Genomic DNA, 144,179 nt, shown 5'->3' with positions numbered 1-144,179 from the left:
ACTGCCTAATAAGTGCATGCTGAATTTCATAAGAAACTGCGCAGCCATTTTTCAGAGTGACTGCCCCATTTTTCACTCATACCAGCCACCGGTGGGTGATGTAGTTTATCCACGTCTGGGCCAGGATTGATATTGTTGGTATTTTTTATCTTAGCCATCCTGACAGGTGTGCGGTGATATCTCATCATGGTTTTAGTTCTCATGCCCCAGTGGCTGATCCGTTGAGCATCTTCTCATGTACTTCCTGGTCGTCTGGTTCTCCTATTGGTGGAGTGTCTCCTCATGTCTGCTGCTCATTTTCTAATTGGATTATTATTATTTTTTCACTGTTGAGTTTTGAGAATTCTTTATATATTCCGAATGCTAGTCTTTTGCCAGATACGTGGTTTGCAAATATTTTCTTCCCGTTTTTTAAAAATAAAGACTTCATTTGGTGTGGGGGGGGCAGTTTTAGGTTCCCGTCAAAAGTGTGCAGAAGGCACAGGAGAGCTCCCATATGCCCCCTGCCCCCATAGGTGCACAGGCTCCCTGCCATCAACATCCCCCGTAGATGCTACATTTGTTACAGCTGATGAACTTACGCCGACGTATCATTATAACTCAAAGACTCCAGTTTTCATCAGTGTTCATTCTTGGTGCTGTACCTCCTATGAATTTGGAAAAATGTATAAAGACGTGTATCCATTATTATAATATCATACATGCCCTAAAAACCCTCTGTGTTCTGCCTATTCATCCCTCCCTCTTCCCCTTTAACTCTTTGCAACCACTAATCTTTTTTTTTTTACTGTCTCTATAGTTTTGCTTTTTTCCAGAATGTCACCTAGGTTTTCTCCTATGTTATCGTCTAAGAGTTTTATAACTTTGTATTTTGCACTTAGGTCTGTGATCCATTTTGAGTTAATTTTTGTGAAGAGTCTAAGGTTTGTGTCTAGATTCATTTTTTTGGCATGTGGATGTCCAGTTGTTCCAGTACCAGCTGTTCAATAAAGCTTGTTTTTCATCCTCTTAACAGCATCTTTTGCAGCGGAAAAGATTTAATTTTAATAAAGTCTAATTTCACTGGCTTTTTTCTCTTGTGGATTGTAATTTTGGTGTCATGTCTAAGAACTCTTTGCCTTAACTTTAAGTCCCAAAGCTTTTCTGTCATGTTTTCTTCTAAAAGTTTTACAGTTTTACATCTTACATTTAAATATGCAATCCATTTTTCAGTTACTTTTTGTATAAAGTATGAGGTTTAGCATAGATTTTGCTTTTTTCTTTTTCTTTTTTTTTGCCTGAGACATCCAATTGCTCCAACATCATTTGTTGGAAAGATTATCCTTCCTCCATTAAATTGCTTTTGCGCCTTTGTCAACATCCGTCAAGCATATATGTGTGGCTCTGTTTCTGGTTCTTTATTCAGTTTTATTGATCTATGTGTTTATCTCCATCAGTACCACACTCTCTTGACAACTGTAGCTATCGAGTAAGTCTTAAAATTAGATAATGTGATTCCTCCAAATATATTCTTCTTTTTCAAATCGTTTTAGCTCTTCTAGTTTGTTGGGATTTCCATATAAGTCTTAGAATAAAATTATTATTTTATTTAAATTGGCTATTAAAATGTATTTAAAAGGGATACACATGATTTGGATCTGTTGGATAGAGCTGTACTAAGTTGCATTTAAATAAAAATATAACTACTACAATTACAAAAAATCATCTGTAGACCGTGTGAAATGATCTCATGAACCATCAGATTGGCCTGGACACTTATCTCCTGGCACCTGTGTATTGGGAAAGGGGCTCTCCCTGGAAAGCTGGCAGTGCTCCTTGGGGAAACACACATGACCTTGCTTCCTCGTCCGGGGCTGGCTCCGTGGTGGCCTGACTTCACAGTAGTCATCATGGGATGGCTCGAAGCTTACAAATTGGCCCAGAGGGCAAGCTCTGCCCGACTGCAAGGCCCTATATGGACCAAGTGAACCAATTAGATCCTTGCTTGGCACATCTGAGCGTCAGATGAAGAGTCAGGGGTTGGCACTGGGAAGGGGGTGGAGCCGACACGGGAGGGAGCAAAGCACTCAGGGCAGCCACTCACCTGAAGAGTAGCTGATTCCCTGAGGCGGGACACACCTGAGCGGGGAGCCCTGAACCTCCTCTGGCCTGGCCTCGCCAGGAAGGTAGGGGAGCGAGACCACCAGGCACGCGAGCGTTGTCCTAGGTTCTGAACAGCGTCTTCCCTCCGAGAGACCTCAAGATCGTGCTGGGACGGTTGGGGTCCCCTTCACATTTGAGGCAGTGCTTCCAAAGTTTGGGGTTCACAGCAATTGTGGGGTCAGGTGGCACAGAACCTGGTGTTGAATAATGATGCATCGAGGAAGGGAAATCTGCTCCCTTTCCAACCATCTCAGCCTGGATAAGTAGGTCCCTAACACTGGTCCCTCCAGCCCCTTTTAACAAAGAGAGCTGGCCTGGGCTTTAGAGCTTTTGCAGAGCCATACTCTCCAGCCAGAGTTTCATAACATTGTTCTGTTTTCACTGTGGGTTTTTTTTTTTAATTTAAGTATAGTTGATTTACAATGTTGAGTTAATTACTGCTGTACAACAAAGTGATTCAGCTATACGTGTGTGTGTGTGTGTGTATATATATATATATATATATATATATATATATATATTCTTTTAAAATATATATTCTTTTCCATTATGGTTTATCATAGGATAGTGAATATAGTTCTCTGTGCTATACAGTAGGACCTTGTTGTTTATCCTTCTTTGTGGTTTTTGATAGTTATTTGCTCACATTTTTTCCCTCTCTTCCAATAGTGCCTAGAATAAGTAGAGGTTCAAATTCTCATCAAATGAATGATTGAATGAAATGGATTTTTTCATGATTCTTTGATGTTTTTTGGTCTTTTTGACCTCAACTGACTATGCACCCCATGAAAGCAGAGACTATGCTTCTTGATTTTCCTTCACCGTTTGGCTCCTAGGGCCAAACAAAGTGCTGGCATAGGGAATTTCTCAGATACGTGGCTGTTGCCTGTCCTGGTTAGTGAACGGGTATGTGGATGGGGAAGGCACAGGGGCGTCCAGACTCTCGGGCTGGCCTTACTCTGTCTTGGCCCCTGGAGGAAGCTGATGTAATTGGCGAGTGTGGGTCCTGTGCGGTGTCCATATCAGAAACTTGGCTGGTTGTTTTTTCTCTGAAAGCCTCTTTGCGAGGGTGCTGGTCTCGACCCAGACTCCGCCCCCTCCCACCTCCTCCGCCCCCCATCCTCCCTTCCTTCTCTCTTGGGCCTGGCCTGACCCTCACTCCATCCACGGCAGGCCTGGCCCTACCTGCCTCTCCCAGGCTCCCACCTACCTGTACTTCTCCATCATCCAGGAGAATCTGTTTCCAGGACCCAGACTCTGAGTCCTGTCCCGGGAGTCCTACTGGAATTGGGGTGCAGAGTGAGACACGGCCAGCTTTTCTTCCTCGGGGCTGGTCAGTCAGCTGGAACATGCATCAGAACTTGAATTTCACTTTCCCTTTTTGTTGGCCCCCAATAATTTGCTGTGTGCTGGGGATCGAATTGCAAGCCTGGCCCAAGATTTCTTTAAAAAAAAACAAAAAACCGCAGCCAGGCCAGATGCATTACTGTTGTCAGCACGACCATTACCTTCCTTCAGGGAAAGGTCAACAAATAATTTCAGCTATGTTTAAAGCCTCTTTAATGGATTCTGTAAAATGCTCTAATTACCAAAGATTATCCGTCGAAGTGCTTGCAAGCATTTTAAAGCTTTTCTACGCCCATTTCACTTTGTTCACACAGAGTTCAAGTTCTCTGATATACTTAAGTAAGAGGAGGCATTTCTTTTCTTCCCCTTTCTTATTTATTTCTTTTTCAAATCATGTAATTTGGAGTGTTTATAAGGCAGGCGGGCTTTCTCTCTTCTTGGTCTGAAACAGAGAGCTCTTACACTACTTTCCATCTGTTTCCATCTTACCAACCAAAGAAATGCCATCTAAATGATAAGGAAGTCTCTTTCTTACCAAATATAACACAACTACCTTCTGGTTTATTCAGAATCCTCACGTGTACTGTCTCATTTGAGCCCCATTCAGGGGGCTGCAGGACTCGCCCAGACTGGGTCCTCCACTTCTGCTGGGCTGTTGATATTTGGGCTGGATCATTCCCTGTCCATCATTGTAGGCTGTTTAACAGCATCGCTGGACTCTACCCACTGGATGCCAGTAGTACCGTCTCTAGTTGTGACAACCAAAAATGTCCCCAGATATTCCCAAATGTCCCTGGGGGGCAAGATCACCCTTGGTCAAGAACAGCTTTCAGATGAGGAGGCCAAGGCTTGCCCAAGGTCCCCATTGAGCGTGAGCCGTAGAGCTGGAGCCTGTTGGCACAGATGAGCCACCGCACCCCCAATCCAGCAGAGCGCAACATATTCTCCTCCCCTACCCCCTGTTCAATTCCCCTGCCTGTCCTCCCGCCATAGTCCTTTTCGACATGAATGTCTCTATTCACAAATTTCTCTCCTGGAGTTTATGTGCCCCACGCTTCTACTCTTCTGCCTCCTAAGTCTCATGCCCTCCAGGATGAGACATGTCATCTGATCTTTACAGTGTCCAGCAGAGATCTGTGCGCAGGGCACCAGAAAACTCCTCCAGACTCTGCCCCCGTGGGGATCCAGCCGCAGGCTGCCCCTCCTCCCTGGGCTGCAGAAGTGAGGAGGGGACCCACTGGGATGGGAGAGGAGATGCACTGACAGCCCCTCACAGCCCTGAAAAGTTGTCTGCTCCCCTCACGTTCCTTGTCCAGCCAGAACGACAGTCTCTAGGTCATTGGTAACCATCCAGGGCACCCATGTTAATAACAAACAGAGTAGCCTGAGATGGTGACCTCTGACCTGCCTGATTCCCAGGCTCTCTCTTTGCCTGCCCTCTCTTGCTCTCTGGCTGAAAGAGTTGATTTGGGTCAGGCCACCACTGGGGGTGGGGGGCAGAGGGAGGCGGATATGAGTGTGTGTATGTGTGTGTATGTGTGTGTGTGTGTGTGTGTGTGTATGTGTGTGTGTGTGTGTATGTGTGTGTGTTGTCACCAGTGGTGGTGGTGTTTGGGGAGAGGGGATTCGTCTAAGGTTTACACATTTTGGAAATGTTGGATTAAACAAAGGCAAATAGGATCCTTTATTGCAGGACTTCTCAGAGCCTTTACCTTCAAACATGCTCCGTGACTATCTCAGAGCAACAGGATGCAACAGTTCTCAAAGTAATTTGGCCACAGGACAATTTTTTTTTCCTTTTCATGGAGTATCTCATGCCACCATTCACAGAGTATTCCCTGGGAAAAGTTTCACCAGATATGAAAGTGCACCTCATTCCCCTTTGTCGGCCCGTTCTAAGGTAGCTTTGAAACTAGGAGGGCTAAGGGTGGCCAGATAAGGACACCCAAATCCTCCTTGGGTGTGATGGGTCTCAGTGGCTGAATCTGGGCAAGACCCCGGAGAAGAGAAAAACCTTCTCAAATGTCTGGGCATGCCCAGCACCCTGGGGGTTGGTCTCGATGACCTGATGTACCTGTCCCTGCCGGCGGCCCTAGGGGTGGGCGGTGAGCCGGGAAGAGATGGGGCCGGGAGGGTCTGCAGAGAGAGACGCCCACCCTCGCCCACCTCCTCCGAAACCCGAGAAGGGAGGTGCAAGGGAGAGAGCGCAGAAAGAGAAAGGAAAGCAGAAGTTTCCATTCGTACCGGATGGTTTTGTTTTTTTATCTGTTTGCAAATGTTCAGTGTGATGGTTTGAAACCCAGCCGTGTAGCTGCCGTCGCCCACACACAGAGCTGCAGTGGCGCTGAGCACCGGCTGGCAAGCCGCATCCCCAGCATCGGCCATTAAACCCGAGCCCACACCAGGGCAGGCTGCAGCCCCCCCCCCGGGCCCTCTGCCACCCCCATCGCCCCGGCACCCCGACACGCAGCACCCTCCACACACACAATTAACAAAAACTTCCAGCATTCGGTTTCCTCTAGAGAAGGCATAAAGAGAAGCAAAGGCAGAGATGGGACGAACAGGGAGAACACTCCTGCCTCATCGGAGCCACCGGCTTTCGGGAGAGCGCGGCGGCCTCCATCTGCCTGTGGACTGACCACTTCAAGGTGAGAGAGGTCTTTGTGATTTCTTTATGCACCTGGAGGTCTGGGAGGCAAGGCCAGATGAAGGGATCTTAATCATTGAGCCTTGTCTGTTGCCTCCTGAGTGATTCTCTCAGGCAAGCATGATGGACGCTTCCTTCCAAACACACGCAGTTTTCTCTGACACAAGCCCCCACTCAGGTCCCCGTGAGACCTTTGGAACGAGGGGGCTTCTCAGGGCCCCCCTTCACCTCTCAGCACAGCCTCCTGAGCCTGAGATGTGGACTAAGGTCTGACCCTGCCTTTGGCTTGACCTGTTGATTTCCAACTGAGGCTACTGACCTTCTTCCCTCGAGTGAGCACTGACCCCAAAGTGGGTCCTCTGGGACCCTATGGAATGGTTCTCCATCCAAGGGGCTTTGGGAAACCTGTTTCCCCAGTGGCCCCGAGCCCGGTAATCAGAAGCAATCAGACCCAGCTGTCCAGCTAATCTGTATGAAATAGGCTTCCTTCCCAGTAGAAATCAACAAAGTTTAAAATAGAACGGACTGTAATCGGAAACGAAGCTATAGAGTTCTGTGTGTGAGGCAACAGGCAGAAACATCCGCATGGAAAATATTAAGGACAAATTACATAGCTCACCACCATGTGGGCCAGGAAAAGAAATGATTTCCTTGCTTATTATGCGTGTTTGTGGGTCGGAGGGGAGCCGAGCGGGGACATCTCCTCTGGAAGCTTTAAGCCTCTCTCGACCAGAAGGAGAGAAATTGAAGAAGAACGACAAAGATGGAGGGAAAGGAAAAAGGCCATAATGTACCGTACTTGGAGAAGAGAAGCAGATAAAAAAGCTCCGAATTCTGTGCAGTCAGGGGATGAATCAGTTGGCATAGGTCTATTTTTAGTCTCCAAGATCTGCTGTTACATTTTGCCTGGCATTAATTAATGTCATAGGCGTGTTTCATCCTCAGGTTCCGAAGGTCCTCAGTATGTCATTCAAACCGGGAGGTGTCGATCCTCATGTATGGGTGCTCTCGGGCCTCGGGGTCTGGTCTCCAACACAAACATGTGTCCAGAATGTTCCGGTCTCTGACCTTGCCCTCTCCGGGTGTATCCGTTAATCTCCTGGCTCCAGCCCTTGGATGTCTGGCCACTGGCCAAGGGAGAATTGCAATTGTTAGGCTTTGTTTTTCAAAAAGGAAAGGCTGTATGAAGCTGAAATTGGGAAAAAAAAGATGTTGGATCATGGCTTGGAATAAAATAAATGGCTTTGGGGGCAACTCTACCACCACAAAGAAGAAGGACGGGGCTCCCTTATCTCCAAACTGGGCTGATGTTGACAAAGTGTATTTCATAAACAGGGAATATCTCCCAAAGTAGTTAAGACGAAGTGTAATATTTTAGTAGGAGCTCATTATGGAGCTGGGGTTGATCAGATGTTGGCTGAAACTGTGTGTGAGGCTAATTACCCTGAAAACGCCTGTTCATATTTCAGAGCACAGGCTGTAAATCGGAAGAGCAGTTTAAATGCAGGAGTGGTCATGAGCAGGGCGTCTCACTCTCCGAGGTGATAACAGGATAACAGCGGCTTGAGCAAGAGGCAAGAATGAGAAACAGAGGGCCGAGCGGTAGTCGAACTGTTGAGACAACTGTCTTTGTACATTTGCAACAATTATTAGGTCAATAAGAAAGTGAGAATACATCCCGGCCCCTAATTAGAGGAGACATCCCTTATGCTCTCTTAAGTTATTTACAATATCCCCTCATGGTCCTACCGTCAGACTCAGTTGTTGACAACTAGGTGCTCAGAGCCGTGTGTTGAGGCCTATGTATGGTCCTCATTTAGTTCATGGCTTGGTCATGGTTGGTCCATCCAAGACAGGGACATGGACAACCCATTGAGGGGGCAGGGAGAGTCCCCAGGGCATGTGGCTGGCCTCTCTGTTGAGTGGAGAAATACAAAGTGTGTAGATGATCTCCGATGGCCATTGGGAAAGTCCATTTTCAGGTCGGCAAGAAGGATTACCATCACCGAATTTGGGAAGTTCTTAAGAAGGAAGGTCAGGACCACCGAGAGGGTGTGAGCAAGCAGGACACTGACCTTGGGTGTTTTGTCCAGAGATTGGGTTCTCTCTTTCTATCCAGGCAGACGACTCAGGGATCCTGAACCCACCCATCTGAGCTGAGTGTGTCTGGGTGAGCACACCAAGCTCCCTGAACACGGGCCCATCACATCCTCTACCGGGACCTCTTCAGCATCCACAGTGGGATTTTTCTGGGCTGGGAACACCTGTATTCAGCTGGCAGGGGCCGTTGGGTGGGGAGCCAGTGGCCGGGTAATGGGAATTCCATTGGTAATGGGAATCTCTGGGATCTTCCGGGTCAGCCATGTCTGTGGCCACAAGGGTACAAGATGGGTGCCCATCTGGGTGCGTTAGACAAGGCAGGTGACCTTCAGGCTCTTGCCGTCTGTTTGAGACCTGATCAGATGATGTCATTAGAAAATCAGGTGAAAGCTTCCCCCGGTGCTGAAAGCCTGGAGTCCTTTGGCTGCTTTGTAACTTCTTTATACACAGGGAGGTCTGATATATGAGACCAGCTGAAGAGATCTCAATCCCATAATTATGATCAGAGAAGGTCTGACTATTTCTGCCCAGTGCTGTGCTCGGGAGGGAGGGCTTTGCCTGCATCTCTTTATCGAACCCTTGTAACGCCCAGGGAGGCTGCCGCTGTCCCTATCACCTCCTGATGGAGGAGGACCCGGAGTCCTACATATGTTATGTTTTGCATTTATTTTCAAAACACAAACATTTGGCATTGCCCTCCATAGCAGATCCATTGATCTTACTATAAAATAACCCTTCCCCCTAAAAGAACTCTTTTTTTAAAAAATTAATTAATTAATTAATTAATTTTTGGCTGTGTTGGGTCTTCGTTTCTGTGCGAGGGCTTTCTCTAGTTGCGGCGAGCGGGGGCCACTCTTCATCGCGGTGCGCGGGCCTCTCACTGTCGCGGCCTCTCTTGTTGCGGGGCACAGGCTCCAGACGCGCAGGCTCAGTAGTTGTGGCTCACGGGCCTAGTTGCTCCGCGGCATGTGGTATCTTCCCAGACCAGGGCTTGAACCCGTGTTCCCTGCATTGGCAGGCAGATTCTCAACCACTGCGCCACCAGGGAAGCCCCTAAAAGAACTCTTGAAGGAGAATTCTATGCTCACCCCCTCCTGGGTGAGGCATGTGTTTACTTGTAGTGTCTACAGGAGTGGTCCCTGACCTGTTCCGGAAGTACAGGGACCCCAGTGGAAGAGCCCGAGCTCAGCCCATTGCAGGGATGGACTGCAGGGTCCTGAGCAGACAGCCTCCCTGCTGGTTTCGTGCCCATTTGCCGGTGACTCTGAGTGAAAAGTAGAGGCCCCTGAGCTCCGTTCCTTCCCTCCGGACCCCACAGCGAAGGTCAGCAATTAGGCAAGTGATCACCTCTGGTTCTGGGACGGGCCCGGTTGTCTACAGTGCAATGGGGAAGCCGGACAAAAGTCCGGGGCAGAGGCGCTTATCCCACATGGGGTGAGGGCTCTCCAGGGCCCCTCGCTCCCAAGCAGCCCTGCCCACAGGGCCTCCCTGCCGACCCTCTTCCTCTGTGACCGCCGAGGGCCTCACATCCTGGGGACATTCCTAGAAACGGGGTCTGTTGATGCAAACACACATGTCCCTAGCCACAGGAAATGTGGCCTCACATCCACAGTGACAACCGCCGAGGTCCTCGCAGGAACCAACGAGGAACAGGTTTTCGACGTTTAACTAAATTAGGAAACACGTGTTCTCCCTCCCCTTGTCTCTCCCCTTGGCAATTCTCAGTTTACCTCACGTGGAACCTCGGCCCTCCTTCCTATCCTACATGGGGAAGCTGGACATTTAGGAAATAAAGCCTGGGCTTAGCTAAAAGCTGGGAGAAAACAGGATATTAGTGATAATAGACGCCAGTGGGCCTGGGGTCCCAGGTGGGGCTGTCAGATAAAATACAGGACACCCAGCTGAATCTGGATTTCAGGGACAGTATGGATACTTATAGTATAAGGATTGCACAGGACATACTTTTACTAGCGTATTATTCATTGTTTCTTCGAGACTCAAATTTAACTAGGCATCCTGCCTTTTTTTTGAAGTATAGTTCAAAAAATTGAAAAATTTTCAATTGAAGTATAGTTGATTTACAATATCATGTTGGTTTCAGGTGTACAGCACAGTTATGCAGATATATATATATATATATATTCTTTATCAAGGCATCCTGCATTTTTATATATTTTCTATAAATATAGTATCCGTAACACAGGGGACCCCCTCGTGACACTCAGAAACTTGATCTGGGAAGAGTTTGGGTGAGCTCTCCATCAGACTTTCTTCCCGGGCTCTGATGAGGATAAAGCAGCCTGGGTACCCTCAGTGGGTACCCAGCTCCAGGCACGTACGAACATCTCACGTGCGGGAAAGTCTCCTTGGTTCTGCCCAGGGGGAGGTGTGATGAAATTCGTTGTCCCAGGGGAGAAGCCGAGGCCCAGGGATGCTGGTGTGACTTGCCAGGCGCTCAGACTCAGCTCCCGGCCTGTCTCACTGCCTAGTACTTTCTGGCAGTGGGTGGGTAAGCAGCATGAATGCCGAGGAAAACCAGGCTTCAGAGGAGCAGTAATAACAGGTTAGCGTGGAAGCGCTCTGTGCAGAGATGGGAACGGCGGTGTCAACACAGGCAGATTATATGCAAATACACTGGGCCCGCCTGGCAGTGTGTACCTGGGTGGGAGGCCACGAGCACAGCCCCCCGCCGTCCTGGGTTTCTGGTTGGGGCAGGCGTACCGGGCTGAGTGCTGCTGGGACCCCGTGAGGTCTTCGTTCACGGGGCACACGTGGCCTGGGGCAGGAGGCATGCATGTGCGTGAACAAATGCGCACACGCACTCTCTGGCCTGGCGGAGGATGTGAGGGGGCACACTGATGTGTGTGTGACTTGCCACCTTGATCTGTGCACGTCCAGCGAGACACACGGCTCCTGTCTCCCGGGATACCCTTTCCCGGGGCTCCTCCAGGTTCCCTCTGGAAAGGAAGAGGCAGCCTCTCTTTCTGGGGTCCTCCCACCAAGATGCCCGGGACTGGACACTGCTGATGAGAGAGTAATCACAGCAGTAACGCTACCGTTAACACTGACTGGGGTTGGAGGTCCGGCCCCCTGTGGGGAGCACCTTGGACTTAATTTTCCCAAGTGCCTGGTGTTATTATTGTCCCTGCCGGTCAGAGGAACACACAGAGGCTTTGAAAGGTAAAGTAACTTGCCCACAACTAGTGAGAACGGAGCCCGGGTACAACCCCAGGTGCCCTTACAGCCCTCACTCTGAGATTTGGCTGGGAGGATCCCTGCCAGGGGAGGATTAAAGGAGAGGATTGAAACCTGAATCCCGGGCACGGACTTTTTGGAGAGGGTGCATGCTTTTCGAAAGGTCTTTATGGAGATTTGCAACAGTTTTAACTGAGACGCTTTGGGATGTGTGCTTCTAGGGTTAACAGGGTTGACCTCAAATGTTGGTGCCAACCGGACCCCATGTGTTGGGAGATGCTCCCCAAGAGAGGAGCTTAGCCCAGGGAGCGATGACGGGGAGGGGCTGCCCCAGCGCCTCTCTCTTGCCTGCTGAAGAGAGGAGCTCGGGTTAACGGCTAAGCATGGTGGCGTGGGCATCCGCTCAGGCTTCCTGGAGGACTTGAGAGCTGAGTTTGCTGCAAGGCCATGAGGTGCAGAGGAAAGGAAGGAACACCTCAGGCCTGGGTGTAGCTCCTGTGGGGCCCCTACAGGGCAGGAGTGTTGGAGCTGAGAAGCCAGGGCGGGCTGGGCTGCAAAACAAGAAGAAGTGGGGTTTGGGAAGGGGCCACAGGGTGGGACAGAGGCCAGTGCCCTCCGGACCACGCAGGCAGCGGAGGTCACTTCATGGCGTTGAAGCCAGAGTGGGCGTGCGTGGATGGAATTCTGTGTTTGAAAACCAGCCCTCCGGTCCCGGAGAGGAGCGTGGGGTTTGCGAGGGGCCTGGGGGTGAAGGTAGGGCACTGGACTTGAGCCGTTGGTGGGCGGACAGTTCTATCCAGATCCCGCTCGGCTGTCACCACCATCCCCAGCCCAGCAAGCTGAGCGGCTCCTGCGGACCCTGTTCCTGAGCTTGTCCCTGCTTGGCTCCCTGCCCCATGCCCCTCCTCCAGGGAACACGTGCGCTGGCTCCAAGCCCACACTGTCCGAGTGCTTCCCTTCGGGGCCAAACAGTGCACAACTGGACCCCACGAGAACAGGAAGGGGTCAACACGACATTAGGCATGCCTGAGACTCACCGCCTGACTTTTGAGAAGGTCAGGGCCTGATTTCTGTTTGGGTCCCCTCCCTGGGCCGGGTGCATCTTCACTGCTGGGCTTCCCACGGAGCAGGAGTCTTGAACGCATGGCTTCACCAAGAGATCTCGCTCCGAGGCCCACTAGGTGAAGTGCTTAATTGTGCGGGACGCTGCCTGGGGAAGCCTGGGGCTCCCGGCTGCCGAGACCTGACTGGGAGGCTGGACAAACACGTTTGACCGTCCTAAGAACCACCCGCACCCGGCGCACCGGAGGAAGGGCAAGTCAGAGGTCGGGCATCCCTGCCATGCTAAGCTCTGGAGAGACAAGGCGCGGTAGGAAGTCACTTTGGCCAGCCCAGCCTCGGAGAGGGAATTATTGCCGTGCTGCTTCGTGCTGGAGGGAAGGAACCCTTTCAACCTTGCGTTCCCAACACAGCTGAGAAGATTTGTCTCACGGTTGCTTGCCAAGTACCTACCTGGAGCTGGGCTAAGAAAGTTAAAATTTGTCTACATCTTCAAGGAGTGAATCGAGTGACAGAATCTGATGGGTAAACTAATCATTACAATACACTGTCCGAAGTGCACGAGGACGAATGTGCAAACTGCTGTGGGACCCTGAGAGTGGAGAAGTCCCCCCAGATGCCGGGACAAGTTGGGTCACGCCTCACAGAGGATGCAATACTTAGAGACGTTGGATCATTTTTTCCCGCTTCAGGGATTGGAAACATGCACCCACCCACACACATGGGTCAATCCCGCAGAACAAATATATAACTCTTTTGGAACAGGGACCCATGTGGCCCAGTCTCAGAGCGGCTTTATGAGCACCAGATTCAGTGCAGTAAACAGCGAGTGATTTATTTGATAAGCAAACAGCAAGGTTCTTTGCTTGGATTTGGGGAGAGGATTCATGATTCACAGCAAAACGTATAACATTTCTTCTTTCTTTTTCCATCCACATTCCCCTGTCCAATGTCCCTCTTCTCCAAACTCTGTGAAAAGTCCCTTCCTCTGTCCTGACCCTATTTCTCTCAATTGCTTTCCCGATCTATCTCTGCGCCATGTCTTAGGCTGCTTAGAATAAAGTTTCTCCTGTGGCCTCAAAAGCTCTACATCACTTGTTCTCTGCATGAACTCTGGCCTCATCTCCTAGCAGTTTGCTATTGTTCTCTTTGCTGTTGTTCTGCACACCCATTAGCCTTCCGATGCTTTTAACTTGCCAAGTGAGTACTCACCCCTGGGCCTTTTCACGTCACTCTCCCTCTGTCTGGAACGGCTTGTTCTCAGATTTCCCCATGGCTGAATCTTCCTTATATTTCAAGTCTCCTCATCACGGGTAATACCACTCCATTTTTCTTTCTTCATCACACTTATCTCTATCTGAAACGACCTCACTCATTTATGTGCATTCTTACTCATGATTGTCTCTCGCTCCAAAATGTCAGCCCCATGAGGGCAAGGACCTCATCTGTCTTATTCTCTCCCGATCCTTTGACCTAGAACAGAATTTGGAACCTGATTGGTATTCAAGAAATATTTGGTGAACGTGTGGGTAACTGTTGAATGCGATTTCCCTGACACCTAGGAGGGGGTCTGTTTTCTTCTTCATTGCTTTTTTGATTGGTATCTGCCTGTTTGGTTTTGGTCCTTATTTTCTCCTCAATCATCTTGATCAGGTATCACAGAAAAGATGAAGAGCAGTCTAGAGGAGACAGAACGTTCTCAGGCAGTGAGAAGTGAAGGGACAGACTGGACAAAGCACAGCTTCTCATGGATAGGAAAACAGGCCAGGCTGGACGCATGCAGACATCAAGGTTTTTGTCTGCACGCACCTGCACAGATGCCCACATTTGCATGTATGTGCATTTAACACCGTGACAAACACAGTGGCAGCCAGATTTCGCTGTTGTGGGTAATGGCATGGGCTCTGGTGAGAGGTGGGCTCTGGTCCCACCTCTATGATCTTTAAAACGAGGGGGTTGGGCTTCCCTGGTGGCGCAGTGGTTGAGAATCTGCCTGCCAATGCAGGGGACACGGGTTCGAGCCCTGGTCTGGGAAGATCCCACATGCCGCGGAGCAACTAGGCCCGTGAGCCACAATTACTGAGCCTGCGCGTCTGGAGCTTGTGCTCCGCAACAAGAGAGGCCGCAATAGTGAGAGGCCCGCGCACCGCGATGAAGAGTGGCCCCCACTTGCTGCAATTAGAGAAAGCCCTCGCACAGAAACGAAGACCCAACACAGCCATAAATAAATAAATAAAACTAAATTAAAACGAGGGGGTTTTAAGGTCAGGGGCTGAATGGCTCTAGGTCAGGGGCTGAATCTCACTGGGAATGATTTCTTGGAGGTCCAGGTGAAGAGGCATCTGCTGCCCAGCTCTGGGGTGAAGAGTGCTGTGACAAAGCAGCCATGGGTGTCAGAAGGGGAGAGGACAGGTGCCTCTGAACTTGACATTCCTGGGCTAGATGATCCCTGATGGACCTTTAGCTCTAAATCCCAGGAGCTCTAAATCCCATCTCATCCCTTTGGGAATGGGAAGAGATGGGTTGGGGGCCTTAATTAAAGGGGTAAATTTTCCTACACTAGGAAACTTCATCTTTAGCATCTGCCTTCAAGAGATGTGCTGGAAAACCTCTCTGGGAGGGTATGAAGCGATGGTGACCCTAGAGAATGTATGGATGAAGTGTCTGTTTCCCTGGTGCTCCGCCAATGACCCTGAAGCCCCTAGCACTAAAAATAAGTCCTGCAGGGAGCTGGGGATGGTGGTCCCTGTGCTGCAGGGAGAGACGTATTGAGGTCAGTCTAGCTCTTCCCTCCGGGCGCTGGTGGGATTCTGAACTCTGGCTTTGGAGGGAAACCATTTGAGCTCTGCTTCCTTCCAAAAAGGATTTGGGGGAACTTACACTTACACAAGGAAGCACCCAGAGGATGGGACAGGGGGAAAGAAAGCTAGAACCTGAGATCAGAGGCCACCAAGAAGAAGAGAGAACCAAATCTCTGGGGTCTCTCAGGTCAGAACTTGGATTCGAGGAGCAGTCATCATTTGGTTTCACGAGGACAAAAGGATTCTTGGCTTGGAGAAGCAGCTGGCAGAGGCTAATATACAAATCTGTGTTTTAATCTGTTTATTGAAATGTTTAAACATATTGTTTTTGTAAATACATCCAAGAGACCCTGATTGACCAGTCTCCCAAGGGGTGGGGTGGAGTGGGGTCTCAGCCCCGCCATTTCGTTCCTCATCTGGACCAGTGAACCCTTCCCCTTAAAAAAAAACAAGAAAACAAACTCCTTACATAAGAAACTTTTGAGAGTGGGTGGAAGGAGGAACCAGTTTTTCTTGCTATAGCTGAAACGTAAGGCTTTTTCTTTCTAGTCTAAAAAAATTAATCTACAGAAACAGTGGGTGATGCCAACAAAAATTACTTCAGGTGCTGAAATGATTTCATTTTTACACTCGATGATTCAAATCTGATAGGCCAAGTGCTCAAGAGCCACAGCACGTCTTCCTAAAAGGGGTACAACTTGTAGGGAAACAAAAGGGCCCACCTTCCCCTGGCTTTTTGTCTGTCACTCAGTCACTTTCATTCTCCGTGGCTCTGCGAGAGCACAGTCAGGGCAATGGTCTGGGGAAATGAACTGTGCGGCAATTACGGCGGGAGAACATCAGGAACATCGCGTGTAATGGGCCCTGGGAGGCTTTGAACCTTTCCCCGGATGCAGCACAATCACAGCCCGGTGCAAGCCCGGAGCCAGCTTCATGAAGCCATCTCCATCAGCGAGATGGGAGCTGTTCCGGAAAGGGTGGGGGGTGGCATTTATCCCAATAGCCTTCGCTGCCCAGGGAGAGGGGGTGAGGACAGTTTTGGGGAAACTGTCTTGAGAGTCAGAAGGACATCATCTTGGCAAACTTCTGCTTCCTGCCCACTGAGCCACAGGTCATGGCAAGGGACATCTTTGTGCTTCCTCACTCAGCCCTCCCCAGAGAGGGTTTGGACCCGAGACACCAACCCAAACCCAGCCCATCCCTTTTGTCAGAAGAGTCTGTAGGGCTGGCACACAGTCTCACCTGACACTTCCCAAGATTGGTATGCAGACCCTGGGGGTACTGCTTTTTAAAAAAAATTTTTTTAACTTCTGTAACTTTAGGTGGGACCATTAAAAATTTTTTAAATAAACTTTTAATCTTGGTATCATTTTCGGTTTACAGGAAAGTTGCAAAATTAGCACAGGGAGTTCTCATGTCCCTTTGCCCCCATTGTGAGTATCTTACATACAACACGGGGCTTGTGTCATGATGGAGAAGGTGGAGGTGGAGGCGTGACTGTAACTGAATTCCAGACGTTATTTGGATTTCCAGTCTTTCCCCGAATGCTGGGTTTCTCTTCTAGGAGCCAAGTGAGGGTCAAGGGGTATCTTCTGATATATCTTTTAAAAAAGTGACGACCCAGGTAGTTATTTTAACGGATATTACAAAAGTATATCATGACCACATCAACTCTGATTACAGCTTGCAACCAATTAAATGAGGAAAAGCAGGTCGATTTGAAGAAATATAAATATAAATGAAGATGATGTGCAGCTTGGGGATGTGGCTTCAGGCACGGGGTGGTCCAGCTCCTTCTCTTCACCGCCCCGCTGAAAGGGGGGGCATTGTGCCAGGTACCCCAGAAAGCCGGTGGCAGAGTTCCGGCAGGAGGTCTGGCCCAGCGGGAGACTCCCATCCCGGCACCCCTTCCACAATCCAACGGCGTCTCCCTCCTCAACTGGAGGAAGGCAGGAGGTGTAGGTGGAGGTGAGGGAGACTCTCGGTGGGAATAGAGTTTCCATTTCAATTATTCAGCTGAACCTTGACCCCCCATTATCATGGATAATCAAAATCCGGCTGGATGCATCACGTTTGAAATAAAAACACGGTTGAAGTGGCCCTGAGGATGTGCAGGCAGATAATTGCATGGGCTACTCGTGCGATTACACTTGGGGGTGGGGGGCACTTTTCTATCTGCACAGAAACGAGAACAACAGCTGTAGGGATATTGTCACACGCCCATGGAGTGCTCCTTTCTACAGGGACTCTACAGGTCAACCTCATTTCTCATTACACGCGGATTGTGATTACAAACCTCTTTTGACAGTGAGGACGTTAAGGGGAACTGAATCCAAAGAGGGAAGGGGCTTAAATGAAAATCCGAGTGTGCGTTCCCAAGAGCAGGCCGAGTCCCACTGCCTCCCCCCCCCCCCCCCCCCGTGAAGCCCACCGTGACACACTTCGCATTTGATGAGCTTGGAGCCTTTGCGGTTTTCCAAATTGGGCAGGTCCCACCTGCCTGGTAGGTCTCTAAGTCCCCCAGTGCAAGATCTGAGTTTGGCTCAAGGCCAGAGAAATTTGATCGGGCTTGTCACTCAGCAGGTATTGACCTTGGGCTGACATTGTGCAGGGTGGCAGAGGACACAGAGGAACGCCCAAACAATCACTTAAGACCCATGGGACAGGTCACCCGAGAAGGACAAGAGAGGTGCTGTGAGGGTCCGTCCCGAGAGAGCCCAGAGGAGAAGGGTGATTGTCTGTTCTGATTGGTCTTTCGTGCTCTCCATTCTTCACAAATTGTCCCACTGGATGTACAAGAGTTGAAACAAACAAACAAACAACAAACAAACAAACATCTGTTCATTTCCATTCATTTAACACAGCTTTGGGGATCCTGATGCTGTTCTAGGCCCAGTTCAAGGCTTTGCAGAGGCCCCTGGAGGTCAGGGAGAGAAGGGCAGGCAGCAGGATGTGGGGCGAGAGCCCGCGCCTGGGGACCAGCCCGGAGAGACTAGCCTTGTAGGAACTTCTGATCTGACTCACCCGAGGCCCCGAGAAGCACTTCTTAGTGCCCTGCTTGCTGGCGAGGCTGAGCCGGGTCGCCGGGCCCCAGATTTCCTGCACAGATTCATCCTTGTGCCGAGTCCTGGGTGAGCCAGGTAGATGCTCTCAGAGTTACAAGAAGGGGGCCAGGGGCAGCCGCCCCACCCCCGTGGCCTTCTGCCATGTGACTGCATATTTGGGGACTGGGGAAGGTTCTGGGGGCTGAACCCCAAAGGCAGGGGGTCATTCTGCTCCCCCGGCCCTGGCTTCTGGACAGGAATGTGTGTCGAGGGGTGCAAGGGCCATGCAGCATCGCCCCTTGTGTGCATTATTCTTCCCACCTGGTCTCCCTCAGACCCTCAGGGAGGGTCCGTCCTCCCTGTCCTGGGTTTGCTGCCTTTTCTTTTAGCTGCACCTAAGGGCCTTGCTTTAAAGAACAGTCATTACAGACTGCAATTTTGCCAAATGAGCCTTGCCCTTAACAAGAGAGTGAAATACCTTTTTTGTTTGTTTCCTTGGGGGGGGTGAAAAATGGCCCAAGAAGGCAAGTTCACAATCATTTGGAAATGACTTTTTTCTGTCTTTGTTGACTCTTGTCACATGCTTAGTGGGTTGGTTATCTGCTGCCCACTCCGGAGACTTGATTTATATGACAGTGCTTAGAAAAATTGGAAGGGGAGTGATTATTTATTATCTTGAGATATAATTCACATACCATGAAGTTTTCCTTCTAAAGTCTATGAGTTAGTGATTTTTAGTGTATTCACAAAGTTATGCACTCATCACTATGATCAAATTCCAGAACATTCCACCACCCTCCAAATAACCTCTGCACCCATTAGCAGTCACTCCCCTCCCTACCCCCAGCCCTAGAGAACTACAAATCTACCATCTGTCTCTACAGATTTGCCTGTTCTGGACATTTTATATACATGGAATCAGACAATATGTGGTGTTTGGTGTCTGGCTTCTGTCACTCAGCATAGCAGTTCTGGGGTCCATCCACATCTTAGCAGGTGTCAGAACTTCATTCTCTTTTTATTGCCTGATGATATCCATGGCATAGATATGTCACATTTTGTTATATAATCATCCATTGATATATTTATTTTCAATTAACTCCAAAGGATTTATTTATTTATTTTGGCTGCATTGGGTCTTCATTGCTGCGCGTGGGCTTTCTCTAGTTGTGGTGAGTGGGGGCTATTCTTCGTTGCAGTGAGCGGGCTTCTTGTTGCGGTGGCTTCTCTTGTTGTGGAGCACAGGCTCTAGGTGCACGGGCTTCAGTAGTTGTGGCACCTGGGCTCCGTAGTTGTGGCTCACGGGCTCTAGAGCGCAGGCTCAGTAGTTGTGGTGCACGGGCTTAGTTGCTCCGTGGCATGTGGAATCTTCCCGGACCAGGGCTCGAACTCGTGTGCCCTGCATTGGCAGGTGGATTCTTAACCAATGAGCCACCAGGGAAGCACTTTTTTTTTTTTTTTTAAAGTAGCTTTTGTACAGGAAAACTTTCTCATTAATTTATCTTAATGAAGTGCGTTCACACTGTAATTTGGGAGCAAAAAAGGCAAATCAAAGTCCTTTTCAGATATAGAGACAGATTCATTCCTGAGGGCTTCCTTGGTTAAGCCTGGGGAAACGTCTGTCCCAGGTCCCGGAGAGAGGTGGCCGGCCCCGCTCAGCCCTTTCTGCATTCCTTTCCATAGCTCTCTGCTCCTGGGAGTTTTACCCCACTCCAGGGGAAGGCCCAGCTCTTCAGCATGAGAGTTTGGCCTTTAGTTGGTGCCAGTTCCTATTTCCGGTCTCCTCCTCTCCATCCCCTGGTCCATGGCCGCCCTGTGGCCCTCTCTCTCCCTTTCAGGGACAGCGGAGCACTCACACGCCTTTGACCTTGGTGCATTTTCAAGCCTCCCCAGCTTGCCTCTTGCTGGGGCTTCTGCCCAGCAAATTCTTATGCATCCTGCAACAGCCAGCCCACCTATTACCTCCAGGAAGTCTCCCCAGACCCTCTTCCCCCAGACTCCCATGATGCTTTGTTTATATGTTATGACCGGGTGTGGTTCTATGATAGTTAGCAATGGGAGAGGTGTAGGTAAATAAATTGGAGCGGATGCTGGTGTCAGTGCTGGGTTCTGGGGGGTGTCGGAGGGTCCCTGGGGAGGGGAAGGGACATGGGAGGTGTGGTCATGCGACCCTGTTGAGGCGTTAGCCCCTGGCTCTGTGTCTGTCTCTTTCCCATTCTTACCTGCACGCGATCTGTGACCTCTTGCACGCCTGGTGGCTCAGACAGCCAGGGAGGTGCCTGAGCATTGATGCGGGGTGTATGGGGGGTGGAAGCCATGTGGATCCGCATGATTTGGTTCTTCCAAAGACCAGCTCGCTCAGCCAGATAAAATTCCTCCCCACACCCAATCTAGCTCAACAGGAGGCTTAGATACATGACCAGCTGGATGTTATTGATGGCAAAGTGGGGTAAGGAAGCATTCCTCTCCCCAGTGAAAAAAAATGGCATATTTTAAAGCAACAGGAAACTGGCCTAAACAAATTAATGCACCACCAGTCTACATGGCCAGTTTTGCATCTGGTCTGCCCTGCGTCACCTCCAAACATATTTCTTTTCATTCTCTCATATTCTGGCTTAGAGATTCCTTTTTTTTTTTTTTGACAATACCAATAGCTGCCATATTTTATTTTATTTTATTTATTTATTTTTAAGAGCTCAGATTATCTTTTTTATTGAGATGTAATTCACATATAACATTATATTAGTTTTATAAAGATTCAATATTTGTATACATTGCCACATGTATAATGATCACCACAATAAGTAGCTGCAGTATTTTAAAATTGAAGTATAGTTGATTTACAATGTTGCATTAGTTTCAGGTATACAGCTAAGTGATTCAGTTTTTTATATTTATGTTTGTATATATGTATTCTTTTTCAAATTCTTTTCCATTATAGGTTATTACAAGATATTGAATATAGTTCCCTGTGCTATACAGTAGGTCCTTGTCATTTGTTTTATATAGAGTGGTATATATCTGTTAATCCCAAACTCCTAGTTTATCCCTCCCCACCCTTTCCCCTTTGGTAACCATAAGTTTGTTTTCTATGTGGCTTAGAGATTCAGTTTGCCTCTCAACCTCCACCATTGAGAATAATTATTTTTATTTATGTATTGAATTCTGATATATTGTATTTTTACACGTTTATGGATTGTACTTATTGTACTTTTTCACGTTCCATCACTCCTGTGTTTGCTCCTTCCAAAGTCAGAGAGAGCAGGGCAGGAACTAGGGTGGGGAGACAGAGGACTTACCATGGATGCAGAATTTAGGGGCGCCCCAAACTGAGTCATCAAGACAATATTTTCGTGCAATATCTTGAAAATAAGAATTAATGCAAACAATTCCATATTGAACAAAATATTGACATTTTAAATAAAGGTGGCATCACAGAGATCCTTGTGAGGCTTCTCACCGTCATCACCTGCAGTGGAAATGCTCGATCTGGGCCCTCGGGAACCTCCAGCCTTAATACGTGGAGAGGCTCTGCTGACGCTCCTTCCAGCCGCATCTCCAGGAAAATGACCAAACTGGCTCTAATTCTTACCAGCCTCCACAGAACAACCGTATCTCTGATGCACTGGGTGCCACACCTTCATCTCCCAGCAGCACTCTCGGTGGACGGGTTGCTAGATCAATAGTCACAATTACTAAAGGCCTCAGCTGAGGCTCTATTTTCTTCCCCCTCTCTGCGTCTCTCTCTTCCTGTTTTCGAAGCGTTGCTACTGTGATATTAAGTGATGTATAGAAAAGAATTGACTTCCTATTTCTGAGCCAGCCCCAGTTTCGTCTCTGCTTGCATCTCCTCCAGGTGGTTCAAAAGGGTGCTTTTCTCAGTTAAACCCGGCGTTGACTCAAAGGCCAAGCCATGGGAGGCCATCCTCTTTTATTTTATTTTCTAAGATGCAGGAAAGATGCCTCTGTCCTCTGAGATGCTGCCTGCAGAGTAGGGACCGGAGAGGATGCCTGAGACGGCCGTCTCAGCAAAGAGAGTGGGAGGAGGGCTGGGCCAGCGCCTCTCTGCTCTGGGGCGCCTGCCCGCTTGTCTTTTCTGGGGCCATGGATGTCTCCCCAGTTTCAGGCCAGGTCACTCGTGTTTGAATCGGAGCACGACTGGCTGCAAGTACATCTCTCTTCATCAAGGTATGTAACGTATTCTACAAGTCTATAGAATATCCTAGTTAAAAAAAACCCACTCTTTTTTACGTTGTGCTCTTAATGATATATTTATCTTCAAGCACGCAGTTAAAAAGAAAATGCTACGGAAAACTGGGCCTGACCCAGTTCAGTAATTGTCTTGTGTGCCTATCACCACTGTTATTTTTGTCAGAATATTTACTGCAAATCATAATGGCTGTCAGAAACTGAGTCCACAATCCGTGTTCTACTGAACACAGAACAACCTATAAGGAAATTCGTTGCTTTATAAGCAGTTCTTTTTTTTTTTTCAATGATGGACCTAATTAAACTGAAGGTGTGAATTGGTTAGAAACATCAGTTCTATTAGCTCAAGGGTTAGAAAAATAAAACATACAGTATAATCTAAATATCATGGTATTTGATAGCGACACTATTTTTAGCAGTTCTACTGATCAACCACCCAAGGGTAGCATTTTTCAACGAGATTTACAAGGGACCCTGGACCCTGGACCACGTATTTATACATATATTTGGCTTCCCTTCATCCAAAATAGCTAAGAGCTGGAGGGTCTGTCAGATAAGCCCTGGAGCCCATATTCTGAGAGGTGGCTTTCTCCTCTGTTCCCGTAGCAAATCTTTCTGTGAGAATGAAAGCAGAGATGTTATCTGCCAGAATGCAAGGGGAGACAGGATGCAACTTAGAAAAACGATAACATCAGCTGACTGGGAAAAGCAGAATAAACGTCAGGGCCGGTTTAAAATAATGTGCTTGTTAACTACCCTAATTCTATTGCCCCAGCTAAGGGCAAGCTTTTAGGATCACAAGACTGATACTCATCAGAGCAAGTGTTTAGCTTCTGCAGAAGGCTTGGGGGCTGTGGGAAGGTTTTGAGAAGCCAAGAGATGAAGGGTTGCTTCCTCAGTTTTACTTTGACCAGGAAGTCGGGGGAGGGGAACCTCCCAAAACCTAAATAATCACTGCCTAGTTGCCGAGAGGAAATGAGGCCACCAGGAGGGGCAAACGGGTATCAACCAGAGGCCTTTCTCGTGGTAGAAACCACAAGCATGTACGCAGAGAACCAAGACAGTGGAAGGAGGTGGGGAGGTCTGTGTGTGATTAAGGGGGAAAAACCCAACGTGGGATGCCTGCCACCCATACATTCACTGGTTGTCTAGTCCTTTGAACAAGTGGACATGAGCCCCACCCAGAGATATGGGAACATATGTAGATGTATAACTGATTCACTTTGTTATAAAGCGGAAACTAACACGCCATTGTAAAGCAATTATACTCCAATAAAGATGTTTAAAAAAATTTTTTTTAAATAAATAAATAAAGAAGGAAAACACGGCTTGGAGAGTCAAGGTGACTTATTCAAAGTCATAGAGTTTGGGAATTCCCTGGCGCACCAGTGGTTAGGACTCGGGGCTTTCACTGCTGTGGGCTGGGGTTCAATCCCTGTTTGGGGAACCAAGATCCTGCAAGCCACGCAGCTTGGCCAAAAAAAAAAAAAATGATGTTTTACATTGCTTTAAAGAATAATTTACAAAGTCATAGAGTTTCAAAGGAGCAGAGCACAGGTTCAAAGACAGGTCTCGTCTCCGAGGTCTGGGTATTACATCCTTCTGGGTGTGGCTCGGCAGGGATGGTTGAATGGTAGATGACGTGAATGGTTGCGTTCAGGAATCTCTGCAGGGTCCGTTGGGGGCATCCGTAGGCAGCCTTTTCCCTGCTTTGACTTGCAACCAAGTGAGAGGTCTTTGAGGGTCTTCATCGCTATTGCTGTATTTTCATTATGATTATCTGCACTCATACAATGGCGGAGCCTCTGCACATATGGCGGTGATGTAAAATGTCCTCTGATATAAGGGTACCTGAGGACAAGTGAGTGGACCCAAAGAAAACAAAGTCAAGGAAAATGATGTGTGTTGAGTCAGCGTTTCTCCAAGGGCAGCCCAGGCCTAGGGACGTGGTTTTAGGTCAACTCTAGATGCTGCAGTAAATAACATGGGCTCACACACTGTGAAGGTTGTTTCCTGTTTCAGTGCTCTCTCTTTTTATTTATTTATTTACTATTTATTAGGCTTTTTTGTTTTGAGATAATTGTAGATTCACATGCAGTTGTAAGAAATAATCCAGAGAGAGCCCATGTACCTTTTACCCATTCCCCCCCATGGTAACATCTTGCAAATCACAACCTGCATGTTGATACAGTCGAGATACAGACCATTTCCATCACCACAGGGATCTCTCATGGCCACACCCACTTCCCTCCTGCTCTCTTCCTCTCAACCCCTGGTAACCTTTCATCTGTTCTCCAGTTCCATAATTTGCCATTTCAAGAATGTTATATAAATGAAAAAATAGAACTACCATATGACCCAGCCATTCTACCCCTGGGTATATATTTGAAAGAAACAAAAACACTAATTCTAAAAGATCCACACACCCCAATGTTCATAACAGCGTTATTTACAATTGCCAAGACATGGAAGCAACCTGAATGTCCATCAATGGACATTGGATGAATGGATAAAGAAGATGTGGTACATATATATACAATGGAATATTACTCAGCCATAAAAATAATGAAATTTTGCCATTTGCAGCAACATGGATGGGCTTGGAGGGCATTATGCTGAGTGAAATGTCAGACAGAGAAAGACAAATAGTGTATGCTATCATGTATATGTGGAATCTAAAAAATACAACAAACTAGTGAATAAAACAAAAAAGAAGCAGACTCACAGATACAGAGAACAAACTAGTGGTTACCAGTGGGGAGAGGGAAGGGGGAGGGGCAATATAGGGGTAGGGGATTAAGAGGTACAAACTATTAGGTATAAAATAAGCTACAAGGATATATTGTACAACACGGGGAATATAGCCAATATTTTATAATAACTAAATGAAGTATAACCTTTAAAAATTGTGAATCACTGTATTGTACACCTGTAATTTATATATAAGATTATACATCAACTACATGTCAATAAAAAAATGGAAAAAATAAAATAAAATATAGAAAAAAAGAAGAATGTTATATCAATGAAATGACAGTGTGTGGCCTTTGGGACTGGATTTTTTCATGCAGCATAATTCTCTGGAGATTCATCAAAATTGTTCCATGTAATTGTTCACTCCTTTGGATTGCTGAGTATATTCTATGATATAGATGTTCCACAGCTGGATTAACTATTTATCTGTTGAAGGACATCAGGACTGATTCCAATTTTCAGCTATTACACATAAAGCTACCGTGAACATTTGTGTACAGGCTCCTGTGTGAACCTAAGTTTTCATTTCTCTGGAATAAAAGGCCAGGAGTGTAATTCCTGGGTTGAATTGTAGTGGCATGTTTAACTATTATTTTTTTAAAAGAAACTGCCTAACTCTTCTCCAGAATGGCCTTTCCACTTCATATCCACACCAGCTATTCATCTCGTGTTTCCACATCCTCGCCTGCTTGTGATGTTGTCACTATTTTTCATTTCCGCCATTCTGATGGGTGTGCAGTGACAGCTTGCTGTGGTTTTCATTTGCATTTCTCTGATGGCTAATGGTGCTGAACGTCTTTTCATGTGCTTGTTTCCATCTGCATATCTTTGGCGATGTGTCTCTTCATGTTTTTGCTCATTTTCTGATTGGATTGTTGTTGAATTTTTTAAATTTAATTTTTATTTTATATTGGAGTACAGTTTGAATTTTTTTTAATGTTAAGTTTTCATACTCTAGATCCGAGTCCCTGGTCAGATATATGGTTTACGAATATTTTCTCCTGGTCTAGCTGGTGTTTTCATCCTCTTCAAAGCAGGGGCTCTTGTAGAGCAAATATTTTAAATTTTGATGGGGTCCAATTTATAAATTTTTCCTCCTATGGCTCATGCTTTTGGCATCAAGTCTGAGAACTCTCTCCTGTGCCCTGGATTTTTGAAGATTTTCTCCTATTTTTTTTTCTAGAGCTTTATAGTTTTACAGTTTCCATTTAAGCTTGTTTCACATTTAGAGTTAATGTTTGTATAAGTAAGGTGTGAGGTTTAGTTGAGGTTATTCTTTCTGTCTATGTATGTCAATTACTCCAGCACCATTTGTTGAAAAGGTTACCCTCCCTCCACCAAATTGCTTTTGAACCTTTGTTAAAAATCTGTTGGGCCTATTTGTGTGAGTCTTTTTCTGTTTTTTAAAACAGTTCTGTTCAATTGATCTATGTGTCTGTTCCTCTGCTGATATGACACTGTCTTCATTACTGTAGCTCTGTAATAAGTTTTCAAATTTATTGAAAATTTAGACTGATGCCTCCCATTTTATTATGCTTTTTCAAAACTGATTTATTCTAGTTCCTTTTCCTTTATAAATTTTCGAATAATCTTGTCTATGCCCACCAAAAAAATCTTACTGGGATTTTGATAAGAACTGAGTTAAACCTGTAGATCAATTTGGGGAGAATTGACATCTTTACTGTGTTCAGTCTTCCAATCCATGAACACAATCTATCTCTTATTTATTTAGATTTTCTTTGAGTTTTTCATCAGTGTTTTGTAAATAGGTCCTGGGTATGTTTTGTTAGTTTTACACTTAAGTATTTCAATTTCTTGAGTGATTACAAATGGTATTGCATTTAAAATTTGGGTTTCCAACTGTTCATTGCTAGTATATATAAGTAGGATTGATTTTTATATCTCATGACTTTGCTGAACTTGCTTATTAGTTCCAGAAAAAAAATTTTTTTCCTTGGGATTTTCTACATAGACAATCATGTCATCTGCAATTAGGGAGAGTTTTATTTCCTCCTCTCTTGTCTGTATGTCCTTTATTGCCTTTCTTGCTTTGTCGCACTGGCTGGAATTTGCATATCTATGTTACATGAAAGGGCTGGGTTGCACCTCTGTCTCATTCCTGATCTTTGGGAGGAAGTATTCAGTTTTCTGCCGTTAACGGTAACGTTTTTAGATACACTTCATCAAGTCAAGAAGCTTTCCCTCTATTTCTATTTTCTTTTCTTTTTTTTAAAAAATTAATTAATTAATTATTTATTTATTTAATTTATTTATTTTGGCTGTGTTGGGTCTTAGTTGTGGCATGCGGGATCTTTCGTTGTGGCGCATGGGCTTCTCTCTAGTTGTGGCATGTGGGTTTTCTCTCTCTAGTTGTGGCACACGGGCTCCAGAGCGCATGGGCTCTGTAGTTTGCGGCATGTGGGCTCTCTAGTTGAGGCGCATGAGCTCAGTAGTTGTGACGTGGGTTTAGTTTCCCCGCGGCATGTGGGATCTTACTTCCCTGACCAGGGATTGAACCCGTGTCCCCTACATTGTAAGGCAGATTCTTTACCACTGGACCACCAGGCAAGTCCCTACTTCTATTTACTGAGAGATTTTATCATGAATGGGTGTTGACTTTTATCAAGAGCTTTTTCTCCAGCAATTGATATAATCATGAGATTTTTTTTTCTTTGCTCTGTAAATATTGTGGATTACACTGTTGCGGCCCTGGGGCCCTGGGTCATGATGTGTAATTCTTTCTATATTGCAGAATCTATTTGCTGATATTTTGTGAAGGATTTTGCATCTATATTCATGAAGAGATAGTGCTCTGTAGTTTTGTTTGTTTGTTTGTTTGTTTTTTTGGACTGTCTTTGTCTGGTTTTGGTGTTATGGTAATACCTAGTTTCATGAAATTAATGGGGAAATGCTCCCTCCTCTTCTGTTTCCTGGAAGAAGTTTTGTAGAACCAGTGTTAATTTTTCTTTAAACTCTAGGCAGAATTCTTCAGGTACATTAGGACCTGAAGACTGCTTTTTGGGGCGTTTTAAAATTACAAATTTTGTCTGCTTAATAGTTACATTGCTATTTAAATGATCTGCTTCGTATCTGGTGAATTTCGCTAATTTGTGCTTTTTGAGAAGTTGGTCCATTTTATTTAAGTTATTGAATGTATATGGATAGAGTTATTCATGGTATCCCTATGCTGTCCTTTTGATACTTACAGGGTCGGTCATGATATTCTGTTTCATTCCTGATGTTGGTAATTTGTGTCCTCTCTCCTTTTTCCTTTCTAAATCTTTGTAGAGATTCTAAAGATCAGTTTTATTTATTTATTTTAAAAATTTATTTTATTGAAGTATACTTGATTTACAATGTTTTGTTAATTTCTGCTGTACAGCAGTGATTCAGTTATACATATATATATATATATTCTTTTTCATATTATTTTCCATTATGGTTTATTATAGGATATTGCATATAGTTCCCTGTGCTATACCGTAGGACCTTGTTTATCCATTCTCTATATAATAGGTTGCATAAAGATCAATTTTATTGGTATTATTAAAGAACACTCTTTTTTTCTTTCACTGACTTTATTATTTTTCTGTTCCAATTAAATTGATTTCTTTCCTTTTCTTAATTATTTCCTTCCTTCTGCTTACTTTGGGTTTACTATGCTTTTCTTTTACTAGGTTATGGAGGTAGAAGCTTGGATTATTGATTTGAGACTGTCTTTTCTAGAACAAGCATTTAATGCTATAAATTCCCTCTCAGCAGAGCCTTAGCTGTGTCCCACAAATTCTGAGATGTTCCATTATCATTTTCATTCATTCTCTGTAGTTTTGGGCTCCTTGACACTTCCTCTTTGACCTGTGGGTTATTTAGTAGTTTGCTCTTTAGTTTCCAAGTGTTTGAAGATTTTTCTGTTATTTTTCTTTTATTGATTTCCAGTTTGATTCTATTATGGTCAGAGAACGCTCTCTGTATGACTTCAATTCTTTAAATTTGCTGAGGTTTGTTTTATGAGATATGAGCTATGTTGGTGTAGCGATCTGGGTCCAATCAGGAATCAGAAGCTATGTAGTAGGTTCAACAAGAGAAATTTAAAATAAAAATTATTAACTCTAAAGAGTGACTGTAGGACATAAGAGAACTCTCCATGGTATTCTAGGATTAAGAGGAAGGGCAGACTTGGAAGACAATCAGACCTGATTTGAGAAGCTGTGATTTGGCCACCAGATAGCAGAAGAGTTGGCTGGTTTGGCCAGACTGGAGGTTGTCTGGAATTTTGGGGCAAACAACAGGGAATGTTCTGGAGTGCCTGGAGGTCAGGAGGCATGTCATTGACCACAGGAGATGTGTGTGCATTGGGACTCTGGACAGAAGTGGGGACAAAGGCCTTTGGAATGCACGGGCTGCATGGGTGGGTTGTGGAGTGGTTCTCTGTGGACACCTGGCCACTGGTGGGCTGTGTGCAGGCTGCACGGGGTTGCAGAAGGAGCTTCACAGCCGTGTGGACCCTCTGGGCCACAGGCAGGCTCCGTGAAGTCTAGGTAAGACCTTTGGTTTCTGTGTGTGAGGGGGCGGCAGACAGGGCAGCGCCAGGCTGAGGCCGCCACGTTGCACAGGGAGTATGTTGGGGCCATTGGTAGGGGTAGGACCGGAGTATACATCCTCACACCTATCCCACTGACCGTCTCCCTGGCTTCTGCTGGAAACTGCAGGAAGCCTCTCCCTCCCAAAGTGTCCTTCCCACATCCTCTACTGGGAAAACTGAGCACTGTGCCCACTCTGAAGGTGAAAAGCTTAACTGAATTGCATTGTTTATCATACAGCGTATGTTGAAGGGTGCATTTGGAGCTGAGAGGCAATAAATTAATAACTGACACAGTCTATCCCTTTGGCTGCTCAGCTTCTGCATGTAGCCTTTTATACACATTGGAACTTCCTTAAAACAACGAAACAACTGTGTGTTTCCACCCAGCCAGATACATCTCTCCTTACAAATGAAGACGTTCTCACTCTTCTTCACAATGAGAAGCCCCAGTCATTGTATCCACCACGGGCTCTATTAATGGTCCCTCAAATCTAGTCCTTGACTCACTGACTATTCTGTTCTCTCAAGACTAAGTTGTAAAATTAACCCCCAATAACTCATGTAGAAGTTTAAACATACGAAGAAGGAGAGGGAAATCGAGAATGACTGGTACGTGTCAATAACTCATTCCTGGAACGTGCATAGCATCGCACACAAAGCCCTCCCAGTCCTTGCCTCTGGAAGTGGACACAGGTTCTAGTTCATATCTATGACTTTCTCCTTCCCTTGCCCTTAGGGCAGAACCTCAGCTGCTCTGGGTTCTTTACCTCTTGGAGTATCTAGTAATCCCTGGAAGGTTTGAGTATTTACTTTTTTTCCCAAATCACAGTCACATAGGTCCCTTTGGGGAAGGCTGTAGGAAGATTGACAGTGTCTTTGTGGCAATAGTACAGGGACCTTTATCAAGGGGATCTGGGCTTCTCTTCAGTCAGAGGCCTCTGGGTCTGTGAACTGATTTAGGTCTGAAAACTGGATGAAGGACTGTGATTTTTTTTTGGTGACTCAAGTTGGGTTACTAGTGGCCACGTAGAGTTTCTTGTTATGTAGAGCAAGCCATATCCTAGTGGGGTGACCTCTTATTTTACCCCTAGGGACACCATGGTCAATTAGCTACTGCTAAAGATCTCTGCGACCCAAAGAATTCTGACTCCTGGCACCTTCCTATTGCCCTGTGCTCGATGTGTCCACTTTCCCTTTGACAATTAAGTGTTGCCTCTTGGCCTCTGCTCTCCCAGGATTCCCACAGAAATCAGGGAGCCCATCTCAAGGCTGGCATCCCTTAGTCATACTTGGCCTGAAAAAAGAGCAACCACAGAGGTCTTCAGGGATGCGAGTATCCCTCACTAAAGTATTTCTCAATGCCCTAGGGAGGAGAGGGCCTTCTGGGTCTTCTTGCGAATTGTAGTTGAGGAGTTGGTGGGTGGGTGGGTCTGAATGTTGCACGTGGTACATCTAGGCCAGCCTTCCTAGTTATCTGAGCCTTTGAATTCTCACCTCCACATCACGCCAGAGAAGCGCTGGCATGTTAACCTCATTAAATCTAGGTCACTATTGGGTCCAGGTTTCAGTTAACCAACCAAGTAAGCTGTGAAAACCACATCCCATCGCTCAACTAATACATTGAACTGAGACTGTCTAATAAGCACCCCTATCGATAAATGTGGCCCGATTGCTGGTGTTCTATTCTGCCCTTTCTGGTATAACGCCCTTAGAAGCCATTCCCGCACATGCATCCCCTGGTGATATATCTTATTGAGGACCTACAGCTCTTTTGGTGTATAAGCTATTCGCTCTTGAGTCATAGCCTGTACCTGTCCCCTGAGTCAGGCTGACACTTGGCTCTAGTTACGGGTCTAATGGCAAAAGTGGGGGGCTTGTGGTGGGTTCTGAGAAGAGGGAGTATCCCCTTTCAAAGCATCTACCCCGAGTGAGGGTATCACGGGGTTTCTGAGCTGAGGAAGACTGGTCTCCCTGGACCCTGGAGGAACAGCCACTGCTGAGCCACTGCTGGTCAGAGAAGCTCAGAATGACTTGGAGGTCAATGCTGTCAGTTTCTCCAGGTCCGATCAGATGTCCTTATTCCAAGTTTCAGGATCTCATTCTTACACGATTAATGCCCTCATTTTCACCTGAGAAACTTGGTGAGACCATGAATTCAACTGCCATTTAAATGCAGCAACTTGCACCATTAAATTTTGTGTTTGATTTTCAGCCGTGTCGGCCCTGTGGCTACAAGAAATAAGAAATTCTTTCAGGGCTGTCCTGGAAGCTGTCTGATTCTCAGATCATGACTTGAGGTGGGAGTTAATGGACCTGGGTTTGTCATTTTCTCTCTAAGTGCTCAAGGGCCCTCAAAAAAAAAAAAAATTCTTCTCACACCACATCCCTGATTGTCATCATTACTGCCATGCAGCTTGTGTTCCCAAGGCACGTGCTCCCATCGGCACTTTGTCACAATAAACCACGGGCGATGGCTTGATTAATTGCAATGCCACTGCACGTCATGCGTGGCCAGCATCCTATTTCTCATTGGCAAGGATCTCAGCATCACACTCAAATCCGAGGGGATGGCTGAATCAATCCCCAGATCCCACATTCACCGATCTATCTCTTGGGACCCCTCCCATTACTTATTCTGTAGTATTTGTATCTAATCAGGAGATAGAAATCACATAGTCAGTTACACTGGGGAAGTTTAGGTTAAGACTGATTAACTGTGATAAAAGAGGAACTATAAGACATAAGAACATTCTGTATGGTCCCTAGGATTGAGAGAGACTGCCCAAGAAAGGGCAAACTCAGAAGGGGTTCAGACTTCATTGGAGAAGCGGTGGTTTAGTCACCGAATAGCAGAGAGGGTGGCTGGGTTAGCCAGACTGGAGCTGGTCTGGAATCGCTGGGCACACAATGGGCAACCCTCTGGAGTGGGGGTAGGAAGCAGGCAATGGACAGCAGGGGACGTGGATGCATTGGGAGTCCGGATGCCAGTGGGGACGGAAGCCTTCCAAGCTCATGGGCTGCGTGGAGGGAAGTTGGGCTTGCAGAGGGAGCGACCGGTCCATGTGGGCCCCCAGCCACAGACGGGATGTGCCTTGGCTGCACAGGGCCCTAGTTTCACTGTCAAGAAAGCTGCAGCCATGTCCTCTCCAACCTGAGGCTCTATGGCTGCAGAGAGATCACATCTGCGGCCTGTGGCTGGGCAGGCTCTGTAGGATATCCTCGTATTAATTATGTGGTTGTTTTATGTATTACATTATAGATTCATAACTCATCCTAGTCTATTGGCGTCACTGCTTTACCACCAGCTGAAGTGAAATGTAAAAACTACCTCTCTTACCTTCTCCCACTTATAATTGTCTTAAATATTTCTCTAAATACATTAGACAGTGTTTTTGTTTTAACCATCAAACATCATTTAGAAAATTCAAAAGGAAATATTGTATTTACCTACATTTTTACTCTTTCCATCATTCTTTTTCCTTCTTGAGGTTCCAAGTGTCCTTCTGTTATTATTATTATTATTTACAACAATGGATTACACCATTAATTTGTGATGACTTCTTATTTTATTTTTTATTTTAAAAAATTTTTTGGTTGCGCCTCGCGGCTTGTGGGATCTTAGTTCCCCGACCAGGGATTGAACCTGTGTCCTCGGCAGTGAAAGTGTAGAGTCCTAACCACTGGACCGCCAGGGAATTTCCCCCTTCCTTTATTATTTCCTTTCTATGTAGAGAACTTCCTTTAGCCATTCCTGCTGGTGACAAATTTTCTCTGTTTTTTTTTTTTTTTTTAAATTTGAGAATGCCTTGATTTTCCCTTCATTCAAGAAGAATCTTTTTGCTGGATATAGAATTTGCAGTTGCCAGGCCTTGACTTTAAGCCCTTGAAAAATGTTGTGCTACTTCTTTCTGGTCCCAAGTTTTGGATGGGAAACCTGCTGGCATTAGGATTTGTTTTTCCTATAGGAAGGGTGTCTTTTCTCTTTCACTGCTTTGAAGAATTTTTTCTTTGTCTTAAGAGTTCAGAAGTTTGACTATGATGTGTTTTGATGAGGATTTCTTTGGGTTTATCCTGTTTGGGGTTCACTAGCATACTGATTCCATGGGTTTATGTCTTTTGCCAAATTTAAGTTCTCAGCCATATTTTGTTGAGTATTGTTTTATCCCAGTCCTTTTTCTCCTCTCCTTCCAGGACCCAGATGATGTGAATGCTGTACCTTTTGTTAATCTCACAGGTCCCTGAGGCTCTGCTCATTTTTTTTCAGCCTATTTTCTCTCTGTTGTTCAGACTGGGAAATTTCTATTGTTCTATTTTCAAGTTCACGGGTTCTTTTTCCTGTCCCTTTCATTCTGCTGTTGAGTGCATCCACTGAGTTTTTAAATTTTTGGTTATAGTACTTTTCATTTCTAAAATTTCCATTTGGTTGTTATTTTACTTTTGATTTCTTGGCTGAGACTATTTTTATTTGTTTCAAGCATATTTGTAAGTATTCATGGAGACATTTTTATGACGGCTGCTCTAAAATCTTGGTCAGATAATCCCAACATCTCTTGCATCTGAGTGTTGGTATCTATGAATTATCTTTTTTCATTCAGTTTGACATCTTCCTGGTATGAGAAGTGAATTGTTTTTCTTTGTTTGTTTGTTTGTTTTTTGGCCATGCTGCAAGATCTTAGTTCCCCGACCAGGGATTAAACCCCTGCAGTGGAAGCTCGGAGTCGTAACCACTGGACCGCCAGGGAAGTCCCAAGTGAGTTTTGATTGAAACTTGAGCACTTTGGGTACTATGTTATGAGAGTCTGGATGGATGAAACCTTCTGCTTTCGTTGGCTTCCTTTGGTGCTGCTCAGCAGGGGAAGAGGGTGGATGGAAGTCCAGGTTGCCCACTCGGTCTCTGCCGACCCCAAGGGGGAGCTCCTCATTACTGCTTCATGGGGTGGTGGTTCTGGTCCCCACTCGGCCATCACTGGTGTCTCCGGGGGAAATAGGATGCCTGGTTGTTGCCCCCCACGTGGCTTCCACTGACCCACGGACGAGAGTGGCCTCATTGCTGTTGAGTGGTGGTGAACATGCTGGTGTTCCAGGTGGCCTCATCAGACACCGCCCAGCACGGAGGGAAGTGAATGAACAAACTGCGGCACGCACACACACATACAAACACACACACACACACACACACACACACACACTCGGGAATACTACTCAGCAACAAAACGAATGAACTACTGAAGCATGCAACAAATTGATCACCCCCTCCCCACCCCCATGTCTTCAAGATGGCATCTGGCGGTCCACTTGGTCCTCTCGGGGGCTCTCGTTACAGAGCTGTTCCTCCTTCTAGGTGTCCCTTCCCAGCACTCTGCGAGCTCCAAGCCAGACCCCATCAGGTCACAGGAGGACCTGTCGGGGCTCAGGACAGCTCAGCCCGAGGGGGGGTCTCTCTGTGCAGGACCTGGCCTTGCTCCGGCCATCTCCTTACAGTCCTTCAAGGTGGATTTGGGGGACAGCCCTAGTGTTGCCCTGACTTACACCTTCTCCTTTCTTGGTTGAAACCTGACCTTCCTGTTTGCCTTCCTCCTCTGGCAGGTCCCCTCCTCATCATCTCTCAAGACTATGAAAATAGCAGCATTTTCTTTCATTTCCTCTATTAGTGTCGTGTGGCTGCTGTAACAAAGTCCCACATACTGGGAGGCTAAAACAGCAGAAATGGACTCTCTCACAATTTTGGAGGCTCTAAGTCCAAAATCACAGTGTAGGCAGAGCTATGCTCCCTCTGAAGGCTCAAGGGAAGCACCCTTCCTGCATTTTCCAGCTTCTGGTGGCTCCAGGCGTTCCTTGGCTTGTGGCTGCATCTCTCCAATCTCCGCCTCCGTGGTCACATGGGTCTTTTCATGGCCATCTCTCTTGTACGTCCGTGTCCTCTCTCTTCTTATAAGGACACTGGTCGTTGGATTTAAAACCCACCCTAAATCTGGTATGATCTCTTCTTGAGATTCTTAATTTAATGACCTCTGCAAAGACCTAACTGCAAATGAGGTCACATTCACAGGGAGTAGGGATTAGCAGATAGACCTATGCTTTTGGGGGACACGATTCGACCCACTACACTTCCCTTACATCACAGCCTCCTTCCACCTCTAATCAGCTACTCCTGTAGCTCTGCTGTGGCCCTGTTACGAGGGGGCATCTACTCTGTTCTGCAGGAGAAGTCCCGACACACGTCTTGCCTTGGAGCCTGAAGCATTAAGCAAAGAGAGAAGGTGATTTTGAGAAACCTTTCACTCTCAACAATAATATCTGCTCTCAAGATTCCGGTCTGCCCAGAAGTCCTACTTTGCGTGCTGGCAGCTGAATCTTCCCTTGTTCTTTGTGTCTCTCTTCCTTCTTTAGGAAGGGATATACCTCCCCGAGCACTTGACCCTGAGCATATCTCTCCGGCTCTCAGCGTCTGCTTCCCCTCGCTGGAACAGTAAGAGCGCCTATGTGATGGGGTCGCCGTGTGGGTTAGATGACTTGTGTACGTCGAGCCTTCGGCACAGTGACACATGGCACGTGGTAGGCACTATGTGAGGCTCAGCTACGTCTGCTCTGAACCTGTAAAAATTCTCGGTTTCTTTTTGGGTAGATAATTGCCTTGGGCTGACCAAGGTGAAACTGATTAACTTAGGAAAGGAAATAAGAGAAGCCTATGAATACTTTTCAGCCGACTACCCCCATTTTGCTCCGATGCTGTGACAAGTGCTTGTAGATGGTGTCCATTTAATCCTCCTTGATCCCACCCCTCACCCCCATTTTTCAAGTGAGAATCTGAAGTTAAAAGAACTTGCAGAAGCCACACGGGGGTAAGCGGTCAAACTGGAAGATGAACCTGGAGGGCGTTTCCTTCTTCAACCGAGGCGTCCCCAGCCCCAGGGACAGCGGCCCAGAGGCAGAGTCCCCCCTGCCTCCCATTTGCCAAATCCGCCCTGACATCAGGCTCTTCCCTCCAAACATCTGAAACCTATCGACCATCTACAGGGAAATCACGTAATTTGTGTATGAAAATTAGGCCATCGCCCGGGATGCTCTTCTGCATCCACTCGCACAAGCCTTCTGCACGGCATGTTTTTGTTTGTAAACTCTGGCCCGTTCCCTTATCTCACTTTGTTCAAGCAAATCAAGCGAAATGAATTTGGGTGAAGTAGTGGTGAGGACCAACGTGTGTTTGGGCCTGTCAGGTCCTGGAGCTGCTTTCAGGGAGGTGATGCCCTGAACTAGGTAGTCCCCCATCTCAGGGACCCTTCCAGACCCTTGAGAATCCGACAGAATTCAGAGATGCTCTCGCTTTCCGGGAAAATTCACCCATGCATGTAATTTAAGTTGTAATTTCATTTTGCAGCCTGGCAGGCCTGATGCACATTTGAGTTGGATGCACAAGTGGGACGAGTTTAATGGGGGGGGGGGGCGGCGGTGTTACCCCAGGGACCGGGGACGGTGGGAACCATAACTGGGACCGGGGGATGTCGCCTGGCAGAAATGTGGCCTTGAGTAGAGGGACAGAGCAGCCTTGGAACCAGCCCTGGCCTGACTCTCTTCCCTCCTCACTCTGACCTGCGGGTGTAGACACCACAGGACAGGAGACTACACCCTGGGGACACAGGGCGGAGGGAGGAAGATGGGATCTGTCTGGAGGGTCTAGCCTGAAGGTATCTCAGGTCAAGATCTTAAATTAGAGGCGTGTTTCCCCAAAGTACGGGACCACACTGCTCAGCTGTGCTAGATCGTATGACAGATATACAGCTTAAAAGGTTAATCATTATACATTTATTTTCATCATTCTTAGAAAAAATAGGAATCTTCTTTTTTTTGGTAATGACATAGCCCTCCTCCCTTTTCCTCTCCAGTTATTACAAGTATTTATTTGTTGGGGTTTTTTTGTTTTTGTTTTTGTTTTTAACTCTGATAGGCAAAACATGGCATTTGGTATATACTTTGCACTTCCTGGCCAGTGAGAATAAATGTCTTTTTTTTTTTTAATTGTTTTGATTTTTTTTAATTTTAAAGATTAATAGACAATTTTTAGAGTGGTTTAGGTTTATAGAAAACTGAGGGCAAAGTATAGAGAGTTCCCATATGCCACTTACTTACACCCCTCATACAGTCTCCTGTGTTATTAATATCTTACATTTAGTGTGGTACTTTTTTTAAAATTGAAGTATAATTGTTTTACAATATTGTGTTAGTTTTAGGTGCACAGCAAAGTGATTCATAGATATATACATATATTATTTTCCATTATAGGTTATTACAAGATATTGAATACATTTCCCTGTGCTCTACAGTAGGTCCTTGTTGATTATCTATTTTGTATATAGTACTTTGTGTCTGTTAATCCCAAACTCCTAATTTATCCCTCCCCCACCTCCTTTCCCCTTTGGTAACCATAAGTTTGTTTTCTGTGTCTGTGAGTCTGTTTTGTGTATAGATTCATTTGTATTCTTTTTTAGATTCCACATATAAGTGATATCATATGGTATTTGTCTCTCTCTTTCTGACTTACTTCACTTAATATGATAATCTCTAGGTCCATCCATGTTGCTGCAAATGGCATTATTTCATTCCTTTTTTATGGCAGAGTAATATTCCATTGTATATATGTGCCACATCTTCCTTACCCATTCATCTGTTGGTGGACATTTAGGTTGCTTCCATGTCTTGGCTATTGTAAATAATGCTGCTATGAACATTGGGGTGTGTGTATCTTTTCGAATTAGAGCTTTTGTCTTTCCTGGATATATGCCCAGGAGTGGGATTGCTGGATCACATGGTAACTGTATTTTTAGTTTTTTAAGGAAACTCCACACTGTTTTCCATAGTGGTTGCACCAATTTACATTCCCACCAACAGTGTAGGAGGGTTCCCTTTTCTTAGTGTGGTACTTTTGTTAATAATTGATGAGCCCTGGAAACCACTGATCTTACTGTTTCCATAGTTTTGTCTTTTCCAGAATGTTATATAGCTGGAATCATACAGTATGCAGCCTTTTCAGATTGGCTTCTTTCACTTAATAATATGCATTTAAGTGTCTTCCATGTTTTTTCATGACTTGATAGCCCAAGTCTTTTAAGTCATTAAAATTAAATTTGAATTAAAGTCATTTCTTTTTAATGCTGAATAGTATTCCACTGTCTGGATGCACCATGGTTCTTTTTTAAAATTTTTTATAAATTTATTTATTCATTTATTTATTTTTGGCTGCTTTGGGTCTTTGTTGCTGAGCACAGGCTTTCTCTAGTTGCGGCGAGCAGGGGCTACTCTTCGTTATGGTGCTCAGGCTCAGTAGTTGTGGCGCACGGGCTCAGTAGTTGTGGCACACGGGCCTAGAGCGCAGGCTCAGTAGTTGTGGCACATAGGCTTAGTTGCTCCGCGGCACGTGGGATCTTCCCAGACCAGGTCTTGAACCCGTGTCCCCTGCACTGGCAGGTGGATTCCCAACCACTGCACCACCAGGGATGTTCACCATGGTTTATTTATTCACCCACCTACTGAAGGACATCTTGGTTGCTTCTAAGTTTTAACAATGATGAATAAAGCTGATATAAACAGGTTTGCAGGCTTTTGTATGAAAATAAGTTTTTGGATAATTGGGTAATGATATAGCCCCCTTTTTTTTTAATTTTTAAAAGTTGTAAAATATGCATAACATAAAATTGATCATTTCAACCGTTTTTAAGTGCAGTTCTGTGGCGCTAAGTACATTCACATTCTTATGCACATAGTTCCCTTTTAATGTAATGCTAATCCAGGTACCCAGGGGTGGGGAGGAAGCAAGTGGTCCCACACACGGCACGGCGGTTGACAGGCATGCAGGACAGACTGAAGTTTGGGAAATTTGCAACTAGAACAGCAGTCTCAGCACCCACGTTCTTTCTGGAAAGTTCCATCTGCTGAATACGTTTAATCCATTCTCCATAGTCTTCTCTCTCAGGGCCCAAAACATGAGTTTTTTGGGGTTTTTTATGTTTTTTAAAAAAATTTATTTATTTATTTTTGGCTGCATTGGGTCCTCATTGCTGCGCGCGGGCTTTCTCTAGCTGCGGTGCGCGGGCTTCTCATCGCGGTGGCCTCTCTCGTTGCAGAGCATGCGCTCCAGGCGCGCGGGCCTCAGTAGCTGTGGCTCGCGGGCCCTAGAACACAGGCTCAGCAGCTGTGGCGCACGGGCTTAGTCGCTCCGCGGCATGTGGGATCCTCCCGGACCAGGGCTCGAACCCGTGTCCCCTGCACTGGCAGGTGGATTCTCAAAAAACATGAGTTTTTAAAAGCTATTTGTGGCATTCCCACGTTCTCTTTTTGCCCAGGCCCCCTTGTGGCTTGCTTTGAAGAAAGGGGGCTTTGGAAATAGTCACTTTCCCTCCCCATGGGGTGGCACACTCAGAAGAACATAGATTTGGGGGGCTGTTGGGGAGTGGGGAACCCACGCATGGCAGAGGGAGGAAGCGAGGGGTCCGACGAGCTGTCTGCAGGGTGGACCCTCGGGATGGCGACGGGGCGCGGGGACAGCGCTTGGCAGTGTGTCTCGCTGAGCAGGTGGTCCTCCCAGAGGCTTCCCTGGTGCCCCTGCCCTCACTTTCCCCCCTGGCCGATGGGGACGGGACGACTTGCCACCTCCCTGGCTCCGAGTGACAATCATCAGTGGCAGCCCTTTGAGGCTTTCCCAGGAAAAGTGCCACATCCCCCAGGAAGGTGCTGGTGGGCTTGCTGCCTCCCAGTCAGCGATCAGCTGCTACTAAAAGGCATCGATTTCGCTGTGATCACAGAACAGGCTGCAGAGAGAGCAAAATAATCATCGTGGCAGGTGTGTCAGAAATGTAACGCTCTTTTTCTGGAATTTCTATTTTGAAGCCCCTGCTCCTCCCACCCCGAGGCAGTCAGTTCTGGGCTTCTTTCCTCTCTCCCCTGAGGATGGGCTTATTTCGGGGGACAGGTGGTGCTCAGCCCCCAGTTCCCCAAGCTCCACGCTGAGTCACCCCTCCTGCAGCATTGCCCTTGGTCTGACCCATTTTCTCCGTCACTCTCAGCCCCCTCTTGGGTGCTCTGGGATTCATCCTGAGCTGCACCGGCTCTGGGCACAGAACCCTGAGGGCTTCCTCCCTCCCTCCCGCCTGGACACGGGCTTCGGGCTATTGCTATTCTGTCCCGGGGTGGGGGGGTGCCTCTCCCGAGTGCCCCGAGGAAGGGGGTCCCAGGTCTTCTCTCCACCCAAGTCCCCTCTGAAGCCAAAGCTGGAGGGTCTCGTCGCCTCCCTCCGACTTTCTTCCCTCCCACCTCCTCCCAACCCGAGGATGGGGAAAACTGGCTGGTCTTCGTCAGATTCCCCTTAGGGTTTAGGCTTTGGAATTCACAAGTCTTTACTCTGTTTCTGCCACAGCAAGTTCAGTGGAAGCCCTGCCCATCAATCCCCCTCTGCATTTTACCGTTTTGGAACAAGCTGCAGGCAGCATTGCTGGGCATGAGACTTTCTGGGGCCACAGAGCCCGCCGGGTGTGTCCCCTTGGCCAGCTGGACATGCCAGCACACCATTGCTCCCTCAGTCCCCTGTGGGGTAACGCGTTCTATGTGATCTCTTGGTCCCCAGCCGAGTTTAGTAAGCTCCAGCTGCCCTCAGTGGGGACTGGCTTGATGACACACTCTTTAAAGCGTCCTTCACCCCAGCTTTCCCACTGCCCTGCTAGCATTGCCTGAAATCACCTCCCAAATAGAATCCTTATAATGACCTTCTTTCTTGGGAATTGCACCTGAGAATGGCATCCCTTCCCGGAGGCACTGAAGGAAGCCAGCTGCATTGACTGATGGGGAAGAGACAAGGGGTAGGAGGGAAGGTGGGGTGGGGAGGATTCGCTAGTTAATAGTTCAAAATATTATGGCGTATCACTGGAAACTCAACTGAGCCAAGCACTTCCTCCGTGCCTGACGCCACCCTCGGTGTTTTCTCACACGTTTTTTCATCTGATCCTTCCAGGAGCTGTGCCCAAGTGACCTGGGAGCTGGGTCTCAGGGGTGTCCACCAGCAAGCCTGGTGAGCAGGGACAGGAAGGCGGGTCTGATGGTTCCCCTGGGAAGCATCTCGACCTTTCTCAGCTTGAGGGAAGCCTTGTCTTCCATTCACATCAGTGCTTAGGAATTCTAATAGCTCCTACCCATCTCCAGGGATTTCTGTCTTTAAATCTTTCCTTAAAAAATTATAAGGTCTCAAATCTGTGAGATCTCTAATGTAGACAGGTTTATGAGGAACAGAGAATGGGAATGATGGTCTTGGGATAAAAAAGAAACAAAGGACTGACTGTAGCATTTGCCAATTTCTGTACTGTAAATACTCCCACCACGGCCAATCGCAAGCTATGAACGTGACGTTACTGAACCTAAAATTGGCAAGAGGTGGAGATGTGGGGTGCCACCCCGTTACGTAGTATTTCCACCATCCCGACGCAATCCACGTGAGTAACCTCCAGAGCATTGATCATGCTAAGATGTAATAAAATAATTAGTAAGTGATGAGCTTGGTGTATTTAGTTCCTTTTCTACTACTGAGATAAAATTCACATAAAATGAAAGTCACCATTTTAGCTATTTTAAAGTGTACAGTTCTGTGGCATTTAGTACATTATAATGTTGTGCAACTACTGACTGCATGTGGTTCCAGAACATTTTCATCACTTCCTTTCATAAAGGAAGCTTGGTACCCAGTTAGGCATTCACGCCTCACTCTCCCTCTCCGCCCCTGGCAACCACTATCATCTGTTTTCTGTGTGTATGAATTTTCCTCTTCTGGGTTTTTCATGTAAAAGGAATCATACAGTGTGGCCTTTTGAGACTGGCTTCTTTCACTTAGCATCATGTTTCCAAGGCTCGTCCATGATGTAGCCTGTATAAATACATCATTCCTTTTTATGGCTAAATAACATCTCATTGTACAGATAGACTGCAATTTGTTAATCCATTCATCAGTTGATGGACATCTGTGTCGTTTCCACCTTTTGGCTCTTTTGTATTGTGCAGTTATCAACATTTACGTACACATTTTTATTTGAATACCTATTTTCAGTTCTTTTGGGTATATACATAGTTGTGGAATTTCTGGGTCATGTGGTAGTTCCGTGTTTAACTTTTTCAGGAACAGCCAAACTGTTTTCCACAGTGGCTGCATCATTTTACATTCTCACTAGCAGTGTTTAAGTGTTCAAATTTCTCTGTATCCTTACCAACATTGGTTATTTTCAGTTTATTATTATTATTAATATGCTAGTTGATATGAAGTCATACTGTGGTTTTGATTTACATTTTCTAATGACTAATAATACTGAACATCTTTACAATGTGTTTTTAGCCTTTGTATATCTGCCTTGGAGAAATGTCTATTCAAGTCCTTTGCTCATTTTTTAATTGAGTTGTTTGTCTTTTTGTTATTGAGTTAGAAGTGTTCTTTATACATTCTGGATTTATCATGTATACAATTTGCAAATATTTTCTCCCATTTTGTGAGTTGTCTTTTCACTTTCTTGATGGTGTCCTTTGATGCATGAAAGTTTTTTTTTATTTTGAAGAAGTCCAATTTATCTTTTTCTTTTAATTGCTTTTGCTTTTGGTGTCATATCTAAGAACCCAATATCAAATCCAAGGCCATGAAGATTTACTCCGATGTTTTCTTCTAAGAGTTTTGTAGTTTTAGCTCTTACATTTAGGTTTTTGATCAATCTTGAGTCAATTTTTGTATGTGGTGTGAGGTAGGGATTCAACTTCATTCTTTTGCATGTGAATATCCAGTTGTAGTAACATTGTTTTTAATATAATTTATTGAATTGTAAGTCTATACAATTTAACTTTTAATTATGGCCACATTTAACAACTAGCTTGCAAAATTTCTGAAAAGTTAACAGTCAGCTCTTGTGAGCCAGTGTGAGCTGGTATGAGCTGCCATGATTTCTACCTTTCCCTGCTTGAACGGTCTTGCTGCTAAGGCTGGAATTTGGATTTGTTTTTCTTGAGGAGCTAAGCTGGGGATTGGCTGAAGTGGAGCTCAACCAATGGAGCTCCTGGGGGATGGGCACCTGAGGGTGAAGGGTCTGGAGGCCCCCAATTCTGTAGCCATGGGCCTGTTTACATTTTCTCATTGCATCTGGCTTTCCCTCCCACAGTTGGAAGAGCATGGCTGGGTCTCTCTTGCTCCCTTTCCTAGCATTTGCCCAGCTGTTCCCCCTGGCTGAGAGGGAACCAACTGTGTCTCTGTCAGGTTTGAAGGGGCTTTGGAAGCCCCACCTTTGAGCAGAGACCCAAGGCTGATCTTGAGGCTAAAGAAGTGCTTTTTTCCTGCTGGGGTGGCCAGATAAAATACAGGATGCTCAGTTACATTTTTTAAAAATTAATTAATTAATTTATTTTTGGCTGCATTGGGTCTTCGTTGCTGCACGTGGGCTTTCTCTAGTTGCAGCGACTAGGGGGCTACTCTTCATTGCTTTGCGTGGGTTTCTTATTATGGTGGTTTCCTTTCTTGCAGAGCACAGGCTCTAGGTGCGTGGGCCTCAGTAGTTGTGGCATGTGGGCTCAGTAGTTATGGCTTGTGGGCTCTAGAGCACGGGCTCAGTAGTTGTGGCGCATGGGCTTAGTTGCTCTGTGCATGTGGGATCTTCCCGGACCAGGGATTGAACCTGTGTCCCCTGCATTGGCAGGTGGATTCTTAACCACTGTGCCACTAGGGAAGTCCCCTCAGTTATATTTTGATTCCAGGTAAATCATGCATAATTTTCTAGTGTAAGCAAGACCCATGTAAGAATTGGGACATACATATACTAAAGAAGTATGCATTGTTTATCTGAAATTCAAGTTTAGCTAGGAATCTTGTATTTTCATTTGCTCCATCTAGTAAGTGTCCCCTCAGGTCAGTTTTCTTCCTTATTGTCCTCATCCAATAGCGGAGACTCTGAACTCCAGAGTGGGAAGGGCCCTAGGGAGGTGCCCATTTTACAGACCTGGAAACTGAGTCCCATCTGAGGAAAGGGACTTGTCCCAGCCCATGGAATCACTGTGGACTTTGAGGACCTTGCTGAGCTACACGACTTTTCTTTTTCATGAAGTCAGCACATTTTCTGAGTGTCTCCTCTGCACAGGGCACTGCACTGGGTGTCGGGGGATGACGGTGACAAGCCTGCCATGTACCTGTGTGCAGGGGAAGAATCAAGAATTCCCTTTGAGAAGCAGCCGCATAGCACAGGGAGATCAGCTCGGGGCTTTGTGACCACCTAGAGGGGTGGGATAGAGAGGGTGGGAGGGAGGGAGACGCAAGAGGGAAGAGATATGGGGACATATGTATAACTGATTCACTTTGTTATAAAGCAGAAATTAGCACACCATTGTAAAGCAATTATACTCCAATAAAGATGTTTAAAAAACAAAAGATAACCCCCCCCCAAAAAGAATTCCCTTTGAAATATTACTCAGCCATAAAAAGGAATGAAGCTGAGTTATTTGTAGTGAGGTGGATGGACCTAGAGTCTGTCATACAGAGTGAAGTAAGTCAGAAAGAAAAACAAATACCTTATGATAACACATATATATGGAATCTAAAAAAAATGGTACTGATGAACCTAGTGGCAGGGCAGGAATAAAGATGCAGATGTAGAGAACGGACTTGAGGACACGGTGCGGGGGGGGGGGGGGAAGGGGGAGCTGGGAAGAAGTGAGAGAGTGGCATTGACATATATACACTACCAAATGTAAAATAGGTAGCTAGTGGGGAGCTGCTGCATAACACAGGGAGATCAGCTCGATGCTTTGTGACGACCTAGAGAGGTGGGATAGGGAGGGTGGGAGGGAGGCTCAAGAGGGAGGGGATATGATGATATATGTAAACATAGAGCTGATTCACTTTGTTGTACAGCAGAAACTAACACAACATTGTAAAGCAATTATACTCCCATAAAGATGCAAAAAAAAAAAAAAAAAGAGAATTCCCTTTGGGTGTATTAAATGAGTTAGGATTGAGACAGACCTGGGTCTGAACCTTGCTTTGCCACATATCAGCTGCATGACAAGTCACTTCCACTCTCTGAGCCTCAGTTTCCCCTTTCCTTACATGGGGATAAGGGTATTTTTCTTGGCGGATTGTTGTGGCTTCGGTGGAGGTGACGAAATGCCTGATGGGGGGTTGGGAAGGGTTTACTGTATGATGAGAGCAGAGAGTTACCCATAGTAAAGTTTGGTTGTTGCTCACAGGTTGCCCGGCATCCTGGGCCACCCAGACGATGTGGGATGGAGGTGCCAGAAGTCACCTGCCCTGCCTTGCCTGCCAGGGACCAGCCAGCTCCTGCTTCTGGCCCCCCAGGGGCCCCAGGTGGGCAGGCCTCGCCTCACCTGACCCTGGGCCCCATCATCCTGCCCCCAGAGCAGGGCCTGGCCCCCACCCTGTTCCTGAAGGCCCTGCCCATCCCACTGTACCACACGGTGCCTCCGGGGGGCCTCCAGCCGCGTGCCCCCCTCGTGTCAGGCAGCGTGGACGGGGGCAGCGTGCCCTTCATTCTCAGCCCCCTGCTGCAGCCTGAAGGGCCCGGTTCCACCCAGGTGGGGAAGCCAGCGGCCCCAGCGCTCACCGTGAACTTCGTGGGTGCTCTGCCCATCCTGTCACCGGGCCTGGGGCCCGTGCTGGGCAGCCCCGGCAAGGTGCGCAACGCCGGCAAGTACCTGTGCCCGCACTGTGGCCGGGACTGCCTGAAGCCCAGCGTTTTGGAGAAGCACATCCGGTCCCACACGGGGGAGAGGCCCTTCCCGTGCGCCACCTGCGGCATCGCCTTTAAGACCCAGAGCAACTTGTACAAGCACAGACGGACCCAGACACACCTCAACAACTCCAGGCTGTCCTCGGAGTCGGACGGCGGGGGAAGCAGCCTCCCGGAAGAGGGGGACAAGGCCGGAGTGCCTTCCGGGGCCCACGGGGCACGATCAGAGAGACCCCTTTCTCCGGGCGCCCAGGCCGCTGGGCACTGCCTGCTGCCTACGGCGCATCTGTCCCCGGTTGCCAAGAACCTGGACCTGAAGTTGGACGCTGTTGCCTGTCTAGGGTCCACGTCCGATGTCAGGGAGGCCCCTGTAGACTCTGCCCCCGGGCTCCCGCTGGCCAGCTCGCAGCCGAGGCGGAAGCTGCCGGAGCAGCGGTCCCCGACGGCCAGCAGGCCGGGCTCCGCGCTGCAGCCGCAGCAGGTGGAGAAGCCCGGGGATGCCAAGCCCTCGGAGGGTCGGCTGCGGAAGTGCGAGAGCACCGACTCGGGCTACCTGTCCCGCTCGGACAGCGCGGAGCAGCCGCCGGCCGCCGGCAGCCCCCTGCACAGCCTGTCCGAGCACAGCGCCGAGTCCGAGGGCGAGGGAGGCCCGGGGCCCGGGCGCGCGGAGCGGGCGGCCGGCCTGGAGCTGGAGAAGAGGCGGCTGGAGGAGCGCATCGCCAGGCTCATCTCTCACAACCAGGCCGTGGTGGACGACCCCCAGCTGGCCCACGTGCGGCCCCGCAAGACGGTCCTGTCCAAGCAGGGCAGCATCGACCTGCCCATGCCCTACACCTACAAGGACTCCTTCCACTTCGACCTGCGGCCGCCGGAACCCAGGAGGCTGCCTGCGGCCCTGCGCGCCGCGCGCTCCACCTGCGCGGCCCCGGACAGGGCGCGGCCCCTCTTCTTCCACTCGGTCCCCACGCAGCTCTCCACCGGCACCGAATGTGTGCCTGTCACCAGGAGCAACTCGCTGCCCTTCGTCGAGGGCACGGGGACGTGGCCGGAGCCGCCGGACCCCCGGGACGCCTGGTCCCGGAGGCAGAAGCCTCTGAGCCCCAGGCCTGCCCCCGCCCGACTGGCCGATGTCCCTGGCGGTCACCCCCGGGCCCTGGTCAGACAGGCTGCGGTGGAGGACCTGCCGTGTCCGCCGACGGGAGACGCCTCGGCCCCGGCGGAGGACCCGGAGGGAAAGAGACCGGCTGCGGGGGAGGGCCAGGCCGGCCAGGGCCAGGCGGCTGGTAAGCAACGCGGCCAGAGGAGGCTGAAGAGGTTCACCCAGGAGAAGTGGCAGGTGTACGGGAAGGACACGTTCAAGAGCATCTACCAGAAAACGAAAGCCGGCCACCGCGGAGGCAAGAAGCCTAGGGAAGCCACAGCGGGCAGTGGGGTCGAGCTGGACCGTCCTCTCCAGCAAGACGCAGGGGGTGGCGGGCATGCAGCCCCCTCCCAGGACGGGAGGAGGCCCCTGGGCCCCGAGGACACTGCCATGGGGGCCAGGCCAGCGCCTTGTGCAAGCCCACCGGCCCGGGAGGGCCTCTTGGTGACTGAGCCCCCCAGGCAGAGGGAGACAGTGGCCAGAGCCGGAGGCAGGGACCAGCCCCGTGTGAACAGGGCTGCCTCACGCCCCGCCCTCAGCTGCAGAGGACCCCTCTGCCTGGGCAGCAAGAGCCCTCTGCTTCCTCCAAACGGGAAGCTGGAGCTGGGGTGTCAGCTGCTCCCAGCACCCAGTCCCCCCAAAGGAGGTGACCTAGAGGCTCCCAGGCGGGGTCTGCCGGACCCCAAGCTGGAAGGCGGCACCCGGGGTGGCGGAGGGGACGCCAAGGAGACCTGTCAACAGGACCACATGGTCCCGAGCCAGCCGGGCGGGAGCTCTGGGGAGCCCCAGCCCACAGAGGACAAGCTCCCCTCGGAGAGGAAGAAGCTGAAGGTGGAGGCGTTAAGCTGCCAGGAGCCCCCGGGAGCAGAAAGAGAGACCCCGGGGGGCCCCATGCAGGCTGCCTCCCCGCCCCCTCAAAACCAGGACAGTGACCCGGGGGAAAAGCCAGGTGGGCTGCCTGGAGGCGGCGACTGCACAGCGAGGGGCAGGGCTGGGGCCCTGAGGCGGGCAGGGCCTCGGGACACGGAGCCTCGGCCGCGTGCTACAGCTGCAGCCCCCGGGTGTCCCTCCCAGCTGGCCTCGCAGCCTCGGGCCCCCCGTGTCCTCGCTGGCCCAGTGGACGTGGCCTTTCCCCCACAGTACCTCCTCAGGTTACCCCAGGGAGAGACCCGTCACCCGCCGCCCGTCCCCCAGAAGCCGGGCCAAGGCCGGGGCCTTCTCTGCAGGAGAGGGGGACCTGAGGAACGGGCATCCTCTATGGAGTCGGGGCTGGAGGCCCCCCTGCTTCCCAGCCCAACCTCAGGCCAGGCCCCTGGTGGAGCAGACAGCTTCGGGGAGGACCCCAGCTGGTCCAGGCCGTGCGACAGGAGAGAGGGGGTGCAGGGAGAGGAGAAAGGAGGCTTGGACACTGGCACCCCAGCAGCTGGGGTCCCCAGGGGGGCAGCCTCCTTCCCGCCCACGCCAACGTGTGACTCTTGGAGGAGTGGGACCCATGACACCCAACAAGTCTGCAGCAGCAGCACTCGGGCGCGGGCCAGGCCTTCTGGGGGCGTCCTCCATCCCTGGGAATCCACTGGGGAGCTGGGGGGGCCTCCCGAGGGTGCCCCGCGGGGCCCTCCTTCAGGGCCGCTAGCGGGGCTCAGTGCCGGCTGCTCCCGCCAGCCCGGCTCCGTCCTCTCGGCCGTCCCGCCCCCGGGCTGGCCTGAGCTGGCCTTGTGTGCGCCCGCAGAGCCCCCCGGGAGCTGCAGGGCCCAGGGGCCTTTCCCCTCGCTGAGGGCTGAGCCCCGGCTCACGTGGTGCTGCCTGAGCCTCAGCCTCCCTCTGCCGATGGAGCAGAAAGAGAAGAACGCTTCCGTGCACCTGGCGCCGCATTTCCCTGGCGGCAGCCTCCGGGGTGAGGGTCCTGGCGCCCAGCCGGTGAGCAAAGCGGTGTCTGGAGGACGGACCAGGATAAGCCCTGGAGAAGGAGGGCAGACGCAGACATTGAAGGTAACACCCAGCTTTGTCCCAGGGCCCTGGGGGCTGAGGGAGGACGCTTGGCAGGCAGGACTTGTCGCGATGGAGAGAAAGTATGAAGCCATCCTGTGTGGCACCTGCTGTCCGTTATACCATCTCAGCCTGCTCCCAAGGGAGAGAAAAAAGGCTCAACATGTAAAATAAAACCAAAGAAAATCATGAGAAAAGAAGTTTCAAAGGACAGAATGACTGTACCCAAGACTCCGGGTGAGATTTTTCATAACTAGACATAAACTTTAACACTGAGCTTCCTGGTAGCAGAGGCAAACAGTAAAAATGAAACGCTGGTCAGGGGAGCTTATAAATCAGAAACCCTTTTTGAGAGATAGACTCCAGACAAAAACTCTTAAAAGGAGATAGTTATCATACCAGGGACTCCAGAGAAAATAGTTGCTATGGTCAGATTCAGCTTATCCATGAGTTTCCTGGGAGCAGTGGCAAATCGGGAAAGGAGCCGGGTGCTCTAGAGAGTTCTCACTGGTGACTAAATAAATTTATAGTCCCATCTTTTTTTGGGCGGGGGAGGGCCGTGCCTCGTGGCATGTGGGATCCTATTTCCCGATCAGGGATCAAACCTGCACCCCCTGCATTGGAAGCGCAGAGTCTTAACCCGCTGGACCGCCAGGGAAGTCCCTGTAGTCCCATCTGGAGAGCGACTCCGTGCATCTGGATCGTATAATTGAGGGTGTTGTCCTGCTCTGGGATGTCCTGGGCCAGGGTGACTGAAGAGGATCCTGCAGCCTCAGTTGTAACTTAATCGTGTGGAACAACAGGGCCTGTGTCCCAGAGCTTGAAGGCTGTGCTCATGGTAACACTGCCTTCATCCCGAGAGTGGGGGGTTAAGAAAGAATGTGCTGGGCCTGAGAGAGGGCAAATCCGAGGCCCAGCTTAGCCTCCTTCCTCCACAAGGCCATCAGGTATTGGGCGTGGGCGTTCCTGGAGGAGGGAAAGGAGCCGGCCACGGTGTTCCCTAGACCTCCCGTTATCACCAAAGGTCTGGGCTTTTTCTTCTGTGGATCCAGCCCAGGCAGGATTCCAGAAGGTTCCGCCCAGCAATGCGCAGACCATTTGGCAATGCAGCATTTCGATGCCCGATTTCCCCAGACAGGCATCCTGTCTGCAGAGAGAGAACCCTTCTGTGTTGTTCCCACCATGAGGGCTGTGAGCAATATGACGCCAGCGTGCCTGGTATTTTCAGCTCTCCGACCCAACAGCCCCAGGGATGCCATCCCAGGACTGGATGTCTGAGCCAGAACGGAAGAGAGGATGGCCTCGTAGGAGGGCAAAGATGCCTCGTGGGAGCAGCAAGCAGAAACAACTGAGCGTCCGCTCCAAAAGGTAGGGTGTGTGGCCACCTCTGTCATTTCCCCGTGTGCCCACAGTGTCAGGAACTGCAGACTGTGATTTCAATAAATTCCCAAGGAAAACTTCACAAGGGATTCAAAAGGCATCTCTGTGTTCCCGGGAGAGAGAGAGACAGAGTCCTGTTTAGGAACGGGGGTCTAGGGTTTCATGGTTAAAGGACTCAGTGTGTTTCTCCATCAGTCTACCGGCTGTGTGTTTTTCAGTGGTGCCTCTTTTAAGGCCAGGCATCCAGCAAATATTCAAAATAACTGAGCTGAAAACACATGCATCCAGTTTCAGTCCTGAAGAGAGAGCATGTTAATTATTTACAGCTTTTATTGCTTTTTTAATTATGCAAGTGATACATGTCCTTTGCAGAAAAATTAGAAAATACAGATGAGCGAGGAGAAGACAATGAAACATCCTAGTGACCTCACCGCTCGGAGACAATCATGTTTAGGTTTATGCCCTTCTAGACTTTTCTCCGTGATCTGTGCACATACATAATCTCCTGACTGCAAATTGGGGGGGGGCAGATGGATTTTAAAACCCCTCTTTCATCACATCGTTCTGATTGTCTCGCTCCTTTGCTCAAAACCCTTCAGGTTGCCCACTGCGGACCCTCCTCCCTCCAACACCCCGCCCCCCTGCCCCGCAAAGCTTTTCGGTCCCATTTTCCCATGGTCGCCCCCCTCCCTCTCAGTATGATGTCATATGGTCCCAGCCCTCGCCTATTCTCTATTTGACACTCTGAACCCAGATCCCCAAGGCTCTCCTGCACCCGCAATCTCCCCTTCCTAGAATGCCTGGCCTTCTCCTACTGTCAGTGTCTGATCCAGACATAGGTATTTGTCGAGAGGCCACACAAATTCCTAATGCTTGCCTACGGCTGCTCAGACTCTCAGTGGCCAGAGATGACATACTCTCTTCTGAGGCCCCTCCACCCCCTTTCACTTGTCTGCCAGGACCACGTTTCCAGAGCTGGCATCGCTGAGGGCTTGCTGTGTGCCAGGCACAGCACGATGACTCCCCATTTTTCTCTCGAGGAAACTGAGACACACAGAGAAGTCGGGCAACTTCCCCAAGGACTCGGATCTGAACCAGCGAGCCTTACTCCAGAGCCCATGTGCCAAACAGCAGCTTGCCCCGGGGCTCCCAGCCCGTAATGGACATGAGAGTCACCTAGGCTTTTCTGGAGGTTTCTTGTGATGCTGGGTCAAATTCAGTGGGTCTGGGATGGGGCCTGAGATTCTGCATCTCTAACATGCTCCCCGGTGGTGCTGAGGCTGCTGGTCCAGTGAGCTAGCTTGGAGAGCAACGCTTTACATCACCCAAGCCACATCCCGGGAGCGCAGGGATACTGGCACGTGGCTTTGCTCCCACAAAGCAGTACACTACATCTGAGCGACAGCTGGCAAGCCTGAAGTCTCCAGGCCTCAGGCAGAGTCCCGGGAGATGTGGGGAGGGGGACAAAGGTGGGGTGCCTCATTTACAGTTCCCTCCTTCCCAACACTGGGACTTGACCGTTTCAACAGACATTCATTGTGCACCTGCTAGGTGCCAGGTGTCCACACGTGGAGGCCATTGGGGAAACATTCCCAAATAAGGCTGATGGTCCCAGGCTGGTCCTCCGAGAGGCCTGGGGACGTCTCTCCAGGATGCCTTGCAAACCCATCAGCAGCCCAGGGGCCAAACACAGCCCATGTAAGAATCTTATTTGGCCTGCAACATTGTTGAAAGTTTTGACGCTTAGTATCCAAATAATAAATATCAGGAGATTTCACATATAAACCTGGATTTCAGCCTTTCTTAAAATATCTGAAGCTCTGAAGATATTGGGCCCGTCTTCTTGCAGGGCGGCAGCTGGCTGGGGCTGAGCCGCAGCTACGCCTGTGGGCAGTGCCTGTGCTCTGCAACCTGCCTCAGTCCCCACTTCTCCCTAGTGTCTTTTATTCCCATTTTTTTTTTTTTAGTTTTTTTAAAAAAATTGAAGTATAGTTGATTAACAATATTGTGTTAGTTTCAGGTGTACAGCACAGAGATTCATTATACACACACACATTCTTTTTCAGATTCTTTTCCCTTATAGGTTACTACAAAATATTGAGTATTGTTCCCTGTGCTCTACAGTAGGTCCTTGTTGTTTATCTATTTTATATATGGTAGTTTGTATCTACTAATCCCAAACTCCTAATTTATCCATCCCCCCACCACCCCCCTTTCCCCTTTGGTAACCATACGTTTGTTTTCTATGTGTGTGAGTCTGTTTCTGAGATAAGTTCATTTGTGTCATATTTTAGTTTCCCCCTATAAGTGGTATCATATGGTATTTGTCTTTCTCTGTCTGACTTACTTCACTTAGCATGATCATCTCTAGGTCCATCCATGTTGCTGCAAATGGCATTACTTCATTCTTTTTTATGGCTGAGTAGTATTCCGTTGTATTTATGTACCACAACTTCATCCATTCATCTGTTGATGGACGCTTAGGTTGTTTCCATGTTTTGGCTATTGTGAATAGTGCTGCTGTGAACAAAGGGGTGCATGTATCTTTTCGAATTACGGTTTTGTCTGGATATATGCCCAGGAGTGGGATTGCTGGATCATATGGCAACTCTATTTTTATTGTTTTGGGAAAACTCCATACTGTTTTCCATAGTGGCTACACCATGTATATTCCCATCAACAGTGTAGGAGGGTTCCCTTTTCTCCACACCCTCTCCAGCATTTATTATGTGTAGATTTTTTTTTTTTTTTTTTTTTTTTTTTTTTTTTAAATTAATTTATTTATTTTTGGCTGTGTTGGGTCTTCGTTTCTGTGCGAGGGCTTTCTCTAGTTGTGGCAAGCGGGGGCCACTCTTCATCGCGATGCGCGGGCCTCTCACTATCGTGGCCTCTCTTGTTGCGGAGCACAGGCTCCAGACGCGCAGGCTCAGTAGTTGTGGCTCACGGGCCTAGTTGCTCCGCGGCATGTGGGATCCTCCCAGACCAGGGCTCGAACCCGTGTCCCCTGCATTGGCAGGCAGATTCTCAACCACTGCGCCACCAGGGAAGCCCAGATTTTTTTTTTTTGATGATGGCTATTCTGACCGGTGTGAGGTGATACCTCACTGCAGCTTTGATTTGCATTTCTCTAATAATTAGCAATGTTGAGCATCGTTTCATGTGCCTTTTGGCCACCTGTATGTCTTCTTTGGAGAAGTGTCCATTTAGATCTTCTGCCCATTTTTTTGATTGGGTTGTTTGTTTTTTTGGTATTGAGCTGTATGAGCCGTTTGTATATTTTGGAGATTAATCTCTTGTTGGTTGCATCATTTGCAAATATTTTCTCGCAGTCTGTAGGTTGTTCCCTAGTGTCTTACGTTGAGTCATGTAGTCTGCCTGGCCCTCATAGACATGCGTGTTTGCAAATCTTCATCTTTACATCCGGTTTTGTGGGAGCCAAAACTCTGCCTCCCAGTCAGTGAGCTTCTCAGCAAGAGGCTGCAGGTGAAAAAGTGAGGGGGCAGAGGGACCCCAGCGTGCAAACAGGAGAGGTCAGAACCCAGGCTCGACAGCTCTGTCCTGGAGCCTCCAGCCGGGTGCACTGAGGATGATGCTGTTGAAGTCTTTACATCCACCAAACTTTGACTGGTCGACCATGATTCATTCATCATCCGTGCCTTTATTGGCTCATGATCGTCCTTTGAGTCATTCCAACCTCAGGGCCTTTGCACATGCTGATCTGTTTACCTCTACCTGCACACACCACCTCTGGCTCCTCATGGGGCTGGCTCCCCCTCATCTCAGCAAAGATGTCGGCATTGTGGTGGAGACTCACCTGACCCCTGTACCTCAGTGGTTCCCCCCTTTTTTTCTCCATCCCATTGTCTTGTTTTATTCCCTTCATAGGTTGTTGGTAGAATTCATTTTCTTGAGGCATGGAATTGATGGCAGCTTGCTTCTTAAAAGCCAGCAGTGGAGAGGGAATGTGTCTGTGCTGTCTCAAGTCTCTGACCTCTAGATCTTCTTCTACAGGCCCCTCCTGATTAGGTCAGGCCCACCCAGGATCATTTACCTGTCGATTAGGAGCTTTCATTGCATCAGCAAAATACCTTTACCTTTGCCATATTTTATTGGTTAGAAGCAAATTATAGGTTCCATCCACACTCAAGGGGAAGGGATTCCACAAAGGTTTGACTCATAGGGTCACCCTAGGGTGTGTCTGCCCAAAATGGCTTCCCCAAGTTCACCCAGTTAGTGGAATTAGGATGAGAATCTGAGTTTTCTGACCCCGTGTCTTCCATCATCCCACTCATTGTACGTGGCTGCTAAGACTTGTCCTTTTAATGAGGGGGACACATCTTTGGACAGGTGTCCATAAGGGAACGTGATGCTGGGTTTATAAGGAAAGGGTTCCCTTTACAGGCAAATTTCTTCTTAGACCACTGGTTCTATAGCATTGGCCTGCAAAGATTTGATAAAGGAGACTGCCAGTTTGACCCACATGAAGTCTCAAATTTAATTACTTTCCTGCCAGTGGAGTGGCATGAGATGATAGAGCTTCTCAGAGAAACATCCTCTCCATTTCTCTTTCATATTTGGTCCATCTTCAGAAACATGGAGTCAGTGTTCAATTCTGAGCACCCATGCTTGGAAAATGATGAGAGGAGATGTCTAAAAGTGCTTCAAAAAAAGGACGCAAGAGGGAGGAGATATGGGGATATATGTATATGTATAGCTGATTCACTTTGTTATACAGCAGAAACTAACACACCATTGTAAAGCAATTATACTCCAATAAAGATGTTAAAAAAAAAAAAGGTGCTTCAAATTCACTGCTCAGGAGGCCATACATAGAGCTTATTTTTTCCCTTCAAAAGTTTTCAACTGTGGATTTCAAAATCCATCCATTTTTCACATAGTAACTTATGACCAGTTTATAACAGAAGTCAATAGTAACATAGGATTTGTTTCAGATATGTTTACTTAGCAGGCAATCAAACAGAAAAACTTCTGTTTGATGAAGTAAGGGATCTATCATCTATCCATCATCTATTATGTATCTGTGTGTCTATCTATCTATATTAGTTTTGTATTGCTGCTATAACAGATTACAACTTAGTATGTTGTTTTAAACAAGACACGCTTACTGTTTTATAGTTCTGTAGGTCAGAAATCCAATATGGGTCTTTCTGGGCTACAATCAAGGTGTCCCAGGCAACACTTCTTTCTGGAGGCTCCAGGCTCCGTTTCCTGTTCCTTTGGGTTGTTGGCAGACTTCCATTCCTTGGCTCACGGCCCCCCTCCTCCACATTCCAAACCAGCAAGGAGGGGTTGGGTCCTTTTCCCACTTTTCCTTCTTATTCAGTCTCCTCTCTCTGACCAATCTTCTGCCTCTTCTTTCATTTTTAAGGACGCAGGTGGTTAGCTTGGGCTCACCTGGGTAATCAGGATACTGTCTTCATTTGAGAGGCCTCTCCCCTTGCTCACATCGGCAGAGTCTCTCTAGCCATGGAAGGTAACATATTTACAGGTTCTGGGGATTAGCATGTGGACATCTCCGTGGACAGTGGGGGTAGTGGTGGGTATAATCTGCCTACCACACTCTCTATCCATCCATCCATCCACCCAAGGGTGTATGACTGCCTGTATGATGTGTGTATCCATTTATATATCCATCTACCCACTCACATATGTATGTATGCATGCATATCCCTATCTATCTATCTATCTATCTATCTATCTATCTATCTATCTATCTATCTATCTATCTATCTATTTATCCATCCGTCCGTCTACCTATCTACCTTATCTATCTATCATCTATCTACCTATCTATCAACTATCAACACGTGCGTTCTCTCCTTAAGAAAGAAGCCCGTTTTTAAATTCATGTCCCCATTTTCACTTCAGTTGTCTTTACATTCTACAGAAAATGAAATACTGTATCAGAGATGACCCTATGGGCCTCAGCTCACAGAGAGTGGTAAAATTCATATATCGTAGTATCCATTCTCTTTTCTCTCTCTCTCTCTTTTTTTTTTCTGTGCTGCGCAGCTTGTGGGATCTTAGCTCCCTGACCAGGGATTGAACCTGGGCCCTCGGCAGTGAGAGCATGGAGTCCTAACCACTGGACCACCAGGGAATTCCCATCTTTTTCTCTTTTATTGAAAAAGAAAATAAAAAGTACAGAAAAGTTTAGAAAATCTATAACAGATTCAAGGGTGATGATCCAGAATGAACAGATGTTAACATTTTATCATATTTGCTTCTGAGCCTTAAAAAAATAAAGCAAATAAAATATTACTTTTATTTTTTATATATATTATGTAAAATAAAAGAAATAAAACAAAAATATAATTATGTAGTTTTATGGGTTTGGTACTGTTTCCATCCATGGGTTCATACCTTACAAATCAATGTATCCACTAATATATAATATTGTTTGGTGTCTTTAAAAAAATATATATATATATATTACACTGTTAAGAAAAAAAAAAAAAAAATATATATATATATATATATCACACTGAATTTATCCTTCAGTTTGATTTTTAAACTCCATATTGTGTTTTTGAAGATCTAGCCATGTTGGTACATACAGATAAAATTCATTCATCTTAATTGCTGTAGAGTATTCTATCCCATGGAAATAACACACTGTATTTTCCATTCCCCCATTTATGGACATTTAAATCATTTCCAGTTTTTTTTGTGTGTGTGCTAACTTTGCAATGAACATGCTTATACGTGCCTCCTTAGACACAATGTGAGAAGTTTTCTAAGAAATATACCTAAAATGGAATTACTGGGTTATAAGATAATCACATTTTCAACTTTACAAGTTATTACCAAATCACTCTCCGGAGTGCTTGTGTCACTGTAGGTTTCCTCCAGCTAACAGTGAGAGTTTGCCCTGCTCCCATATTCTTACTGTTTGTTAGGAGCAGATTTTTCATGTTTTGCCCACCCAGAATTTGTAAGATTGTGTATATATCCTAGATTTGCATATATTCTTTGCCTGTTATATATACTGCAGTTATTTTTCCAGGTCTATTATCTGACTTTTTAAGCCCGTTCATTTATATTTACCCACATAATTGCAAATATCTTGCCTCTTCATTCCTTTTGGCATGTCAGATCTTCCTTCTGGGATTGTTTTCTTCTGTCTGAAGTATATTCTTTGGAATTTCCTTTAGAGAAGAAAAATCTCAGTTTTTATTAGCCTGAAAGTGCATTTATTTCATCCTTGTTGTTGGAAAATATTTTTTCTGGGTATACAGTCTTAGGTTGACAGTTATTTCCTCTCATCCATCAAAGCTGTTATTGCATCATCACTTGGCTTCTATTTTGTGGTGAGAAGTCAGCTATAAGTCTACTCATCTGTCTTTTGAAGGTCTCTTATCTCTGGCTACTTTCAAGATCTTCTTCTTTGGTGTTCCATACTTTTACTTTGATGTATCCAGGTACACGTCACTTTAATTTATTCCATTAGGAATCCATTGGGCTTCTATAATTTCTGGATTGACGTCTACCTGGAAAATTCTCAGCCATCTTTCTTCAGATGTTGCCTCCATCCCAGTCTCCCTCCTCTTTGGAACATCAAAATAATGCATCTTAGATCTTTCATGTCTCTTAACCTCTATTTTCAACAACTTTGTCTGTCCCTGCTATAATCTAGATACTTTGTTCAGATGTATCTTTAAAACGTTACTAATTTTCTTAATCCACTGAGTGTTTTTTTCAAAGCTCTATTGACGTATATTGAATTTTAATAGTATGCATATTTAAAGTGTGCAATTTAATAAGTTTTGACATGTTCACACCAGTGAAACCAACAACACCATCAAGGTAGCAAATGTATCCACAATCCCCAAAGTTTCCATGTATCTCCTTGTAATTCTTTCTTCCTGCCCACCCTGCCACCCTCCCACCCCCAGGTAACCACTGATGTGCTTTCTGTCACTATAGAGTATTTCACTTTTTCTAGAATTTTATAAAAATGGAAGCAGACAATATATAGCTTCCCTCCCCCCCCCCCCTTTTTTTTTGGCTGGGCTTTTTTTTCACTCCATGTGATTATTTTGAGGCTCATCCATGTTGTGTGTATCAGTAATTTGTTCCTTTTCATTCCTAAGTAGTAAGCCATTGTGTGGATATGGCACAATTTGTTTATACAACCACTTGTTGGTAGACATTTGGCTTGTTTCAGTCTTGAGCTGTTATAAATAAAAATTACTATAAATATTCATATACAAGTCTTTGTACAGGTATAAGCTTTAAATTCTCTTGAGTAAATACCTAAGAGTAGAATGTCTGGATCATATATGGTAGAAGCATAATTAATTTTTTAAGACGCTGCCAAGCTGTTTTCCAAAGTGGTTGTATCATTTTACATTTCCACGAGCAGTGTGTGACAGCTTCCGCTTCTCCACCTCCTTGCCAACACTTAGTATGGCCATTCTTTTACATTTTTGTCATTCTAATAGATGTCTAATGGTACAGTATTAGTTTGAATTTACATTTCCCTAATAAATGATGATATTGACTATCTTTTCATGTGCTTATTTGTCATTTATGTATCTTTTTTGGTGAAATATCTGTTTGCATCTTTTGCCCACTAAAAATGGGTTGTTTGTTTTCTTCTTATTGAATTTTGAGAGTTATTTATATATTCTGGCTATAAGTCCTTTTTCCGATATGCAAGTGGTAAATATTTCCTTCCAGTCTGTGCCTTGTTCTTTGTTGTTTTTTGTTTTTAATTCTCTTAGCAGTGTCTTTTAAAGGGCAGACAGTTTAAATTTTGATGAATTCCAATTATCATTCTTTCTTTGGATTGTGCTTTTGATGTCATAACTAAAAAATCTTAGCCTAAGTCATAGCCACAAAGATTTTTCTCTTAAGTTTTCTTCTGTAGCTTTATTATTTTAGGTTTAATATTCAGACCTAGGATCAAATTTTTGTATATGGTGTGATGTAGAAATCAAAGTTCTTAGTTTTGCAGGTGGATACCTAATTGTTCCAGCATGATTTGTTCATCTATTTGTCTATTTTGATGCATATGCCACGCTGTCTTGATGACACTGCCTGACTTGAAGGGTAACTCTAAAACTTAAATATTCAAGGCAGTGTGGTATTCACATCAAAATCGACAAATAGATCAATGAAACAGAATAAAGAATACAGAAATAGACCACACATACATGGTCAATTGATTTTTGACTAAGGTTCAAAGGAAATTCAATGGCAAAAGTATAGTCTTTTCAACAAATGGTGCTGGACCTGGAAAGTTTCCCCACCAGGAAGCCAAGGCAATCGTGAGGCTCACCTCATCTGTTCCTCTTCTCTCAGGGACCACTGCTTTCATTGCTTGGTGTCTAATGTCCTGAAAATCATTGTTTTAGACATTTGTCCATTTTCTTATTTGGGAGGGTACATCTAGTCACTGCTACACCATCTTGGTCAGAAGAAGTCCCTGGACTAATGCAATGGCCTCTTAATTGGTCCCCTGCTTTTACATGTCTGTCGAGTTTTAAATTTAATTCCTGACAATATTATGTTTAATTTTTTTTAAAGTTCCATTTAATTATTTTTCAAATCTGCCTAGTCATTTTTATGATGGTAAGCTGAGGTTTTGGGAACTTTGTGGTGGGTTTCTCCAGTAATGATTTGTTTTGCTTCTGCTAGGTGCCTGGGGGCACCCAATGAGCACTAATTTAAATAAGATTCTTGGTTGTAGGTTTCTCCATGTCACAGGGTAGTGTGAATTCAGATTGCAAACCCATGAGAAGACTGTCCTATTGTTATGAAATTAACAGGAGAGACTTTTGCCCCCTCCACTCAGTGATAAGATTGGAATTAAAAAATATATATATTCTCTGGGCAGGTGGTGGGGGTAGGATGTATTATCCCTAATTAACCCATATATTGAGGGTATAGCCTCTGAGGTCTCAGTTTTCTGCAGGAGTAGAGGTTGGGTCTTCCACCTGACTCACATAGGGTTGATTCTGGGTTTGAATCATGCACCCTGAACCCCACCAGACAATGGAAATGGAAGAGCAGGATCATGAAAACAAAAGGGCAAGCTCACCTGGTTTGGCAAATGCCCTCAAAATGAAATTGCTCTCACTTTTTTCCACTTGGTTTTTAACTTTTAAATATATCTTACCTTTTCATCAGAACACCAGTGCGTTTAAATATAAATTGTAAACATTTTTATATTTAATCTACATTTTTCGTTGGTTTCAGTATAAGGGTAAATATGGGGGTAGTCAATCAAAGTAACTAGTTCGCTGTACTGTTAGAAATGGACTTCTTATTTTTTAACATTGCTTATGCTTCTTTGATCATCAAGAAATTGCATATTTTGATGTAGTCAGACGGAGTTACCTTTTCCTTTATGATTATTATTTTTTGTTCTTGTCTAAGAAATTTTTCCTTATCTCAATCCCCCAATGTCACAAATACAAAAAGATAGTCTCTTATGTTCTTTCTCTCTATGTATTAATGTAAAGAAGGATGTATTTTTATTTTTGTTTATATAGAAAACAGTGGACCTTGGGTCAAGTTTGGCTCTTGGCTTGTTTCTGTATGCCCTGTGTACGTCCTGTATACCTGTATGTGAGGTAGGCATGATTTTTACATTTTAAAAAGAATGTGTATATGTATACTGGGTTGGCCAAAAACTTCGTTCAGGTTTGGCTATAAGATGGTACCAAAAACCCAAACGAACTTTTGGGCCAACCCAATACATATATATACACACATATGTATATGTATATGTATATGAAAAATGTGTGGCAGAGATTGTATGTGGCTTGTAAAGTCTAAAATATTTATTATCTGGACCTTTATATAAAAAGCTTATAGACCCCTGGCCCAACCCCCTTTTTTCACTTATTTGCTGTATTTTAACTTCCCGTTTGTACCTGAAGTTTATTTCAGGGCCCTCCATTCTGTATCATTCGACCCTTTGTTGCCAACTCCAAACACCACACTGTAATGAAAATGGGTGTTGTCATTAATGAAAGCACATGAGTTAAAGGAGAGGGATTAGAAAAGGCAGGGTCCATTTTCAGAGTGGAAATGGGAAAATGTAGAAAATTCATACTTGGACACCTAATTGCCCTGACACTAACTAGAGGCATAGAGATTCAGAGCATTCAGAAAAAATGTCTCAGCCATGCCCAGAGCAGGCACTGGGCCATGGAATTGGATTTTATTGATTAATTTGTAACTGTGTACAGTGCTGTACGAAGCATGAGACGCTCAGAGACTTGTTCTAGGGAGCTCCTGACAAATGAACAATGAATTGTGAAGCCCCAAGTGCATCGGGATGAGTGAGGAGGAGATTGGAGGTTATATGGGTGAAGGGTGCTTTGGAAACCCTAAAATGTAGATTCATCACAGAAGGGGAGAGCACAGGAGAACACACAGAGGATGGAAATCTCTTAATTGATGGTGTTTTTTTCCTTCTAAAGCAGATGTTCATATGTCTGAAGCGTGTGTCTGCTCACTTTTTACTTATTCAATGAGGTAACCCTGAAGTGAGATGGAGACGCAGACCTAGGGACGAGGTGGCTGTCGCTCCTCGTGGCTGAGACCCTCTGTGACGTGCTCCATGGCACCAGAGCTTTGACCCCGGTCCCAAGTCCGGTTTGGTGGGATGCTGAGGGTCCGCCATGCCTCCACTCCACTTCTCTTTGCTTTGTTACTCCCTGTGGGATCAAGAGAGGAAAATGAGGGGGATGATATGACAGACCACATATTCCTTCCCCAGGATGAGCATGTGTCAGGCAGGCCACGCAAACCTGCAAGTCTGCCTCCTTGGATCTACCTTCCAAGACTTGGCTGATAAAAGGGACAGTGGGCATGGGGGTCAGGGCGGGATTGGAGTAGGCAGGGCGGTCAATGGCTGTCAACCGGCATCAAGATACATGACAAACCTCACCCTGCCTCCTTTTGTGAGCTTCCCACTGGACTCCAGTCAAAGCTGGTGTCCCCTGCGCTCTTGACCTTGGTCCATCAGTCATCAGTGCCCCGGCTGGAGCTGACCTGGGGTAAGAAAGCTTTTTTCTGATCGGTCTTCCATGAGGTCTATAAACAAAGATATTGTGTTGTTCTTATGTAAGTGCTGATAATGTCGGCTCTTACAGGAAGATCTACAGAGAGAGACCAAGAGAGCAGAGGGTGTGTCAAGTATGAGTTGGATTTAAAGTCTGGCTCTTAAATAGCAGCTTATTAAAACAAAATGTAAAGCACTATGCAAGACAGCTAAAAGCAGAAAATTAGACATGAATACAAAAATCTAGACTGATCTTCAACACATAGCCTTGAGTAAAAATAAAGTAAGAATAAGAATGGCTCTGTGGTACAATGTCACGCACAAAAGCGACACTACATATTTATAAGCATACGTGCATATTTAAGGAGGTTTGGCAAACCTGCCCGAGTGCCTCTGGGGGAAATAGGCGGATGGGAGTGAGAAGAGGAGAAGCAGGGGCGACACTCTGATCTTGCATCTGAGGTTGGGCTCCCTAGAAGCAGAGCCTGAGACGGGGGTTCTTGTACAAGAGATTTACGCAGGGAGGGCTCTCAGGAGACTTGTAAGGGATGACGGAAGCACACAAGGGTGAGGGAAGAACTCAGCAAAGATGCAGGCTTGGGGGTCCAGCCGTGCCTGGTCCCACAGGGAGCTCTGGAGTGTGAAGTGTGTCCCAGAGATGGTCCTGCTCAGAGGCAAAGGGGCCGGGCTCTCACACCCTGTGACAGTCAGTCAATGGCTAAGGGCCCTTCATGGGGGCTGTGCACACTCTCCCAGGCCTTCCAGGCGAGCTGGCTCCCACTGGCCTGGGGCAGCCCTCTCGAGAAGGTGGTGAGTGTGCGTCCCAGCAGCCAGCCACAGACGAGCAGCCCGGTGAAGGCGGTGGAGACGGGCACGAATGGCATCTGCTGAACTGCGAGGGGCCTTGCAGGACGGGTGATGGCGAGCTTACAGGACCTGCCCCACCCTGGCTGTCCATTCCCAGGGTGATGCTGCTCTAGGAGGGGCTGCACACAGAATGTTCTGGAGAACACACGAGGGAAAAAAGTAGACCCTGCCCATGACTAAACAAAAATTGCTTTGAAGACAATGCCAAGATCCACTTGGGCTCCCCGCAAGGCCAAAAGGGTCCAAATTCCGCCTTAATGAGATCTGAATCCAGAGGCTGGAGCTCTCTCAGCGGTCTCCTAGTTCTTTTCATTGAGCGCAGTTCCTCGCTTTGGTCCGTTTTCCAAAAGCAAACCTCCCTGCAGTTCAAACTGTGCCATTCTTAACACCTGCCAACTTGTGGCAGTCACCCACTGACCAGGGGCAAAGGTGACCCACGGCACACAGGGGAAGAATGCTCCCACACCTCCCACCTTCCTTCCTGCCTTTGTCTCTGTACTTGGAAATCACTCTCCCCCGGCCCAGCAGGAGCCCCGACTGGTTCAGGGGGTTGTGATTAGCAAACCGGCAGCGCTGTTGCTCTCCACCTGGGCTCAGATAGCTCTTTCAGGACCCTGGGGTCTCGACAAGCAGGGATGGGCTGCTTCAAAGAGCCAGGAAGGCACCACTGGGGAGTGACAGCTCCTGCCCAAGGCCTGGGAGGCCACAGGGCCTGTAAGTGGAGCCTCTCCCAAACATGAAAAAGATGAAGAAATTGTCACTTTTTTCTTGTTGCTGCTGTGAAAATGAGCACCCAAGAGGATACGGAGTTCTGCAGATCTTACTTAAATTCTGCAGGCAGCCCTGATTATTAGGGGACTGCGGCTGGATGTTGGCGGCAGCTCAGACAAATGAGAAAGAAAAATGGCCAAGCAGGTTGCCTCACCTTCCTCCCCAGCCAGGTGGCTCTAAAGAGCCTCATCGAGGGAACAGAATTCTTGTAAACTGAGGCTGGCAAAGGGAAGGGAGTCCCTGTGGCTCAACCAGGCAGCTAGAAGCGGTGCAACGATCTTTTCAAAGAGCTGACCACCGATAATGGTCAAAATGGTTCAGGGACTCGAGTCAAGAGTTTAGGTCCCACCTGGCTACAGGACTTCGGGTCTTAGGGCATATTGCAGGTGTTCTGCCTCTCAGTTCTTTCACCTGCCAAGTGGGGGGCTAGATCAGCTTGCTGGTCTGCTTTTGGCTGCACATTCTTATTGGTAAAAAATTTTAAGCCTGCACCCTAAGAAATGCACAACTGTTCATTTACCAGTTATACATCTGTTCTACTCCCCTAATGTATTATGTACATTATAAAGGGCCTGCAACAAGAGATATAAGAAAGTCTAGATAAAAATAACTGTAGATAGAAGCTCAGTATTTTTTTAAAATTTATTTTATTGAAGTATAGTTGATTTACAGTGTTGTGTTAATTTCTGCTGTACAGCGGAGTGATTCAGTTATACATATATATATACATTCTTTTCCATTATGGTTTATCCCAGGATATTGAATAGTTCCCTGTGCTATACAGTAAAACCTTGCTATTTATCCATTCTATATATAATAGTTTGCATCTGCTAATCCCAAACGCCCAATCCATTTCTCTCTGCCCCCCCCCACCTTGGCAACCACACATCTGTTCTCTATGTATGTGAGCCCGTTTCTGTTTTGTAGATAAGTTCATTTGTGTCATATTTTAGATTCCACATGTAAGTGGTATCGTACGGTATTTGTCTTTCTCTTTCTGACTTACTTCATTTAGTATGATAATGTCTAGGTCTCATGTTGCTGCAAATGACATTATTTCATTATTTTTTATGGCTGAGTAGTATTCCGTTGTATATATATACCACATCTTCTTTATCCATTCATCTGTCAATGGACATTTAGGTTATTTCCATGTCTTAGCTATTGTGAATAGTGCTGCTATGAACATAGGGGTGCACGTATCTTTTTGCATTATAGTTTTGTCTGGATATATGCCCAGGAGTGGGATTGCTGGATCATATGATAACTCTATTCTTAGTTTTTAGAGGAACCTCCATACTGTTTTCCACAGTGACTGTACCAATATACATTTCCATCAACAGTGTAGGAGTGTTCCCATTTCTCCACGCCCTCTCCAGCATTTGTTATTTGTAGACTTTTTTTTTTAACATCTTTATTGAAGTATAATTGCTTTACAATGGTGTGTTAGTTTCTGCTTTAAAACAAAGTGAATCAGTTATACATATACATATGTTCCCATATCTCTTCTCTCTTGCATCTCCCTCCCTCCCACCCTCCCTATCTCACCCCTCTAGGTGGTCACAAAGCACCGAGCTGATCTCCCTGTGCTATGCGGCTGCTTCCCACTAGCTATCTATTTTACATTTGGTAGTGTATATATGTCCATGACACTCTCTCACCCTGTCACATCTCACCCCTCCCCCTCCCCATATCCCCAAGTCCATTCTTTAGTAGGTCTGTGTCTTTATTCCCATCTTGCCACTAGGTTCTTCAAGTCCTTTTTTTCTTTTTTTTTTCCTTAGATTCCATATATATGTGTTAGCATACTGTATTTGTTTTTCTCTTTCTGACTTACTTCACTCTGTATGACAGACTCTAACTCCATCCACCTCATTACAAATACCTCCATTTCATTTCTTTTTATGGCTGAGTAATATTCCATTGTACATATGTGCCACATCTTCTTTATCCATTCATCCGATGATGGACACTTAGGTTGCTTCCATGTCCTGGCTATTGTAAATAGAGCTGCAATGAACATTTTGGTACATGACTCTTTTTGAATTATGGTTTTCTCAGGGTATATGCCCAGTAGTGGGATTGCTGGGTCGTATGGTAGTTCTATTTTTAGTTTTTAAGGAACCTCCATACTGTTCTCCATAGTGGCTGTATCAATTTACATTCCCACCAACAGTGCAAGAGTGTTCCCTTTTCTCCACACCCTCTCCAGCATTTATTGTTTCTAGATTTTTTGATGATGGCCATTCTGACCGGTGTGAGATGATACCTCATTGTAGTTTTGATTTGCATTTCTCTAATGATTAATGATGTTGAGCATTCTTTCATGTGTCTGTTGGCCATCTGTATATCTTCTTTGGAGAAATGTCTATTTAGGTCTTCTGCCCATTTTTGGATTGGGTTGTTTGTTTTTTTGTTATTGAGCTGCATGAACTGCTTGTAAATCTTGGAGATTAATCCTTTGTCAGTTGCTTCATTTGCAAATATTTTCTCCCATTCTGATGGTTGTCTTTTGGTCTTGTTTATGGTTTCCTTTGCTGTGCAAAAGCTTTTAAGTTTCATTAGGTCCCATTTGTTTATTTGTGTTTTTATTTCCATTTCTCTAGGAGCTGGGTCAAAAAGGATCTTGCTGCGATTTATGTCATAGAGTGTTCTGCCTATGTTTTCCTCTAAGAGTTTGATAGTGTCTGGCTTTACACTTAGGTCTTTAATCCATTTTGAGTTTATTTTTGTGTATGGTGTCAGGGAGTGCTCTAGTTTCATACTTTTACATGTACTTGTCCAATTTTCCCAGCACCACTTATTGAAGAGACTGTCTTTTCTCCATTGTATATGCTTGCCTCTTTATCAAAGATAAGGTGACCATATGTGTGTGGGTTTATCTCTGGGCTTTCAATCCTCTTCCATTGATCTATATTTCTGTTTTTGTGCCAGTACCAAACTGTCTTGATTACTGTAGCTTTGTAATATAGTCTGAAGTCAGGGAGCCTGATTCCTCCAGCTCCATTTTTCGTTCTCAAGATTGCTTTGGCTATTCGGGGTCTTTTGTGTCTCCATACAAATTGTGAAATTTTTTGTTCTAGTTCTGTGAAAAATGCCTGTGGTAGTTTGATAGGGATTGCATTGAATCTGTAGATTGCTTTGGGTAGTAGAGTCATTTTCACAATGTTGATTCTTCCAATCCAAGAACATGGTATATCTCTCCATCTATTTGTATCATCTTTAATTTCTTTCATCAGTGTCCTATAATTTTCTGCATACAGGTCTTTTGTCTCCTTAGGTAGGTTTATTCCTAGATATTTTATTCTTTTTGTTGCAATGGTAAACGGGAGTGTTTTCTTAATTTCACTTTCAGATTTTTCATCATTAGTATATAGGAACGCAAGAGATTTCTGTGCATTAATTTTGTATCCTGCTACTTTACCAAATTCATTGATTAGCTCTAGTAGTTTTCTAGTGGCAGTTTTAGGATTCTCTATGTATAGTATCATGTCATCTGCAAACAGCGACAGCTTTACTTCTTCTTTTCCGATTTGGATTCCTTTTATTTCTTTTTCTTCTCTGATTGCTGTGGCTAACACTTCCAAAACTATGTTGAATAATAGTGGTGAGAGTGGGCAACCTTGTCTTGTTCCTGATCTTAGTGGAAATGGTTTCAGTTTTTCACCATTGAGGACAATGTTGGCTGTGGGTTTGTCATATATGGCCTTTATTATGTTGAGGAAAGTTCCCTCTATGCCTAATTTCTGCAGGGCTTTTATCATAAATTGGTGTTGAATTTTGTCGAAAGCTTTCTCTGCATCTATTGAGATGATCATATGGTTTTTCTCCTTCAGTTTGTTAATATGATGTATCACGTTGATTGATTTGCGTATATTGAAGAATCCTTGCATTCCTGGAATAAACCCCACTTGATCATGGTGTATAATCCTTTTAATGTGCTGTTGGATTCTGTTTGCTAGTATTTTGTTGAGGATTTTTGCATCTATGTTCATCAGTGATATTGGCCTGTAGTTTTCTTTCTTTGTGACATCTTTGTCTGGTTTTGGTATCAGGGTGATGGTGGCCTCGTAGAATGAGTTGGGGAGTGTTCCTCCCTCTGCAATATTTTGGAAGAGTTTGAGAAGGATAGGTGTTAGCTCTTCTCTAAATGTTTGATAGAATTCACCAGTGAAGCCATCTGGTCCTGGGCTTTTGTTTGTTGGAAGATTTTTAATCACAGTTTCAATTTCAGTGCTTGTGATTGGTCTGTTCATATTTTCTATTTCTTCCTGGTTCAGTCTCGGTAGGTTGTGCATTTCTAAGAATCTGTCCATTTCTTCCAAGTTGTCCATTTTATTGGCATAGAGTTGCTTGTAGTAATCTCTCATGATCGTTTGTATTTCTGCAGTGTCAGTGGTTACTTCTCCTTTTTCATTTCTAATTCTATTGATTTGAGTCTTCTCCCTTTTTCTCTTGATGAGTCTGGCTAATGGTTTGTCAATTTTGTTTATCTTCTCGAAGAACCAGCTTTTAGTTTCATTGATTTTTGCTATTGTCTCCTTCATTTCTTTTTCATTTATTTCTGATCTGATCTTTATGATTTCTTTCCTTCTGCCAGCTTTGGGGGTTTTTTGCTCTTCTTTCTCTAATTGCTTTAGGTGCAAGGTTAGGTTGTTTTTTCGAGATGTTTCCTGTTTCTTGATGTAGGCTTGTATTGCTATAAACTTCCCTCTTACAACTGCTTTTGCTGCATCCCATAGGTTTTGGGTCGTCGTGTCTCCATTGTCATTTGTTTCTAGGTATTTTTTGATTTCCCCCTTGATTTCTTCAATGATCACTTCGTTATTAAGTAGTGTATTGTGTAGCCTCCATGTGTTTGTATTTTTTACAGATCTTTTCCTGTAATTGATATCTAGTCTCATAGCGTTGTGGTCGAAAAAGATACTTGATACGATTTCAATTTTCTTAAATTTACCAAGGCTTGATTTGTGACCCAAGATATGATCTATCCTGGAGAATGTTCCATGAGCACTTGAGAAAAATGTGTATTCTGTTGTTTTTGGGTGGAATGTCCTATAAATATCAATTAAGTCCATCTTGTTTAATGTATCATTTAAAGCTTGTGTTTCCTTATTTATTTTCATTTTGGATGATCTGTCCATTGGTGAAAGTGGGGTGTTAAAGTCCCCTACTATGATTGTGTTACTGTCGATTTCCCCTTTTATGGCTGTTAGTATTTGCCTTATGTATTGAGGTGCTCCTATGTTGGGTGCATAAATATTTACAATTGTTATATCTTGCTCTTGGATCGATCCCTTGATCATTATATAGTGTCCTTCTTTGTCTCTTGTAATAGTCTTTATTTTAAAGTCTATTTTGTCTGATATGAGAATTGCTACTCCAGCTTTCTTTTGATTTCCATTTGCATGGAATATCTTTTTCCATCCCCTCACTTTCAGTCTGTATGTGTCTCTAGGTCTGAAGTGGGTCTCTTGCAGACAGCATATATATGGGTCTTGTTTTTGTGTCCATTCAGCCAGTCTGTGTCTTTTGGTGGGAGCATTTAATCCATTTACATTTAAGGTAATTATTGATATGTATGTTCCTATTCCCATTTTCTTAAATGTTTTGGGTTTGTTGTTGTAGGTGTTTTCCTTCTCTTGTGTTTCTTGCCTAGAGAAGTTCCTTTAGCATTTGTTGTAAAGCTGGTTTGGTGGTGCTGAACTCTCTCAGCTTTTGCTTGTCTGTAAAGGTTTTAATTTCTCCATCAAATCTGAATGAGATCCTTGCTGGGTAGAGTAACCTTGGTTGTAGGTTTTTCTCCTTCATCACTTTAAGTATATCCTGCCACTCCCTTCTGGCTTGCAGAGTTTCTGCTGAAAGATCAGCTGTTAACCTTATGGGGATTCCCTTGTGTGTTATTTGTTGTTTTTCCCTTGCTGGTTTTAATATGTTTTCTTTATATTTAATTTTTGGTAGTTTGATTAATATGTGTCTTGGCGTGTTTCTCCTTGGATTTTTCCTGTATGGGACTCTCTGTGCTTCCAGGACTTGATTAACTATTTCCTTTCCCATATTAGGGAAGTTTTCAACTATAATCTCTTCAAATATTTTCTCAGTCCCTTTCTTTTTCTCTTCTTCTTCTGGGACCCCTATAATTCGAATGTTGGTGTGTTTAATGTTGTCCCAGAGGTCTCTGAGACTGTCCTCAGTTCTTTTCATTCTTTTTTCTTTATTCTGCTCTGCAGTAGTTATTTCCACTATTTTATCTTCCAGGTCACTTATCCGTTCTTCTGCCTCAGTTATTCTGCTATTGATCCCATCTAGAGTATTTTTAATTTCATTTATTGTGTTTTTCATCGTTGCTTGGTTCCTCTTTAGTTCTTCTACATCCTTGTTAAATGTTTCTTGCATTTTGTCTATTCTATTTCCAAGATTTTGGATCATCTTTACTATCATTATTCTGAATTCTTTTTCAGGTAGATTGCCTATTTCCTCTTCATTTGTTAGGTCTGGTGTGTTTTGACCCTGCTCCTTCACCTGCTGTGTGTTTTTTTGTCTTCTCATTTTGCTTATCTTACTGTGTTTGGGGGTCTCCTTTTCACAGGCTGCAGGTTCGTAGTTCCCGTTGTTTTTGGTATCTGTCCCCAGTGGCTAAGGTTGGTTCAGTGGGTTGTGTAGGCTTCCTGGTGGAGGGGACTAGTGCCTGTGTTCTGGTGGATGAGGTTGGATCTTGTCTTTCTGGTGGGCACGTCCACGTCTGGTGGTGTGTTTTGGGGTGTCTGTGGCCTTATTATGATTTTAGGCAGCCTCTCTGCTAATGGATGGGGCTATGTTCCTGTCTTGCTTGTTGTTTGGCATAGGGTGTCCAGCAGTGTAGCTTGCTGGTCGTTGAGTGAAGCTGGGTCTTGATGTTGAGATGGAGATCTCTGAGAGATTTTCACCGTTTGGTATTACGTGGAGCTGGGAGGTCTCTTGTGGACCAGTGTCCTGAAGTTGGCTCTCCCACCTCAGAGGCACAGCCCTGATGCCTGGCTGGAGCACCAAGACCCTTTCATCCACACAGCTCAGAGTATAAGGGAGAAAAAAATAGAAAGAAAGAAAGAAAGAGAATAAAATAAAATAAAATAAAGCTATTATAATAAAAAATAAGAAAATAAAATTATTAAGAGTAAATGTATTCAGAAAATTTTTTTTAATTTTTAAAGATAGATTTATTAATTTTTTATAATAAAAAATAAGAAAAAAAATTAAGAAAAAATTTATTAAGAAAAAAATTTTTAATTTTTTTAAAATAAAAAATATGAAAAAACTTATTAAAAAATTTTTTTTAATTTCTAAAAATAGAAAATAAGGCAAAAAAAATTTTTTTAAGTAAAAGAAAAAAAAAAAAAAAACGGACGGACCTAACCCTAGGACTAATGGTGAAAGCAAAGCTATACAGACAAAATCTCACCGAGAAGCATACACATATCCACTCACAAAAAAAGGAAAAGGGGAAAAATTAATATATCCTGCTCCCAAAGTCCACCTCTTGAATTTGGGATGATTCGTTGTCTATTCAGGTATTCAACAGATGCAGGCACATCAAGTTGTTTATGGAGCTTTAATCCGCTGCTTCTGAGGCTGCTGGGAGAGATTTCCCTTTCTCTTCTTTGTTTGTACAGCTCCCGGGGTTCAGCTTTGGATTTGGACCCGCCTCTGCATGTAGGTCGCCTGAGGGCGTCTGTTCCCGCCCAGACAGGACGGGGTTAAAGGAGCAGCTGCTTCGGGGGCTCTGGCTCACTCAGGCGGGGGGGAGGGCGCGGTACGGAGGAGGCGGGGCGAGCCTGCGGCGTCAGAGGCGTCGTGACGTTGCAGCAGCCCGAGGCGCGCCGTGCGTTCTCCCGGGGAAGTTGTCCCCGGAGGACCATGGGAGCCCGGCAGCGGCGAGCTGCACAGGCTCCCGGGAGGGGCGGTGTGGAGAGTGACCTGCGCTCGCACACGGGCTTCTTGGTGGCAGCAGCAGCAGCCTTAGCGTCTCAAGCCCGCCTCTGGGGTCCGCGCTGATAGCTACGGCTCGCGCCCGTCTCTGGAGTTCGTTTAGGCGGCGCTCTGAATCCCCTCTCCTTGCGCGCCGCGAAACAAAGAGGCAAGAAAAAGTCTCTTGCCTCTTCGGCAGCTGCAGACTTTTTCCCGGACTCCCTCCCGGCTAGCACCGAAGCCGGAGCCTCAGCTCCCAGCCCCGCCCGCCCCGGCAGCTGAGCAGACAAGCCTCTCGGGCTGGTGAGTGCTGCTCGGCGCCGAGCCTCCGTGCGGGAGTCTCTCCGCTTTGCCCTCCGCACCCCTGTGGCTGCGCTCTCCTCCGTGGCTCCGAAGCTCCCCCCTCCGCCACCCGCAGTCTCCGCCCGCGAAGGGGCTCCTAGTGCGTGGAAACCTTTCCTCCTTCACGGCTCCCTCTCACTGGCGCAGGTACCGTCCCTATTCTTTTGTCTCTGTTATTTCTTTTTTCTTTTGCCCTACCCAAGTACGTGGGGAGTATCTTGCCTTTTGGGAGGTCTGACGTCTTCTGCCAGCGTTCAGTGGGTGTTCTGTAGGAGCAGTTCCACGTGTAGATGTGTTTCTACTGTATCTGTGGGAAGGAAGGTGATCTCCGCGTCTTACTCTTCCGCCATCTTGCCCCTCCCACTGTAGACTTTTCAATGATGGCATTCTGATGGTGCGAGGTGGTACCTCATTGTAGTTTTGATTAGCATTTCTCTAATAGTTAGTGATGTTGAGAAGCTCACTATTTTCTTTCTCTGCCCTGTCGTGCCCTCCCCCTGGGATGTGAAGGCTCTGTTTTAGAGATTATTATTATTATTATTTTTGAATGTTTGTTTCTCCTTTTATTTATTTATTAACATCTTTATTGGAGTATAATTGCTTTACAATGGTGTGTTAGTTTCTGCTGTATAACAAAGTGAATCAGCTACACATATACATATATCCCTATATCCCCTCCCTCTTGCGTCTCCCTCCCACCCTCCCTATCCCACCTCTCTAGGTGGTCACAAAGTACCAAGCTGGTCTCCCTGTGCTATGCGGCTGCTTCCCACTAGCTATCCATTTTACATAGACCAGATGATCTGGAAGAGCTTCTCTAGGGGGAGCATGTGTGATGCCCGTTTTTTCAGAGGAGACGCTCTGGGCCTGACCTGTCCAATAACGGGAACCACTAGCCACCAGTGGCTCTTTAAACTCATTAAAATGAAATTGAATGTAAAGCTCAGTTTCTCGGACACATGAACTACATTTCACTCACTCTAGAGCTGCCCGTGGTTAGTGGCTACCATATTGGTCCATGCAGGTTATAGAAGACGCCCATCACTGTGGAAAGTTCTACTGGACAGCCTGTTTAGTAAGTAGTCAAGACCATATAATTCAGTATTTAATTACAGCAACTGACCTTTATTAAGCGCTTGTTGTGTGCTAAGTGGTGTGGGAAGCGTTTTCTAGGCGCCATCTCATTTCATCCCTACAACGGCCGCCTGAGTTGCGTCCTGTTGTCATCCCCACATCCTGGCAGGAGAATAAGGACTGGAGGGAAGAGCGGTTGCTGATAGCTGATGAGCTGCCTGGACCTCACGTCCCTGTGTTCTCCCAGGCTTCCCACACGGACCTGGATTTTATCCTCCGAGCATCCTGTCTTGGATTTTCGTGCCTGTGACCTCCCGGACACACTCTCAAGGCTGATCACTGCACGTGTGCTTCTCGTCCCCCAGGTACAAAGGGAATTTCTTGCAAAGCCGTTTCCAGCTGAGAGCCAGTAGACTGAGGAAGCCACACTGGGTGCTGAGAAAAGACGGCCGCTCACCCCCAGCCGAGGGGCCGGCCCCACGCAGGACCTGCGGGCAGCCTTCTTCAGAAACGGCAGGTAAGGCTCCCCTTGGGGGTGGATCCAAACCGGGTACCAGGCTGCTGGGATGTGAAACGAGCAGAGCAGCCATCCTTGCTGTCCGGAGCCTGAAGTCCAGCAGGGAGACGGGATGCATGTGGGGTGATGACAGAAGTGTCACCTCCGTGGGACAGTCGAGACTCTAAACTAGGGGAGAGGGTCCTGGGTGAGGATATTGAGAATCCAATATTGAGAAGACAACAAACGTCCTCAAGTACTGGCCACGGGTGCCCAGCCCTGTCCAAGTACAGATTCCCTCCTGGACCTGGAAAACCTGAATCGGAACTCTGGGTGCCTCTACTTTTCCCCATCATGAAAGAGGAAGTTCACTGGATTCTTTCCACAGGGCCATTGTGAGGCTAAAATGGGTCAGTGGATGGGCTTTCGAATGAATGTGAGATAGAAGAATAAGGAGGAGTTATGATGTGAGAGCTGCAGGGAACACGCTTCCACGGGAGGTAGTAAGAGGGGCCCTCTTCATCATTCTCGGAAACAAACAAAGGATGAACTAATGGAGGCTGCTTCCTGGAAAAGGGCTATTTTAAGGTGCAATCACTGGGCAGGGAGGGCAAATCGCGTAACTTCTCTGGACCACAATTTCCCTCCCTTCCTCCCCTCTGCCTGGCAGTCATGAGCGCAGCCTTAGCCTTGCTGGCAATGTGTTGACTGGGGAAGAAGGAGACCATATTTGAGAAGGTGGCCGGTCCCATCTGGCCAGTGGTGACTGAATTACCATCCTTTTGTGGCTGATTGCTGTCTGTTTGGCTCAAGGGCTGACCCTGGGCTCTGCTTGTTGGCTGCGGTTTTGGTCCCTGGAGACAGTTGGCTGGGGCGCCTCCTCCTCTACCTCTGTGTGGCTCCAGCGCCCCCTGCGGGCAGATGGCGCTTCCATGCTGCCCCTCGACCCCCCACCTCCAACCCCGACGCCCTCTCTGGTAGGCAGGCAAGGACGAGGATGAGTCTTTTTCTCAGTGAGAGTTTAAATCAAGGTAGGTATTTGCTCAACTGGATGGCCAGTTGTGGAAGGAAAAGCACTGTCTTTTTATGGAACGTCAAGGGTTAAGACCTCGTGGGGGGAGGCTGAGCGGGTGTAGACAAAAATGCAATCGGGGCACCCGGCTTTGCCCTTTCTTCATTTTCTGTGGCTCATCACCTTGAACTCCACTGCTTTCCTCCCGGTCAAGTAGATACAGCCAATGGAACTGCCCATTGGGGTGTTCATGGGCGATACCACCTCCACAGCAGAACCCATCAGAACCCACCAGAACTCTGTCAGTTCTCCCTAAAGGCAGTACTTTCCCACCAGCTCTCTTCCCAGCACCATAAATAGAGCTGAATCAAGCTGCTCCTGGAAACTCACATCAGCTTCCGTGTTTCCATTGCTAAGCTCCATGCTAGAAACTGAAAGGGAAAAGACGACAATCCCTGCTCTGGATAAACGTGGTTCAGGGTGAAGACAGACAGACAGGCTTGCTGTCCATCCTTTGCTCAAATCACGTGGGGAATGACACTGGCGGGTCAGTGAGCTCCCTCCTGGGAATCTTCTGTCTGTACAGCGAGGCCGTTGATGGAGGTCTTGCCCACCCAATGGCTCAGTGTGAGGATGGAGCGAGCTCGTGTGCGGCAGGGAATTTGCAGACTCCAAGGCAGGTGATAAATGTTGATTGTAATTATCTCCTGAGCATAAGCACACGTGCGTTAAGATCTGCCGTATGCTGAGTGCCAAGTGTGGAGCGTGTGGTAACCAGGGTGCCTGTTGTTTAGCGGAGGACAAGGTCAGGGCTGGAGGAAGAGCCCAGAGGGGGAGTTTTCTCGGGAGAGAGACAGCTTCTTCTGGAAATTCAGGTGTAGGGAGAATAGAACAGAGGCTTTCTGAACTGGGGAAGAAAATTGCCTATGGCAGCCGAAGAAATTGCCACAAACTTGGTCCAAGGTGTATTCCCTCCCAGTGCTGGAGGCCAGGAGTCTCGCTGTCTCTCCGAAGCCTCTAGGGGAGGATCCTTCCCTGCCCCTCAGCTTCCCTGGGGACTCGAGGCATCCTTGGCTTGTGGCCGCCTCACTCTGATCTCTGCCTTCATCTTCACAGGGCTTCTCCCCTGTGTTTCTGTGGGTCAAATCTCCCTCTGTCTTTCTCTTATAAGGACACTTGCCATTGAATTTAGGGCTCGCCCTAAATCCAGGATGATCTCATTTTGAGATTCTTCATTTCATGTGCAAATACCTTTTTCCAAGTAAGGTCACACTCACAGGTTCTGTGGCTTAGGACTTGGAGGGGGAGGCATGATTCAACCACTAACCATTTCAACAACTTTCCCTCTATCTGGGAGCCGACAGAAGGGACCTTAAAATGTGTTTCTAAGTGAAAAAGGCAGCAGCACCCATCAACACTCAATTTACAGTAATGCCCATCATCTGTGCTCTTAGGGTGTGCAAACAGTTTGGGCAGGAAAGTTCTATTATAAGCTTAAATCAGTATGTATTCATTAAAACGGGATCACCCAGCCCACCACCCAGCAGGATGTGTTCACACTTGTGGGGAGTCTTGTCCAAGTGACCACAGGCAGCTTTGATCGTGAGACGGGTGTGTTGGGTCAGGGGCCCTATTCGCTTCTCTTTGGGAAGAAGGCCTGTGGCCGGCTGGATAGGGGGCGGGCAGGGCCTCTGAGTATGGCTGTGTGGATGGTGCCCATAGGGGCTGAAATCCAGCCACCACTGGTTGGTCCAGCCTTTTGCTCTGACTGTGGGGCTGTCAGCCCAAAGCAAGGAGCTCCTTCCTCCTTCTCCCAAGGGGATGGGGGACAGCTTTCCACACATCCTCCAGTGGAAGTGGTTGCCTCTTCCTAATTTACATGTGTGCCCGTGTGCTCATGGTGCCCCTGGGGCCCCCGTGCCAGCAGAGAGGCCAGCTGGAAAGCCTCTGATCTTTCATGGTCCTCTCCACACCGTCTTTCCTTTACAAGCTTCTCTCGGCCTCAGGGAATGGCCCTGCTCCCTCCACGCTGGGAGAATCCCACTTCTGTACACTTCTGATCTCAACATCAGCCTTTCCTACCAAAATCCTGAGAGCAAACTGCGGGCTCCAGTGAATGGGGGATAAAACCAGCCCCAAACAGAAAAAAAATCAGAAACAAACACTAAATGTGGAGCTAAGATTGAGAGGCCAAATGTAATGCAAATCCCCCTGGGAACCTAGCGCCCCTCCCCCCATGTAGGTAATAATGTTGCAGCAACAGCCCAGGGTGGTGACAAATGTCTGCATTTTCATGTTTGTTATTGGAACAGCCAGTTGAGTCAGAGGTCTGGGTCACTGGTGCCCATTTTCAAAGGGCTCCCTCCCGCCACAATGTCCACTCAGGGCAGGTGTGAGCCTGTGGGGTGTGGTCTAAGCATTGGCCCGGGGAATATTAATCACCCCGCCACCCCCATTCCTTATTGAAGTGTCAGAGAGGGAACAGGGATGGCGGGTTGGGTAAACCAGCAAGCCCGGGGTGGACGGGCTGTTATGGACACCACCGGGTTGGGGGTAGGTGGTAGACTGCATTAAAATAAATACCACCTGGAAATCAAAGGAGCTTGGGAAGTTTATTGCCACCATCTCCCAAAGCCAATGTTTCACAGCAGAGTGACAGGCACTCAGAGTGTTGGGTGTTTGAAGACAGAGTGCTGTAACTTCAAAGGAACCTAAAGATGGGCCTTGGTCGCCCACCGTTTACAAACAAATTTCTTGTCTCCTTTGACCTGGCAGGTCCTGGTTGGAGAGATCAGAGCTAGCTGCTCAGTGAGGGAGCTGACCTCACGGTGTGTGTGTGTGTGTGTGTGTGTGTGTGTGTGTGTGTGTGTGTGTGTGTGTGTGTGTGTGTGTGTGTGTGTGTGTGTGTGTGTGTGTGTGTGTGTGTGTGTGTGTGTGTGTGTGTGTGTGTGTGTGTGTGTGTGTGTGTGCGCGCGCACATGAGTATACTTGTGAGTGCATGCAAACGTGTATATTTTTGTGGGGGGAAGACCTGGTTTCCACAGCAGGACAATGATAGGGTGATTTGTTTCGGGTGACCTGAGGGATTGTAACTTGGGGGAACTTGATGAAACCCAACAAAGAAATTGAGAATAACCTTTGCAGGGGAATTTCCCAATTCGAAGGTAGGGAAAACCTTTGGTCCTGATCCTTGAAGGCCAATAGAATCAGCAAAACATTTTCAAATAAATGGACAGGAATACTTGTGTCCAGGGGCCGAAATAAGATATTGTAACGGATTCTTTCTCCTCTTTATTTTTGGAGAAACTTCCTGTCAATAATTTATGAAGATTAGAGAGAAGGTGTTTTTAAAAAATATCTTTTAAAAGGATGCTTAATTTCCCTCTTCTTTCAACTAGTCCGATAGCTTGGTACTAATCATTCGAATTAACATATGGCTTGGTAGTGAAGTCACCTGCATGCAGAAGGCCAGAGGAGTTATGAAGGATGGAGAACTAATTTATAAGATTTTATGGTGATTGGGATCTTTGAGACTCTCCTTAGAACTGAACCTTTTCATTTTTTTTATTTTTATTTTCTTGACTTTCCAACACCACCGAATTTAATTTTTTTCTTTTTAAAAAATTTTTATGTTATATTGGACTATAGCTGATTTACAATGTTGTGTTAGTATCAGGTGTACAGCAAAGTGATTCAGTTTTACATATATATATATATCTATTCTTTTTCAAATTCTTTTCCCATTTAGGTTATTACAGAATATGGAGCAGAGTTCCCTGTGTTCTACAATAGGTCCCTGTTGGTTACCTGTTTTAAATATAGTAGTGTGTCTATGTCAATCTCAAACTCCCAGTTTATCCCTCTCCACCCACCTTTCCCATTTGGTAACCATAAGTTTGTTTTCTACGTCTGTGAGTCTGTTTCTGTTTTGTAAATAAGTTCATTGTACTTTTTTAGATTCCTCATATAAGCGATATCATATAATACTTGCCTTTCTTTGTCTGACCTACTTCACTTACTATGATAATCTCCAGGTCCATCCATGTTGCTACAAATGGCATTATTTTATTCTTTTGTTTGTTTGTTTGTTATGAATGTCACATGCCTTTTATTTATTTTATTTTAAAAATTTTTTTTATTGAAGTATACTTGAATTACAATGTTGTGTTAATTACTGCTGTACAGTAAAGTGACTCAGTTATACATATATATATTCTTTATATATATATACATATATATTCTTTTTCATATTCTTTTCCATTATGGTTTATCCTAGGATATTGAATATAGTTCCCTGTGCTATACAGTAGGACCTTGTTGTTTATCCATCCTATATATAATAGTTTGCATCTGCTAATCCCAAACTCTTTTTTTTTTTTAAAGTCCCCTGGAAACCCCAACGTGATCCCCCTTTACTAAGGGTGGACAGCGCATGGGCAACCTAAGCAGCATGTCAAACACTCACAGGTTTTTTTTTTTAAATTTTATTTATTTATTTATTTTTGGCTGTGTTGGGTCTTCGTTTCTGTGCGAGGGCTTTCTCTAGTTGCAGCGAGCGGGGGCCACTCTTCATCGCGGTGTGCGGGCCTCTCATTATCGCGGCCTCTCTTGTTGCGGAGCACAGGTTCCAGATGCGCAGGCTCAGTAGTTGTGGCTCACGGGCCCAGTTGCTCCGCGGCATGTGGGATCTTCCCAGACCAGGGCTCGAACCCATGTCCCCTGCATTGGCAGGCAGATTCTCAACCACTGCGCCACCAGGGAAGCCCTAATCCCAAACTCTTAATCCATCCCTCCTCTACCCACTCTCCCCCTTGGCAACCACAAGTCTGTTCTCTATGTGTGTGAGTCTGTTTCTGTTTTGTAGATAAGTTCATCTGTGTCATATTTTAGATTCCACATATAAGTGATATCATATGGTATTTGTCTTTCTCTTTTTGACTTACTTCACTTAGTATGATAATGTCTAGGTCTCATGTTGCTGCAAATGACATTATTTCATTATTTTTTTATGGCTGAGTAAAAAAATAGTATTCCATTGTATATATACACCACATCTTCTTTATCCATTCATCTGTCAATGGACATTTAGGTTGCTTCCATATCTTGGCTATTGTAAATAGTGCAGCAATGAACACTGAGGTGTATGTATCCTTTCGAACCATGGTTTTCTCCGGATGTATGCCCAGGAGTGGGATTGCAGGATCAAATGGTAGCTCTATTTTTAGTTTTTTAAGGAACCTCCATACTGTTCTCCGTAGTGGCTGCACCAGTTTACATTCCCACCAACAGTGTAGGAGGATTCCCTTTTCTCCACACCCTCTCCAGCATTTATTAATTGTAGACTTTTTGCTGATGGCCATTCTGACTGGTGTGAGGTGATATCTCATTGTAGTTTTGATCTGTATTTCTCTAATGATTAGTGATGTTGAGTGAACTTTTTTAAAACCTAAATTCAGTGGTTCATCCCATCCAAGTTCCCAGCAAAGGTGTGGAGGGAGCTGGAAGCTTCTTTGGAGACATCAAGTATCGTTGACTTACCAGACCCCCCAGGCTGAATGTGACTAAGAACTGCAGTGTTGTTCCTATTGCAAAGAATGTCCTTCCTCACCCAGGGTCACTTCCAGATCAGGGCTGAGGTGTGGAGTTAGGTGGACTTAATCTCAGACACTTGAGCTGCTGGGACTGGTAAAAAATGGTTCTTAGATATCGAGTGGTTGAATATCCCCAGGAGAGCAAACCTCCCCTTGAGGACAGTCCTCATAATCCAGACGTTCTTCACGGGATTCACCTCCCAGTCGGAGGTCGGCTGGGGAGGCAGTGACTGTCACAGGATGAGAACAGTCCCTACTAAACTGACTGCTGATACATTTAGACCCCATTCAAACACTTCTCTTTGTCTCTCTCCATCTCTCCTTACCATTACTTTCCATCCCTGCCCTTCAGATTGACTTTCACAATGTCATGTAAACTGATTGCCAAGTGAAACCCCAAATCATGCTCAAGACATCGAATTTAATGAGATTGATGGGAGTGACCATTGGGTTGATTCATTCCCATTGGCAGAATCAGGTAACAAATGAATAAGGGAAAACTGGTGAGGCTAATTCCAGAGAGTGACGGGAACATCAAAGACTTAAGAGAAGCCCTTAGAGAAACTGAGGAAAGTCTAGAATATTTTTTGGATGGGAAAAAGTCTTTCTGGATGACCTTGCTCTGAAAGTAAATGTAAAAGTGAAGAATAGCCCATTGTTCTACCCTATAGTTTGGTGTAAAAATGTACACTGCCCCCATCAACATTCGATTAACCTTTGTTGATGTTAACAATTAGCTCATAGCTTGTCATTATAACCCACAAACTGGACGTTTGCTTTACTTTCATTTTTTTGGGTTCATCTGCTTATTTTCACAACATTAGGTTTCATGGTTTTTCAAGATAAATTCTCCAAGTCCTTAATTTTCCACTGTTTACTGTGAAATTTTGGTCCCCATTGTGAATGAATTCATTTTTCGTGGTCTTTCCTCCGTGGCAATGATCTCAGCTAATAAGGACCCTGTTTGCCCAGCTGATAAGTCATCTTCTCCTTTGCACAAGGTGCCTAGCAGATCCGTAGTGTTTGTTGAATGACCAACTGAACAGCAGAAGTGAGTCTCCTTATTTTAAGCTTCCTTTAAGCTCACCTTTAGTTGAAAGGACATTCAAAACCAGCCCCCAAATCTTTAAGAATGAAGGAAGGGGCATGCAGTCTGGAGGTTTCGTTCCTGATGGTGTTTTGGGGATGTGTCAACAATGGAAGAATCCAGTGGGTATCGAGTTTGGATGGCGGTGGGCTAAGCAGCATAAAAGCAAACTTCATCGTTCTTTTCCTCATAAAAGAAACTTCCTTATCTAAAAAAAGTTCCAGCTCCCCCTACCCCCTTGCTAGATTCAAATTTGTGGAATTGCCATCTTCACCCGTAAGGATCATCTAATGCCACCTCCGCTTTACAGGTGAGAGCTCTGGCGAGACAAAGATGGGGGCTTTGAGCTGGCAGGTGTTCGCTCTGATGTCTTTTAACCTGGGGTCCTCTCTTACACCACAGGGGGATCAAATCTTGAGTGGGGGATGTGCTTCCAAAGCCAGCAGTAGTCAAAACTGTCTTTGAAAATTCTACAAATCCATCATTAGAGTATGAACAGTGTCTACAACTCTGAGCAGAAATTCTCAGGCATAACATGTTTGAGGACCATTGAGGGAAAGGAAGGAAAGAAAAAAGGCAGTCCGTCCATCCGGGCTGCTTTGACAACAAACAGCAATTTCTGGTGAGGAATTCTCAGAGGTCCCCGCTTGGCCGTGTGGTGTATGCCATTTGGTTTCAGCACGAAGTGTCTGAAACTGTGATGACGTCTTACTGGACTGGCTTGTTGCCGGGGGATTAACTGAGATGTTGGATCTGTGTAGGAGGTAGTGAGTTTCAGAAGTCAGGGTTTAAGTTAAATGTGTGATGGGACCCTGCTGGGGCGGTTTCTCATCTTACCCGAGCACCTGTCTTCCTGGGTGCCAGTTTAAGAATTGGGGGGCCGTTCTCCACTTGGCAATTACGTCGTGTAATTGACGGTCAGAGAAAGGCCATCTTTTGTAGCTTAAGGGGAAGTTCACCACTAAGCTTGTTATGAAAACGATCTCTCCGCTGTTTACTTACCAAGTTAGGGTCTTAGGGACTTAGGAAGGGCAGCTTTGCAAGTGCGTGTTGTGTGCGCGCGTGCGCATTGGTGTTCTCGCATTTGAGTGTTATTTTTCCATTAGGAAAAGCAATTGAAAAACCCACACGTCCATACAAAGTGGGTGACACCACCTGAGCGAAAGCCACTACTGATTCTCTTTTGTTGTGGTTATACAATTCCTGATGCATCTCTCCTGATGGGGTCACCGCTCTGAAATGAATACTTTTTCAGAACGTGGGGCACGGTGGGGATAGCGCAACATCATTCAACTCTGTTTGCATTTCAAGTGGGACATTCTAGTCTCTGGGAGCTTAAAACCCATCAGCAGCCAGCCCTATTACCCTTTTCCTAATATCACAGTTATTGACCCTGGGCTGCAAAAAAAGAATCTCATAATTAGGTTTGCCCTGTTTCTGTGTTTATGTGCACATTTCTTTCTCTCCAGCCGACGACATATCAACTTTTATTTTTTTTTATTATTGAAATCCTTTGTGTTAAAAGGACCTGCTCCATTAACTGAGACCTGTTCTATTTACTCCGATGCTGGGATACATTAAAACATTCCGTGATATAAAGAGCACTCTTACATATTTCCTTAGAAACGCATTTTGTGGAACTGAATGGAGAACGCTGATGTAGTTGAGGTTAATCATTCGGGCTTTTGCCGGGCACATTGGAAGCTGTGCTGCTTCTGCCGGTACACGGGCTAAAATTGGAACACTGAAGAGGAGCCCAGCGTGGCCCTGTGCCCAGATGACGCATCTGAAGTCATATTGATTGAGGGAGATGCTTTATTGAACGATAAGAACTCCACCGAGTTTCTGGGTTTGCAATTTCCTGCAGCTGGCGTGGCTTCTGGCAGTAAACACCGTGTGATTCGGGGCTACATTTAAAAGTGAGATTTTAGAAAAGTCTCCCAATAACTAAACTCAGAGGGCACTTTCAGCTTAGGAGCTGCACCCACATCTAATCCCCCCAACAGACTTGCGATGAGTGACTCGTTCTCATTTTGCAGAGGGAGAAACTGAGACTCAGAGATGCATCCAGTGACTTGCCCAGGGCCACCCAGATGATGAATCTGGGGCTCCATGGTGTTTCCTACAGTCAGAAATGTCACATCTGCATGTCACCTGTGCAATTAGTCGCTTATGTGATCCATTTAAGCTCACTGACAAAAACCATAAATACGTTTATTTTCAAAAGAAACTGTTTATTGACACCAAAAATGGAAAGCCAATATCACATGCCATTAAGAGAACTTTACAGAAAGAAAATGCTATGAACAATATTTTCTTGGTAAATAAATTCTAGCTAGACTATTGTGGGCAGAAGACCAAGAGCCCTAGGTACACTCCCTTTGCTTAAAAAGAGATTTGGAAGCGTTAGGCAGGTGATAGAGATATATTAGCACCCAGCTGAGACGTTCTTCTTTCCCTAATCAGAGGGATGTAGGGAGAATAGCTTTCTCACTGGGTGATTCCATTTTATTTAACACTAAGCTTGTGACTCACCGCCCACTGGGGGTCTGAGCCCCTCCCTGGGACTTTCTTGTGCTGTCATATCCGCTTTTCTCTGTCAATAAGATCCCCCTGGCTTCTACTGTCTTATCTGGGATTTCCTCAACTCTTGTAAGGCCTTCACCTGTATCAACTTAAACTCTACATTCAACAGAGTTGGCTGTAGAGGCCATGGACCAACATTCTGCAAAGACCCTGCTTGAAGACCGAACCTTTTCTGCCTCATGGGGGTGGGAGCTTGGGGGTGTCAGAGGTCTCCTAGGCAGGTTCAAACTCTGCATTTGTAAGAGTCTGAGATGCTGACCCAGAGCCTTCTGTGGCTGAAGGAGGGATGGTGGGAAATGCCCAGGGTGCAGAGAGAGGAGGCGGGAGGGACCAGGCACATCTGAGACCTTGGTGTGGGCTCATCCTTCTCCTGAGAACAGTGGGGAGCCATTGATGGATTTGGGTGCAGGAGAGGAGGGCAGAGGGAAGACCATCCAATGTAGGTGCAGGGTGGAGAGAGGCTTGGGGTAGGTAGAGTGGATACCTAGGAGACTGATGAGAAAGTTCCTGAAACAGGTTGGGCAGGTTTGCATTGAAAAAGAACTTGGAAAAAAGGGATGCTCCACCTAGAGGAATAGAAAAGTTAATTATTAGTTTTTAGTTATGCGTGTAATCATGAATCATGCTTCTTTTAACACATTAAAAAATAAGGCTCATGTTCATTTTGACCACCACCCCCATTCCCAACGCCCCTCTCAGGTAAAACTACGGTTTGGAATTAAGAGGGCATCTGCCAGAGTGTTATTTCCATGCACGTGTGTGTATGTGTGTGTATGTCTGTGTTTAACATGAGTGGTACCACACTGCCCATCTCATTGTGCAACTTGCTTTTGGTTAACTCAACAACATTTTGTGGTCTTCCCACACTGTTAGTACATGTAGACCTATCTCAACAGTGTAGGTAGGGACAGAGCCTCTCGGGGTGGGGCTACTGTAATTTTAGGTAGTCATTCTCCCAGTAATGGACAGTTCATCATTGCCAGTACTTCACTATGGCATCGTGCTCTTTGGGCCGCTGTCCATGACTCCCTGACCCAATCAGGGGGTTTCTGTAGGGAAGACCCAAGAGGAAGAATCACTGGGTCTTTCTTATGTTGCACATTTTAAAAAATTTTATTTTATATTGGAGTATAGTTGATTTACAATGTTGTGTTAGTTTCTGGTGTACAGCAAAGTGATTCAGTTATACATGTACATACATCTTTTCTTTTTCAGATTCTTTTCCCATATAGGTTATTACAGAGTATCAAGTAGAGTTCCCTGTGCTATACAGTAGGTCCTTGTTGATGATCTATTTTATATATAGTAGTATGTATATGTTAATCCCAAACTCCTAATTTATCCCTCCCCCACCCTCTTTCCCCTCTGGTAACCATAAGTTTGTTTTCTATGTCTGTGAGTCTGTTTCTGTTTTGTAAATAAGTTCATCTGTATCATTTTTTTTAGATTCCACATATAAGTGATGTTGTATGATATTTGTCTTAATCTTACTTCACTCAATATGATAATCTCTAGGTCCATCCATGTTGCTGCCAATGGCATTATTTCATTCTTTTTTTAGGGCTGAGTAATGTTCCATTGTAATATACACCACATCTTCTTTATCCATTCATCTGTCAAAGGACATTTAGGTTGCTTCCATGTCTTGGCTATCGTAAATAGTGCTGCGGTGAACATTGGGGTGCATGTATCTCTTCAAATTTGAGTTTTCTCCAGATATATGCCCAGGAGTGGGATTGCAGGATCATATGGCAGCTCTCTATTTCTAGTTTTATGAGGAACCTACATCATGTTTTCCATAGTGACTACACCAATTTACATTCCCACCAACAGTGTAGGAGGGTTCCCTTTTCTCCACACACTCTCCAGCATTTATTATTTGTAGACTTTTTGATGATGGCCATTGTGACCGGTGTGAGGTGATATCACATCGTAGTTTTGTTACATCGCACATTTTTAATAGATATTTCCAAGTTGCTTTCTATTTCACATTCCCATAAATAGCATGTTAGAGTACTTCTTTCATTGATCTTATCAAACTTAAAAAAATCTGCAAGGTGGGTAAAAGATGCTACCTCGAATGCCCATGGCCAGGAGGGCCTTTCCACCCGTGCCTTGCATCCCACTGGGGGGTCCGTTGCCCAGACAGACCGTGAGGAAGGCTGGCATTATCCAGTGGAAAAAAACATGGAGGGATGAGTAGACTATTTTGTTTTTAAGTCACAGAGAAGTGAGTTTCTCTTGACCAAACTTTAAGTCCACTGGGTACAATTTGATGTTCTCTCCAAATATTAATAGATTTGTTCCTCGGCCGAGGCACGAAGTCTTGGTCTGCTCCGAGAGAGGTCCGTCACTGCAAAGGACACAAGGCCACACAGGACTTCCTCTGTGCTGAGCCAATTCATTAGACCCGGTGAGCAATTTGCAGAAGAGATTAATTGATTTGCAGGCTGCCCAGCCCTGAGTGTTACTCAGCTACCTCCCAGAAAGCTCAGGCCGCCCGGGAGCTCGACAGAGCAAACAGTAATATGTGAGACTTTAGTCAAAGGCTGAGCGTTGTCTTCATTTCTCATTATAAACAGAAGCCAGAGCAATGAAGTTCTCAGCCCCTTCTGGTTTAGTGTGGGATTTGGGGCCACAGTCCAGGCTCCCGGAATAAAATGAGAAGGCTTGTGGAGCCACGGCTGCCAATATGATAGCAATGTTTCTCTTCGCAAGCTGTGATTATCCCCAAACAGACACCCTGCTTATCTTGCTCTGAAAAGTTGCTATACCAGAGGTGGAAATTTCAACTCTGCATGCCTGTATCAGAAAGGACTCTTTGGGGTGTGGGGAAAAGAGACTCAATTAAAATTGACCTAGACAGAAACATTCATCATCTCATGGAACAGAGAAGGGGGCTTCAGGCATGGCTGGATCCAGAGGTACCAATGATGTCACCCGGACTCAGTTTCTCTGCATCTCTTGGCTGCTCTTCTGGGTCAGCATCACTGGCTCCTCTAGTACCTGCCCTGCCCGAACATGCTTGACTCCTTCCCGTAACCCAAGTCCCCAAACGGAATCCGGATGGCCTGGTTGGGGGTAGGTGTCTCTCCTGAACCAGTCACTGGGGATTTGAGTGGCCAGGTCTGGGTCATGCCCCTGTCCTTGTATGGAGGGACGGGTTGGGGCCACCTCCGCTACAGCCCTTAAGAGTAGAGGAGAGACAGTTTCCCCAAAGAGTCGGGGCCCAGATGTCCAAACCGCCTCTTACTCATGGTTTAATGGAATTCAGCATCTGTGTGTGAGCAGTCATGCCCCTTGAGAGGGGAGAAGCACAAGATGCCATGAGTCCTCTCCTCAAGAAGCTTGGGGACCAGTTGGTGGACCGAGACACCTTTGTGAAATAGATGAGAGTTCCTATGCAATTAGCGGGGCCCTCTCTGTGCCAGGCAGTGTGTGGGAGCAGGAAGAGAGGCAGACAAGAACACGACACTGCCCTGTCCTTAGGGAGAGCCCAGTCTGGCAGAGGGAGCCGGCACAGACTGGTAAACAAGTCATTACACATGCAATGCGGTAAGCTTGCTGATATGATTAAGCTTCCAAATGAGGGATCCTGACAAGACCGGCTGGAGCGGGGAAGGGAGAGTGGGCTAGCATAAACAGGAACAAAACAGGAGGGGGCCGTGCTTCCGACGCCCATCCCCAAGGCCTCTCCATCGGGGCACCCACCGCAGGAGGAGTGCGGCCCCCTACGGAGACCCGCAGCCTGTCACTCTTTATCATTCCTTTTCTCCTCCTTGGATCATAAAGGATTTTTGCCATCCACACTAAACTGCTGCAAATGGAGGTGCACAGCACTGAACTACTATTTACTTATTTACCTAAGATGCTAAGTGTTTCCCTTGGCAATCGCTAACAGATTCCTAAAGAAACGGGGCGACACGATCTGAATTCTGATTTCTGCGCCAACAGAAGGTGGGAGGGCAAAAGTGGCCAGTGCACTCATGGCCGGTTCCACTGGGGAGGTGGGAGGCCAGGGCCGTAGAGTCATTTAAAGAGGCTGAAATCTGGATATCGGAAAGATAAATGTGTATTATGTTAAAAAATGTTACAAACAAAAGAGGCACATACCTTCAATCCCAAACCTGAAATGGAGACTGCTCTGCTTTGGAAGGACTTTCTGGAAACTGTCCTCACCTTTGAGTTGGGAGAGCCCCTTCTCAGCAGAACCCACAAAAGGAGTCTTGTTCTAGAATTTTCTATGTCAAAGGCTGGTAGACAAATGGAATCAGAGGATGAGGCAAGATGAGAAGTGATGATTCCAACAGACCTACAGATGGGGGACAAAATCATGAAGGGTTCCGGGCTCACCTTGTTGGGTCTTTCCACCTCCACTTGTGACCTGATCTTCAGGAGGGGCAAGGCTGCTTTGGTTTTGGAGACAGGTGGCCTTTAGGGTTAATTCTAACTAAGGGATTAGTGGCAAGGTGAGGCAGAATGGTGTCACCAATAGTGAGCCTAGAGGGGAAATACTGTTATATAGACCAACTACGTGGAGTCATAATGAGAAGGTCGTTCTCAATTCCCTGTTAAGCCTCTTGCTTACATCACAAAGGAAGTCTTGTTTTGATGCTAATATGTCTTTAACACCTGCCTAACTAAAAGTCTTTACTAATCTCCCTTTGAACAGACAAAGGTTGGGTTTCAACCTCTAACTAGAATTTGAGAACACAGTTCTGTTTTTATTGTTTGTATTTTGACAGGGACCTTCTCAGGCCAGATACTTCACCTCACCCAGCTTCCTCCTACAGTAGACCTTGAAAAGCCAAATACTTCTTCCCTCTCCCTCTCTCTCGGCCTCCCTTAGGCCAAGAGTAGTGCAGGGGAAGAAACTTTGTTTTTGGAGTCAGAAGAATTCATTTGAGTCCTGACTTCTCCTCTTACCACTTCCTCGGCCAAGGTCATCCCTTCTCTTTCCCTCAGATCCTCATCTGTAAAATGGGGCCATTTCTGAGTCCACAGGTGTCAGAGACATTCACCTATGCTGACTCACTAACCTGGCCCTTGAAAAGCCTATGAGGGCAGTCTAGAAATATCCCACTCATCTGTCCAGAGGACTGTTGAGACACCCAAGCTACATGAGATGGTGAGTTGGAAAGATACTGTGTCACCTATAAAGGACTTTGTAGGTGTGCTGGTTATCCTGGCTGACAGTGGGGGACCATGGGCTATATTTCCACCCAGGTCTGGGAAAGACATCTGCAAGTCAAAGCGATGAATCAAGGAACAGTGAATTTCAGAAAGGGAGCTATGTGGTATTGAGCCGATACTTGGGGGCACATGAATTTATGCACTTGGATACAGATGGTGCTCTCCCTGCCGGGGTGAGACTGGCCCCAAAGGTAGAGGAGACAAAGGGATTTGAATAATCCTCTGCTCCTGCCCCATCCCATCTCACACCTCCCTGGCAACGATGAGCTCTTCTTAGGGACGCTGTCTTCCTCTGAATAAATGCATTCACGGTGGCCTTCACCCCAACGTTGGGTGCTGGCAGGGAGCACTGAGGAATCTGGTCCAACAAGCATCGCTTCCTGCTTGAGCATTTGGAGAGTTTCCTCCAAATGTTTTTCTTCATCTAATTTTCAATATGGCCCCATGGGGTCAGGAGGGGGATGTCGTGGCTATTCTCCATCCTAATTAGAAGTCTTGCCCAAGTTCAGACACGAAGGAAAAGAATGAAAGTTCCATTCCAAGGTTTTTCCTTTGCTAAAACTCTTTAAATTTTGGCTTGTTTACTTCTCTAACTTCCAGAGACACGAAAAAGTAATTTTCGTGCCCCCCTCCACACAGACATTAGTGATCATTTTCAGTCATTTTCAGCTCTCCCTTTTTGCTACGAGGCACCTGGCATGCCGGGAATGGACAAAAGCCATTTTTCTAAGTACTCGCGTTTGAAATTATTAAGTGTTCATTAAGCACCCCCGGGTGCAAAGCACTCTCGGAGATGTTTGTTTCTCAATTTTCTATAATTTCCTGATTTTTTTCCCTTCGCTAAAGGCAGATTGAAAAATGAACTCAGTGCATTTGAGTCTCTGAATCATAGTTAATGTGCGACGCCCCCTCCCTTAACCGCGCTGTTTCTCTTCTGCCCCCTCTTGTCTCTTTTCTTATCAATCCGATAAAGTTCTTATTCTTTTTAACCCCTACTCAGGGGCTGGAACTTTTTGGCTTTGTTCCTGACTACCTACCAGGAAGAAATGAGTGCAAAAGCCGTGACCAGCACTCGCCCGGGACTGCGGGTGGGAGCGATGGAAAAATCGAGAAGGCGGCAAAGGCAGCCTTTGATGGGCAGCGGGGCCGCAGGCAGCTCTGCGGCATCGGAGCCGGTGCAGGATGAGCTCGGGCTCAGCTCCCGGGGGGGGGCCCTGCCCCCCACTGATTGGCATCAGGGACCCTAGAGAACCCCAATCTCTGAGTGGACCCTTCTGGGAAAACATAGAAGCCCGAAGACCCCCTCCTGTGCGCCCTCACACCCCGTGATGTTGAGTCTTGCATGAGCAGAGAAGCTGTTTTTCTCTTTCTTTCTCTTTTTTTTTTGACAACAACCTCATATAACCTCAAAAGTTGCCCATGAATTTACCAAAACTTCTTTAATGAAACTATTCTAACCTCTGGTGGGGGTTAAAAAAGAAGCCCTGGGAATTTATTACCCAGGAAAAAAAAAAGCAGCACGACTTTTTATTTGATGGGAAATCGTCTTCCAAGCTTCAAGGGCGCCCCCTAGCGCCGGCCTGCGAGGAGCAGGCAGCGCGGCTCCCTCCCGCCCGCGAGCCCGGCTGAAACCCCAGCTTTGGGGTCCCTCTCTGCGGGGGGGGGGGGGCCTGATCTCGCCCAGTTGTGCGTCCGGCCTGGACCGGACCTCGATTCAAGTGCAGGGGAAGCTGTGCTCTCGGGGAGACCTGCTCTGAATACCAGGGGACCCCTTGGCACGAATTTATTTTCTATTCTTTGGAATTCAGGTGACTACAGCCCAAGGATGTGAGAGGACAGTTTTGATCCAAGAGCCCCAGTGCTGTTTGAAAGAGGTTGGACCCCCGCTGAAGAAGTGACTCTTGCCACTGTCTCAGCACACAGGCGACCCTGGCTTTTTTTCGGTCGTTTCATTGCTCTCATGTAAATGCCACCCAGATGTGCAAGAATAAAAAACTAAGAGAAGAGGCAGAAGCCCTAGCCGAGAAAGGAGGGAGGGAGAGAGGAAGAAAAGAGAAGGGTGATAAGATGGGGGTAAAATAAAGGACTCAACAGGGCGGGAGTGCGGGCTGCCGGACCTTTTCGGGGCTCCCTGTCCCAAGGGATGTGATGCAGGATCCAGGATTCTGCTGCAAACGCAGGCTCCCGGCTCTTTGCACACCAAACAGGACTTTTCGATCTTTCCGTGCCGAGTGTGTGAGATGTTTCTTTCCTCCCCAACTTGGAAACACACCGGTTCTCCTTCAGAACTGGCCATGTTTTTAAGACGCACACGTTAAAAATATTAAAAAGCAAGTGTTCTAAACTAGGGATGCGGGAAAGGAGAGAGCCTGCGGCAGCCTGCCTAGCAGGGGCACCAGTGGGTCAGCATCAAGAGGGCGGGCTCGGAGGGGAGCTGCGGTCCTGCGTCCTCCCGAGGCATCTCAGCTGCCCGGCACCTCAGTTTCCCCATCTGTGCCGTGAAGACGATAAATAACAGTATCCGTTTTGTTGGGCTGTTGACATATCACTTATATATATCATTTAAAATAGGGCTTAGCCTCATATTTTACAGTGAGCATGGCAGCTCCTGATTATTAATCTATCTCTAGAGAGGGGCCAGAGACCCAGCCTTTTCCATTAAGTTAAATCTCCCGATTTGTACAGGATGGGAATGAATTCACATTGAAAAACAAACACATACATACACAGGGGTCTGAGCCCCAGTAGAGTCAGGTACTTTGAGACCTTTACTTGGCAGGCTGCCGGGAGGCATGGGAGGGGAGGGAGGAGGGAGGAGGGAGCCGGCTGTCACCCTTCCCTGTCACCTACTACCCGCACATCCGGGACACTAGAGCCAAATGCTGAAGCCAGTGGGGTCACAGTTCTCTTGGGATGAATGGATTTTGGGGAAATGACCCCTTTTCCTCTCCCCCCACACCTCCCCCGAGAACGTGGGAGGAGACCCACTTTGAGTCCATGCCCACCAGGAAGCCATGATGGAAATGTGCTGGCATGTGGGCCACCACGGAGGAGTGGGGAGGGGAGACGTCCCCTGCTTGTCCCTGGAGACCCCGCTTGCCCCTCCTGGCAGCTGTGTGTTTTTCACCAGCCCAGGTGCCTTTCAACCTTGGTGTTTCAAGGCACATCTTGGCTTCTGTCTTTGGTTGGGTGACATCCTCTGCCAGTCTGGCTTCTCATAAGTTCCTGCACCAGGAGAGGAGAGCATGGGGGGGCCTCGCCTCTGCCGTGTCCCCTCCTGATTGGCATGTCCTTCTGCCCTGATGCCTGAGCACGTGACTCACTGCCCATCTACTCTTACTGCTTTGATCACTCTGGCTGTTCTTTTGCACATGGCCCAGCCCTGGGCGAGGTGGCTTCCTTCACTCCGCCCTCCATGCACTCAGAGGCCACTTACTGAACATCTAGTGTGCTGTGACATTGTTCCTTGACGGGCAAATCAAGCCCATTTCACTGAGCTCTCATTGTCTCCAAAAACGTTGAGAGTTTAAAGCGTCTCCAAGTGTCATAGAGAAAACAACAACAGAAATTACATGGCACAGTGATTTCAAAAAGCATTAGAGAGTACAGAGAGCCAGAGGCACGAATTCCCATTTATCTTTGTTCAGATGGAGTAAATAGAATATGTTATTGATTTTTAAAAATCCACACATTAGTGGTTCAAAAGAAATTGGTTTTGTATGTTTTAGTATGAAAGCAATTATTTTCCTTTTAAAACTGCTTCCTGGGTCTGTACGGGTTTTTTTTTGGTTTCATTTTTTTTCTTCTTTCCCTTTTCATTCTGCAGAGCAAGATACTGCATGTTGCTAAGTGGAGGGGGAAAAGCTCTTCATTTTTCACTTGTTAATCTCTATCTGCTTTACCTTTTAAATTCTATGTTCTATTGTGTTTAATTCCAATTAATTTGGATTAATTTAAGTAACATTTCATTATAGATTCAATGCATACATATTGTTTTTTAAATTAAGAAATGGGGAACATTTTTAGTGACTTTTAAGTCATGCTGCATCAAAGCTAAGAAAATCCACTTAGCCTGGTTTAGTCTGGAAGTTTCCTTGAAGAGGAAGAGGTTCTTTTTGATTGTGTTTGCTTTTGTTTACCTTCCCCCATCTCTCCTCGGATTATCTGCAGCTCGTTTAGTAAGACCTGCGTTGGTTCTGACAGCTTGAGGCTTTCAGTGCTTCTGAGGACAGAGAACATATTTCTTTGCTTCCAGTTTTGCCACTCAATAAATTTGAGGAGTCACGAAGCCGTCATCTGTGTAGTTAGATAAGGGAGAAGATGATTTCTCTATTATTTTGCTTAGAAGAATGGGAAACTAGATTAATCACTGTCCTTTGGAAGGGGCTTTTAATAGAAGAGACTGGCTCCTTTCACCGGACTCATGGTGTGTGCCCACACTGGATGGTTTTCCAGGGGCTGGGAGCAGACAATCAGGGCTCAAATTTTAAGTCTGTCACTAGGTGACATTAGGTAAATCCTTAATCCCACATTCAACATGGTTAGGAAGGGGCTGGGGATCCTCGGGTATCCATGGCACACACCCACCTCCTTCTCTGGGACAGAAGGAAAGTAAGCAACGTCTGTTAAGAGTCAGGAGAACAGTTTGTCATGGGTTATAATTCTTGGCAGCATGGGACCGAAATCCAACTCAGAAAGATTTAAGCACATGATTCCTCATGAAACAAAAAGCCCAGGGACTCAAACAGTATCACCAGAGTTAGGGTTAGAGGTTTATCCCTCTTCCTATCTGAGTTACCCTTCTTCTGGGTGGCTTTCATTCCCAGGCACGTGGTGGTCCCCAGAGGCCCCAGCGTACATCCTACCCACTTAGCAATTGCGGTAGGGAGCGTTCTAATTGAAGTCCAGCATTGACTCTGACTTAGCGAGGTTTGGGTCACATGCCTAGCCCTGAACCTTCTGTTTGTCCAGATGAGTGGAATATGCCCACTCCCAGAGATGGGAGGGGTGGTGATTGATTATAAACCAGCCAACTCATATTGAGAAGAGATGCTCCCGGAAGGTAGAGGAAAGGCTGCTGAAATCAGAGAACAACCCACTCTTGCGTCCTAGGTAGAGGAGAACAAACAGCAGGGCAGCTGCACTCTGCGTGCCGTGGGCTACAAGGTGACAGTTGTCAGTACCACTGGTGCCCTGCCCAGATCCCTTTTCAGGCCAGGCGCCCACCCATCTCCATGTCCTGACTGCTGCCCTCTCTTATCTGTACCCTTCTCCAAAGGATTGGCCCTTGGCTGATGGGAATTACTTTGCCCCCAACATACACACAGACCCTGGGGTTGGTCCACAGCCCCTGACTGATTGATGGAGGGATAGGACCACTCAGCCCTTTGGCCTCCGGGTGGGATGAGTTTGTGATACAATTCACACTCCAGAGCTCCCTGTGGGCATCTCCAAAAATCCTTGTTATTTAACTGCGTCTGGCTTCTCTCACTCATCTCAAGTTTCTCTCAGGTGGGCCCCCTCAATAAGTCAGTTACACAAGAGCCCGAGATACCGGTTATTTATGAATCGAGAATCACAGCTATTCACCACTTACTCCCCAGTATAAGGCTGTCCCCTGTTTTCTCAACACAAAGATCTGAAGGAGTTTCTGGACCAACCTGAAATACAACATCAAGACGGAGATGAAGTAGGCAAACTTCTACTTACAGTATTTAATGTATTCAACTGGTTGCACATAGCCCTTTAAATCACACATTACATAAAATATCGGTGTAGCGACATCGTGTCTTCTACTCACATTTCACGAAGCCATTCTAGCTGCACTTGTAGCATGCATCTTTGAGATGGCTTTTGTCATCGCTAGAGCCCCTGGTTTGAGTCACCTAATAGAGATTTCCGAGCACGGCATCTTCACTTTCATCCCAGCTCTTTGAGATTTAGCACTTTTAGAATCCAAGTGCAATGCCATCATAGAAATTTATCCACGGCCATGAGCACCCATTTACATAATATAAGGACGGCCGCTTTCATTTCTCAGGTAGGTGCCTGTTCCCAATTTCCACCAAATAAACACATCCTGTTTCGCTTTTTAAAGCAGCCTACAAGGGACTTGTTTACGATAACACCCAAAGCTTATAACTGTGTCCCAAGCACCCAGGAAAAATGACTAAATGTATATGCAGGGTCCCCCCTCCCATCACTTTTTGAAACCAATTTTTTCAGACGGTATCTATGTAGGACCCAAACCAGCACAGACTGGCATTGTTTCAGCCTAATGTGTCTTCCTAAATAGTATTTTGTCATTTACAATGAAGTCACGGAGAGAGCTCCCTGAAAAATCGGAGACTTTGTAGGGATTTGATTAATAAAGCAACTCCTTTTCTGAGGGATAAATTGAGGGGGGGAGGACCTCTCTTACACTTGGGCATATCATATCCTCTGAGTGATCATCAAAGGAACTGAAATGGGACCAGCTGGTCTTGCTTGACTCAGACGTGACATCTTGAAAGCAAAGTGAAATTTGGGAGGACATGGAGAAGGGATGCTTTCTTTGCTGTCTTAGTACAAACAGAAGTAGAAAAAGACCTAATATCTAAATGATGATCCAATCATATGGGGATATTTGGGCGTAGCTATGTTTCCCCATGCATTATTTTATTTTATTGTTTTCTGCTGTAGCATTACGCATTTATTTTTTTAATTTAAATTTTATTTTATACTAGAGTATAGTTGACTTACAATGTCGTGTTAGTTTCAAGTGTACAGCTAAGTGATTCAGTTATACACATACATATATCCATTCTTTTTCAGATTTGTTTCCCTATAAGTTATTACAGAGTACTGAGTAGAGCTCCCTGTGCTTTACAGCAGGTCCTTGTTGGTTACCTAGTTTATGTACGGAACTGTGTGTACGTTAATCCCAAACTCCTGACTTAGCCCCCCCACACCCAACGTTTCCCCTTTGGTAAGTTTGTTTTTGAAGCCCATGCATTATTTTAAAACGTCATTCATTTCAAATTCCTTTATTATAAACATCTTTAATCTCAAACTTCTGTTCATTGCTCAGCCATATTATAATTTGTTTGCAATGTCTTATATTATCTAGTAAGATTCACAAGAGGAATAATCTTAGCAAATAGCGATGGGTGGACACCATGGGCGAGTCACTATTCTGAGCCCTTTCATCACCCCCTGTGAACTTCTTGACGGAAATACAAGTGCTAAAATTATACTCTCTCTTTTTTTTTTTTTTTTGGCCGTGCCGTGCGGCATGCAGGACCTTAGTTCCCTGGCCAGGGATCAAACCCGTGCCCCTCCCTGCAGTGGAAGCGTGGAGTCTTAACCACTGGACCGCCAGGGAATTCCCCTATACTCATTTTAAAGCCAGGAAATGAGGAGGTTACATGAGAAGCAAGTGCTGAAAATCTAGGCAATCTGCCTCCAGACCCAGGTTATGAAATGCTATGCTTCTCACTCCCAATCTCACTAATTATCAGTGGAAGCCCCAAATGAAGTACATTTACATCTATGGTTTATAAACAAATATTCTGAAAGAATTTTAATCATCCCAAAATATACATATTAGTCATGATAAATATATACATATATCTTGTATCAAAGGTAATGATACATATATTTACTGTATAGCAGTAGCTAACTTATGTCAAACATAGGTTGACCTATGATATAAGTTAGCTACTGCCATGTAACAAAACACCCCCAAACTCAGTGGTTCATGAATCTTTATTCTTGCCCGTGAGTCTTCGGGTTAGCAGGGCATTCAGGTTTGGCAGTCTTGCTGGGTTTGGTCATGCATCTGTGGGGTCAGTGGGGAAACGGCTGAGACTGGCTGGTCTAGGATTGTCTTCCACTCACATCCTGGACGTTGGTTGACTGTCAGCAGGGAGAGTGGTGTTGCATGAAGCACATGTCTTCCAACCTCCCAGGGTTTCAGAGAGAGGGCAGATTCTCACAGACCTCTGAGATCTAGGTATGGAATTGGCATGACATCACCCTGATGCATTCTACTGGCCAAGGAGAGTCACAGACCAGCCCAGATTCAAAGGGGGGAAATTGACTCCACCTCCTGATGGGGGACTTTAAAAAGCACATTGCAAAGGGTGTGGATACAGGGAGTGGTGAAGAATGGAAGCTGTTTTTGTTTGTTTTTTTGTTCTTGTAATCAGTCAACCCTGCCTTCTATTTAGTGCATGTGGTTGCAATTTAGAACACATTTACCAGCCCTTAAAAAAAGGTGGTTCATCTTTTCACGTAATGGGTAGGCTAGGGATACGTGCTCTGGGCTAGAGCAGCTGGGCAGGGAGCCCAGCAGTGAAGGGTCCCTCCATTTTCCTGCCCTGCCCCCCCCACCCTGTGCCTTCATCCTGTGCACAGGACCATCACCGCAGCCCCTCCAGGCGTCACGATTGCATTTCAGGCAGGGAAAAGGCCTAAGATCCAAAGGGGGTGTGCCTTGAAAAAGCTGTCTGGAGTTGCCATGTGATCCTGAAATCCCACTCCTGGGCATATATCCCAAGAAAACTCTAATTTGAAAAGATACCTGCACCCCAGTGTTCATAGCAGCACTATTTACAATAGCTGAGACATGGAAGCAACCTAAGTGTCCATCAGCAGATGAATGGATAAAGAAGATGTGGTACATATATGCAATGGAATATTACTCAGCCATAAAAAAGAACAAAATAGTGCCATTTGCAGCGACATGGATGGACCTAAAGATTATCATATTAAGTGAAGTAGGTCAGACTGAGAAAGACAAATATCATATGATGTCACTTATATGTGGACTCTAAAAAAACGATACAAATGAACTTATTTACAAAACAGAAACAGATTCACAGACACAGAAAATAAACTTACGGTTACCAAAGGGGATTGTGGGGGGGGGGGGGGGGGAGAGATTAATCAGGAGGTTGGGATTAACAGATACACACTACTATATATAGAACAGATAAACAACAAGGACCTACTGTATAGCACAGGGAACTACACTCAATATCTTATAATAACCTATAACAGAAAAGAAACTGAAAAAGAATATACGTAGGTATAACTGAAAAAAAAAAGATTGCTAAATACCATCTGTATCTACTACATGATAATATAATTTAATTCCCCCAAAGGCAGGTAAATATAGAAGGAACAACTTAAGGGTTAAGAATATGCAAAAAAAAAAAAAAAACTGTCTGGAGGGTTTCCAACAATCCCTACTTACATCTCATTGTCTAGCACTGGGTCACAAGGCCACGCCTGGCTGTAGGGAGTCCGGGAAAGAGTGTTCTAGAGGAGCACTAAACATCTTTCGGGTTCTATTGATGAGAAAGAAGGGGAGAGTCATAGGGGGTAGGTGACTCCCAATGTCAGCCTCAGCAAGTGATACTAGCGTTTCCATCTGAAGCAGTCTTAGAAAGTTTACTTAAAAAATAATGTTGAGCAACTAAGCCCATGTGCCACAACTACTGAGCCCATGCACCACAACTACTGAAACCCGTATACCTAGAGCCCGTGCTCCACAACAAGAGAAGCCACTGCAATGAGAAGCCTGCACACTGCAACGAAGAGTAGCCCCCGCTCACCGCAAACTAGAGAAAGCCCGCACGCAGCAAGGAAGACCCAATGCAGCGAAAAATTAATTAATTAATTAAAAAAAAAATCTTATTTAAGTGAAAAAAGGGAGTTAAACATTTTTATGTAATTAATAGTCTCTCTCTGTAAAAGGCCAGATAGTAAATTTTTTACTTTGCCAACCATACAGTCTCTATTGCGACAACTCAACTCTGACATTGTAGGGAGAAAACTGCCACTGACAATATGTAAACGAATGGGCATGGCTGTGTTCCAATAAAACTTTATTTATAAAAATAGGTGGAGGGCCAGGTTTGGTCTTCAGGCTGTAGTTTGCTGATCCCTGGTCCAGATAATTTGTAGATATGACAAAATGGTGAAGGCTTCAGCAGACAAGCCAAATTCATCAAGGTTGTATGGGCATAAGCAAAGTTTAGGTAATAGTCTAAAGTTTATTAGACTCTTACTGCAAAATATTTCTCATCACTGTGGTATTTAGTATGATAAAGCTTTGGCTTCTCTAGTGAAGACTGAAAATAACAGTGAATTTTAAAAGATACTTGTAAAATTTTATTTCTCTCACAAATAACAATTGGGTGTAAGTAGAACAATTTAGGATGGTGGTTTGATGGTGTGGTAGGAACCCAGTTTCCTCCTGTCTTGTTGCTCTGCTCTCCTCACCATAAGTTTCCTGCTTTGTGGTCTAGGGTGGCTGCTTCAGCTCCTGCCATCACATCTGCACTCCAGCTAATAGAAAGGAGAAAAGAGGAATGAGAGGGAACCAGCCCTCCCTTTAAGGGCATGCCTTGGAAATTGTGTATATCACACCCTCTCACATCTCTTTGGCCCAAACCTAGTTACCTGGTCATACTTGGCTGCAAGAAAAACTGGGAAATGTAGTTGTTAGCAGAGTGGCAACACACCCCATCCAGAAAGTGGGTTCTCATTACTAAGAAAAAGAATTAGAGAATAGGGAGGCAACTCCCGTGCTCTGCCACTAGGGCTAGAGATATAGACGGGGTGAAAGTCCAAACTTTAAATTCAGTTAATATTCATGCCAGTAATGCCATTTTCCAGGTACTATGTACATGCTAAGATTTCCCCTCTGTGCCTTGATCATGAGTCTCTCTGGGCAGTAGTAACATCTTATTCCTTTTCCTACTCCCCATCACGAGTTAAAAAAAAATTCAGACAGAACTTTGAAATTCTAGTTAGAGAAAACATGTTTTTGGTTGTTTATCTGCAGAAAGCAAGTGATACCACTTCAAGAATCTTGTTACTAAACACCCTTGTTCACGTCGACAAGCTCGGAGATGTGCATTTCTTCCTTAAGTTCTTCCACGTGCTTCTGCTTTTAACCCCTTTGGCATGCTCCCCCCACCCCCACCAATTGTCAAACAAGGAACCAGGTTGCCTCCTTTGTCCCCACCATTCCAGGTCCTGCACCTGATGGTGGCTGGTTTCATCTTGTCACTTCCGTTCAGTCCTTTCTGCTTTTCCTCCATCGCCCACTGAAGGAATCTCAAATTATATGGTGAGCTACGGTAATAACAGTAGTAAAAACACCTTGCTATTATTTACACAGAACAAGGTGTGAGACTGTCATAGCTGCCTGAGGGGGTCCCATTATTCGTACATATGCTACTGTTTCTTCCCAGTACGCCCGACTGATCAGTCAGGGAGAACTCATGGTTATACCTATATATCCCCTAAAAGAAAATTAATTTCAGTGAAACGGAGAGGATGGAAGCTGCATGGAGCACGGAAACGTGAGCTGGCTTGTAAATTTTGAGGCTCTGCTTCCCTTCACGGGGAAAACAGGGCTGAAAATTGTGGTCACCTTTAATCTTCTTCTTCAGATTACCTTCAGACATAGAGCCTGTTACCTTCAAAATTCAAACTGAGCCTTTGAAGAGAACTACCCCTTTAAAGAAAAAAAAAAATCCTTGATGAATGCAAATTGACATTAAATGGAGTTTTAAAAAATGATCAGGGTTTTTAAATATGATTATAATCAGTGGGAATAGTGGAGCAGAGTCAAATCATTATTGATTTCACTCGTGGGGGTGGGAAGGAAGAGCTGCTGTGAATTCATCAGAAAAGGAGCTTTTCTGTAAAGCCTGACCAACTGGGAATGCTCCCTGGGGTCCGCCTCTGCCCTGGGGCCCGTACCCGAGTTGCTGAGATGCTGGACACTTATTAACCCTTGACGAACCTCCCCTGGAGGTTGTGCACCTACCGTCACATCAAAGGGGAAAAAAAAATCTCTGTTCAGGGGTCATATTTGCCATTTTGAGAAATCAAGGGGAAAAGCAGCATCTGGCCCAAATTTTGGAGTCAGACCGATTTAGTTTCACTCCCTAAGCTCATGTCACAGGTGTTTATCGAGCACCTAATATGCGCTGTTCACTCATAGACCTTTAGGTGCTGGAAAAACGAGGACCATCAAGACAGGCCATGTCCCCTCACTCATGGGGCTGACGTTCCAGGTGGAAGGGGACGGGCCACAAACCACAAATTAATGACTAAGACAACAACACACAGCGATGATGACACAGGCCATGCCAGCAGGAATAACAGCCCCGCCGTTATCCCAGGAGCATTCATCCCAGGTCCTGAGAGTGGTGCTGATGGTATGAACCCGTATAACTCTTTCAAGCACCCCGGCAGGAAGCGCTAGTTTCCTCCCATTGCACAGATGAGGACACCGAGGCACAGAGGGGAGTGATCTGTGCCTGGAGGTGAGCATTTCTTTACAACTCCTGGCCGGCTCAGTGACCCCCCCCCCCCCCGAAACGACTGGCTTTGTGCCTCGCGAGGCCGCCATTTTGGCCAATGGTCTCCCCCCAACATCTGCCTTTGAGCCCCTCTGGGTGCGGTGGGGGGAAAACTTGCATAGCAAGGGCACAGGTGGCCTCACCAGAATCAAGGGAAGCTCAGCGGCGTCTGTTTCCACCCTAGACCATAGGACGGCGAAACACAAAACTCCAAAGCAAACAAAGAGGAGACCTCAGTCTCATCAGGAAATAGCCAAGAACTTAAATTCTACCAAAGCCAAGGGTTTCAAAACGATAACTTCAGAGGAAGAAGCACCCGTGCCTCTTCCCCATCCAAAGTTCCTCTACCTCCATAAACACGGGGGCTGTGGTCAGATGAAAGTTTTCTTTATCAGACCTAAAGCCCACCTCTGCTTTATCCCAAACACATGGCAGGAATTGGGGAGAGACCTTGAAGGATTCTCTCAAGGCCTTTCTAATTGTCCTGAGGATCAAAACCGACAACTACCTTCACCATGTGTCCAGCGTTGATGAGTTAATCCGTGTGTGTGTGTGTGTGTGTGTGTGTGTGTGTGTGTGTTAATCCGTGTGTCTGTGTCCGACAATCTCCGCCCCCTCCCCATCCTCTGAAAAAGAATGAAAGAGAAAGAAACGCAGATGAGCCTCTCATACTCACTGCTTTCCCTGCCTCTGGCCGCAAGCAGCTTTTGCCACCATGGGCTTTGGGCTCCTCCCTGAGAAGAAAGGTCGGCCAGGCTCTGGGGGTCTGGGGGTCTCGGGGTCCTTTGGGGAGTAACAGAGCACAGAGGTGTGCTCCTCATCTTCAGACACAGCCTCGCCTCGCTCCATTCTTCAGCTCGTTCTGTCCTTGAAGAATTGTTCTGTTGCTTCTTGTCATGGCTGATGTTAAGATTGGTTTCATCAGAAGAAATACACACCTTCTGACGGAAATCCTGGTGTGCCTGTGCCCCGTGCAGCACACAGGGCCAAACCCAGAAGGCCCCAAGCTTGGTCTGCTGGGATGACTTGAAATTCTTTCTTTCCTTCCAGTTGTATTGAGATACAACTGACATACGGCACTGTATCAGTTTAAGATATACAGCATCATGATCTGACCTACATACATCATGAAATGATTATCATGATAAGTTTAGCGAACATCCCCCCTCTCATATGGAAACAAAATTTAAGAAATTAAAAAAATTTTTTCTCCTTGTGATGGGAGGTCTTAGGATTCACTCTCTTAACAGCTTCCATATATAACATAGAGCAGTGCTCATTATATTTATCCTGTTGTATGTTACATCCCTAGCACTTTTTTATCTTAAAACTGGAAGTCTGTACCTTTTGACCACCTTCATCCAATTCCCCCTCCCCTGCCCCCACCTCTGGTAACCACAAATCTAACCTCTTTTTCTATGAGTTTATTTTTGAAGTATAATTGACCCACAACACTATGTTAGTTCCTGTTATATAACATAGCGATTCGATATTTCTATACATTTCAAAATGTTCTCCATGATAAGTTTAGTTACCATCTGTCACCATACAAAGGTATCACATAATTATTGACTGTATTCTCTGCACTGTACATTTCCTACAGTGACTCATTTATTTTGTAGCTGGAAGTTTGAACCTCTTAATCTCCCTCACCTATTTCTTCCTCTCCTCACCCCTATCTGTTCTCTGTACCTATGACTCTGTTTCTGTTTGGTTATGTTTGTTTGTTTGTTTTGGTTTTTGGATTCCACATGTAAGTGAAATCATACAGTATTTGTCTTTATCTGTCTGACTTATTTCACTAAGCACACACCCTCTAGGTCCATCCATATTGCTGCAAATGGCAAGACTTCATTCTTTTTTAGGGCTGAGTAATATTCCATTGCATGTATATACCACATCTTTATCCTTTTGTCTATTGATGGGCACTTTATCCATTCACCTACTGATGCTTCCATATCTTGGTTATTGTATGAGTTGAAACTCTTAATCCTTTTGAATAAAGACCCCACATTTTCATGTTCACTCGGCCCTGCAAATTAGGTAGTTTGTCCTGACAGCCCGATACCCTGGGTAGTATCAGAGAAAGTGGTTTGAAATGGGAGAACTGAAAAAAAAAATGTATATATATATATATATGTATATGTTTACTTCAAGACCCATCAGTGAAGGAAAAATCTTCTCATGATACATCTCAGAAGAAGAGATGCATCATGTGCCCAAGATCTAAAGAGTAAGGGAGAACGTGTGGACTTCCAGGAGGTTTTTAGGTGCCTCTTGTCTCTGACAGCGTCTCCAACTTTTCTTGTTTTTGATGTCCTTGACGGTTGGTTGGGAGGAGTCCCGCTCAGTTGTTGTGGAAAATGTCCCTCCACTGGGGTTTGTCTAATGGTTTTCTCGAGGTTAGACTAGGGGGATGGGTCTGGGGAGAAAGATCCCAGAGGTGCAGTGCCCTTCTCATAATGTCCTATCAAGGACAAACCATCACCATGGCTTATCATTTGCTGATGTTGACCTTGATCACCTGGCTGAGGTCTCTCAGGTTTCTCCATTGTCAAGTGATCCCACACCTCCTCCCACCATCAGACGTTTTACCCACAGGAATTCTGCTTCTCTCCACCGGCAGTGTCCAGGACTGCCTCTGCGTCCCTGTTCTACCACTGGCTTCCTTCGGTTGCAAACTCTGCCCTGAAGACTCTCCCCACTCGCCCAATCTCGTCTCCTGTGATGCAGGAGGTAATTATTATTTCTAGAACAAAGATAACCCAGAGCCGCTACTGGTGACCAAGTTCACCGTTGTCTCTACCCGAACCAAAACATTATTGGAAAAGTAAATTACTTTTATTTTCCTTGAAAATATTTGATAGGAAGTGCATGAGAATCCTCGCTGAGAAAATAGACCCAGAACCTATCATCAGAGGAGAGATGTTACCTATACAAAAAAAAGAAAGAACCATCGGGTACATCTCCACACTGAAACCTATTTCGAATTTTATTATTTACCCTGTACTCTTTCATCGATTCCCATCTCCTCTCCCTGAATTTATGAGCAGGTGGGCATAGCCTCCTTCCCCTCGGAGGACCTTCGTGATAATGGAGCACGCATCCGATTCTCTGCCAGCAAGGGCAAGGTAGCAGGGGAGGGCGATTTCAGTGGGAAAAAGTGGATCTCCTTGAGTCCTCATCTACGGGAGAGAAATGTTTCTGAGCTAAACAGACTAATAAATTTTTTTAAAATAGACTTTTCGAAGGCTGATTTTGCATAGTGAGGTTAAAAATGTCTTGAACTGACAGGAAGTATGTGGGATTCTGATTTTTCACAGCCTGACCGTCCGTCAATGCTTTCCCTTCTATGTGTTGTGGCCTCCTGGGTCCGTCTGAAGTCCTTTTAAATTCATTCCTCCATCTGGGCCTGTCTGAGAGCCCTGCAAACTCAAGGTACTGTCATGATGTGACTGTATCTTTCCTGCTTCCATCGGACACAAAAGGAAGTGTGTGTGTTTGCCCCACTGGCTGACTGGCCACTTGGACCAGACCTGCCATTCGTCCACTTGTTTTCTTCTCTCCCCTCTGCCAGGTGAAGAGGCGGAGATGAACACACAGTGTCTTCCTGGGTGGCTTGGTTTGTCCCTTGAGGGAACCCTGTGTAGTGGGCTGAGTCCTCTCCTTTGGATGGGTACCGTTTTCTTACGAGCCCTTTGCCCTCAGGTGAATGACAAAGTCAACCCTTGCCCTTCTGTGAAGTACACACCATTGACAAGTTTCACTATAAAAGCCAAAGTCTGCACTCTTTTCCCCTCCTAGCTTAAATGGGGAAGCAAAGGAGTTTTACTCTTTTTCTCTCCCCTGCCCCTGCTTAAACATTCTAGTGGGAGGGGGCTTCCCTGGCGGTCCAGTGGTTAGGACTCCGTGTTTCCACTGCCGGGGTCCCGGGTTCGATCCCTGGTCGGGGAACTAAGATCCCACAAGCCGTGCGGGGCAACCCCAAACCAAACCAAAATAAAACAAAAACAACTGTAGTGGGAGAAGTTATGAGCCTAACAAAACTCTCTAGAAAATGTGTCCAGACCTGCAGTTATTGGAATGCGGCCGTTGGGCTCCGACCTCCAGAAAGCGTTTCCACATGGCACCTCTGTTGAATGTGATTATCTCCACAGTGCCATTTCCACCGCCCCGTCCTTCCCCTCTTGTGTTTATCAGAGACTCACCAAGCTTCCTCACCCAGAAAAACCCTTCGTAACAGTAAGCTCTCCTTGGTGGCCTCTCCTGGTGGGGCTGGGTTAGGGGACGATCGTAGATAGCCTGGGGTCCTTGGATCCATGGGGATGGGAGAAACAGCTCTGAGATTGTAGAGACTGGTAATTTCTGAAGGTCGTTGCTTCGTGGTGGTGTTAAACATTTCTTAACCATAGTAGAAGGGCCACAGAATGCCACTCCTCTCTTTGTCTTTTGCTGGTGGGCTTGTCTTTTGTCTTTTGCTGGTGAGCTTGCTTTGTCTTTTGCTGGTGGGCTCGTCTCCCCAGGGTTTTTGGAACCCCCATAAGTCATTTCGTCACCAAGGGCTGTTGGGGCCAAGTCCCCACTCAAAACCTTTGCGAGGCGCCTCCTCACAGAGGCGACTTTATTGATAATGATGGCTCGTCCTGGGTCAATCCGTCCCTGGGTTGACGGCGGCGTGCAATGCCTGGAGCCTGCTTGGAGGCGGTGGCTGCCCGGGCAGACGCTTCTGAGCCCAGCCAGCCCCCAGCCAGCTCCCCTGCCCCACACCTCACGCCGGGGGCCAGGGTTAGCAGGTGCAAATGCAGGCACCCAGTGAAAGCCGACTTTCACGCGGACAGTAAATACGTACTTATATATACACACATGCGCGCATATATGTGTATATAGTATATACGCATATATATGTTAGCATAAGTATGCCCCCAAACATGGCAATAAGACACATTATGCTAAAAATGATTCATTGTGGACCTGACATTCAAATTGAACTGGGCATCCACGTTTCCTCCGGCCGCATTTCCCTAAGGCCCTCAGACCACCCTTTCCGGCCCAGTCCATCCTGGGGGGGCTCCATGTGCTTGAAAATGGACCTGGATGTTCTTTCGTGTCTGATTTCACGTCTGCATTATCCGGTCAGTCTGGGGGTGCTCTGCCATCTCTTCCCCGTCTGTGTGGCGTGGGGCTCTTCTCGCAGCTGGGTTGACTCCTGGGCTGTCAGTTTTTCCAGCTCTTAACCGGTTGCCTCTTAAGAGGGGTGGGAGGCTGGTCCGGTCACCTGGGCACCCGGACCCCCCCAATTTCACCTGCAATGGGTCTATTTTGATCTTTCTCTCTCTCCACTTCCCTTTGTGTCTCCCTCTGCCCGTCTTTGCTTTCCGGGTTGCTTCCCTTGGATAAGGCATTTCCTTCTGTGGCCTGAGGCCGCTCAGCCAGACACCCAGACCCCAAGTGAGGTCGGTGAGGGAGGCGTGCACCCTCCAAGTCTTGTCACTCCACCGGTGATGAAAGGCCACCTTCACTTTCTTTCTTTGCCAAGCCAAACCCTGGAAAGAAAGGGGTTAATTTGCTCTTCTCTTTGAAATATGTGCGGGAGACAGCATCAAAGCTGCCCCATTCTGGCTCAGAAAACACACTCAGAAGCTGTAATCAGGGGTGACCTTCTAGGCAGGGTACAGTTCTACACTAAAACCTATTTTAAATTTTATCATCTCTCTCTTGCTATTTCATCTCCTCTCGCCCTCCCCCCTTGTATTTATTAGAGGCTCGGTAGGGATTTCTTTCCCTGAGAGAACTTTCATAATAATGAAGTATGCTTGGCAGACGCTCACGGTGAATATACAGGATTGGAGGGTATTCTGCAAGGGAAATGGGCAGGCTTGTTTTCCTATGTCCGAGAGAAATATTTGAGATAAGATAGACTAATTATTTCTCAAGATGGAAGTGTTGGAGGTTGCTTTTGCATAGAGAAGTTGAAAACTCCTTGAAGGAACAGAAAGCTTCTGTGAGCATCTTTATGACTTCCCTCCCTGGCAGGCTGCCGTCATCCTGTCTCTCTGGGTACCAGCATCCTCTGGGGTTCAAGCCCATTTCCCATCTTTCTAATGCTCTCCCCACACTGACTTTTCTTCTTTTTAGATTTTCATGAGAGGTCTGACTGAGAAAGCCTACCAGAACCCCCTCTTCGGTGCTTCTAGCCCTCATTCTTTGATAGATGTTCATACTATTTTCTCATTATTTTTCTCTCAGCTTTCACAGAAACGGTGTAAACTACTTTATTTCAAAACCATTATGTTAGTTTACTCCATGATAATTTAAGCCGTGTATTCTTTTTCTGATTTGAATTTAGTAATAACATATTTTTAAACAGAAGTCAAGATTTCCTGAATAAATTTTCAATGACAACTGCTGACGTTTCCGGGTTGGGTTTTTTTTTTTTTTTTCGCTTCTTTAACCTCCCTTTATTGGACCTTAGTTTTACATACGTGACTGAGTCATCCTTTCTTTCTCCAAGCATTTTATTTTATTCTTTTATTTTTTTTAAATTTTTTAATTATTTATTTATTTATTTATTTTTTAACATCTTTATTGGAGTATAATTGCTTTACAATGGTGTGTTAGTTTCTGCTTTATAACAAAGTGAACCAGTTATACATATACATATGTTCCCATATCTCTTCCCTCTTGCATCTCCCTCCCTCCCACCCTCCCTATCCCACCCCTCTAGGTGGTCACAAAGCACAGAGCTGATCTCTCCAGGCATTTTAAACAGACCTTGGGACTTCTATGAGGAGAAAATTTCGGAGCGGGTTGGCGGGGGCGGGGGGGGGGTCGTCTTATCAACCCAGCTGTCTTTGATTCAAGAAAATAACCAGGGGCCAGCTGTGTGGTCAGGTGCAGTGATGCCCCCAGCCCGACCCTGCCCGGGACCACCCCCAGCGAGGATTCCAGAAACTGCTCGAAAGCAGGAGTTTGTAAAGACTGTCTTCTCTCCCTGGAGCAAGATTTGCATTTTTTAATTTTTAAATTTTTTTTTAGTATTTATTTATTTTTGGCTGCGTCGGGTCTTAGTTGTGGCAGGCGGGCTTCTCTCCAGTTGTGGCATGCGGGCTTAGTAGCCCCCGCGCGCGGCATGTGGGATCTTAGTTCCCAGACCAGGGATTGAACCAGCGTCCCCTGCATTGGAAGGCAGATTCTTAACCACTGGACCACCAGGGAAGTCCCAAAATTTGCATATTTTAAATTCTGTTTTTCCCACAACCTCCTTCGCCTCTGCATATCATTTGTGCAGAATTGTATATCTACCTCGTCTCATCTTCCACTCCATTCCCTACTCCTTCCCCAGGTGGAATTTTCTGGATGCGTGGCATTATTTATACTCTTTCTGTCAGATCTGGGTCTTCCTTCCTAAAGTGCTTTTGACTTGCAAAACAGATTCCCTTTATGGGTGATGGAGTAGAAATCTTCAAGGAAAGATGTAAAGATTTCTTAAATGCCTCAAAGCATTGACTTTCTCAACGGTCCTAATATGTCCATCGCTGTTCTTAAAAAAAAAAAAAAAAATCTAGAAATCAAATTTCTTAATGAGTTTGGTAGGGTTAACATTTATTTCTGGGACAGTATTCTTTCTTTTTTAGCCTCTCTTTTTCCTTGATGTTGCGTTGGGAGTCCTACCTGTAATTTCCAGGAAAGCTTTTGGTTGCGTAACTGAGCTTTTACATTTCCAGTGTGTTTTAAGCAGACTGATTAAATGTAGGGGGAGATAAAGGGTGTGACCCTGAGTCTAGGAGAGTTTCTGAAGTTAAAAAAAAAAAAAAAAGTCCTGAATTCAAGTTTCCCATCATAAAAGGTAGAAATTCTAAAGCTGGTGGGAGGACAAAAGAGTGACTTCATAGGATTCTGAAAGAATTGGGTCCATCTCTTCCTGCTATTACTCTTTTCCCCTTTGTCACATGCACTTCCGAGTCAAGCCTCTTCATCTCAGGGCAGAGTCACCCCTTGGTATTTTATTTCCTACTTCGGCTGAAGGAACTCATGACTGTCCCCCTTTATTTTCTGCCAGCATCCATAGAAACCACATAGAGGCTTTTGCTCAAAACACACTCATTGAGTCGCATTGCTACGGAATTGCAGTCGCAGAAGTACTCTTTCTTTTGAGGTGGAAATCTTGAGGAAAGCTGAAGCCAAGTTGAAAGTCCTTCAGTTACGGCAGAGTCCACCCAGTAGAGTTTTTTTCATTATTAAGAAAAACCCCACTTAGAAAATCAGGTTGAAAGCATACATTCTTGAGTAAATTTTGGTCTGAAAAGTTTTCAAAGAGTCTTTTGAGCTGCTTTTATTCTTTTCCCTTTCTCCCAGTCCCCTTTGCTCCTCAGTAGTATTTAAGAAATGCTGTCGAATTCTGTGTGCGTACAGGATTTCACATTATTGAAATATTTTACCCTGACTCCTTCACTAATGTTGTTTAGGAGAAATATCTGAGTGGGAGAAAGTTTTCAGCTTTCCAAACACTTGCCTTTCCTCAGAAAAGGTAGAACTATAATGGCAGGTGCTCTGAAGAAAGAAAAGAAATGCCCAAGTACCATGTGAGATGGAGTACCTAAACATGTTACAAAACCAGAAAAGTGTTCTCTCATTCTGTTTCCTGGTTTTCTTGTCTAATTAAGTTTTACTGCAGTTTAGGTTTGAGGGAAGAGCTAGATTCTCCCCGAACATTTATCTTTTCACAGAGACTGAACTTAGAATGTTTTCTTTCCTAAGGCGATTGGAAAACCAAAATGGAGGAGGCCAACGCCAATATTTTCTTTCTTGTCTTTGTTTCTGGTTGGAAATTAGTCCATTTTTCCCCCTTATCAGGATTAGTGAAGGAGAAGAGGGAAGCTCTTTCTTCCCAGCTATTACCATTGAAATGGATCAATTTCTTCTTTTTAAGGATGCAAATCTGGAGGACAAATGAGCTCTCTCAAATATCTCAATCATATTTCGAGAAATGGACCATCTTTTACAGACTCATTTAGTAATGAGAAACATTGAAAACCATAATTCAAAGGGTAGATACTCTTGATTTCGATCTGGGCATTATAGATTCCAAATGGTATTTTCAGTAATTGTATTTTTTCCCCTTCACCTCATACCCAGAGTGGCTCTCTAAATTTTAGGTACATGCTTATGGTCTGGGAACAAACTTTTAACTTCAGGATTGATTTTAAACATGGCTTTCCACTCAACATCTTTCAGGGGAAAAAAAAAAATCTCTGAGAGGGAAATCTTAAACTGATTGCCTTTCATCAAAGAAGAGGAGTAAGTACCACTAAGAGTAGTTTCTGAAATAAAACATATGATTGCTTAGAAAATTGCATTAGGACAAAGAAATATTCTGGCATGTAGTGAGATTTCGATAAATGTGTTTTTCTGTCCCTCTGGTGGGTCCTTCAACTATGTTCTCTCTGAAGAACCCAGTTGAGGTTTCATACTATTCCTCTCCAGAAAGTGGGCATAGCGGGAACCCACCTCAACAAAATAAAGGTCACACATGACAAACCCACAACTAACATCATACTCAATGGTGAAAAGCTAAAAACATTTCCTCTAAGATCAGGAACAAGAAGAGGATGTCCACTCTTGCTACTTTTATTCAACATAGTTTTGGAAGTCCTAGCCACAGCAATCAGAGGAGAAAAAAAATAAAAGGAATCCAAATTGGAAAAGAAGTAAAACTGTCACTGTTTGCAGATGACCTGATACTGTACATAGAAAATCCTGAATATGCTACCAGAAAACTACTAGAGCTCATCAATGGATTCGGTAAAGTTGCAGGATACAAAAGTAATTCACAGAAGCCTGCTGCATTTCTAGACACTAACAACAAAAGATCAGAAAGAGAAATTAAGGAAACAATCCCATTTACCATCTCATCAGAAAGAATAAAATACCTAGGAATAAACCTACCTAAGGAGGCAAAAAGACCTGTACTCGGAACACTATGAGACACTGAAGAAAGAAATTGAAGACAACACAAACAGATGGAAAGATACACTGTGTTCTTGGATCGGAAGAAGTAATATTGTTAAAATGACTATACTACCCAAGGCAATCTGCAGATGCAGTGCAATCCTTGGATGGTTTTGTGAGGTGACATTTTCATGATTCCTCAGGCTGGTCATTTCCTCTCAAGCCAGATTAGGTGTCCTTGTGGTATGATTCATAACCCATCTCCTTTGTGGCATTTACCACAATACCAATCCTTATATAATTATGTCCTAATTTTCTTCTCTTCAGCTACGTGTGTACTACCTCAGCGAGGCAAAACTGAGCTTCTTAAATCATTAACAATAAACCCATATTTAATTCCAGGGTGAAGGAGACATTTCTCTGCTTTCTCCTGGTCTCATTTACTTTCTTTCTCACTGGAATCACTTCTTCTGAATTTTCTGTCCATACCTAAGCTTTTAAGGGACTGAAATATTTCAACTGGATTTTTTTTTCATTAACATAGTTTAGGAAAAATTCCTCTGAGACAGACGTTATCAAAGCAGCTGTCTTTCATTGAAAAAATAGAAAGGTAAAGAGAACTTCTCTGACAGGTACTTCCTGAGTTAAAAGGTTTACCTAATCCTGTTGAAAAGGTAGAATAGTTCAATATTATGGGAGGATGGTGATGTAATTCTCTGAAATTAAGTAGCTGTGAATTGTTGTGTTGTTTTTTTTTTTTTCACCCTTTCAACTTTTGTTAGTTGAGTGAACTGGGAGAGGTGGGGCTGGGGAGGTTTACTGCATGTCACTCGTGCCCTCCTCTCTTTGTCACACATCACCTCCAGACGTTTTCCTCAGAGAAACAAAATGGCAGCCTGAACTCCAGGGTTCCCTCACCCACCAGCTCCCTCTCCGCCTCTGACTAGAGCTAATGGCTCCGTACCATTATTTTTCCTGTCAGATTTAATGGAGAGATATTCTTTTCCTAAAGCCATTAGTTAAGTAATATTGCTTACAGAATTGCTGAAACAGGGATAACACCTCCTTCTCAGGGTGTAAATCTTAAGAAATGATGAGGCAATTGCCTAAACACATCAATTATATTCCAAAGCCTGAACTTTTTTTCTGCTACAATTTTCATTTAGAGTTAAGAAAGTTTGAAAGTAATGATCCCTTAAAGTAGGTTCTCTTGATTCAATTTTGGCACTAAATAATTCAAATAATATTAGCTGGTTTTTTCTTTCTTCTTTCTTTCTTTTTTCTTTTCTTTCTTTCTTTTTTTTTTTTTTGTTCTTCATTTCATTTTCTCTCTTCCCCACAATCTGTCCTCTCTTTATTTTAAGACATTCTCTTATTGTCTGAGGATGATTCAAGTTTCAACTTATCGAAAGATTTTAAGCATACTTTCCCACTAAATATATTTTTTTGGAGAAAACGGTAAGTGAAGTGTTCTCAAACTGATTGCCTTTCATCAGAGAAAGAGAAGAGAAATTTAAATCGTAGAGAAAAGTGGTTTCTGGAAAAAAGAGATTGGAAAATGATTACTCGGAAGAGGCAAAATTTCACACAAAAAATGAGGCTAGAACAGAAATACTTCAGATTTGGTTAGAGATGGGAAAATATATTTTTCTTTTCCTTTGAGTCTCTCAACCTTTTCTCTGCCTGAGAAACTGAACTCTTGTTATGAGGGTGTGAGGGTCCACCTCCCTCTGTCAGATGTGTGTTCTGATTGAAATGACTTGCCTTGCACACTCTGGGGCTTTTCTTCATGACTTTCGGTCTGAATTTTAGAGCCAGTGTCATTATTTGCCTCTGATTTTTCTTTCAAACGAATAAAGCAATCCCATGCTTGTTGCAACAAAAAAAGCAACATTGACATATGCAAGGAAAGCTTGACAATCCCCAGCCTCATGGCCCCCTGAGGTTGCCAGAGTTGGGCTGATGTGCCATCACGTACCATGACGGACACTTTATTTTGTTGTTTACGCAGATAGATCATACCATACATAGTCATCTACAACTCTTTTCTTCTTAATATATCTTGTATATAACTCTAGGCATATATTACAGATTGATAGATAGATCATTTTAATAATGGCACAAAATCCCACAGTATAGCTGTACCATAATTTATTTATTCAACTCTTCCTGTATTGATGGATGTTCCTGTTGGTTCTATTGGTTTTCCTACCACAGCTATTGCTGCAGTAAATATTCTTGCCCCATTTCGCAAAGAGCAGTTGCTGGATCAATGCGCGTTTTATAATTATAAATTTCATTTTATAAGATACTACTAAATTACTTTTCAAAAACAGGGTTACTCTCCCATAAATATCTTTTTAACAGTATTTTTGAAAAGAAACTCTGCTTCTGCAAAAGAGCAGAGCCTGCGCGGAGACTAAAGCCTTGCCTACATCGTGGGCGCCCTTGAACCTCTTCATGGACAAAGGGTCTCACGCTGGCCTCTCTTGGCAACACTCAGGCCACGGATACGTTGGTTAGCACGGAGCTGTTGTTTGAAAATTAATTCGTTATCAGTGTTTAAACTGGAATCATGGAACTCAGATTTCCGGTTTCTCTTGGAAAATGGATAGTTCTGGCAAACTGGATGCTTGGTCCTCGGTGATCTTGGTGGGTGGGAGCTGAGGGGCAACCTTGCCCTTGGAGGCTGGACCTGTCCTCCCTCTCCTTCCACAGCCCTCATCCCAGGCAGAAGCCCTTGTTTCTGTTATTGGTCTGGCCCTGTAGCTTTTGAGTTTGTGATTCTTGGTTTCAACCAGGGTTTCCCAGCCGTGGCCTTATCGACCTTCGCATCTGGGTCCATCCAGGGTGGGGCGTGGGTGCATCCTGTGTACCACACGTCCAGGAAAGTCCCCGGACATCACCTTCGGCTGCAAACCACTGGCTCAAACAGACCCACAAATCCCATTTTCTTCGGTAGATGTTGAGATCAACTTTTCCAAGAGTGTTCCTGAGCCACTTTCATTATTTCTCTCTATCCTGTAGGCCTCTGTCTCGCTTTCTGAAGGAATATTGTTGAATTCTGTACACAACCAAGCTTTAAAGTCATGGAAATATTTCAAACCAGCCCCATTCACCGAATTGGGAGAAAATATCTGAGTGGAGAAAGTGATCAAAACACTTTCCTTTCATCTCCGGAACAGAAGTGTAGACACGGCCGTGATTCCAGGTGTTTCTCAAGTAAAAGCTTTACCTAATTACACACACATAAAAGGTACAATTTCTAAATACTGGATGAAGAGGCTTGAATAAGTCCCTGGAAGAAAGGGAGACATTGCCTTTGTTCCCTCGGGTTTTCTGCAGTGGTTTCTTTTTGTGATTTAGGGCCTCGGGTGATTACCCTTCTCCCCTTCTGTTCTCACAAGAGTTCTCCTCAGAATGTTCCTGAGCGTCAGGAAGAATCAGGAAGGCTGGGGAGGGGGTTTCTTCAGGGCTTTTCTCCCCCTTTGCTTCTTTCTCCTTCTCTGACAGGAGCAAATGACTTTCCTACATCTTTTCTCATTAGAATTAATAGAGAAGTATTAATTCTTTCCCTAAAGCTATTAGTTAAGTCACAGAGCTACGGAATTGCTGAAACAGAGTAATTTCTCCTTCCTTCCAAGGTGTAAATCTCGGGGCAAGATGAGAAGCTTTTGTGAGTGTATCAGTTAGGTCCCCAGGAAGGGACCCTCATAGACAATTTTCATTTAGCCATAGGAAACTTCTAAAACAACGATACATAGACTAGATGGGCTGCTGCGTTCTGTCTTGGCATTTAACGTTTCAAATGGCATTTCTTTGATCATCTCTTTTCCTGATGTGATTTCATCATCCTATTTTCACTGTGTATTTTAAAGTCACTCTCTTGTTGTCTGGACAGGGTACGACTTTTAACTTAAAGCAAGATTTTAAACACCACTTTGCACTAAACATAGTTTAGGTGAAGAATTTCTGTGCGGGAAGAGTTCTTGTCCTGATTGCCTTTCATCAAAGGAATAGAAAAGAGATGAGAACCACGAAGGAAAGTGGTTTCTGAAATAAAAGATTCATTTGTGATTACTTAGAGGCGAACTTTCCGAAGACTGCATTAGGGTAGCACAGAAACACCCGAGGCTGTACTCGATAAATATATTTTCCTGGCTCTCTCTCAAGTCCCTCTCTGTCTGTGGGACTCAGGTGGGTGTCTGCCCCCCACCTCCTACAGTCCACCCACTTCTAATTGTTTTCTGATTGGAATGAATGTCCCCAGCCCCTGCCTGAGAAGAATAAAGCTTCTTCCCTCCATCATTTTCAGCTGTATTTTTTTCTTCTTCAGAGGCCTTATAAACAAAAATTGCAATAGGATTGCAGAAACAAATGAATATACTTGCAAAAAAATTTTAGTCCGATATCTGGTGTGCCATAGAGCCTTAAAAACTATTGGTTGAATAATTACTCAAACGAATGATTCAGACTCGGTAGAGAGAAAACCAGCCCCAAACAGGTGGCATGTGGGAACGGTTTTACAGTATGCATGGTTTTACTCATTTCCATGGATGCAGGTGGGGTCAGGGCCCCATTGTACCATCTCATTGAACCTCTGCTTTTTCCTTCCTAGCATTTGCTACATATGCTTGGTGATTTTTTTTCCGATTGGACTTTTATTTTTTATTTTTTTCATATTCTTTTCCATTATGGTTTATTACAGGATATTGAATATAGTTCCCCATGTGATACAGTAGGACCTTGTTGTTTATCCATCCTATATATAATAGTTTGCATCTGCTAACCCCAAACTCCCAGTTCATCCCTCCTCCAACCCTCCCTTCCCTTTGGCAACCACAAGTCTGTCCTCTATGTCTGTGAATCGGTTTCTGTTTTGTAGACAAGTTCATTTGTCATATTTTAGATTCCACATATAAGTGATATATGATGTTTGTCTTTGTCTGACTTACTTCACTTAGTATGATAGTCTCTAGGTCCATCCATATTGCTGCAAAAGGCATTATTTCATTCTTTTTTATGGCTGAGTAGTATTCCATTGTGCATGTGTACCACATCTTCTTTATCCATTCGTCTGTTGATGGACATTTAGGTTGTTTCCATGCCTTGGCTATTGTGAATAGTGCTGCTGTGAACATAGGGGTGCACGTATCTTTCTGAATTAGAGTTTTGTCTGGATATAGGCCCAGGAGTGGGATTGCTGGGTCACATGGTAGCTCTAGTTTTAGTTTTCTGAGGAACCTCCATATTGTTCTCCATAGTGGCTGCACCAATTTACATTCCCACTAACAGTGTAGGAGGGTTCCCTTTTCTCCACACCCTCTCCAGCATTTGTTATTTGTAAGTGATTTTTTTTGGGGGTGTAATTATTTGCTGGCTGAATTTCTCCCTCCATTAGACCGTCATTTCCATGAGGGTATCTGCCTCCGTCACTGAATAAATTGCCTGTGTTCAGCACAGTTCCTGGCACAGAGCGTTGACTGTGGTCAGTGCTCAATAAATATTTAGGCTTAATCATATGGGCTCAGAAATGGGCTCAAAGAATATGGACTCAAAGGGGCTCAACTAGTATTTGGAATATGAGCAAATAACTGCCCACATAGTGATTCCTCTTAGAGTCCTGCCCCGCTTTCCTTAAGTAATTGCAAATTTTAATTGCTAGCACATTTTGCATCCTTTGATGGCAGGGATGCTTGTAAACAATTTCATCTCAGATAAATTAGTAGTCTGGGAGATTACCCCTGGGATCATGTTGATGCTTATAGCTTACTTAATGAGGCCAACGTGATAGACTCATTTTTACCCCTTCCTTATAATTCAGCATCTTTGGACTCCAAATTCATGGAGGTTTGGGGTATATTGGGGCAACTGATGAAAAGGCATCAAATTACTTACATTTTCAGATAATGACATTTGAGTAATATGTCTATTAGCATTTTAACAAGGCCTCGCAATAAGACAGCCTGCAGGAGGCTTGACATTAAAGATGTCACCAGTTAAGCTGTAAGTTTCATCGTGTTGTCTCTTCACTCCATTTTCCTTCTAATTATTTTACAGTTTCCTATCGCCTTTTCAAGATGGCTAAATTTAAATTTGCTACAATACTAAGCAGTCTCTTCCTCTCTCCACGTGGTTTGGCAATTATTTCTGAGGGAAATTATTAAAAACACAGCCTTTAATCGGGGTGGGAGGCAGAACAGCACACAGACCTGTGATGAGAGATGGTTTCTGTAGTAAGATTCTGGTAATTGCGTAAGAGTGGTCGAATTCGCAAAGGTTGCGATAGGACGGTGGAATCTATAATTTCTGAAGATGTACAAGGTGATTCACAGAGTGATGCCGAAACGTAAAGAGGATGCCGTTCTGCGCTTTAACACTTGACTGGAGCCCTACTGACTTTTTGAAAAGGGCCATTCATCTAATAGCAAGGATGCTTTCCTTCTTCAAGAATCGCAATTCGTTTAACAAAGTTCTGTGACATTATTTGGGCATTTTCCACAATGATTGAAGATAACGCACTTTTCTCTGGACTGTTAGGTCACAAGCAAATTAAATCAATGTATTTTCTTCCCTTGCTTTCTCGGATGAGTCAGAAGTTATTGGTCAAAGGCGCGCATGGCCTTTTTGTTAAGCTTAAAAACCCAAACGACCTGCTGAGAAGATGCTTGGCCAATCTGATTATTTTCTCTGTACTAATTGGTTTTACTTCTTCATTGAATTGAATGAATTGCCTGGTGGTTTTGTCACTGTGGGAGCATAGCTTAATCCACTTAGAGCGAGGCGCTTGGGCTTGGTAAACTCTGGGGCTCTAGAAACGTTTTTCATCATTGTGGTCTTTGGGTGATTTTTCATAGGTGAGAATGCAAATGGATCTCAAATCCATCCATTTTCTCCATTTCTATTTCCACTGCCCTAGCCAAGTCATCTCACCTGGCCCCCTAGACTACTTTGGGAACCTTGTAACTGGTTTTCCCATCCTATTTCCCTCTCTCCTTCTTCAGTCTCCATATAGTAGCCAAGTGCCTCTTTAGAAGATGTAGACCTCTTGCTGGAAACACTGGTTGCTTCACAATGAATGAAGAATAAAATCTAGACCCCTTTCCAGGGCTGCCTGCACCCTACAAGATCTGAGCTCTTGGTGGCTCCCTCAGCTTCATTTTGCCCCCTGCTCCCCACCATCTTTCCACCACGGCCTTCCACTGATTCCTTAATCCCCCCAGCTCCATCCCACCTCAGGGCCCCTGCCTCTGTTCCTCCTCTGTCTGGAATGGCCTTAGAGGGCTGGTTCTTTCTTATCCTGAAGGTCTCATTTCAGGTGTCACCTTCTCAGAGATGCCTTCCTCAACTAGGCAAGCCAGTTACTCTCTGTGATCTGCCCTTCAGGGACTGTTACTCTCTATAATATTCCCTGTTTATCATCACTTTCGTTATTACTCTACCCTCTCCAGTTTATTGCATCTTTGTCATAGCCTCCTGTGTATCATTCCTCTCTGGGGTACCCCCATCCTGTTTATTTCCTTCGTGACCCCCGTCACAACCTCAATTATCTTACTTGTCTCTGTTTCTCTCTTCCCCGTCGGAACAGAGACCCCTGAGGGCCAGGGCACCTTGGTCTTGTCCTCCGATTCCTCAGGGTTGAGCGGATGAATGAAATACCAAAGACCCCGGTGCTGCACCTTTAGGTGATCTCAGTAACGTGGTGCTCAAGTGAAGATTGTTTGTATTAAAGTAAAAATCATTGCTTCCTTTCCCAAATTGTCGCAACGTTGATGGATTTTTAAAGTTGATTTGCTCAAGATTAGTGTGCTCGATCATCTAGTGACCTACCCTTGGGGGTATAAGAAGTAGGTCTGTTCTTTTGGGTTCAAGGTGGAGGACAGAGCACATACACTTCCTTCACTTTCCTCCCAGACGTTAGTGAAGGAATGTGTTTGGAATGCCCAGGCCCAAGGGGACAAGATGACCGGAGAAGAAATGGCGCCATAGTTGTAGGGGCTGGAATGCAGAGGCTAAGTGGTCACTGATTAGCAGACGCAAGTGAACTTAATCCTTGTTTAACAGTGGTCAAGCCCTAGACATTCAGAAATCCGTGGTACCAGGTGGGGCTGAAAACAGGAGCGTTGGTTGAAAGAATCAGCAGCATTCAAACCCCCCCCCAGATCTCCACCCCACCCCTGCTTCTCAGAGCCTGGTCACGTCCCTCGCTCTTGCCCCCAAATAATACTCTGGGCTTAGTCTCTGGAGACTCTACAAAATGCTGGGGAGCAAGGGGGCTGTACTGAAAACAGAGGGTTTAACCAAAGGTTGGCACCGCACATTGAGGCCCCCCCCTCTCAATCCCAATTCTGACTGCAGGATGCTGGCACCTGCCTTGCACTTTCCAGGCAGGAGATCAGAGAACTCCTTGGGCAGAAGCCGACCAGCCTGTGTGGAAGACCTAACGGGGATTACTTCAGGTCTTCCCACATCAACAGGGCGACCAGATAACCCTGCAGGGAGGTCCACGATTGACATTTTATGTTTGTAAAGTGTTTCTAACCAGTTTTTCAGTGCCTATTTCCTAAACATGAGCAGGTAGTTAAGATTGCCGGGTATCTCAGGGAAGCCTTTAGTAGGAAAGAGAGAGATAAAAACATACAGAAACAAAGGAACTTGGAAGAAAGAGAGACAATATAGGAAGAGGCAAACTTCAGCAATAACAATGACAACAGATCATTATTAATCTTGCCTGAGACAGAAGGGAAGATGTTGGAGCCATGAAATAGTAACAGGATGCTATAAAGAAGGAATAATAATAATTAATAATAATAATGAGTGGGCTCTTGGAAATTAAAAACATGATAGCAGACACGGACACCTCTGAGTTGAAATAGAAAGTTGAAGGAATTCCCCCACATGAAAAAGACAAAGAATTAGAAAATAGGAGAGAAAAGATAAGAAAAATAGAGGATTAGATCAAGATGTCCAATAACCTACGAAGAGCAGTTCTAGAAAAAAAGAAAAGACAAAACATAAGAAAACATATATCAAAGAAATAACATATTTTTCTAAAATGGAAAGATGTGGTTCAGGTTGAAAGGGCCCACTGAGTGTCCAGACAATGAATGGAAATAGACCCAGGACCATGGTAACACTGGCATAAAAAGAGTTTAGGAGTTTCCAGAGAGAGAGAAACAAAAAGGTTTCCTCCAAAGGATCGGGAACCATAAATCATGTTGGCTCCAGACTTCTCAACAGCTAGAGCTCAGTGGAGCCACGTCTTCAATTCTGAAGGAAAATGAATTTTAATTCAGACAGCTATACCCAGGCAAGTAGCCAATTAAAGTCTAAACAATTTTATTTCACCCTTTCTCATGAAGCTGCTGGAAGTTTTGCATTAAGAAGGAATGCAAAGAGAGTAAACCCAGGAAAAAGAAGCGTGGGTGTCCAGGAACCGAGGAGGTGAAGAAAATTGCCAGGATGGGGGTGACACACGGGCTCAGCCCCCATGGGGCCAAGGGAGCAGTGGTCCATGGGAGCAGGTCAGAAAGTTGTGAGAGAGAGATTTCCAAGGAAATGAGATGGAACCTAATAAATGAAATAAAAGACCACTGGGAAGGAGGTGGGAGGATGATTTTAGGAATAAGTCCATACAAAAAAGTAAGCAAAAGAAAAAGACAAAATAATGATTAACTCCAGGGAAACCAGTGCTGGCAAGAAAGGCAATGTCATCACAGCCTACTACCTGGCTTGATGGTGAAGACCGTGTTCCTGAACATGGTGATGTAAACACTGGATATGCTAAACAAAATTATGACATCATAGTCATATGACTGTAGAGAGGGGAGGGGCTGTGCCCACGTGTGCGGGTGATAAGGGTTGTGGATGGGGGAGCTCGTCCTAAACCCTCCTCTCCCCTCATGACGTCATAGGCTATCCTCCAAACCGGAAACAAGGAATCCAGAAGGGGTGCTACACGCTTGTTCTTAGGAGAGAAGGAGATAAATACAAAAGGAACACAAAGTGGGAAAAGATGAGTGGGTGGGCAGGTGTGGCTGTTTCTCTTAATACACGGAAATACTTGACTTTTAAAAACTCTGTGCGTGTGTAGCGTTAATCAAACTAAAAGCAGATGTAAAAGTGGGTTGAATGCTTTTCTCTGGTGACACAGCTCTTCTAGAATGTTTTTCTGATCTCCTCTCATGATGGGATCTACTTGCTGAAACTCTGTGGTCCTTCTGACTTGTATCCCAGGCCAACATGACAAAATGGAGGAGAGAGTAAAGATGAAGGATGAGAGAAGGGCAGCTGTTCCCCTGAAAGGGAGATGCTGTTTTGGGGATGTTGTCAAGGCCATGTCTTTGTCACCCCTCTCCCCCCACACATCACAAACACCACCACAGAACAACAGCAACACAAAAACCAACCTCCCTCCTGCTGTCGGCGCTCTGATGGAGACTAAGGCATCCTATCATATATGATAGGAAAATTTCTAGTCTCGACCCTCAGTTGAATGACCAGAGAATTCAAACCGATCCAAAATTAACCAATGTGGCCAGGAAGATGACTTTGATGAAAAAAAGATCCACATGAAATATCTTTTAAAATATCTGTAATCAAGGGATTTTTCTCCCTTGGGAATTGGTTTTGCCATTTCTTTCCTTATCAGAAGTGGAGACGTTTTATTTGACCATGTGAACTGTTTCACGGTAAATCCATTTCCCAGATACACCGTGTGAGATGAGGTTATGAGTTCGGAGCTAGTCGTGAAGACACAGATCAACTCCTAGGAAATGACTGTTGGCTGACTTTATAATTTCAGGTGTATATCCATGTGCCTCCCCCCTTTTTAGGTCTAAATCTGTCAGGGGAGCCAACTTGTGCTGCCTCAGAATCATCTCTTTGTGTTGGGAACGGAGAGAAGGAGGAGGAGAAGGAGGGCAGCAGACACAGCTCGGGAAGCTCCTGTCCTCACCCAAGTTCAAGAACTGTCAGGGAGACAGACAGATCAGCCTCGAAGGTGGGGAATTGTGCTTCTGAGCGGTCTCTACCTATCTCTGTTCTAGATTTATGCCTCTTTTTTCTTGTTAGTGTCCAGTGTGGCAAAACTCGCTTGGGCCACCTAGAGATTTCCTGGCACAGAAACCCCGTGAGGCAGACAGACGCCTCCAAACATTGCGCTGAATCAGCCGGTGACTTGGGCTGTGAACTGTTGGGATGATCTCACAGTTGATTAAAAAATCCCAAGTCCCTTATTATTTCATACCTGAATAGAGATGCCTATCACCTTGCAGAGGTCACTGCAATGCGGCATCAACGCCAGGCAGACTGGGGGGCCTTGGGTTGAGAAACATGAAAATGCTAGTCCAGACCACACCTTGAAAAACCGCTAATCTGGAAAAACTCAAATGCACGGTACCATAAAGTAGCACACCCACTGCAGGAGCAGTGATGATTTAAAATCGGACGCTCAGAACTGGTTGGATAATTGAGTGGCTGGGTTTTCACAAGGCCAGATACAAATACAGAGCTGTCTCAGTAGCTTATTGTGTGTCAACACGGAACTTTACTGGAGTTAATGCATCAATTAGTTATTAATGAAAACTGATGAGAACATCGTATCGAAGTTCAGGCTCTGTAAAGAATCATTAAGACCTCCAGACCTTGTTCCCATTGAGGACCACGTTTCTGACCACAAGTTTTTTGGTACCAATTAACCTTTTTTCCCTCCATTTATCTTCCTTTGCACGTTGCTGCAGGAGATTTCTCCATCTGCCGGTGAGCATGGGGACCGTCGTCCTCAGAATACAGCTGTGAGGTCAGGATTATCTCTGCCATCCGACTCCTTGGTGGTAGTGACTCATGACAGACTTCCAGCCCGTGGCAAAGGTCTGGATGTGGGATTGCTTGAGACTCACCTGCCGCCCCCCCAGGACCAAGTCTCAACAGACCCCACACCACGCATTTTCTCAGATGCTCAAGAGCCTTCTTCCTTTGAGTCCAAAGGAACCTCTCTCTGCCATGACCTTGCTACCTCTGGGGCTGCCTTTTGTCCTTCTCTGGGGGAGAGAGCAGGTCACACAACCCTGGGAATTCACAGTGTGGAACCACAAGACCACAGCCAGGGTGCAAGGGAGACTCTGACACAAAGCTCCCCCGACAGAAAAACGATAGCAGAGGGTGTGTCCCCATCACTCTTGCCAGGGAAACCTTCACCTGGGCAGAGACTTTCAGGTTCAGTTCCACTGGGGTCCACTGGAAAAACTCATCTTGAAATACCAGCTTCAGGACCAGGTTCAGCTAGTTCACACCAAGAGGAAGGGAAACACAAGACATTTTTCCCTTCCGGGGGGCAATACGGGTGTGGGGAAGTGCTGGTCCCCTGCCCTCCTGTAGGAAATGACAGTGGGAAATGTCAAGGATCTGGATTCATTGCTCTAAAGGATGGTGTGGTTCCGTCTAGCCCAGGGCAGCCCACGGAGATCCCTGCTGCCCCTTCGAAAACCCTCAGGAAGAGGAGTTTGGAAGGAATGAGAAAGCAAACTCGTGTGGAGTTCAGCGACACCAGCAGCGATGATGAAGATCGGTTGGTGATAGAGATCTGAAACTTCCAGAGAAAGATGCGTCCGCGGTCAAAGACGGATGATGCTTCACGGTAAATGCCGTCAAGCGGGCAGGAGAACTGAACTCTATTCATGAAGCCCCTACAGAGAGGAAAGCCATTTGGGGGTCTTTCTAAGATCTCCCCAACCAACTCTGAAACCCAAACTCAGCCTCACCCTTCCCAGGAGGCCCTGCTCACAAGGCACCCGGCTGGGCAAAGGTGGCAGTGAAGCAAGGTCTAAGAAGTCTTGACCTACACCATGACTGTGGCTTGACTCCCAGCTGTATCCTCTGCATTGGTCCTTCGCTGCCTCATCTGGGAAAATGGCATTGACCCAGAGAGCCACGATCGACTTGCTTCCGAACAAATGTGAACCCCCCAGAGTCAAGGGGACAGGTTTCCTCCGTTAGTGAGCTGGGGGTTGGCTTCAAAGGGAGTGAGCATACTTGGGAAAACTGGGGTAGCTTGCAAAAGAGATGGGGTGTGAATTGGGCACCGAGATACTTCTGTTTATTCTGGAGACAAAATCCAGATTCATTCAAAAACTGAAGTTTGGTCCCAATAATTTGCCTCCTTCATGGAAGTTGTAAATATACTTCAAAATGCCCATGATCTGGTGAAATACTAAGTATCTTTCAGTGTTGCACAAATGGTCAATGCTTATGTATGATTCAGTGACACAAGCATGTACAGCTCTTGTGCCCGGTGCCTTTTCTGTGGAGACCTCTGAAACCCTTGGTTTTTCCAGCTCTTGCAAAAGGAACGTTGTGTTAAAAGTTAATAGAACAGTCTCTGTAATGAGTCATTTTTGAGGGGGAAAAATTCACTTATTTTCCTCTGATTCTTTCTGTCATATTGTGCTCTGAGCAATTTCAATTAGAGGGTTACATTTTAGTAATCTCTACAGCTTAAATTGATGCCTGCTTATCGTGATGGGAGCCTTGTAGATTTCCTCCAGAAGCTTCAAGGATACAAAACTAATTGGAGTTTTGACGCTGTTTTACATCTCAGTAATTTTATTTTGGGGGCTTGGTGTTACTTTGCTGTCAAATTAAATCAGCCTCTGTATTGTGCAAGTCAGAACAGCACAGAGAAAATTCGCCAGTGTTCCAAGCCCATGCGCCCCTGTGCAGAAGAAAATAGGTGATCTGCGTCAGACAACGCAGTGAGCAAAGCCTCCGATTTACTGCACTCTTCTCCTCCTCCTTAAATGGGAGAGGAAAAACTTCAAGAGATTTACACTGCTGCATTCCAATAAAATTTTATACTTGCTTTTGGTATGGTTTTGTACAATTTGAAATTTATAGCCGAGCTCTTTTGGCTTCACTTTGATGTAAGGATGTTCATATGACATCTTGTAGTCCAAAGGCGGGGCAGCAATGCAGAACATCTCACACAAACGAAGATGCTTTAATACGTCCTTGCCTGTGATGAAGGATGGTCCGATTTCATGTATCTTCAAGTGAATTTTCCAATTTTAGGGTAACTCTAGAAACTTCAAGGTGGGACCAGCTGCCCCGGGTGACTTAGCATATGTCTGTGGTCATTTCAGATGCACTCATACACAGCCAAGTGATTTCAAGCCCAGCCAAGAAAAACGTAAGAAGGGAGGTAAAAGGATGCTAAGCATTCACTTCGTGTACTTTCTAAACCAAACAAAAGTGGATGTAATTATCTACCCTCTGGATTGTCCGTGCCACTATAATGAGAGAGAGGTCTAGGAAAATGGTCTGAATCCTGGAGAGAGAGAAAGTGACCTTGTCCTGAGCTGGCTGGGGAATCTTAGTGAAGACTCACGCCCTCTCGGCACCTGTTTCTCCGACTGGGAAGAAGAGAGTAAGACAAGATGTATTGAATGTGACTTCAGGCCCCGATCCTCGTGAGAGTGGCTCGGAGGTGGTGCCCATGGGGAAGGGTCCTGCACTCAAGGAGTTTGGGAGGGGGCTGTGGGGAACTAAAGCCAATTATTGTTTTTGAAGAATGTGAGCTCAGGGAAGCTCCTTCTAATTTTTTTTTTTTTTTTGTCCAGAGCTCTAGATTTGGGGGTGCAATCAACCCATTTCTAAATGGTGGCTCATAATGCAAAAATTAGAGGCAAAACAGAACACTACTGTGTGAGTGGAAGACAACATGTCTGTGGGCTGGATTGGTTACTTTGTGTTGGGAGGTACTGGTCATCCAGATGCTTCTCTCCTGGACGGCTGCTGAGCTGTTGGCTGGACCACTGGACTGAGGTCAGTAAGTCACGGCTCCCAGTAGCACTGACCTCAGGATAGTCAGGTCAGGTGGAAGCTTGATCCTTCTACGAGCCACGGATGCTGGCTGTCACATCCCAACCTCCATCAAACATGGCGGAACATTGATTCCATCTCTAACTCCCTGTGTCTCTCATACAAGAGTGAGCAGGTTACCAAAATTTCCTGTCTCAGCTGGTCATTTAGCTAGTTGATGGCAATGTTTTACAAGTGTACCTTACTTTATATCAACATGAATTTGTGAAAAGCTATATTTCAGTGGGTTTAAAAAATTTTTTTAACGTATTTTGAATGACCCGAGGGGACTTGGCTATTGAAAATCATCCGGAGGTAAATATTTTTTTTTAACGTAAAGCTCTTTTATAAAGCAACAAACAATCTCCGATTTTATAAATCTTAACTTTCCTAGGGTTTTTCTTAAAGTAGACTGCAACTATAGGGGTACATTTTAAAGATAATATCAGAACCTAGACCTGATATCAGTGACCTAGAACCCAGTTTGGGTTATTGAAAATAAAACTTCAGTAATATGGATTGATCATTGCTGCAGTGACTCTACAAGTGTGTGCTGTGTAATGGTTAAGGGAAAACAAATTTATTTTAGAACAGGGCAAACTTGAGTTTAAAGATCAGGGATTCCCCTTTCTCCCCAGTACTGCTAATTTCATTGTACCTTCAGGTAAGGGTCTTAACCAATGGTGTCTCAGCTTCTCCCACAGAGAATAACTCCTGGGATGCTGGCACCGACTAAGATAAAGGGCACTTTGAATTCTTTCCTTTTCTCTCAGAGCAAGGTATACAAATGCCACTAACCATGATGCTCAAGACACTGCCAAGTTTCTCTCTCCAGCTGTACCTACAGCTGGCCAGATCTCACTTGTTGAAGATGCATAGAGAAAAGGGCTTTCAGGTTCCCCCTTGGCAACCTATACTGTTAAGTGGCTCTTAACGTCATGTGCTTTTTGATGGACAACCTGAATCCTCCTTGTTGTAAAGATGGAGACAACTCATGCCTCCTGTTGCATATGACCTTTGAGATTCTGGACGAAGCTAATACCCTTTACTTCACAATCCAGAAGAACCTATAGTTCATTTGTCAAGAGATAAAACAAGACAGGGGATTGGTGCTTCTGGATTCGAATCAAAACCCTGTCAATAGCATGATGGGTACCTGAGGGCAAGTTAAACTTCCCTTTCCTAAAATCCCTCCTCTAAAGCTCAGATGGGAAGAGTAAAAACGCATCGTGGCCACAGTTCTTGGCATGACAGGTGAACGATTTGCAGCCTCATGCCAAAACGTATTTCCTTGCTTTTACATTCATTACTTAGAATGATCACATTATTCATTTTTTCCCAAGCATAGAAATTTGCATTTTGTGCAAAATTTGCCTGGTGCAGCAGATTTTTATAGTTATGGAAACTCATCATTATCGGGATGTACCACTGCTCAAATCCCCAGACATAATTCAATATGGTGAGGAGAAAATGGTCTGCCTGGCCCTATGGTGATCATATTTCTACAACCACAGCAAACAGGGTTTGTGCATTTCTTCTCACTTCAGTTGTGATTACCACAATTCTTGTGAGGGAGACTCTTTGGCTTTTGAAACACTACATTTCTCAATATATAAGCACAATTTTTTGCCCTTCTCTTTCAGATACTCATTAAACATAGGTGTCAGGACCCAAAAAATCCAGTGCTAGATTTGTACCTAGTACAATCCTTTGCACCCATGCTTTGCTCTTATGTGGGAATACATATAATTCAATCTGAAGTATAGAACATTGAGAATGTTACTTCACCACTGGAAGAAGAGAAGCCAGGGAAAATAGTCAGCCTCAGTCAGTTGGAGCCCTAGAGGATGACTCAATACCTTATATATGCAGTCAACTCTTCAGAACTTACTACTCTATTGATTGTTCAGAATCAAGAAGCTATTGGCTTCTTGGTTGTTTGTTTAAATGTATTTCCTTCTTTATATGGTTAAATTATTTTGTTTTGATAAAAATAAAACTGAAAATGAAAATGCCTTGTGTGATTTGTTCACATTTTAACCAAAACTACCACAAAAAATATCCTATATAAATTGGATGTCTGATTATTCCTAAATAGTTGACCAAGCGTCCTGGCCGCCATATTGGTATCCCATTCCACTCAACGAAAGAATTAGGTAATGGCAAATTATCACATTTTCTTGTGCTGTTTTCTTTTCCCATGTGTCTCTTCTGTCACTGTCTGCCATATTTTATGGTTCATAACTTAGAAATGTGTTTTTAAATTCCTAAATGTAGCTAAAATTTGAAGCCACATGAGGGCACTATCCACAGTGCAATAATCCCAGAGTTTTCCCCTTAGAATTGATGTTGCTTAGATAATTAATATTATTCATTAGCAGAGAAAAAAACATCTGTAATTCAAAACAATGCCTCCTTATGAAGATAAATCATGTACTCTTGGCAAGAATAAGTAGACTTATTTTACATACCAACACAATATTCTTCTATGTCTATACCTCCTGAAGCCACGTGAAGTCAATGAAGACACAATGCATTGGGAGAAAAAGTGGGAATGGAAACATGGGAAGAACAGATATACCAACTGATGGATCTTCATAGCTTTTTTGCTGACTTATCAAACTCTAATAGTGATAAATTAATCCATTATTTCCAAATTTCCATCATTTGAGAACCATCTTACTGCTTTTTGCCATATGTGTCCACATGTGGGTACATTATTTACTTAATACTTTTATTTAAATCATCTCTGTCTTAAAGAAGCTATTCTTTTCCTAAGTAATAATATCTGTGAAATCTCAGCCTTAATTTGGTAGTTGTGTGTATCTTCTGACATGCATTAAAATAAAAGTATTAAGATTGGTCATCCGTGTAGCAGTTAAATATCATCTTTGTACTACCCGGCACACACCCCACACTCGGGGGAAGCATGGAGCTAATCTAAAAGGTACATGTGTTGTTAGTTCTTGAGTTACTCCAGTTTTTGTTAAGCTCAGCTCTCTCTCCAGTCCAACAGAACTGGTGGCGGCAAGTTGCATTGTAGGTTTATCAGATAAGTGTCTTCAGTCAAACTTTACAGCTGATTAATTAACATTCCAAGTCAAAGGATTCTCACTTCTTTTAGTCTCAAAGGAACAATCATATAATGTCAATATATATATTTTCTTTTTTGGTATTTTATTGGTTGGTTGGTTGGTTGGTTAATGAGTACAGAATGATATACAGGAAAGCGTAGTTAGGGATTCATGCTGAACCACCAGTACTCCCATCAGTTCTGATGAAACACCTGCTTCCATACTCTTGAATTTGAAGCAAATGGATTTGGCTGTACTAACAGCCACGGAGAACAATTCTCCGGTCTCCTGCTTGGGGACAGCCTGTTGATCTCTGGGCTGCAAACGCAGAAGGAATTGCTTGGTGACATCTAGGATGTTTGTCTCCAGCTGTGACAGACGTCTGCTTTCAGCCTCCCTCAGCTTCTGCCGGGGGCAAACTCAACACCCTTTACAAATGAGCATCCAGGCGATTTCTACCCAGAAGTAGGGGAATTGTTTTCTGGATAAATGCAGGCGTGAATGGATTCCTATAGGGAATTGGCGGTTTTGTATGTGCAGCATCTGGGCACGGGACCCAGCCCTGTCTCTGGCCTCAGTGGCAATCTAGTTTGTCTTCTATGTGTATGTTGTGTGAAACAGAGTAGAATTCGGCAGAATTCAGCAGAAATTCAGACAGAGCCCCTTGACTCCATCGTAAATGAAAGGCCAGATATCTAGGCTTGTATTTGGTCTAAAGACCCCCACCCTGTGCGCATGCGGGCACACGTGCGTGTGCACACACGCACACACACAGACACACATGCACGTAAGCCACACCCTACTCTGAAAGTCCTCTTCTTGTTAAAATAAAGAATTGGGTGGAGTGGGCCAATGAGGTAGGAAATGGCCACATAAACGGCCCCAAAGAGACTTCCTTGGAGGCAGGGCCCATGGTGTCTTCATCTCGGAATAGTGCCTGGCTCAGAGCAGGTATTAACGCACACTTGCTAAGTAAACGAATGGAAATAGCTCGCCAGGCAGGGAGAGGAAAGAAAGATTCTAAGATGAGTAATTTGGCCCACCCCTTTTCTGACGCAGACCTGCCTCCTTATCAGAGATGAACAAAGGCATCGAGAGAAGTGCCTGTCCACCAACTTCAGAATTAAGCGACACTTTTCCATTACCTATTCCATCCCGTTCATTCGACCAATGTTTATTGAGTGCTTAAGTACATAGCAGGCACAGGAGCATATAGGAGTGGAAAAGGCATACAGGATCTGTGGAGCTTTTATTTGGGGAAGAGAATGCCAATTCATGAACCAACCAGGCAAACAAATATGTAAGCAACGTGTTATCAGATGTTGCCAATGACTAAGAAAGCAAAGGCAATGTTAGAAAGTGTATCTTACCCTAATTCAAAACGTTTAATGCAAATACACATTTTTCTTTTGTTGTCCTCAGTAAAAGAGAAACCGTCCTACACATTAAGATCTATCTCCTTTTCTGTTTCATGCCACCACCTCAATTCTTTGCACATGAAGCAGAGAATGTTGCAGGATGACGTGTCACTAGTCTTGTACTTATAATTTCTCTTACTCTCCTGAAAGCTTCAGTTAGCGTCAGTAAGCATGGTAATTTGGGGCTACCTGTGCTAATGTGCTGAATTCCACATACCTTAGCACTTAGAGAATGAACGCCTGTTGGATCCTACGGTAGCAGAGAAACCCAGGTGGGCACTATTTTGCAGCTAATTTTCTTGAAAGAAACCATCAAATATTTGATGACTTGATGTGCTCGAGTCTGGATTCTTTTTCTCAGGAAAGGTTAAGAAAGCATCCTTAAAGTCAGAGGTTCTCAAAAGGGAGCAATTTTACCTCCCTGAAGACATAAGACAATGACCAAAGACAGTTTTTAAAAAAAATTTTAATGTTTTATTTAAAAAAATTGATTTTATTGAGGTATAGTTGATTTATAATGTTATGTTAATTTCTGTTGTACAGCAAAATAATTCAGTTATACACATATACATTCTTTTTCATACTCTTTTCTATTATGGTTTATTATGGGATATTGATATAGTCCCCTGTGCAATACAGTAGGACCTTGCTGTTTACCTATCCTATATAAAATAGTTTGCGTCTGCTAATCCCAGACTCCCAATCCATTCCTTCCCCACCTCCCCTTGGTAACCACAAGTCTGTTCTCTATGTCTGTGAGTTTGTTTCTGTTTCCTAGATAAGTTCATTTGTGTCATATTTTAGATTCCACATATAAGTGGTATCTTATGGTATTTGTCTTTCTTTTTCTGACTTACTTCACTTAGTATGATAATATCTAGGTCCATTCAATGTTGCTGCAAATGGCATTGTTTCATTCTTTTTTATGGCTGAGTAATATTCCATTGTGTATATATATACACCACACCTTCTTTATCCATTCATCTGTCAATGGGCATTTAGGTGTTTTCCATGTCTTGGCTATTGTGAATAGTGCTGCTATGAACATTGGGATGCATGTATCTTTTCAAATTATAGATTTGTCCAGTTGTATGCCTAGCAGTGGGATTGCTGGATCATATGGTAGCTCTATTTTTAGTTTTTTAAGGAACCTCCATACTGTTTTCCATAGTGGCCGCACCAATTTATTATACATTCCCACCAACAGTGTAGGACGTTTCCCTTTTCTCCACACCCTCTCCAGCATTATTTGTAGACTTTTTAATGATGGCCATTCTGACCAGTGTGAGGTGGTACCTCATTGTAGTTTTGATTTGCATTTCTCTAATAATTAGCAATGTGGAGCGTATTTTCACGTGCGTATTGGTCATCTGTATGTCTTCTTTGGAGAAGTGTTGACCAAAGGAAGTTTTGATTTCACAGCTTGGGTGAGGGGTGCCACTTGCACCTGAGGTGGAGGCCAGGGGTGCTGCTCAACACCCTACGAGGCACAGGACGGTCCCCATCAAGAAGTATCCAGTCTCACTGCCAATACTGCTGAGGTTTAGGAACTCTGGTCTAAGAAGGTGAGGTCACAGTCTATTCGCGACCCTAGAACAGCCCTGTCCTCAGACTGATGACGAGATTAGAATGGGGAGAAAGACTTGCCTTGGCAGGACCAGCAGCAGAGTCCGGGCTCCGTATCCCAGTCCAGTATGCTTTCCGTAGCCTCACATCTGGAACTTTCCAAGTTGCGTTAGGACTTGTGTCTTGAGTCTACACACAGTAGACCATCTATAGGTTATGGTCCAATTAACTTCATTTTTTTTTTTTCACTCTTCACTCCACCTTGAGGAGAAAGAATCAGGACAAGGGAAGTTAAGTCAATGTGAACGGATGTGTGAATATCAACTAGACATTCAGTAAAGACAGATCAAAAGATCAGCTTTTACTGTGAGGGTAAATGCAACCCAAAGTCCCATACTACTCCATTGACATCTACAGCCAAATGGAATGAAAGAACATGAATACTACTGCTGGGAATCGGGGAGTTTTCAGATTTGGTTGGGGTGCACCAAATCTGAAAGGTTGCTTTGAACCTTCTTCTTTTTAGAGGAAACTGACAACCAGAGGATTTGGTCCTGGCTCGAGTCAGAGGCAAGGCTGTGACTGATACCAAAGTCCCAAAGTCCCAAACATGCTTGCCATGACATGACCAGATCCTGCCTCTGAAATGTTCCATTATGTCCGCTGTCCTTGCTAAGAGTGTCAAGTAGAACAATACATTTTATAAAGGTTTTCTGCATCAGGGTTGGGAAATATCAATGGAGTTCTGGTTAACTGGAAACCATCCAGAAAATTGAATTATCTAGACTAACCCATTCCCCAAATGTTCTAGTTAATCTAGGTGTGATTCTGTTGGTTTTGCAAAAAGAAAACTTCTCTCCTAAGACATCTGGACGCAAATGGTCCCCTAATTTATGTACTTGAGTACAATAAATTTGGCAGGGATCACAAACGTAGACAAAGAAGATGTTAACAGCAAAAAAGACATCACCAAAAAGCCTTTGGAAGACAAACACTTCTCATCTTCAATTATAAGACAACCTGATGCAGAGAGAGAATAAATTAATTTAAAAACCTCCTGCACAAAGAAAATAATGGAAAAATACATCATAAGTAGTTATCCCTTTTGTGCTAAAAACAAGTGATTTGGAGAAAATAACTACATGGGACTGAATGTGTTAGTCTTATTATCTTTTTCTGGTTTTAAATTCTTAGGGGAGAAACAGAGAACAAGAGAAAAAAAAAGAAGCTTTCATTGTTTCAACAAACATTTATTGGGTATTAGTATGTTGCCAGGCACCAGGCTACACTTTCTGTGACTTTTTCTACTTTTAAAATTACCTTCAGTCAAGAACTTCTAGATGCCTCATTGCTGGATTCCGACAGTGTGAGAAAGGCCATTCTTCTAAGGTTTTTGCCAAAACCATTATGGTTCAACTTTAGAGATGCAGCTGGGAATCTCACTTTGTCCCCTCGTCCCCCATGGGAACCTGAGTTTTAGGGCTTGGTCCATCTAGGCTTAGGGGACATCCATTTGCAAGGAGAGGTTTACGAGTCTCAGGATGGCTTTTCCTGGAAGCAGACTCTGAAACAGTGTTCAGTGCCGGGGTCTATCAGGGGATGCCCTTGAGGTCCACATTCCTTCCATGCATCCAACAAATATTTACTCAACACCTGCCATCTGCCAGGCATAGCCTGGTAGAGAAGCTGTCATTAAACAAAATATTACACGTTATTTACTTAAAACTTGTCAAATGATAAAAAGGGACCATACTAGGTGAGAAAAGAGAAAAGAATTGGGGGAACCGACAGACTCGGGGTACCTTGAGCCTGAATGCTGACTTAGGATGAGAGGAAAATTGATGTTTCAGGTGGAGGGAGCTTTGAGTGGCAGGAACCGAAAGGACGGTGGTGTGGCCCTGACATGTGCTATGGGAGCAGACAGTAAGACTGCAGGGGGCAAGGGCCAGACCTGGGGGATTTTATGGGCGGAGTTAAGGAGTATGCTTTTATCCTAAAGGCTATGACCAAAAACTCCACACCATGCTTGGGGATCTAGGAAGGAGATTCTTCTGGGACTAGAAAGCTGGAAACTGGCTTAAAATGTAAATGCACACTCCTGTCGGCAAAGTTCATACTGTTCCTGAGAATGGGAGGTACCTAAGATGAAAATAGCATCTTCCAACGGGCTCAAGAGGGAGCTGCACAGAGCTGCACAGAATTCCATACGGAGCCGTTTAGGGTTTTGTCTCAGCGTCTGGTTCACCCTGACCATGGTAATTTTCACAGCAACTCATCTCAACGGAATGATCTAAGCTTTAAAACGAAATACTTAAAGGGTCAGTTGACCACAAGATTTGAGAACTGCCGTCCATAAACCCTCTAATGAAGAGGTAGATGGCTTGAATTGCCTTGCAGTTTTCACAGTCACCTGGATGAAAAGATGAAAGAAAATAAGTCACTGTAACAACCAGCAGAGTCCAAACGTCTGCTGTCCGGGGTTGCATCTTATGAGACTCATGAAGTAAGACATTTCTCTTCTGACTACAGAGGAACAGAATTGAGGTGAACTGGGATCTGATAAAATTCCAGAGTCTTAGACTCACATTTGGAATCTTCCTTCTTCTCTCTCCCTCTCATTCCCTCTTCATCGAGAGAGAATGGTGGGGAAGCATTTGAAAAGCAAGTCTATTTTTGGATTGAGGAAGAGCAGCCTCTACTAATGTGTGGTCTTACCCAGGATTCACTCAGAGCACCGCACCCGCCGGGGCTGCTTTATTTTGTTCGGCTATCTCCGTTCTTATTTCACATAGATTTAAAGTTTGAAAAGCTTAACCTTTTCAGTCAGTAGCTGAGCTCTCACCGCGTAGAGATCAGCCAATTAAAAAAACAATTCCTGGGTCATTGTAGATGAGTCGTCTTTTATTTGATGCTTATAAAAATGGTCCGCATCCGACCAGGAAGGCATCGGGGAAAAAGCACTTCAAAATGTGCTGTCTTCAAAGTGTCAGAAGATAACCCTTCAGGGCTGGGAACCTGGGAACAGAAGGTGCATATTGGTCTTTAATTAAGGAAACTGTTGAGAAGGAAGAACATTTAACATTTTAAACCACCGGTGGCTTCACAGCTACAGGAAGCGCCTGGGTGACAAAGATGGACTTGTTGCCCCCGCTGTCCTGGTACCTGTCTTGGCCCGTGCAACTGACCCAAAGCTAAATGCTTCCCACCAGGGGGTGGGGATTAGAAATGATCATCGACTCCCCGCGCTGTGACAACTCAATTTTCACAAGTGGCAAAGGAAGCAAAGCTGCAGTCCCCTCCTGGGGGACACGTTTGCCATAAAACATTAACAGAGCTGGAGAAGTAATGGTTCTCTGCCCGGAGAGGCCCGCAGGTGTGGGACCGTGCAAGGGCGCCGCCGTACGCCGAGAGATCAGAACCTCATCGTGCAGATTTCATCACAATTTCATCTGAGGGAGAAAGAGCTTATAGGAGGAGGGATGGAGGAAAAAAAATCCTAAGGATTGTACTTTGATTTTATAAGCAGATTGTTGGAAATTACTGACAGATTGAATGAAATAATACGCTTTGGAGCAGCAGGGAACTTAAAGGTGGAGATCTAATTGATTTCTACCCTAAACCTAGGAGCAGCTATATTATTAATCAGCCCTGTGACCACTGCTTGGTGGTCTCCTGCACACCGGGAGGAAATGTAGCTTCCAGTTACATACGTATGAATTTCAAATGACACCTGGTGTACCAGAGGGACGAATTCGTGTGGCTGCGGAGTCACAACCCATCTCTGGACGCACTTGAGCAGAAACACACCACCCCATAAAATGGTGGAATTACAGAGCATTGGGGGTGGGCACGGTGAGGGTGAAAAGCCCCAGTCCGTAAGGGCCCCACCTGGTCAGCTCTCTGTTGAAGCACAGGCTCTCCTCCTTCCTACAAAGCCCTTTGCCATAGCCCTGGCCTGAATAGACTTCAGATCTGCCTTGAATACGAACTACCTCTGGGTGCATTCAGCCATTTTCGACCCTGAAAGTCAGAGAGACAAAAGGCAGATTGTGTCTGTATTTAAATGATCTTTCAGGGGTTCACGAAATGTCGAGATAAGATGAAGGTCAGCTGGGGAAGGCTTTTCCGAATTAATATGCATTGTTTACCATCCAAGTTTGAAAGATCCTCTTCGGTTAAGCTTCCAGAGTTTTCCTCCGGCATTCAAACAAAAGACAACGTTTTTGTGATAGGGTTGATTATAAGAAAGGAGGATGGTTTCCTTGAACAAAGAAAGTCTTTTGCTTTCATGGAGAAGAGACCCCCCAAAATCACCAGGGATGGCCGATTTGCATATGAGTAGCCACTGTGGGTCCAGCTGGTGCTGGATGTCCGAGATTCCGAGACCAAGACAGACCTGTTTCTGCTCACAGGAAGGCTCAGAGTAAGATGTGTTCAATTATATAGTGTGAGCTGGAATGCTCATTCAGTTATTCATTCAACAAGCCGTCAACAAGCCAGAGTGCCTAAAATCTTCAGAGTCACCGTTCACGAGTCACTAGATAAAACAAAGGCTTATAGGAGCATGTGTTCAATGCTTTGGACCCAGACAAACCTGGGCTTGAGTCTGCCTCTGCTCTGAGTCTGTCTGGTTTGAGTCTCCTCTGTGCCTCAGTTTTTCCTTCCATAAAATAGGGACAGAGAGAACCAGCTCTTGGGTTTCTTGCATTAAATGAGGACCTTTCATCTCTTAGCCAGCAGCTCTGGACTCAGAACTTGACGACACCCTAAAAATGACTGGGAACCTGAAATGATTACAAAATGATAACAAAATCTCTATTACGAAATGGTGATCAATATTTATCATTCTATAAATCAACATGAAAAACATTTAAAATTATGTATTAATTCATTTTAAAGTAGTAATAATAAACCCATTACATATCTTTATATAGAAAACAGCAATATTTTCCAAACCGAGCATTTAGTGAAAAGAGGGGCATTGTCTGCCATTTTTGCACATCTCTTTCAATGTCTGTTGCAGTATCACACTCCATGTGGTCTCTGGAAAATTCCACCATGTGCTCCTAAGAGAATCTGAATATAAAAGGCCAATAACATCTGAGTATTTCTGTGAAAATGGTGTCAAACCCCTTGAAAGGGACCCCAGGTCTCACCACAGCACAACTGTGGCCAGTCCTTTGATCTTCACTATAACCCTTCAGGTAAGTACTATTTTCATTCCCATTTTACAGATGAGGAAATTGAGGCACCAAAAGGTTAAGAAACTTGCCTGAGGCCACACAGTTAAGAGCAGCAGAGCTGGCCTTTAAACCCAGCTGTCTGCCCCTAGGGTCTGTGTTCCTCCCTACCCTTTCTCATTCAGAGAACCCAGAATAGCTCAGACCCAGGAAGCTCTTGGTAAATGAGAGCAGGTGGGACAGCCAGGAAGTAGTGTGACATCCTTCTGTTATGGAAATGATCCCACCCCGTCCTCCAAGGGCCAGTTCATCTTGGTGCTCAGAGAAATGGATGGAGGGAGAGAGGGACTAAGACAGCCCATTAGAATCGAGATTCAAGGCTTTGGAAAACAGTCCTTAAGAATCTGAACATTCCTTAATCACTGAATTCGCATTCTAGAACATCTCCAGGGACTAGAGGTCACTCACAGAAGAGAGTCTGTCTGTCTGAGCACCCGAAAAGCTTTAGAAACCCCCCGGCCATCAGAGCAGCTCTGCCCCCCTTGGCTTAGGCTGTGATGGGGCCAACCCACCACGTACATTTCTGGAGAACAAACAAGACACACACATTTAAGGGAGAGCGGTGAAAATGTCCCATCAGCACAGGTCTCTCAGGCTTTGACCAAAAATGTGGGTAGTTGATTCAAACGACTTGCAGCTTGGGGGGGGGGGGCGATGGGTGGTACACTCTGAGGCCAAGCAAAAGCAGAGGAATATGTCTCACACTTAAAAAAAGTCCGTGGACCATTTTTGGCTCAAATATGCCAAGACTTTGCAACTCACCTGCTCCCATTTGCCAGTTCAAAAGAAAAAAAGAAGAGGAAAAAAACCAGCCACATTAGAATTCATGGGAGGAAATGAGATTGTATTTGAGACACTGGCAACTGGATTTCTTTGTTTTATTAGCATAAGTGAATTATTAATTCAGCACAGAAAAAGCATAGATCTCTGTCATATAAAAAGTCACCAGTACCACAAGGGACCTTCACAAACCAGGATGATAATAATATCTAACTTACATTTGCATAATGCTTTACAATTTCCAAGGCCCTGCCATATACTCTGTGGGTTTAGCTTTGATAGCTGCGTGGAATAGAGTTTTGCCCTGGGTAGAACTGCAGGACAGCAAGGGGATGTGAGTTCATCACCATCAAGCCCCACATCAGGGATAAACACTCTAGATTTAATCAGAAGCGCCTGGGGGGAAAAGGTCATTAATATTTAGCATTTTTTATTGCATTCCCAAACTCCATCGAACTTTTTCAGAATGTGCCTTTGAGAATCAAGGGCCACGGGCCCAGCTCTGGGGAGTGGTCCAGTCTGAGCCTTCATGAGCTCTGTCCGTTCTTTTATCCCTAATGGGATAGAGATGTTTGCCACCGTGAGCAACTTGTCCCAGTTTGCCTGGGACTTTCCCAGTTTTAGGGCTGAAAGCCCAACATCCCAGGATTCCCCTGAGTCTTGGGCAAACGGGGGTGGTTGGTCACCCTACCAACAATCAGGATTGAGAAATCCCTGATAATATCACACACGTTGTGCTCACTATGGTCCTTTCCTTCATCTCTGCAGTTTTACTTCTGGCTGCTGCTGGCTTGGAGCTTAACGTTTCCCAAGTGCCTTTTGTCTGGCTGGCAAGACTGGCCTCAGAGACGTGTTCCTCTCCTCTCTCCCCTCCCCAGCTCTGTCAAAGCAGTGAGGGGGCAGTGGGCGCCCAGCACGGGAACACCCAGTCTCTTTGTGGGGAGTTCCCTGAGTAATATTCCAGTGTGTGTGTGTGTGTGTGTATACACCACATCTCCTTTATCCATTCGTATGTTGATGGACACTCAGGTTGCTTCTGTATCTTGGCAATCATAAATAATGCTGCTATGAACATTGGGGTGCATGGATCTTTTTGAATTATAGTGTTTTTGTTTTTCTCGGGTATCTACCCAGGAGTGGGATCGCTGGGTCACATGGTAGTTCTATTTTTAGTTTTTTGAGAAACCTCCATATTGTTCTCCATAGTGGCTGCACCAATTTACATTCCCACCACAGTGCACGAAGCTTCCCTTTTCTCCACATCTAGAAACGTGTTTTCCCTGAGAAGCCAGAAGTCTGTGGACAGAATAGCCCCAAAGACAAAGACCTTGGAAGTGCCCGTCTGCCCGTGAGGCCATCTGACCTACCCTATGAAGCCAAAGGCTTAGAACACAGCAAAGCCTCCTCTTCCTGTGCAATTTTGGGAAGATCCAGAAGGTTATTCTGAGGAGGATTTAGCAGCTAAAGCTGATAGAAAAAGAAAATAAATGAATAAAAGAAAATAATCACTGTCCTCCAGGATGTAGCCTGAAAAATAGCAGCATAATCTTGATTTCATAATAATTCAAACCAGATGAAGAGAACTTCGTATCTAACCCCACACCAATTGCTCTGATTTCTAATCAATTATTGTGGAAGTAATCCATCCATCACCCACCCATACATCCATCTATCCACCCACCAGCAGCCACTGGGTGGGGGAGGGGAGGTGCCGAGCACAGGCTCCAGAGTCAGGCAAGATTGGAGCTAAATTCCTATTTTGTTCATGCATCAGTTCTATGATTTGGGGCAAATTACTGACTTTCCCTGAGCTTCAGTTTTCTCATCTGTAAAGTGGGGGTAGTAATTGTTCCTGCTTCACAGGGTTAAAAGCACATAAAGTTCTAAATGCTCAGAGCCCGACACACACACACCGAAGGTTCTCACTCACCATGAGCTCTCTCCTCAGTTTTCACAGAACGAGCCTCAAGGCACCATCGAGTGGTGGCCACAGAGAGCCAGGGTCAAGGTGAGTGATGGCAGAGCCCTTGAGGTCCAGCCATGGTGTGGTCATTGCCCATTTTCACTTTGAAGTAACATGTCTACTTCTATACCTTTATCCTACAAAAACACGTTGACAGGTGCCCCAAGACATTTTTTAGGAGAATGCAGCATAAATGCCCACCCACAAGTAAAAAGTTCAGCAAACCATAGTACATCTGTTCAATGCATATGCTGCAGGGTTCAAAAGAATGAGTCGATTGGTAAGTATCATAGGGAAGGGCCACCGAGTTGAGTCTAAGAGTATTTAGCAGATGCCCATATTTTTATAAAAATAAGCAAGAAACAATAATGTGTTGTAGCAGAGCCTAGAGGAAAATAGTGGAATACACAGGAATAGGTGTCACACAGCTGTTGAGGTTGGCTTTCTCAGAGGATGGTGGTGTCATGAGTAGCATGGTCATATCATTCATTGGCCAATGGAAGCCCCTTGGGGCATACCACAGGGGACTTTCCTTGGCATCGAAGAGCACTCGGGATTCACATTTGCTGGTGACAAAATCCCCGGCAAATCTGCTTAGTTCGTGTCCCCCTTCCCAGAGCCCTTTATTCACTGGGACTAAACCAGGCCTGGGCGGGGGAGGGGGGCTTCTCCCATCAGAACCTAGGGGTAGAGAGCCGGCCGGCTGGGATGTAGCACTGCCCAAGCTGTCAAGGGAGAATGGGAGCCTGGCTGCTGGGAAAACAGAATCCACCGGGTCCAGTGCGGTCCATGGCATATTTTTGCAACATTGGAAGGTTATAGACCTGAATGTCATTGAGGGAAATTCACTGGGGTGATGCAAACAGCAAAAGCAAGGGGACCTTCTAAGAAATGCCAGTGGATAAGGCTGGAGGCTGCTGAAGACTCAGAAAAGCAATAAAGTGGTGAAGAGAGAAGGAGGAAGGAACCCAGGTCCCAGGTGGTGAGAGAGTGTGGGTTTTCTTCCTTGCACCGGGGCAAGGGAACTGGGCTTTGAAGAGCCAGCAGTGGGAATGGGTAGAGCGAGATGCTCCGGAAGGAAAGTGTTTGCTTCCCTTGATTGGAAGCAGCTGTGGGTCTTGAACCTTGCAGAGAGGCAGAAAGTTTGGTGTCTCGATGGTGTGAGAGGTTACTCTGGATGATTTCCTGCCACCCAGGCCCCACGGAATTGGAACCGTTTTTCAACTTCCTCAGACATCCAAGACTTCCAGGGGTTCTGGGAAGGTCTCCGAACATCCCTCTAAGTCAACCTGGCCATGTTGCCCCTGGGAGGGCTCGACTGATTCCATCACTGGGGGAGCCCCGAGCTCCCAGACCTTGTCGGCTCACTCACTGCCTGCCCCTCAGAGCGACTTGGGTGACTCAAGCTTCCAAGCAGAGAAATGATCCCTTGGAGATCTGCGCTCACATTTAATTCTCAGGAGCCCTGGGAGGGTTACCGTGATGTAAACAGAAGCCTTAGAGCAGGGTCAGAGAAGTTGCTAGAATGATAAGCAGGTTAGGAGACAATGAGTTTTGACTCCCCTGGATGGTCCCCTCACCATCACATTGGGGCCAATTAATAATGCCTACCTTAAAGGGTTCTATTTTGTAGCAAGTTTTCAAATTTAAACAAATTTTTAAAATTTTAAAATAGTTTCAGATTTACAGAAAAGTTGCAAAGGCAGTACAGAGTCCCCATAAACCTTTACCCAGTGTCCCTTATTTTTCACATCTTGCATTTCTGTGGTGCATTGGTGACAATGACAGTGTCGACATGGGTATATTACTATGAACTAAACTCCGCAGTTTATTCAGATTTCACTAGTTTTCTCCTAATGTCGCTTTGCAGGTCTAAGACCCCATCCAGGACACCACATTGCATTTGGTTATCACATCTCCTTAGGCTCCTCTGGGCTGTGATGATCTTGACGGTTTGGAGGAAGACTGGTCAGGTGTTTTGTGGCATGTCCCTCCATTTGGGGAGGGGACCACAAAGGTGAAGTGCCCTTCTCATCACGTCATGTCAGGAGTTCATGCCATCCTCCAGCTTGATCATGGAGGGTCATTTCGAGGGTTCAGTGATATCATGCTTATAAGACACTTGGAAGAGCTCCTGGCCCCTAGCAGGTCCGCGATGATTCGACAAATGGATTAACAATTGAGCAAGTGATTGTTGAGGATTTTGGCTTTGTCAGTTTGTGTGTCTATTTCAGACAAACACGAATCAGCCCCCGTTCCTACCTTCCAGGACCCTCCTGTCCCGGGTGTAGACAACCACCTCCACCTCCAATCCATAATGCTTTGTTCATGATGCTTTTTTCGGCTGCTTCAGCGTCAGGGCTGTAGCTGCTGGCAACTGGGATGTGTGGGAAACAGGAACATGAACCAACACAGCAATTTCTGGCCAGGGATGAACAGCCCAGCAGACAAAGGAACGGAGGTTTACAGAGCCACAGCTCAGCCTGCAGTGGAGACAGCGAGCCACTAGAAAGGAGGGGATTCTTTTGAAATAGCTCTCAGTGGAACCCAGTGGCTGTGAGGAACACCTGCAGCGTCTCTTGCATTGATTTCCCACACTACCTTGGAAGCACCCCTCCAAAATGGCCATTGTTGATTTCCTTGTATGCAAAAATGGGGGCAGTCATTGTGGAGTGGCCTTTCTCTCCAGTTTAAGTTGATTAGCCTTTGGGTACATGTAGATACAGAGACAAAAAAAATCCCAGTCCTCAAAAAGCTCAGTTTTAGAATATGATGAGACTCAAAAGGTACAAAACGTGTAAAATTACTTTAAAAGAAAAAGTGCAATACAAATG

General features: G+C 45.4%; 1 protein-coding gene across 1 annotated transcript; it reads left to right on the top strand.

Annotated features, from left to right (window-relative positions):
* The first annotated feature begins 46,161 nt into the window (after window positions 1-46,161).
* ZNF831 (zinc finger protein 831) lies at window positions 46,162-125,035 on the top strand. The gene is made up of 6 exons (XM_036824259.1): window positions 46,162-49,755; window positions 50,981-51,120; window positions 74,536-74,687; window positions 101,161-101,175; window positions 123,299-123,450; window positions 124,190-125,035. Exons 1-6 carry the CDS (start codon window positions 46,162-46,164, stop codon window positions 125,033-125,035), a joined length of 4,899 nt encoding a protein of 1,632 aa, XP_036680154.1.
* Window positions 125,036-144,179: the final 19,144 nt, after the last annotated feature.

Source organism: Balaenoptera musculus, chromosome 15 (genome assembly GCF_009873245.2).
Source record: "Balaenoptera musculus isolate JJ_BM4_2016_0621 chromosome 15, mBalMus1.pri.v3, whole genome shotgun sequence".
NCBI classification, from domain to species: Eukaryota; Metazoa; Chordata; class Mammalia; order Artiodactyla; family Balaenopteridae; genus Balaenoptera; species Balaenoptera musculus.
This window is presented reverse-complemented; position numbering and strand designations above follow the sequence as displayed.

Excerpts from the sequence above, each read along its gene's own strand:
- ZNF831 (XM_036824259.1), top strand. The coding sequence starts at position 46,162 with ATGGAGGTGCCAGAAGTCACCTGCCCTGCCTTGCCTGCCAGGGACCAG. Across the intron at positions 49,756-50,980 it reads GGCAGACGCAGACATTGAAG|CTCTCCGACCCAACAGCCCC; the intron begins GTAACACCCAGC and ends TGGTATTTTCAG. Across the intron at positions 51,121-74,535 it reads CTGAGCGTCCGCTCCAAAAG|GTACAAAGGGAATTTCTTGC; the intron begins GTAGGGTGTGTG and ends CTCGTCCCCCAG.